We start from the raw sequence: 143712 nt of genomic DNA, 5'->3' as shown, positions 1-143712 counted from the left end.
GTGTGGGGATACTAACAAGCCCCCGGCTGAGCGCCGCTATCGTTGGAGTTTACCCCCTGTGGACGAGAGGGTCGCCTCCCTCACTCGCCGGGTTGTGGGGGAAAACTCTGACTGTTGTTTGTGCATATGCACCAAACAGGAGTTCGGAGTATTCGGCCTTCTTGGAGACCTTGAGTGGAGTCCTGCATGGGGCGCCAGTGGGGACTCCATTGTTCTGCTGGGGGACTTCAATGCAAACCGCGTGCAATGATGGAGACACCTGAGAGGCGTGATTGGGAGGAACGGCCTCCCTGATCTAAACCAGAGTGGTTGTTTGTTGTTGGACTTCTGTGCTAGTCATGGATTGTCTATAATGAACACCATGTTCGAACATAGGGATGCCATAAGTGTACCTGGTACCAGAGCACCCTAGGCCGAAGGGTCAATGATGGATTTTATAATCGTTTCATCTGATCTGAGCGTCGTATGTTTTGGACACTTTCGGGTGAAGAGAGAGGGGCAGAGCTGTCAACCGATCACCATCTGGTGGTGAGTTGGGTCAGGGGTGGGGAAGACTCTGGACAGACCTGGTAAGCCCAAACGTGTAGTGCGGGTAAATTGGGAAGCGTCTGAGGAGGCCCCTGTCCAACGGACTTTCAACTCGCACCTCCGGTGGAGCGTTTTTGCATCCCTGTGGAGGCTGGGGGCATTTGAAGTTTCCATTGCTGAAGCGCGCGCAGGAGCTGTGGTCTTAGGGTCTTAGGTGCCTCAAGGGCGGTAACCCACAAAACCGTGGTGGACACCGGTGGTCAGGGAAGCCGTCCGACTGAAGAAGGAGTCTTTTCGGGGATATGTTATCCCAGAGGACTCTGGAGTCAGTTGCAGGGTACGGGCACGGGCGGGGGCTGCAGCCTCTGCCGTGAAAGAGGCAAAGCAGCGGGTGTGGGAGAAGTTTGGAGAAGACATGGAGAAGGACTTTCGGTCGGCACCAAAGTGCTTCTGGAAAACTGTTCGCCACCTCAGGAGGGGGAAGCGGGAACCATCCAAGCTGTGTACAGTAAGGATGGGACACTGTTGACCTCAACTGAGGAGGTAATAGGGCGGTGGAAGGAGCATTTTGAGGAACTCCTGAATCCGACTAATAACGCCTCTATGTTAGAGGCAGAGCTGGAGGATGACGGGGGATTGTCGTCGATTTCCGGGCGGAAGTCACTGATGTAGTCAAACAACTCCACAGTGGCAAAGCCCCGGGGATTGATGAGATCCGTCCAGAAATGCTCAAGGCTCTGGGTGTGGAGGGGCTGTCCTGGTTGACACGTCTCTTCAACATTGCGGGAAGTCTGGAACAGTGCCAAAGGAGTGGCAGACTGGGGTGGTGGTTCCCCCTTTAAAAAGGGGGACCAGAGGGTGTGTGCCAATTACAGGGGTATCACACTTCTCAGCCTCCCTGGTAAAGTGTACCCAAGGTGCTGGAAAGGAGGGTTTGGCCAATAGTCGAACCTCAGGTTGAGGAGGAACATCGCGATTCCGTCCTTGGTCGCTGGAACAACGGACCAGCTCTTCACTCTCGCAGGGATCCTGGAGGGGGCCTGGGAGTATGCCCAACCGGCTACATGTGTTTTGTGGATTTGGAAGGCGTACGACCGGGTCCCCCGGAGATACTGGGGGGGGTTGCGGGAGTATGGGGTGAGGGGGTCTCTACTCAGGGCCATCCAATCTCTGTACGACCAAAGTGAGAGCTGTGTCCGGGTTCTCGGCAGTAGTCGGACTCGTTTCAGGTGAGGGTTGGCCTCCGCCAGGGCTGCGCTTTGTCACCAATCCTGTTTGTAATATTTATGGACAGGATATCGAGGCGTAGTCGGGGGTGGGGAGGGGTTGCAGTTCGGTGGGCTGGGGATCTCATCGCTGCTTTTGCAGATGATGTGGTCCTGATGGCATCATCGGCCTGCGACCTTCAGCACTCACTGGATCGGTTCGCAGCCGGTGGTGAAGCGGTTGGGATGAGGATCAGCACCTCTAAATCGGAGGCCATGGTTCTCAGCAGGAAACCGATGGAATGCCTTCTCCAGGTAGGGAATGAGTCCTTACCCCAAGTGAAGGAGTTCAAGTACCTTGGGGTTTTGTTCGCAGTGAGGGGACAATGGAGCGGGAGATTGGTTGGAAAATCGGGCGGAGCGGGTGCGGTATTACATTCCATCTATCGCACCGTTGTGGGAAAAGAGAGCTGAGCCAGAAGGCAAAGGCTCCGATCTACCGGTCAGTTTTCGTTCCTACCCTCACCTATGGTCATGAAGGCTGGGTCATGACCGAAAGAACGAGATCCAGGGTACAAGCGCGAAATGGGTTTCCTCAGGAGGGTGGCTGGCGTCTCCCTTAGAGATAGGGTGAGAAGCTCAGTCATCCGTGAGGAGCTCGGAGTAGAGCCGCTGCTCCTTTACGTCGAAAAGAGCCAGTTGAGGTGGTTCGGGCATCTGGTAAGGATGCCCCATGGGCGCCTCCCTAGGGAGGTGTTCCAGGCAGGTCCAGCTGGGAGGAGGCCTCGGGGAAGACCCAGGACTAGGTGGAGGGATTATATCTCCAACCTGGCCTGGGAACGCCTCGGGATCCCCCAGTCGGAGCTGTTTAATGTTGCTCGGAAAAGGGAAGTTTGGGGTCCCCTGCTGGAGCTGCTCCCCCCGCGACCCGACACCGGATAAGCGGACGAAGATGGATGGATGGATGGATACTATGACTTTTTTTTCAACATACTATACTATGACTTTTTTCAAAATACTATACTGTGACCTTTTTCAACATACTATACTATAACATTTTCACTTTTCTTTCTAAGTGGAAGACTGAAGGTTGAGTGATTGAATCCTTTATCTATTTGAACATGAAACTGTTTGTCAGGTCAGACAGCTGAGAGAGATAAGACGATGACTGGAAGACAGATGGTTGTGTATTCAAATCCTATAGGGTTCAATTAGTTTCAAAATCTACTTTACAGGAATGAGTAATTCAAATAGATGAAGAGAAAGTACTGTGTTCTGACTTTCTTAGACATACTATACTATGACTTTCTATCAACATACTATACTATGACTTTTTTCAACATACTATACTATGACTTTTTATCAACATACTATACTATGACTTTTGTTTCAACATACTATACTATGACTTTTTTCAACATACTATACTATGACTTTTTTCAACATACTATACTATGACTTTTTTTTCAACATACCGGTACTATACTATGACTTTTTTCAACATACTAGACTATGACTTTTTTGTCAACATACTATACTATGACTTTTTTTCAACATACTATACTATGACTTTTTTCAACATACTATACTATGACTTTTTTTTCAACATACTATACTATGACTTTTGTTTCAACATACTATACTATGAATTTTTTTCCGACATACTATACTATGACATTTTGTATCAGTTTTTCGACATATTATACTAGGACTTTTTCGACATACTATACTATGACTTTTTTATCACTTTTTCGACATACTATACTATGACTTTTTTATTAATTTTTTATCGACATACTATACTATGACTTTTTTTGACATACTATACTGACTTTTTATCACTTTTTTTACATGCTATACTATGACTTCATTTTCGCTTTTTTCAACATACTATACTCTGACTCTTTTTTCGACATACTATACTTTGACTTTTTCTATTAATTTTTATCGATATACTATACTATGACATTTTTCAACATACTATACTATGACTTTTTATCAACATACTATACTATGACTTATCAACATAATATAGGCTACTATGACTTTTATCAACATAATATACTATGACTTTTATCAACATAATATACTATGACTTTTTTATCAACATACTATACTATGACTTTTTTCAACATACTATACTATGACTTTTTATCAACATACTATACTATGACTTTTTTCAACATACTATACTATGACTTTTTATCAACATACTATACTATGACTTTTTTTCGACATACTATACTATGACTTTTTATCAACATACTATACTATGACTTTTTATCAACATACTATACTATGACTTTTTAAATCACATTTTTTAACATACTATACTATGGTGTTTTTTTTACTTTTTTCAACATACTATACTCTGACTCTTTGACATGTTATACTATGACTATTTAATCACCCTTTTCAACATACAGACATATAGACTTTTTTCAACATTCTATACTATAAATTTTGTCAACATACTATACTATAAAAAAATGACTCTTTTTTCGACATACTGTACTGTAAGACTGATGAGAGAATGAATGGAAGAGGAAAGGTTGAGTGTTTGAATCTTATATATTTCAATACATTCTGAGGTCCAACATACTAAGTGGAAGAGACAAATATGGTGAAAACATGAAACTGTTTGTCAGGTCAGACAGCTGAGAGAGATAAGACGATGACTGGAAGACAGATGGTTGTGTATTCAAATCCTATAGGGTGCAATTAGTTTCAAAATCTACTTTACAGGAATGAGTAATTCAAATAGATGAAGAGAAAGTACTGTACTCTGACTTTCTTAGACATACTATACTATGACTTTTTATCAACATACTATACTATGACTTTTTATCAACATACTATACTATGACTTTTTCCGACATACTATACTATGACATTTTTTATCACTTTTTCGACATACTATACTGTGGCATGCTGAAAACAAGAAACTATTTGTCAGGTCAGATAGCTGGGAGAGATAAGAGAATGACTGGAAGACAGATGGTTGTGTGTTCAAATCCTATAGGGTGCAATTAGTTTCAAAAACTACTTTACAAGAATGAATAATTCAAATAGATGAAGAAAAAGTACTGTAGTCTGACTTTCTTAGACATACTATACTATGACTTTCTATCAACATAATATACTATGACTTTTTTCAACATACTATACTCTGACTCTTTGACATGTTATACTATGACTATTTAATCAGCCTTTTCAACATACTATATTATGACTTTTTTCAACATACTATACTATATGTTTCAACTTACTATACTATGACTTTTTTATCACTTTTTTCTACATACTCTGACTTTTTCTACATGTTTTATTATGACTTTTTTATCACCTTTTTCGACATATGACTTTTTATCCCTTTTTAGACATACTTTAATATAACTTTTAATCGCTGTTCTGATCTGGCTCAGGACATCCTTAGTTTGGTTTCAGAAAGTCCATGTTATGTACTTCTTTATGAATGAAATAAATGTCAGACTGACTGACTGAAGTGACGTGCATTCTTCTTAGAAAACAATCAGTTTTTAGAAATGATACACTGTCCCTAGAAGTGTATTATTCAACTTTTGTTTTTGTCTAAGAAGGAAAAGAAAAATGTAATACTATCGAACAGCAATACTTCTAGAATCGCAATGACTGAAAATCACAATACAAATCCAATCGGCACCCATGTACTTTGAAAGAATAAAATAGGGATAAAAGCATATCGTCCTAGCCGCAGTATACAGTGTGTGATATGATATGATCTAAACTCTGGTATGGCGCGTTAAGACAGAACAGCAGTGGAGTGTTGAGCCGTGCGGAGGAGGAAGGAAGGACCTCCCAAGATGAGAAGCGGCAGGTGATCGGGCCTCGCAAACACACCAATCTGTACCATCTCTCCTCCACAATCAGATATCAGCCCGCCTGCGGCTGCTCTGCCCTCCACTCCCACCCCATCGCTCTCATTAAAAGCAGTAAACCCTTTCTTTTCTTTTTTTTTTCTTTTTTCCAGAAATGCCGTTGTTGATCCCAGGCAGCCAACCTGCTCCGTCCCGTCCATGAACTCTGGCACGCACCCGAAAAAGATGGCGAAGAAAAGGTTGCCTGACCGAAAGTTAAGCAGAAAGTAGCTGGGGTTTGGTGTTGGCTGTGCATGAACTGTAAATTTTATTGTTGTTGAGCGTTGTACATCTTACTTATCTGTATCAAAGGCACTTTATTAGACCATATGAATGGTTTAAGTCAGGGGTGTCCAAATTTGTTTTAAAGAGTGCCAGATTTGATAATGTGAAGATGTCCAGGGGCCAATGGTCCCTTCTGACATTTGTTTTAAACAATAAAAGTGGCATACAAATGCACTGATCTATAACAATTTTTATTTTAATTGTCACAATTATCTTTATTTTTTTTTTTAATGGCAACGTAACCAAATCAACATCACTCAGACATGAATATATCTAAAAAAACAATTCAGCCTTATTTTTATATCTGTAGTCAGATAACCAAACATACTGTATGGTATACCTTAAACTTGAAGTTGATAAATATCTTAACCTCATGTTCATTTTAAAAATGACTTATTATGCGTAATGCAAAGTTTGGTAACATTTAAGCTTACAACATATGACTCTTGCCCTTGTCTGTTACAAACCGAGGCTGCGGGCCGTGATTGGCCCCTGAGCCGGACTTTGGACAGGCCTGGTTTAAGCGGATGGCTGCTTGTATGTAAATGTATTGGGAGGCATATGTTTAATTATGTCTATTTATTTGATTCTATTTTTCTAGGGCTAGTTGTTTAACTGTGAGCTTGAATTACATGAACTCAAACTAAATGGTGATGCAAACAAGTTGAAGGCCCACATCTCTAGGTAGTTTTGAACAGCTGTGGTACAAAATGTGTACTTTAGTGTTTTTACAGTGTTTTAATTGGAATTGGTTATTTCACCTGTGACATATGAGGCATTATGTAATGTCAGCTTGTTAGATAGAAAACTGTAGCATCAGATGTTACACATCAGCTTTGCATGTTAGCCAAAAAAAACGCCGATGGTAATGGCGATCATTCCATGCTAGGACTATAAGACCTGTTATATCCCTGTGTTCTGGGGAGAGTGTATTGCCTAATTCTCTGACCTACAGCCAGGGGAGAGAAATGTGATAGTGGACAGCATGCATTAACCGACTAGTTGTCAACTATTAAATTAATCACCAATTATTTTGGTAATGGATTTGAGTAAATGAAAAGATTCTCTGATTCCAGCTTGTTAAATGTGAATATTTTTCTAGTTTCTCCACTCCTCTGTGACGGTAAACTGAATTTGACCAAACAACTAATGGATATAATAGAGAAAATACTCAACAGATTAATCGACTATGAAAATAACCGTTGGTTGCAGCCCGAACAGTATGGCTTAAATTATCCATATGAAAGAACAAAAACTGTTTATTAAGTTTGGCGTACTTTGGACTTTTTATACCGTCCATATCAAACCTCCATCTTTTCCTTTTCTTCTCCAAACCCTGGGAGTAACCAAACAGAAGCATAATAAAGCTGAATCATGCTTTAGTTGCTGTGAGTGGATATTGCATTGCAATACATATTACTGAATATCTGCACATCAGTGGGGGAATGCAACTAAGTACATTTACTCCAATACTTAAGTACTAATGTTGAGGTACTTGTACTTTACTTGAGTCTTTTCTTTTCATGCCACTTTTCTCCTCTTACTCCGCTACATTCCAGAGAGAAATCTTGTACTTTTTACTCCACTACATTCATCTGTTACAGCTTTAGTTACTTTACACATGAAGATTCTTGCACACAAAATACATGTAGTTTATAAAATCTGATGATCTATTATATCCAGCTTAAAAATGATCAGCTGACTAAACACTGAGTTGATTGACAGAACTGTTTGGATCATTTCCAGTTTCTTAAATGTGAGGGATTTTTTTCTGCATTGAGCACATTTACTTTTTTATACTTTGGGAACATTTTCCCGATGATATACTTACATACTGTTACTTAAGTAACATTTTCAATGCAGGACTTTTACTTGTAACAGAGTAATTAGTACTTTTACTAAGTAAAGCATCTGAATACTTCTTCCGCATAGTGAAGGGAGAAACAAGTGAGTGGTGAGCCCTCTTTCAGCCTTGGCTTTCAGTGGCGGTGGCGTTCCCAGTCCACAGCAACAGCAGCCTCTGCTGTCAGCAGCGGCACACTGACTGGCTTTCTGTGTGAGCAGAGAGGGGTACAGCAGCAGCAGCACCCTGTTTCTGACTGGCATGACAAAACTATCTGAAGGGGAACCGGCCGGGACATAGAGGAAAGGAGACATGTCTTCAAGTGTAGCTGAAAAGACTTCCCTCTCTCCCCCCCCACCCAACCCCACTGTGACATCCCTTCGTCGTGCACACGGCTGATGGGATCACCGTGACCGAAGTCATCCGAACCTTCAGCACGCTCCCCCAAAAGCCACCGGTGGAAGAAGTATTCGGATCCTTTACTTCAGTACACTGTAAAAAGTACTCTGTTGCGACTAAAAGTCCTGAATATGTTACTTAAGTAGAAGTATGTATTTAATGGTCTAATCATCTCAGCAGGACTTGTAGGCCGTTCTATTGTTGGCTAGTTTAATTTATAATAAAACATCAGATTTTATAAACTCCATGTGTTTTGTGTGCAGAAATCTTCATGTGTAAAGTAACTAAAGCTGTAACAGATGAATGTAGTGGAGTTAAAAGTCCAATATTTCTCTCTGGAATGTAGCGGAGTAGAAGTAGAAAGTGGCATGAAAAGAAAAGACTCAAGTGAAGTACAAGCACCTCAACATTTGTTCTTAAGCACAGTACTTGAGTAAATGTACTTAGTTACATTCCACCTCTGCCAAAAGCCCAGTGACTGAGTGACTAGCAACAGGTAAGGGGCCTCGGCAGCCATGGCAGCAGGCAGTTTAGTGAGTGGCGTGTGAATACGTCCACATCACCGTCTCCCACCGTGGAGAATACGGTCTGATGGCCAGTGTTGACCATGTTGGATCTTTTCTTCGGTAGCTTTGACGCTGGGGCCCCTGTTCAACCCCCCCCCCCCCCCCCGTTCTACTGTCCCTCCACCTATTCTCCCAACACCATACTCCACACTACTACCTTTTCATTTCTTAACGGCGTTTTGAATCAAAAACGATCTCCGTTCACACAAGCATTTTAGCTCTGTAGCAGAACTAATCTCCGTCCATATTAACATGTCTGACAACCCATATCACATGACCATTTGTATAGACTGGGCATGTGCGTGCCGGTGTGAACAGGAAGCAGATTGTGTGTGGGTGGTGTTACTCTGCGGTTGAAAATCATGGACGTAGAAGTTTCAAATACAGAAAATACTTTGGAGAAAGAACAACAGCGGTGAAAAGTAAGAGCAGGGACTTATCGGCTTGGACCGACGATTTGGTGGAACCGTTACCGAAAGGCACGTAAGCTTACCTAACGGATAAGACTGACTGACGTTCGTCGGCGTTTCCAAAGGTCTCCGTTTGTGTCCGTCCAGACTAAAAAACAACTCCAGTTACCAAACTTAAACGGGGGCAGCAGCGTTTCCAAATGTCTCTGGTTTAGGGGCTCGGAAACGCCAGAGTAGTCAAGACGCGTAAAACGTAGCAAAATATATTCCTTTGTTAACAAAAGCGTAGTAGTGTGGAAGTAGCCTAAGGAGATGTGCCTCCTTACGGAACCCCTACGCAAACTGTGACCCAGGCGTGCCGACATTTTAGAGACTGAGGAAAAATGGCGACACAGATGGTGATGTACTGAACTGAAGCTAGATTTTATAATAATCTGTCTCACCCATCTAATTTCACTTCATATCAAACGACTAATCATATATCCACGATGTCGTAAACATTCAGGCCAGTTGTGTTTACCTGATCAACTGTGTAAGGGAAAATGTAACCATGTTTCACCCAAGTTTTGAGACATTGTTTGTCGTTTAGCTCCGGTTATCTCCCACTCTGACAGAATAAGGAGGTTTGCACCACCAGATATGTTTGGAAAGAAATATGCAATATGCTGAACATATAAATCCCTTCTAGAGATATGTAGTTCCCTGAGGTGTCAGCCGTGCATTACTCCCAGTCAACTTAGCTTGGTGCAACTCTATACTTGGCAGTGTTTCCCTAGGTTTTTGGAAGACTTAGGTACATGTATTAGGTACATGTAACATAAAATGTTATGTTTATCAACAAAAAAAATTTCACATCATTTTGGACCATTATTATTACCATATCTTGGTCTAAAACGTTGGAAAAGCTAGAGCAGATAATAAATGGTGGCCTAAAGGTTAAAGAAGCGAGCGTGGGACCAGGAGATCGTTGGTTCAATCCCCAGACCGGCAGGATAAAATCTGGGTAAGGAAAGTGAAAAAGCAGCGCTTGGTCCTCCATCCCTCATTACCACCACTGAGGTGCCCTTGAGCAAGGCCCTTAACCCCAACTGCTCCAGTGGAGTGTGGTTGTACTGGGCAGCTTCCAGGTATGAATGTGTAAATGTGACAAGTCGTCATTGCAAATGAGAAATTGTTCTTAATCGACTAAATAAAGGTTAAAAAAAAATGTATCATAAATAACACTCAAAAAGCTTAAACTGAATCATAACGTGCTAAGAGAAGTGCACTGGGGACTACAATCACCAGATCTGAGAAAAGTCATTTAGTTTAGGCGGTGCCCAGAAAAAGGCTTGGGTGCTGCGCCTTAGCCTTATAATGGCACGGTATGGAATGGAAAAACCCTGCTTGGCTGATTGACATAAAGGGCGTGCTGCACGACACAAAAGCAGTTTCGGGACAAACCGGTTGGGCGGCAGCAGAGGAGGGAGTGAACGCTTGACGCACTAACATGTTACAACTCTCGGGACACAATGTCGTCGGGTTAGAGAGGCGGCACCACAAATCCTTCACGTGCTCGCTCGCCAGGATTTACTTCATTCCGTGTAAAAGGTGATTTGTAAACTCTCTCTGGGGAATCCCATAGGTGTCCCAAATAAGTGGACATTTTTGCATCATTAGTGTACAAATTTTGGAAATGTGACTCTTCGTGACGACATCAATTATTCAACTATAGTTTTTTGTTAAAAGGAAAAGAAAATCGCAATGCTCTATACTATCGAATCGGAATGAATGAAAATCGCGATACAAATAGAATAGGGACTAAAGCGTACCGTCCCAGCCCGAGTAGCGACAAATAATGATTTGATCCCGTTTGAATTGAGCCATGGGTTACACTTATGTTTCCAAGTCACTGCAGTCACAGTTTGTAATAAAACTGTAGAAGTATAAGACAGCTAGAAAGACTACACACTCAGTCAAGTCGCCTAAGTGACGTCTCGCTGAAGCATCGATGTCCGTTTGGATCCTTTCCCGTTCCTAAAATGGGAGGATTTTTCTGCATTGAGTACTTTTACTTTTATTCCTTTAAGTGACATTTTCAATGCAGGACTTTTAATTGTAACATAGTATTTTCTACAGTGTGGTATCAGTGCTTTAAATTAAGCAAAGGATCTGAATACTTCTTCCACCGCTGGGTAGTACTATGTCAGACCTACAAAATTATCTTTCATATTCATGGCTCATTTCAAAGTGGAGGAAAAAAATGATACCGTTCACTACCGTACATACAGAGGGACTTTGCCTCGCTATAACGCCACCTCTGATACAGACCATAGAAGAGACCTTCCAATGACAGGGGCCAGTGTGGGATTCCGTTTATGTGGGAATGACAAAACAACATATCATTCTTTACATTTCAAATCATTTCCACAAAAATACTCTACATGACTAGAATGCTAACTCAGAGGCCCTGGATGGGACCAATCAACAGACAAGTACACAAGCTGTTCCCAGACATTTAAACACAGCAGTGTGAACTAGGGCCGCACAATATATATTGTCTTTGCGCTGCGCTGGGTGCGATATACGGTAGGGCCCTCAGAGAACTTTTTGTGTTAGTTATAATAAAAACTGTTAGTTAGCAGCAAACTGCACTTTTAAAATGTAACGGTCACTTTGCTTTAGTGGCGCCTTTTACAGTATATTCTTTTCAATGTTCAGTTTGCTCAATAAAAGAATGTTGGAAAGGATTTCCTTTCATTTGTTTTAAATTCAACAAGCCATATGTTGTATTGTAGGGGAATACCAAAAGCAGCAAAGACGCGGAACCGAGCACTCTTTAATATCTGTTTATTTATCGCAAGTGATATGGTTACCGTGACGCTCAACAATGTTATTGCATATAGCATATTTTCCTGATATGGTGCAGCCCTAGTGTGAACCCAGCCTGACAGTAATGAGGATGGGGAGGAATGTAATTACAGCGTTCTGCACAGCGGGGGGTCTGGACCCGGCAGCCCTGCTCACAGCTAAACGCCACCAATAAGAGCGGCTGGCTGTCAATCATAAAGCCGGCGGGCCCGCGTGGAAGGTCCGCTCGTCACCTTACAGTACGTTCACATCGTAGTCGAGCAGGTTCAGTGTCCTGCACTTCCCGGCCCGGGCTCTGTATTACTGTACATGCGTTTCATGTCGTCAATTAGTTCAAGTTTTAAAGACACTTCTTTGAGAATGTAGGGGAGTGGGACACGGAAATAAAAAAAGTGCTATTGATTGAAAGTTTAGCAACTGTCCTTTAGCCTACTCGCTCTTCTTTTTCTTCTTCTTGCGCTCCGGGGAGCTGTTCCAGTAGTAGAGAACCTGCAGGGCGATGATGCCGTTGCAGGCGGAGGAGATGACGTAGGTGACGGCCATCAGCGTGTCTCCGGTTTCCTGGGAGGAGACAACGGGGATCAAAACAACGCACTCGCCGTGACATGTGGACTAGGGCTGGGTAGCGCCAATGGTTTCCCCTTGAATCGATTCGATGCCAATTCCCATTTGATATCAATTTGGTTAGGGAAATCTGAGTTATGATATCAATTTTGCTTGTATATAAAAAAATAAATTCTCAGAGAACTTGTGCTGTAAATTGTACAAGCGACAAGCAACCCTCAAATATTTTTTATGAAGACCAATGTTTACATTAAGAATTTACCCCAAAAAGTTGGTTTTAGGGATGTCCCGACCAACTTTATTGGCCTTCGATCCGATTTTTCAAATATGAAATATCTGCCGAAGTCCTGATCCGATACTTGTATTGGCTTAGATAATAGAGCTGCACACTGTTTTTTTGTTTACAAAAATACCTAAGTAAACAAAGTAACTAAAAGATGTCTTCAGCTTAATACATGTAACTTAGTGAAGCTAGATTTTTTGTAAAACTAGCAAAGTCAACTTCTACTGCAGGTTGTGTAGAATTTACTGATGTAAATGATCTGGGTAAGGTGATGGAGGTGACTGCTGATCCCTGATCAGTTATCGGCTCCGATCCGATACTTCCCTAGTTTGTTGTCCTGATGTCCCTAAGTACTTTTACACTTTACAGGACTGAAATTATATTGACATAATAAACATATTAGAAAATACATTTGGATCAGATCCAAACAAACATTTTAATTGGAGAATTGATTATTTTAACCCAGCCCTAATGTGAACACAGATAACTAAATAACGGTGAACATGTGAAGCACAATCGTTCATATTACAGACGGACACACACACAGTCTCACACAGACACACACAGTAACACAGACACACACAGTAACACAGACACACACAGCAAACAGTCACACACACTCAGCAAACAGTCACACACCTGTACTGAGGTGAAGATGCGGGCGAGGGACCCGGCGAACAGCAGGAAGACGGAGACGGCCGACAGCTGGCCCGTGTGCCCGTTCCGGAGGTTGGCGGCTGCCTGGATCAGCTGAGACAACCACACACACACACACACACACACACACACACACACACACAACTTTCTTTTAGTATACACATTTCTTTACATTTATAGATTACATTATAAAAATGTAAAGCCATTCTGCATTAGTCCCTGTTTGTACTGTAATCATGGTAACAGGCAGCAATCACTGGATTACTGTTAAAACTGATGAGAACGTCATGAATATAACTAATTTATTCTCAAAAAAAGTCTCAATAGTTACAGTATAAACACAGGAACACAGAATGAAAAACAGTTGGTTTAATAGTAGGCTGGCTATTGTGTAACATTAGACAGCCAATCACAAACATGATTAGATCTTGGTAGAAGCATGCTGCTTGTTTATTGGCTCACTGACTCTGATGAGATTTACTCCTCAGGTTTTGGAATTGGGTATGGAATGACGAGGCATTTTTCCGATTTTTCAATACTTTACAGGCAATTCAGTCAGAGCCTAAAAAGTATTGAGCTCGGTACACAGCATCATAAAAAAACACTTTTCACTGCCATCGAATATGAAATCTAGAACCTGTGTTAATGTTATGACCCTAAATGTATTGGCCTACCCTGCCGATGATGATGGCTGGCATGTTGGAGGCCTGCAGGTAGGTGACCACTGGCATGGGAGTGACCGGAGACAGTACGAGGACCAGCAGGGCGATGAACACCACCAGAAACAGCACACCTGGCACGACACACACACACACACACACACACACACACACACACACACACACACACACACACACACACACACACACACACACACACACACACACACACACACACACACACACACACACACACACACACACAGGCTGACAAAGGAGGCATTTACACTGAACCTGGCTTTGAGTTTATCTGGGGTTTGGTTTCAATGGGTCTGTGCTCCAGCTGCATAAGTCATACAAGCTAAAAACAACATACTTTTCATTTAGCAGCTTCACGGTGCACTGTATGTTACCTGAAGGCAAAATGGTTGCTGCACTGCTACAGGTCCTGGATAGAGCTATCAGTGTCCGGCCTAACCTAACTGGGCCTGTGATTTCTCAAAAATCCCCCGGGCTTTAATCGAGTCAGGTTTGCGCAAGTTTCCTGTTTGTCAAGAATAATGAATGAGCTGTGTACTGCTGTGTGTGACCGCCATCTTCTGGATAACTTTTCAACTTACACTCATGGAATAAAAAAAAAAAAAGCACACCGGCAGAGGTGGAAATTTTCAATCGGGCCCGTGCCCAAAACTGCCGCTGTGGTTCAGGCTCGGATGGGGATTTTTGGGCCTGATCTTAGCATTAGTCCCAGAATACGGTGCCACACCGGTGCTAGGCTGGGGAGCAGCACTCGTAATTCCCAAGTTTGTACTCTAACATGATGCAGGGGACTTGTCCTTCTCTGCTCCGTCATGAGTACTCTCCACAAATATATCACTTCACAGTTGCTCCATTGACTTTTAATGAAATGTACCCACACTCTGGAACATGGAAGTTAGGGGGTTCACCATGTTGAGTCAGTGAGTATTGGTAGCAAATGTGTCGCTAAGCTTAAAAAGTTTTTAGATTATTTTCTGCATTATTGCCTTAATTGACAGTGAAAAGGGGGGCAGGAAACAGGGGGGGGGGAGAGAGAGAGATATAGTATGACATGCATCAAGGGTCCCCGGCTGGAACTGAACCAGCAACAACTATTGATATCAGTATTGCTGGTGAAGCTCTAAATGTGACCTTCTGAGTGTGCGTGCAGTCGTACCTCTGCTGGTTCTGCCTCCGTAGTGCTGAATGAGGAAGCCAATGGCGACTGTCTGCAGCATGAGGAACAGAGCCTCGCCCCACGCGCTGAGGAAACATTCACCACACTTTACTGCATTTGTTACGCGACATATGGCACAGCTTCACTTAAATCAACATACAGTGGTTAGGCTGCGTTCAGACCAGCAGAAGGGGATCTGGCGATTTGCTGCAGGGTTGCGCGGCGGTGGCACGGGGATGGCCCATTTATGTGATGTCCTGATGTGTTCTTTAACCCCCCCCCCCGCCCAACCATTGTTAGTCTGGCTATCCCCAGACCAAGCTCAATCAATTAAGATTGAACATTAGTCGGGGGAGTCTGCTCTGTATTTTTCTACTGCACAAGACAAGGGCGTAGTTCAAATGACTCTGTACGCAACTGGGTAGTCCTTCAACCAATCAGAGCAACGATCCGGGTGACGTAGCAGCGACAGCGGCATCAACGGGTTGCTGCGCTTCGGTGGCCGCCACGTTGAATGTAAACAAGAAGCTGCTTGGTCGCTTCTCTATCGTTGTCGTGTTAAACCCGCCAATAGCACGCGGCAGGTGGATAAGCCAGTTTGTGATTGGTTCCCGCAAAATTGTAACGGAAGCAGGATAGATAAACGTACAGGTTTCCAGCCTGAGCTGCAGGAAGAAATCAAATCGCCGGCAGGTCGACCCAGCTTACCCCAGTTTAGCACGAGTAGGCCATACTTTATATTTCACAATTATTGTTTTCCGCCAGATTGTTATAGATGGTATGGATCTCGACATTTCTGACACTACTTGAAGGCAGCTTCATTTCACGGAGAAAGAGACGGACGGACTGTGCTTTGTTGTTGCAGGAAACAGTCAGCTGTCAGCTGTCCAAACTCCTGGGCAGTGTGTGTGGCTCAGAGCCATAACAACGAGGTTGGCGGTCCAATCCCAGGCTTCTCTGGATACTGTGTATATATATCGCTATCTACTGCTCCTAATACTAGGGTGAGTTAGACTGCAGAAATAAGATTTCACTACACTGTACTGTGTGTATGTGACAATTAAGAATAACGCTTGTTTGTGATGTTTTCTGTTACTGGACTGGACTCACACCTCAAAACAAACTAGTCTGATCGCCGGTTACGTGACTGGCCGCCAGAGCGGGACGTCGCGTTGCGTTGCGTTTCTCCAAAAGTAGAGTCGGTCTTAGCCTAAACGCACTACCCCCATTCAAAATGAATGGAAAGACCTGTGTTTTTTTTGCCGTACCGACTGAGAAGGGAGCAGGGAACGTGAATGTTATAAAGTGATCCCAATAGTAGACGTGTAGAAGTAGAAGTGCCCCGTGTAGGTCTCTACTTCGCAGAGCTGATTGGAATGTGGCCCGACCTGAAAGGGAACTTGTTGGCGATGCTGTAGGCCATCGTCCCGGTGATGGCCAGCAGCTCCAGCAGCACCGTCTGGAAGCTCAGCCCCTCAGCGCTCTTTGCTCCCATCAGCTTGATGATCTGAGGCAACTTCACTGTGAACAAGGAGGGACGAGATTCAATGGAAACACAGCACGTACGTCAAAATATTCAATACACCGTTTTTTCAGGCAGATTAGTTATTACTCTTCAAATATTTTTAGATTTTTTTGTACACACATCCATTTTCTAAAAAAAAAAAAAAAATTTCTTAAAGTTTGCACTGTAAAATAAATACAAATGCACTGGTTCAATACTGACTGTTTTACACATTTTTTAACAGCGCTGGACTTTCTGGCTGATTAGTAGAACTTAATTGCCAATACGATACCTGAGTATTAATGCCAAAATGGTAATTTTTTTAATATCCTACTTTGAGAAATGTAAAAAAAAAAAAAAAAAAATGAATTACAACTTTAAAAAGATGCTGATGATTAGCGTAACACATGATGAAAATAAGAATTTAGACTAAAACTTAAACAGGTGTCCAAATGAAGACGGTTAGAGAGCGAAGCAGAGGTGAGGCGTTTTACCCATCACTGATCCCAGGATGATGCCGATCCCCAGGCCTTTGCTCAGCACAATCTTCAGACATGGTACTGGAATAAAAGAGGAAACGAAAACATTAGCTGGCTGTCATAAATCCCATCCAAGTATACAGACAGACACACGCCGTACACCCAAGCACTGTGGTTTTTAGAAAACGTTACGCAAACAAGAGGAAATTGCATTTGTTGGGGACTATTTTCAGCGGCAAAAAGATCCCACATTCGGAGCCCTAGGGAGTATTTGTGGCAGCAGGACGGGTGTATAAATAAACTACAGCGTGTGTGTTCACGGTGATGAAGGAACAACAGTGCAGACTGACTTTCAGCAATTTTCTTTGTCATTATATTTGGTTTGGACTCAGTCAGACTTAAGCGTCCGGTATACCCGCTGCAGCCGACCTGTCGTGCGCCAATGTGACGTCATGGGAGCGCCGTAACTATTTATACCCGCGCTGGCGGTGGCGACACTAGTTGCAGTCGTCTCCTGAACAGAGGTGGCGCTAATGAGGAAAGGCTTTCTACCGACTTTGATTTGATTCATGCCCTACTTGGTCGGATCAAGCCGTTCACCATAAAAGAAATCATCTTGAGATTTTTGATAAAAAATAATCAGTTATGTTGATATAATAACTATGTAGGTAAAGGCAAATAATAAAACAGCTGGATCAGTCTGGTGTGTTCAGAAAATTACATCACTCTACTGTAATGCAGCCTTTAAATCCAGGAAAAGTCAACACTACGATATCCAAACTCTAAGACGATATCTAGCTTCATATATCGATATATTGCCCAAACCTAGCTGACAGAGGGCATACCAGCTGATCTGAGCTCATCTCTTCTACTGACAGTCTGAGGCCACTGCTGGCCTACAAAAGGACGGCAAAATGGGTTCTTTTGCTTGGTTTATTGCAGATTTAGTTTGCTTTTGCTGTAATATTTTTTTACTTTCCACGTTATGTTTAATAGGCTATGTGTTGCTTTGTGGCCACGAACATTGCAGTGTTCTCTTTTTTTTTTTTTTTCACTGTGCGTTGATGTAACGTCTCAGGACTTTCTCAAGAGGCAGTTGCATGATTGTAAAAACTGTCCCCACTAACACAGAACGTTAAGGGAACGTTAGTTTCTGGTTCCCTAAAAGGTTAGTTCGAACCAGACCAAAAACTAACGTTAGGGGAACGTTCTCTAAAGGGTGCAACGGTAGGGGGACGTTAGGGGAACGTTCTCTAAAGGTTACAACGTTAGGGGAACGTTACGGGAACGTTCTCTAAAAGGTTACAACGGTAGGGGAACGTTCTCTAAAGGTTGCAACGTTAGGTGAACGTTCTGGGAACGTTCTGAGAACGGTCGATGTAACCAAAAACTAACGTTCCCTAAACGCCAGGAAAACTTTCCATGGGAACCAAAAACTAACCTTTGGGGAACGTTCCCGCAACCAAACACGAACGTTCCCAGAACGTTCTGGGAAACAAAAATTGTTACCTGTAGCAACCAGTTTCAGAGCTCTCTCTTTTCCCCCATTCCAACTCCACCCAGAATGTCAGACATCTGGGACTGACGTTTCCAGTGCACGTAAACCACACAGGCACGAACGTCAAACAGTCTCCCGTTTCCCCCGGTAAGCTAGCGATGAATCTGCATAGCATCAATGCAGCTGCTTTATGACCTTATGACGCATTGAGCAATACATCGCCTCGGTCTTTTCGGTCACTGAGCTACCGGCGTTCAACTAAAACGAGCCACTTACCGTACAGAAAGTTAAAGTTGAGAAAGAACTCGTCGTAACATGATTCCGGCATAAAATATGTCAACAAAAGTCCTTTAAAAGGATCCATAAAGGACGCGCCTTCATTCAAAACAGTTTCCTCCGCCATATTGGAGATTAACGCGACGTTGCCGTTCAGTGTGTAACAGATAAAGAGCCCCACCGGTTTGAATGATAACTCAAGGTTCCGCTGGGTCCACAATTGAATCTAGTTGAAAGATGTGATATTGTTATTAGAAAATTGAAATTCACACAGAGAAACGATGAAACAGTAGCAAAACTTGGACATTGTGTGTGATCAAGGGCGTGACTGTGGGTTCAACAGGGGGGGAGATGTCCAATTTTATAGGGAGGTCCATGGACATGTATGCATGTATTGGGGAAAGCGACAAAAAATATAGAAAAAAAAAACGTGAAAAAAGAGACAAAAAACGTGGGGAAAAAAACTCGAAAAAGACAAATGTTCGAAAAGGTGCTAAAAACTTAAAGCACCAAGAACTTCACAAAAAAGGTGACAAAAACTTCAAAAAAAACTCCGAAACTCCGAAAAACCTCGAAAAAAGCAACAAAATCCTCAGAAAAAAGCCGACGAAAACGTTGAAAAAAGCGGCAAAAATGTCAGAAAAAGCGACTAATTGAAAATACAACGAAAACGTAAAAAAATTAAAAAAAACTTGCCCAGAATGGATTATTGGGTGGTTGTAACCCCCCCCTGTAAATTATGCCTATGTGTGATAAGACTGGTAACCTGTCCAGTGTGTAGCCTACCCCGCCCCTCAGGCTATATGTCCAGCCCCCCATGACCCAAGATACCTGGGATGTTATGTTATGTTATCGAATAAGTATATTTAGGCTATTAGAATGAATAAAAATGCTAATTTTTAAGACAGTCATTGAGAATGTGTGGAACTGTGTGTGTGTTTCTGAACAGTTTATTTTACATCATAATTTTTTTTAATGTAACAAAGTGCAGACATTCACAAGTGCAGTTATGAACAAAGATAAAAGTCATTCAAGTAAATACTCAGAATTTAAATCCATTATATTTAAAATATTCATCAATATAAAGTAGTGAATAATTGATTGATTTTTAGTAGACAATTTCAAAAAAAAAAAAAAAAAGACACCTGCTCAGCCAGGGCAGAGAGTGCTTACATAAAAGGAAAAATCAGGATAACAGCAAAAATGTATAAATTATGATAGGACTTATTTCCATTGTGGTTCCAGGTGATGTTGAGCATACAGAAGTGGGTTAGACGGCAGATATAACGTGGCCAATACAACACCATAAACACATTAATCAAAGACAATAACACAATACAACGCAATCCCTTCATCACCGGTATTCTCAATATTCTCAATGAATAAAACATCTTCCAACATAATATCCTATACTGTGAATTCCTGGCAATCTATTCCACAGATTTACTGTCATGTAGAAAGTTTCCTTCCCTTAGACTGTTCCTAAACCTGGGAGGAACACAATCAGTGGAATGACTGTGAATATCTCTCACCTGTAGGAAAAAAATGTTTAGGTATTGAGGGACAGCTCCACGTACAGTACAATATGTTGTACCATGAACAAAATGATCTGGCATACTTTTTCCTGAACTTTCAACCACCCAAGGCTCTCAACCTGAAACAGGTAAAAGTGTGCCTAAACCCCTAAACTTGATCCTGGCACACCTAAAAAATAATTGCTAAAAAAAAAAGTCTATTGTGAGTTTAGGTGTCCTGCTCATATCCCAGCATTGTGAAACTAATCCCAAAATCTAGACACCTGGATCATTCAGAAAATAGTGCTTGTCAGCCATTAGTCACATTCACTCTAATTTTCAAAAGTTATTGGTACTGCATTTTGGAAATGTCTGCTTTTCCATAGATACATATCAGATTTTATTTGTAATACCACCTCACCTTTGGTAGTGATGGCCGTGTGGCTAAGCATTAAAGTTAGTTTTCTCAGAATTGTTGGTGTCTTTCTAGTTACATAATTCAGTGTTTCCCATACCATGATGGTCCCAAATGATGTTAAAATGCACAGTTAGCACAGTAGAATAACGTTTAAAAAAGTATTACGTTAAAAGGTTGCCTGGCACCCCTAAAGCTCTGATCCTAGAATCGCCCCTGTGGGGAGATGAAGAAGTCTGAAGCCTGTTTATAAAGGTACACAGTTAGCCCATGCACCATGAATAAGAGGGATGGTCAAAATAATGCTCCTGCCAATAGTGGGGCAGCTAGCTTTAATTATTCATGAAAAACACACATCTGATTGAAATTGGTTGCTTTGTTGCAAAATGCTTTGTTATGTACGGAGCCCCTAAAGGGACGTGGGAATTTTTTCTTCTTCCTGGTGTGCACAAGATACTTTCTGTCCGAGTAGCATTCAGAAGGGCTGCCAAAGGAGGTATTCATCCTTCTGAAAACACAACGAAATGTACCTGATAGTGTCATTAACCAACTTAAAGATGATAAGGCAACTGTTAACTGATTTCATGCTGTGAATGTGAAATGTTAACTTTAGCCACATAACGTTGGCAGCAGGGGTGTCGGACTGGGGGTGGGAAGGGGACTGAGTACCCAGGGCCTTCATGTGAAAAGGGCCCAAAAAGATGCTAGAGTGAATAGCTGTGGATGTGGGTAGGGCCCCATAGAGAATGCCTTTCTACAGGGCCCAGAATTTTGTACTACGCCCCTGGTTGGCAGAACTTTGTTTGCATTATTTTGCTAGCCTTAGATTGGTTTCTTGTGAACACAAGATACTTTTGCATGCTCACCAGAAAGTTTCTCATACGCACAAGAAAAAAAAAATAAAGAAAGTCATGTCATGTCCCCTTAGGGGCTCCGTAGTTATGTGTAACTGCTCCACTATATTCTTATTCTACGACAAACATGTCTGATCTGCACAATCTTATGTACCATGCACAACTCAATCTGCTAGACTCTTTCCTAAACTTCAACCACCCAAGCAGGGCCTGAAGTTTACTTATTTGGCCACCAAGGTCGATTTAAAAAAATCCACCTGCCACACAGGCTTTTTAAGGCAATTTCTCTTTTGCCTCATAAATGTGAAATACAGGAAACGCACAAGCGTTGTTCTTGAACTTGTTAAGAATACACATTTAAGTTGTTGCTAACTGTCCACTTGGCATTAAAAATCTTCTTCTTTTACTTTTCTTTAATTCATCCTCATTTCATTGTTGCTTGCTCGTTTCGGCCGGGCTCTTCACCCCAGTAATGTGCCGCCACATAGCTCAGATCCAAGGAAATGGCAGACGTGAAAAAACCACAGTGGCAAAATAACAACTGTTGAATCACTCAATTCTCATTGGCTACGTGCCAACGTGGCAGGTAGGCCGCCAGTGGCAAAAATTCTGTGTTTGAAGGTATCAGAGAAAGTATAAATGTGAACATTTCGATCAACGTCATAGAAAGACACCTGGCCCTCCCCAACATCCACGTACACCCCGATTAGTCGGGGCAGAGCCGCCCTCCGCAGCTTAGTGGGCTCCTCGGTGCACGCCCAAAAACTGGAGCCCCTCCACAGTGCCCAGTATCCTCTCCCGGGGGACATGGGGGATCTTTGTTCCCTGGGAGCAGACTCTGACATCACACCTGTTCTCCAGGTACCGCTGGGGGACACCTCCACCTCCCAGTAGTGTCTCCCTGCAGTGATGATGGTGTCTCCCAGAACACAGGGCCACTCCGCTAAATGTCCGCTGTTGTCGGAGGGGGCAGCGGAGCGCCCCGCTGCCCCCCGGACCTGCAGGCGGTCGCGGGACACAGCCAGCCAGGGAGGGCAGGTGCTGGCGTCCAAACAGACAGACACTAAGATTCAAATACAGGACTATTGTTATAGCAGTGACAGTGCTGGTAATAGCAAGCAGCATTTTGTTTTTTCATTATTTTCTGTTCTTTAGATTATTCATAATTTATAAATTAAGATTACCTGAGGCACTCCGAATCCACTGCCACACTGAAAAACAATACAATTTTGTATCATAAGTATGCAGGATTTTCTTCCTGGGTTCCAATCCTGGTCTATGATTTGTCGATGATTTTGCACATAATCAGCCATAATGCTGACACTATAGTAAATTCAGTCAGGAACACTCTTGTCATAGATCTATCCATTTATTGCAATAAATGGAAAAGACTAACATTTTAAATTGTAATCTTTGTTTTTCATGATTTGCTAAATGCTATGATGGCTGAGGAACTTTTTTTGCTGACATTTAGGGTTTTTTATGTCGACCAAACTGTAAGTGAGAAGACTATATGAGACACGCAATAATACAGTCAAAGATATTTGACTTTTTCGGTTAAATAAAAGCATGTCAATAAACTAAACATGTCTGGCCCTTGATGTGATTCTCATTTCTAGTGTGGCCCTCAGTGAAACTGAATTTGACACCCCTGGTATAAAGCCACCTAGTCCCGCTGTCTGCCTAGCCAAAAGGCACGATGGCAGAGCTGACCATACAGTGCCTTGCGAAAGTATTCGGCCCCCTTGAACTTTTCGACCTTTTGCCACATTTCAGGCCTCAAACATAAAGATATAAAACTGTAATTTTTTGTGAAGAATCAACAACAAGTGGGACACAATCATGAAGTGGAACGAAATTTATTGGATATTTCAAACCTTTTAAACAAATAAAAAACTGAAATATTGGGCGTGCAAAATTATTCAGCCCCCTTAAGTTAATACTTTGTAGCGCCACCTTTTGCTGCGATTACAGCTGTAAGTCGCTTGGGGTATGTCTCTATCAGTTTTGCACATCGAGAGACTGACATTTTTGCCCATTCCTCCTTGCAAAACAGCTCGAGCTCAGTGAGGTTGGATGGAGAGCGTTTGTGAACAGCAGTTTTCAGTTCTTTCCACAGATTCTCGATTGGATTCAGGTCTGGACTTTGACTTGGCCATTCTAACACCTGGATATGTTTATTTGTGAACCATTCCATTGTAGATTTTGCTTTATGTTTTGGATCATTGTCTTGTTGGAAGACAAATCTCCGTCCCAGTCTCAGGTCTTTGGCAGACTCCATCAGGTTTTCTTCCAGAATGGTCCTGTATTTGGCTCCATCCATCTTCCCATCAATTTTAACCATCTTCCCTGTCCCTGCTGAAGAAAAGCAGGCCCAAACCATGATGCTGCCACCACCATGTTTGACAGTGGGGATGGTGTGTTCAGGGTGATGAGCTGTGTTGCTTTTACGCCAAACATAACATTTTGGATTGTTGCCAAAAAGTTCGATTTTGGTTTCATCTGACCACAGCACCTTCTTCCACATGTTTGGTGTGTCTCCCAGGTGGCTTTTGGCAAACTTTAAACGACACTTTTTATGGATGTCTTTAAGAAATGGCTTTCTTCTTGCCACTCTTCCATAAAGGCCAGATTTGGTAGTATACGACTGATTGTTGTCCTATGGACAGAGTCTCCCACCTCAGCTGTAGATCTCTGCAGTTCATCCAGAGTGATCATGGGCCTCTTGGCTGCATCTCTGATCAGTCTTCTCATTGTATGAGCTGAAAGTTTAGAGGGACGGCCGGGTCTTCGTAGATTTGTAGTGGTCTGATACTCCTTCCATTTCAATATTATCGCTTGCACAGTGCTCCTTGGGATGTTTAAAGCTTGGGAAATCTTTTTGTATCCAAATCCGGCTTTAAACTTCTCCACAACAGTATCTCGGACCTGCCTGGTGTGTTCCTTGTTCTTCATGATGCTCTCTGCGCTTTACACGGACCTCTGAGACTATCACAGAGCAGGTGCATTTATACGGAGACTTGATTACACACAGCTGGATTCTATTTATCATCATTAGTCATTTAGGTCAACATTGGATCATTCAGAGATCCTCACTGAACTTCTGGAGAGAGTTTGCTGCACTGAAAGTAAAGGGGCTGAATAATTTTGCACGCCCACTTTTTCAGTTTTTTATTTGTTAAAAAAGTTTGAAATAGCCAATGAATTTCGTTCCACTTCATGATTGTGTCCCACTTGTTGTTGATTCTTCACAAAAAATTACAGTTTTATATCTTTATGTTTGAGGCCTGAAATGTGGCAAAAGGTCGAAACGTTCAAGGGGGCCGAATACTTTCGCAAGGCACTGTATGTGACAATATGTCAAGCTGTATTAATCCCAATCATTCACATTGAATCAAATATTTAAAGGATTCCTCATAACACACAGAAATCCAGGCTGAATAAAGAGGAACTCTAACTAATTTAGGGATTTTCCGAAGCAGCTGAGTCACCTGAGTTAGGTATGTATCTGGGGCTTCCAGCTCCTGTCCTCCAGGCCTTTTGTTTGGTTGGCAGCCACAGCATGGATACCGCCTCCTGCAGGGCCATATTCATCAATAGGAATTCATTAAAAACAATATTGTCTTCCCGGTTCATAAAAGAAACCCTTTTAGGTCTTCATTTCTTCTGTTCTGTATGACACACACGAGAGATTGTTCCTCCCTTTTAGCAGTAACTTGACGGCTGAACCAACAATGTAAATCAGAAAGACAACACGGTTTGATTTTTACTGTATTTTCTCAAACAAATAAACTATTTCTCAGAATCTATCTGCCCAGGAATCACAAGCAAAGTTGGCTCATGGTTCCATGGATGCCTAAAGCACGCGCACACACACACACACACACACACACACACACACACACACACACACACACACACACACACACAAACAGCAAACAGTCACACAGAGACAAACACAGTCACACAGACACACACAGTCACACACAGCAAACAGTCACACAGTCACACACAGCAAGCAGTCAAACAGTCACACAGACACACACAGACAAACACACAGCAAACACACAGACACACAGACACACTAAGGCTGTCACACAGACACACGGTCACACACAGCAAACAGTGACACAGACACACACAGACGCACACACACAGAGACACACACAAAGACGCACACCCACACACACCTCAGTATCCTCTGATAACAGGGACCAAGCCACAAACTCCAGCAGTGGAAGGATGGACTCCTTAAGTCCTCGGGGATACAGCAGCTTCTTCAGTTCCTCGTCAGACACACCGTTGGCCTGGAGACACACACGCAGAGGGTTTTCAGGACTGAGCTTTTGGTTTGAGAAGATTTCATTTCTCTTACACACACACACACACACACACACACACACACACACACACACACACACACACACACACACACACACACACACACACACACACACACACACACACACACACACACACACACACACACACACACACACACACACACACACCCCTTTGATATTCTTCAGCTCCACTGCCCAATGCTGAAGTTTCCCATTGTGTTTTTCCAGCTCCGTTTTCTCTTTCTTTCCTGGATCATCTCTTCTTCTAGTCTTTCCATCTGTTGGCTTGGTTTTCTGGGGGCCAAAGAGGGGCTGGTTATTTTCACGATAATTCCATCCATCCATAGGTATCTTTTGGTCATCGGTTTTCATACACTTATGGTCCTTTCAGAGGCCGTTGCAGTTGAATTTTGCTGACAAAAGGTGATCGTCATGCAGCGAAAAAAGATGATGGTTTGGATTAAAGCACTGGTGTCCTTAAAGGAACACGCCGACTTATTGGGACTTTGTCTTATTCACGTTACCCCCCCCCAGAGTTAGATACGTCCATACATCCCCTTCTCATCTCCGTGCGTGTCGTAACTCTGTCAGAGGCACCCACTGCTAGCCTAGCTTAGCACAGATCCTGGAGGTAACCGGCTCCATCTAGCCTACTGCTCCCAATAAGAATATAACTTAAAATAACACCAACATGTTCCTATTTACATTCATTACATTCATACATTACATTACATTCTCAGAAGGCGAAGCACTGCTACTTCTGCTACTTGGTGATATGCTTGCAGCACCTGAGAAGCCCCGTGGTGAGGAGCAGAGTGTAACAACGGTGCTTTTCAGGTGCTGTGCTAATCACTCCGCCCAAGTAGCAGAAGTAGCAGTGCTTCGCCATCTGAGAATATAGTTCCCAGTATGTATAGGGTTAGAAGACGGCTGTGTCTCATGTGACCTTGTTATTTGTACATGTTGTGACTCTACAAATCACAACATGGAAATAGGAACATGTTGGCGTTATTTAGTCACTTATTGGGAGCAGTAGGCTAGATGGAGCCGGTTACCTCCAGGATCTGGGCTAAGCTAGGCTAGATGGAGCCGGTTACCTCCAGGATCTGGGCTAAGCTGGGCTAGATGGAGCCGGTTACCTCCAGGATCTGGGCTAAGCTAGGCTAGCGGTGGGGGCGTCAGACAGAGTTACAACACGCACAGAGATGAGAAGGGGATGTATGGACTTATCTAACTCTGGGGGATACCGTGAATAAGCTAAAGTCCCAATAAGTCGGCGTGTTCCTTTAAGTAGTACTAACAGGACGCTGGGTGACTCCGTGGTTTAATTGATGTTAGTTTAGGGCCCCTTGACGTGAAAGTTCGGGTACCACTGTGTTAAATAAATAGCCTATGATTTACAGTGCGTAACTTTTTCGTAGCGTGAATGGTCCATAAGAACAGCCTGGGGGAATAATTGAATACAACACATAATAACCATGTTTAGGTCCAGCTCCTTGGCCCAGCGCAGGATCAGACTCCTGCTGATCTCCAGGCTGCCTGGCTTCGTGCTGCTCCCTTCTGCTACAGCCTTCTGACTGCCACACTTCCCCTGAATGAAGTCGAGATGGAAATGGATGTGAAGCATAGGCGTAGAGGAGGTAGATTTGATATGAAAGACAACCCACTCCCCAAAAAGAGGTAAAAATAACCATTCAGGGGGCTCAAACGTGTTTATATCCTTCTTAGGGCTGCTTCTTAGGGTTGAGTTGCTCCAAAAGTTGACAAATGTCTCAACTTTATTACAGTACTGAAGGAAAAAAACTAAATATAAAAACAAATATTCGAATTCCAAAATTGAATATCGAACACCTACCCAACACATGAATATCCGTATAGTCGGATATTCAGATCCAGCCCTACTTTTTTTTTTACCAGTAAATATATGCTTTCCAAAGATTTCAGACACAAGAAATGAAGTGTTTGACGCTCCAAAGGTTTTGGGGGAGGACCCCGAGACCCTGCGGTTATAATGTGTGTCCCCCCCCCCACCCCCCCAATGTTGAAACAAAACCTACGCCCTTGAAGTACATGTTTTTCATAATCTAAATGTTGCTGTTCTGAAACTGTGAAAGTATTGCTGCTTTGCCAGACAGGATCTAGAAGTGGGAAGTATTGATGGACTCAATAAAAGAATACATGTGATTCATGGCCAAACAGAAATGTATCCAGCCTTTGTGGATTTTTTAAAATCCAAAAAGCATTCATGTACTTTGAACATTGAGGAATTAGTCTTCAAAAGGGACTGAATGCTTCTAACCGCTCCAGACAGGAGTGTAGTGGGATCTGTAGCGTACCTGAATGATGTTGTTGACCTCCTCCGACAGTTTATGAAGAAGTTTGTAGGCACTCTGACAGAGTCTGCACTGACTTCAGATCAGGCTGAAAAGACAGAAAGAACGGTAATCCTGTGGGTCCATCCACTGTCATCCTTTCACATTCTTCCATGCGTTCGGACATTGTAACCACTTCTTTCACCTTTGTTGCAGGGAGAGCTTTCCGAAGTGGACAGCTGTACGACGACTCTTCAAAATCCTTGGAGCAGAATCAACAAGACACATTTTTAGTGACAACTGGAATGCTTTTGAGTATATTCGTCAATTCTCATATTAAATGGTGTTAGTTTACCTGGATTTCACGGAGGGAGGGCTTTACACTATGTATGTAGAAAATAAAACATTTTATTAATATAAACCAATCTACAGATAGACAGAGAGAGGACACCATAAAAGCATCAAATCAAAAGTGAAATACAATTAAAGGTCCCACATCATGCTCATTTTTTAGGTTCATACTTGTATTTTGGGTTTCTATTAGAACATGTTTACATGCTTAAATGTTCAAAAAACACAATTTTTTGTCTGTCTGAATATACCTGTATTTTGTACCTCTGTCTAAAACGCTCCGTTTTAGCGACTGTCTCTTTAAGCCCCCCTCCTGAAATACGCCCAGTAGCGTTTCCGGGTCTTCTGCATATATTCTCCGAGTCTCTGCGTCATCATTGCAGCCAGGGAATGACTGTAAACCGCTACTTATTTTTAAAATTTTTTTAAAATTTTTTTTAAAATTAAATTAGCTCTTTTTTATTTTTTTTTTTTTTTTTTTTTTTTTTTTTTTTTTTTTTTTTTTTTTTTTTTTTTTTTTTTTTTACAAATACTGTATATAGTATAGTTTTGACCTTTCTACAAATACTGTATATAGTATAGTTTTGACCTTTCTACAAATACTGTATATAGTATAGTTTTGACCTTTCTACAAATACTGTATATAGTATAGTTTTGACCTTTCTACAAATACTGTATATAGTATAGTTTTGACCTTTCTACAAATACTGTATATAGTATAGTTTTGACCTTTCTACAAATGCTGTATATAGTATAGTTTTGACCTCACAACTGTATGGAAGGCCTGACGGCTCGTTTAAGGACACAGTTTCTTGAGCGCTTGGATTTATATGGCACCTCTGCCTTTCTAATAAAAAAATAAAAATAAAAAAATGTGAAAATCTCACTTTTTCAATATGGGTCCTTTAAATCAAAACATAAAATCTGTTGTTGAGAAACAGAGGCTAAGTCTGGAGGTAGTGAACCTCTATTGCAGCTATAAAATAATTACACCGTACGATAAAATCCCATCAAACTTTACATGGTCATTCTGAACATGAGTCCTTTGAATATGTCAGCAAACATCTTAATAAAAGAGTTTTTATGAGAGTTCAAACATGAGGAAAATGTCATTTGTGCAGCTCCATCATATATATCAAATAATGGTTATTATGGGTGGCATATTATCATTGAGGGACAATACGTGTATATGTGTACACAATGAGAATAAATGTCATATGTCAATGTCATATTGTTTATTTAAGTTTAGAACTTTGTTCCCTACTAATACTTTTTTTTAAACTAACAGAACATGCCACAAACAGTTGGACTCCTTTTTTGCAGTGGTGGAAGAAGTATTCAGATGCTTTGCTTAAGTAAAAGTACTAATACTAAAAGTCCTGCATTGAAAAAAATAATAGTAGGTATCATCAGGAAAATGTACTTAAAGTATTAAAAGTAAACATCCTCCCATTGTAGAAAGTGTAAAGGATCCCAACAGTTGTGTGTTTAATGGTCTAATAATTTCAGCTGGACTTGTAGGCTGTTATATTGTTGGCTAGTTTACTTTAGAATAAAACATCAGAGTTTATAATCGACATGTGTTTTCTGTGCAAAAATATTAATGTGTTAAGTAGTAAGCTGTCAGATGAATGTAGTGGAGTGAAAAGTACAATATTTCTCAGCAGAGTAGAAGGAGGAAGTGGCATGAAAAGAAAAGACTCAAGTAAAGTACAAGTACCTCAACATTTGTACTTAAGTACAGTACTCAAGTAAAATGACTTAGTTACATTCCACCACTGCTTTTTGGACATACCTAATTTGGTCCCCTACGCCACCACGCAGGTAATGAAAAAAGTGCACATTTTTCTTGCCAGAGGTGTTGAGTCAACTCTATGGTCATTCTTGCCACTACCGTTTGTAGCAATGTTATACTTGCTTGCATCATTTATGGGACCACGTAGTAAGAGCATCACACAACAAGAGTACCTGCTTCCTGGTGAGAGCGGGTTCGGCCCGGGTCTCTGCAGGAGTTGGTGTATTCATTTCCTGCCAGGTACACAGTAGGTAAAGATGTTAACAGCAGCATTTAAATGTTGACCTGATAATGGCACTAAAGGGGGGACATGCACGTCTTTACCAAAATGGGTGCAAATTCTGACTTTCTGGTGGAGCTACTGCAGGTGAAGTAGGAGTCAGGGGGATGAGCAACGTCAGCAGGAATTTTGGAACCAAAAATGTCTTAAACACAACGCAGTTTTACATGCATTTAAAAAAATATCGGAATAATACGCTCGTAAAAACCTCTGGAGATTAGGAAGAGATATTAGGAAGCTCTTTGCCAACTGGTATGGACTTTAAGATGGAGAATATCATCAAACCAATACGACTCCTTTCTAAAATCACACTTTCATTCTCAAACTAACAAATTCATGTTGAAATACAAACACCTTTTACAAAAAGGGATTCTGGATTAAGCGGTTATGATCAATGTGACCCATTACCAAAGGCGTATATTAGATGAAAGTGCTGTGTACTTGACAACACAAAAATGAACAAAATGTAATCAGTTATTCCTAATTTATGGATCAAGGAGGATCGGAGGATCAAAATGACTTACTCTCTGCCTGAGATGTGTCCCTTGTTTACTGTGAAGCGGTAGCCAACATGATCACTTCATTCCTGTCTGAACTTCAGACTTTGGCAACAAAAATGAGAATTTTGTTTTATTACCTGAATTACTGCAACAACCCATGTTAACAACTATGTCGTATGGTAAGTTGATTTACGGCCTCCCACAACATGAACGTGTCAAGGCAGAGAGAACTATAACCGCAGTTATTTCTCTTCATACAGACAGAGCTGCAGATACGCTGATATGTTGTTTCTGGGAATGTGGAGGTTCAACAACCCTGAGAAGTCATTTACAATCTACAATCACACAGATGTGTTTTTTTACATGATGGCGATGTCTGTTGTCATGAAAATTCCAGAGAAGTCCGCAGAAAGCAGTTAATGATTCATCGGGGCCAACACCCAGAGACACACAGCACAACACCGTTTTTACAGGAGTTCTGGGAAGGAAGAAGGAAGCAGGTTAATTCCAGGTAAAGGAGGTACTACATGTATGCTGCATTCCAGAAACCACGGCTTAAGTCATCTGAAAGTCAAAAGACATCGACGTCCGATGAGAACGATCATATGAAATGTACTGAAGAAACCGAATGTACACATAACTCTGAGGAAGTCCTACATCCTACTGACCGTTTATGGTGCACTGTTAGTAGAGCCGGCTGGCGGGTTGAACAGTTATTATATCTAATACTCAAAGTACTCGGTTACAAGTAAAAGTCCTGCGTTGAAAATGTTACCCAAGTAAAAGTGTACTGAAAGTATTAGAGCTCCTGCACCCTGGCAGCGTGGCGTCTTCTATGTCTTTGCACACCAGAAACGTGTGTCCGACGCGCTGCGGCGCTGCTGCTGCTGCTGCTGCTAGCCTTGTCTGGACACATGGATGTTTCCCATTGATGAAATTACAGCAAAGACAACGTCGACAGTATTGACGGCAAAATAGGCTACAGAATATTTCCTTCTGTATTAACGGGTGCAATGTTTGAAAATCGATCATTTTAAAAATCATTTATATCAAAACGTTTATTTATTTATTAAATGTATTTGTGTCAAAACGACATATAAACATCTTTTCCTATTCTATTTTGCCTGGAAATGCTTTCAACACGCTTGCGTGTCGCATGAAAAATAGGCGTCGCTCCTATTTCTAGCATGCACGCGTTTTCTGAGGCGTGCGTGTCTAAGCTCTAACCTGTTAACATGGGAGCCGAAATAAAAACGGACACGCCACGCAGCTGACGCGGTCGCGCCACGCAGCCAGTGTGCAGGAGGCCTAAAAAGTAAAAATGCAGAACTCTCCTCCCATTGTAGAAAGTGTAAAGGATCCAACCAGTTGTGTGTTTAATGGTCTAATCATCTCAGCTGGACTTGTATGCTGTTATATTGTTGGTTAGTTTACTTTAGAATAAAGTTTATAAACTCCATGTGTTCTGTGTGCAAACATCTTAATGTGTAAAGTAACTAAAGCTGTAACAGATGAATGTAGTGGAGTAAAAAGTACAATATTTCTCTCTGAAATGTAGCGGAGTAGAAGGAGAAAGTGGCATGAAAAGAAAAGACTCAAGTACCTCAACATTTGTACTTAAGTACAACACTTGACCCCCCCCCCACCACCACCACTGGCCTGACCAATTAGATATTAGATTAATCTGAATCAGTTTTAATGGCTGAGTCAGTGTAAACACATGTATCTTATTTGACTCTGGATTTTTAAAAACAAGGACAACATGTGACTACTACTGTATGTACGGATAGAAGTGTGTATATGAAGAAGTGAGTATGTACATGTACACATTAGGGGTGGTGAGAACCAGCAGAGGCCACATGATACAATATTATTGAGATTCTAAACATATTGCGATATTCTGCAATTTATTAATTTTTTTTGATTTAAAACACTTCTTTCCTTCCCCCTGACCTCGCCATCTTTATTTGACTAACTTCCTCCTGCACACAGACGGTCAGGTCACCCCTGCCAACCTCACCAGAAAACAACCTCAAAAGGCACCATCTAGTGGACCGAATATTGGTGTTATTATTAATGTGTCATGTGCAAATTATATAATAAAAGTTCATTAATCATTACCCTGTATCCATGTAAAGATACAGTGATACACTGAAAATAGCACGATACTAAGGCGCATAGATTTCCCCCCCCCACCACCCATAATACACATACATCTGCATACACATTTGAGGATTGTTAACAGTAATATACAGGTCAATGCAATAAAATGCAAAATTAAGACCTGGTGAAAATTATTTAAGACCTAGAACATAATTTAAGACTTTTTAAGGACTAATATTTTGATTTTGAAATTTTAGACTGTTATGGCATTTTTCCATTACATGGTACCTGCTGGACTCTACTCGCCTTTTTTGGTTTTCCATTACGAAAAAAAGTCCCTGGTACTTGCGAACAGGTACTTTTTTTGGTATCACCTCCGTCGAGGTTCCGAGGCGATACCAAGAGGTGACATGGAAGCCTGCAGACTACTGATTGGTCGGAGAGAATCATCACTAATCACTGCGTCATCATGGCTAGTGACAGACGGGGGTGTCCTGAACAAACCTGTCATTTTTTAAATAGTTTAGCCAGCGGTAGGGCTGCACAATTAATCGAATTTTAATCACCATCACGATTTTGACTTCCCACGATCAAATTTACGTGATCGAGCGATATTTAAAATGCGTCATTCCGTTCATAGAACGCTCCTTACCAAAGTTTTTGCAAAGCCAATCTAGCGCTCCACAAACCACTGTCTGATCACGTACCTCCATGAGCCAATCAGAGTTGTTCCCTGCACCGCGCAGCTTAGTTTTTAGATGTAGACAGTCACTGAGGACAGAGTAATGTGAGGAAAATTCCACAACGGGTAGCAGTCGGTCATCATAAGCCGGTCACAATGTTTACGAGTTTACCAGTAAACGCAACATTTTGTCCTGTCTGTTTTGTTTTTCAGACAACAGCAGTGACCAGTGCTAGTTTGTGTCTTTTAGATCATAGCTTTAGCAGCAGACTGTTTGACGTCCCACTGTTGGAATCCTCTATAGTGAAATACAGTCACACCGTTTAGCTGTCAGCATTTTAGCCGTTTTTAATCCAGTTACTACTGTAGCTAATGGTAGGCTAAAGTCACCTGCTGTGTAACGTGTTATTAGTGTTTACTGTAGCTAGCTAATGGTAGGCTAACGTTACCTGCTGTGTAACGTGTTATTAGTGTTTACTGTAGCTAGCTAATGGTAGGCTAACGTTACCTGCTGTGTAGCGTGTTATTAGTGTTTACTGTAGCTAGCTAATGGTAGGCTAACGTTAGCTGCTGTGTAACGTGTTATTAGTGTTTACTGTAGCTAGCTAATGGTAGGCTAAAGTCACCTGCTGTGTAACGTGTTATTAGTGTTTACTGTAGCTAGCTAATGGTAGGCTAACGTTACCTGCTGTGTAACGTGTTATTAGTGTTTACTGTAGCTAGCTAATGGTAGGCTAACGTTACCTGCTGTGTAACGTGTTATTAGTGTTTACTGTAGCTAGCTAATGGTAGGCTAACGTTACCTGCTGTGTAGCGCGTTATTAGTGTTTACTGTAGCTAGCTAATGGTAGGCTAACGTTAGCTGCTGTGTAACGTGTTATTAGTGTTTACTAGCGTGACATGCAGCGACGTTTATGTTGCCTCTAACGTGGGTTTCGGAGCATCAGAGCGCAACACAGACATGTAGCTAAGACCCGAAATCGCGCGTTGCTATTTCGGCCAGGTAGATACCTTTACGGCAAACGTGCATGTATGGAATGCGGCGCGACAACAGCTGAAATGCCATACTCATTCACAGTATCCTTCAATAAAGGAGAAATGTAGCACAATATGGATGTAAAAGCAGTTATAATTAGCCTATGTGACAATAAAATTTGTTTTGGTTAAAATCAACAAATAATCGTGATAATTAATCGTGATCTCAATATTGATCAAAATAATCGTGATTATCATTTTGGCCTTAATCGTGCAACACTGGCCAGCGGTGTTTTTTTTTTGCCTCCTTCAGCTTCTTTTGAAACAATATTTGTCTTCTGGCAAACAGCCACATGTCGAGAGTCAAAAACAACACACCTTCCATGTTCTGTGTTGTGTGGGTGTTTTTTTTTGTGTGTGTGTGTGTGTGTGTGTGTGTGTGTGTGTGTGTGTGTGTGTGTGTGTGTGTGTGTGTGTGTGACGCATAGTCGCTTTTTAGCGTGTTCATCAACGCCGTTTGGCCTCCATTGACTTACATTACCTTGCCATTGCGTGTGCATTGACGCCGTAGCGAGTAGTATGAAAGGGTGAAAATCCGCATAGGGAGGTTGGTCGGGGGGGAGGATGGGTCAAACAACACAGGACTCTCACCCAGGAGACCGGGGATCGGGTCCCGCGTGTCACGTTTCCTAAACTCAACCGTAGCTTTCTTCTCGCGATAACACGCCAAGTGGCCTGTATGTTTACGTCCGCTGTATACAGCGTAGACATACATGCGGATAGCTCAAAATGCGTACAGCTAACACGCCACTTGGCTTTAGGAAAGTGGGCGTGTAGGTTTACGCAAAGTCATGATGTCACGTAGACTGCTGTACAGTATCGACGTAGTAAGTTTGGCCAAACAGTCTTCTCAGTACGGGCCTCAAATTATTGGAGCTGCCTTCCTATTGAACTCAGAGAAAGCACCAGCTGTCTATCATTTAAAACCACACTCAAGAGATGGATTAAAAACAATCAAAAGTGCAATCATCAATAGCTGGTTTACCTCATCCTAGGTACTGCCCTTCTTTGTATTGTGCTTTTTTTGTCCCTCTCTCTTTTCTCTACTTTCTTAATTTGCTTTTTACCTTTCTTGCATTCTTTTTTATTAATATAATATGTTGATGTGTTGACCTGCCAAGGGACTACAGATGAAAATGAGCTTTTTTGCTAACTCTGGCACATTTACATATTGAATGTAAACAAAAAATGTCAATTGATGTGCATTGGGGGGTGAGACATAATCAATACTGGGCTTTTTCAGAAGGTTTTCGTAGCTTATTTTTTTGTCTCGTTTTCAATGTTTTTGTTGCTTTTTACGGACTTTTTGCTGCTTTTTTTTAAAAAAAACATTTTTGTTGTTTTTTTTGGGTTTTTGTCACCTTTGTCAAAAAGAAATTGGACAATTTTTTTCTGCGCTTTTGTCGGCTTTCCGGTTTTTTTTTTTTTTTTTCAGCGTTTTTGTCACATTTTGTGAGAGTTTTTTTTATTTTTTTAAGTTTTTGTCGCTTTTTCTGACAATTCTTTCAACGTCTTTGTCGTCTTTAAAAAAAAGAAATTCAAAGTTTTGGGCGCTTTTTTCAATACATGCAGACCGGGATGTCCCGGGACCACCCTAGATAATTGGAGATCTCAACCCCCACCCCCTCAATGTTGAACCCAAAGTTACACCCTTGGTGTACACAAATGGGTTTTTGTTACCTCATGGGGACCTTTCGTGTGAGTGTGTTGTCAGGGAGGTTTAATAAGGAAGTCCTTCCAGAAAAATGCGGAGTATTTTTGTGATTGTTGCGGCACGTTTTCTTAAAAAATGCGATGGAATATGCGGGATATTTATGCAATGAAATTGCGGGAACATGCGGGAAATTGCAAAAACTGAGGGAACTTGCAAAAACTGCGGTTTGATGAAAAAGAGAAAAAAAAGTGATTCCCCAAACACCCTGCTTTTCGATGATGTTCACGTCGCGTAATTACGTCACTTCGTAACGTTCCCATGGCGACAGGGGAAAATGGCTGCTCTTGTGTGAAGTAAACGCAACATTTTTCAACTTTCTGCTAAGATATGTGACTCTTTTGCAACAAAAATGCAGGGATTATGAAATCATGCAAGCCCCGCATATTCTGCGCTGAAATCTGCAATTTATGCTGCGAAAGTGCGGCGTATTTGAAAAAAGGCGGCCCCCGCATCAATATGCGGACTTTGGCTGATTGTGCATTGAATTATGCGATCGCATAATCGCGTTTTTCTGGAGGGACTGATAAGAACTCTTCTTTTGTGGTTTTGAGGGTTCTTTTGTTTATTTTTATGATTTCATCACAGACTAGTTGTTCAGGGAGAGATAGGGTGTGTCCCCAGGACGCATGGACGGTGAGTTTACTGCGTCCTTTAGGATTCTAATGCGTCACAGACGCAGGGCGCGTACCTACCTATCAACGTCACTGAACTATTATTAGGTACATTTCATATTCAGAAATCAAAATTTCAATGCTTTAGGATATTATTTGACTATAACTCCTCGATTGAGTCTCTGAAATGCTGTAAAAGGGGAAAAATGTATGTCTGCAGTTACACTACATGAAGACTTAAAGCAGTGAATGTTTTTGTCAATTCTCGTAGAAATGTAATGAGATGAGAAGTCGCCTCGTCAATTACTAATCTGTCTGTATTTGTTTGTTATATACTGTTAAATAAAGTTTGTTAAAAAAAAAACATTACTGAACTTGGATTGAACTGTTGTCTGGTTTTAGTAGAGCTGCAAAGTCAATTGATCGATTCATTATTATACTATTAAATTAATTGTCAACTATTTTGAAAAAACAAGACATTTGAGGACGTCATCTCAGGCTTTTTGGGAAACTCTGATCCACATTTTTCACTGTTTTCTGACATTTTAGAGACCAAACAACTAATCAAGGAAAATAATCGACAGGTTAATCGACAATGAAGATAATCGTTAGTTGTATTCCATATACCAAAAGTCCGTTCAATTCATTTGGAAATGAGAAACCATGAATTTCGGTGATGAGGTGAGGCTTTTGTTTGCAGTGGTTGCAGTGGTGTCTGATGCTGTGGAACTACAGTAAAGCACAGTAGTTCTATTCATTGTAAAATATATTTTATTCAATGTAGAAATGAAACCTTTTTGTAATATAGATTGTCTGTCGTTTATCCGATGAAATGGCTTTCACAGTTTACAGTTGTTTTTACCTAAAAAGCCAGATGAGCAGGAGTGGAACTGCTCTTCTCACCGTCATGGCTAACTGGAACTAAGCCAGCGTTAACACATTTAGTTCCCACCTGGGTTTTTGCTGCTATGTCTATGACCCCGTTTTCACCTGGCATTAACATCCGTCCTGAGTGATCAGATCACAAGTGGACAGCTCTACGAACAGGTGACGATTCTCTCAGGACGCATTGAGATCGGATCGAAAAAAAAACGCATCTGGAGGCGGTTTGATCCGCATGTGTCCACATTCAAATAGCTGTGAGAACACTGAATATATTTCTCATGTCACAGAAAACACTATGGGCTCTATCTTTCACCCGAAGCAGCACAAAGCCTGACCCAAGTGTCTTTGCTAGTTTAAGACCGTAAGTTGTCAGTTTCCCATCCAGTGCCAACGTCCTTTAAATAGCAAATGCACCTGCGCCCATCTTTGCACCCATGGGCGTGCTGGTCTTACAGGAGATGCATTCTTAGCGTATTGCTATCTTGAGGCAGCGGAAAGTGATCGTGACCAACAAAAACTAAAGTCAATAGCGCAGCATTTCATTGTTTTTTTAACAGCAAATTAGTAAAATGCTCCAAGGCTCGGGCACAGCGCGTGCACACTGTGCTTGTTACACACACAGGGACGCGCAGCAGCACACAAAGCACATTACAAATAAAAATATTATGGTGCAAATCCTCCATCATAACAGCAATGCTCCAGGGTCCAAATGCGCCTGGCTTTTAAAGGGAATGGGAGATGATCTCTGATTGGTTGATTGCATGTTACGCCCAAAACACACCTCTGATTAATGAAGACACTAAGTACAACCCTTTCGAACCATGCGTCCGGCGCACGGACCCTTTTTTCTGCCGCCAAACTAGCAAAAGTGGATTTGGACACGCCCTAAACGCACCTGGGCCAGGTGCTTGACGCCGTGCGCTTAGATCGTTACAATAGCTCCCTAGGAGTGTATCGTGTGTTTTGGATGTTTTTATGATATTCTGTTAGTAGTGTGTCTGTGTTTTTGTTCCTGCGTGCTGCCTGCTCCTATAACCCCCGGCTGTCTCCAAATAACGTCAAAACTCCCTGCTCTTAGGTCATCTCCTTTTGTTATTTCTTTAGTCTCGCATTACCAGAGCTACACAGCTGTCTGGAGCCGGCGCTGAAACGCCTGGTCAACGCAGCGGCTGGATAGCGGACATTATAAACACACAACCAGCCTATATGCTAGCGGAAATGACATACGTGTTTATTTGCAGGGAAGAAAGATCCGATCCAAGTGGTCACTGAGGAGGCACATGGAGACACATTCTACAGACAGGTGAAAACACACACACACACACACACACTTGGGATCGGATCACTCCGATCGGACTGTAATACCGGGTCAGAACAGGCCCTATGGATGTGTTGGTTCATCAGTTCCTGAGGACTCTGAAAGGGAGTCCGTGTCCCGGTATGATGACATCAGCGGTGCGCAGCGCCTCCCGGCGACTGACCTCGTGCGCCGCAGTGTTCATACTCAGGGCGCGCCAGCTGTCCTCGTCTGCGCAGGACTCAAATAAGTCCCCAGCAACAAGTACCGTGCCCGCCGAGGTTCCCGTCACCCGGACGCTGACGTCTTGTCCCGTGTGTCCGGGACTGGGAACTACAGATACCTGTGGGAGAGACGCCACGCTGTCAACGCCTGAGGGAAGAGCAGCAGCAGAACACACAAGGCTGCTGAGCTCCGTCACAGTCTGACTCCTTTGTTTTAATCTCTTTTCACTGTCAAACATAATTTCCCGGTTGCATTAAACGTACTATATTTATTCAAGCACCTTTTGCCCTCTGCACCATTGCCTTTCTGTCTACAAATGCCATGTTTTTTTGTGTAAATATATTTTTCCAAGTTTTAGCTGTAGGTCTATTTCAGTGCATTGAGAGCAATGAAAAACTGGAGTCAAAAATTCCTTGTACAGTGCCTTGCGAAAGTATTCGGCCCCCTTGAACGTTTCGACCTTTTGCCACATTTCAGGCCTCAAACATAAAGATATAAAACTGTAATTTTTTGTGAAGAATCAACAACAAGTGGGTCCCAATTATGAAGTGGAACGAAATTCATTGGCTATTTCAAACTTTTTTAACAAATAAAAAACTGAAAAAGTGGGCGTGCAAAATTATTCAGCCCCTTTACTTTCAGTGCAGCAAACTCTCTCCAGAAGTTCAGTGAGGATCTCTGAATGATCCAATGTTGACCTAAATGACTAATGATGATAAATAGAATCCAGCTGTGTGTAATCAAGTCTCCGTATAAATGCACCTGCTCTGTGATAGTCTCAGAGGTCCGTGTAAAGCGCAGAGAGCATCATGAAGAACAAGGAACACACCAGGCAGGTCCGAGATACTGTTGTGGAGAAGTTTAAAGCCGGATTGGATACAAAAAGATTTCCCAAGCTTTAAACATCCCAAGGAGCACTGTGCAAGCGATAATATTGAAATGGAAGGAGTATCAGACCACTACAAATCTACGAAGACCCGGCCGTCCCTCTAAACTTTCAGCTCATACAATTAGAAGACTGATCAGAGATGCAGCCAAGAGGCCCATGATCACTCTGGATGAACTGCAGAGATCTACAGCTGAGGTGGGAGACTCTGTCCATAGGACAACAATCAGTCGTATACTGCACAAATCTGGCCTTTATGGAAGAGTGGCAAGAAGAAAGCCATTTCTTAAAGATATCCATAAAAGTGTCATTTAAAGTTTGCCAAAAGCCACCTGGGAGACACACCAAACATGTGGAAGAAGGTGCTGTGGTCAGATGAAACCAAAATCGAACTTTTGGCAACAATGCAAAACGTTATGTTTGGCGTAAAAGCAACACAGCTCATCACCCTGAACACACCATCCCCACTGTCAAACATGGTGGTGGCAGCATCATGGTTTGGGCCTGCTTTTCTTCAGCAGGGACAGGGAAGATGGTTAAAATTGATGGGAAGATGGATGGAGCCAAATATAGGACCATTCTGGAAGAAAACCTGATGGAGTCTGCAAAAGACCTGAGACTGGGACGGAGATTTGTCTTCCAACAAGACAATGATCCAAAACATAAAGCAAAATCTACAATGGAATGGTTCACAAATAAACATATCCAGGTGTTAGAATGGCCAAGTCAAAGTCCAGACCTGAATCCAATCGAGAATCTGTGGAAAGAACTGAAAACTGCTGTTCACAAACGCTCTCCATCCAACCTCACTGAGCTCGAGCTGTTTTGCAAGGAGGAATGGGCAAAAATGTCAGTCTCTCGATGTGCAAAACTGATAGAGACATACCCCAAGCGACTTACAGCTGTAATCGCAGCAAAAGGTGGCGCTACAAAGTATTAACTTAAGGGGGCTGAATAATTTTGCACGCCCAATATTTCAGTTTTTTATTTGTTTAAAAGGTTTGAAATATCCAATAAATTTCGTTCCACTTCATGATTGTGTCCCACTTGTTGTTGATTCTTCACAAAAAATTACAGTTTTATATCTTTATGTTTGAGGCCTGAAATGTGGCAAAAGGTCGAAAAGTTCAAGGGGGCCGAATACTTTCGCAAGGCACTGTATATGTTCACATAATAATCAGGGGTGTCAAACTCAACTTCCCAGAGGGCCACACTGGAAAATAAGAATCACATCAAGGACCAGACGTGTTTATTTATTGTTTATTGATAGGCTTTTATTTAATCGAAAAAGTAAAATATATTTGATTGTATTATTGCATGTGTCATATAGTCTTCTCACTTACAGTTTTGGTCAACATAAAGTCCTAAAGAAGTCAGGAAAAAGTTCCTCAGCCATCATAGAAAAGAAGCACCCAAAAATGTTCGACCAAAAATGTCGGCAAAAGTGACAAAAACTAGGTGGGCCAAAATGTATCATGAACATAAATTGATATGCGGCCGGATCATAATCTGCGAGGGGCCGGATTTGGCCCGCGGGCCTTGAGTTTGACACATGTGACATAATTGGTCAATAATAAATCGGATTCTGATTTTCCCCTAGGTAGTGTTATTTATGTTAGCTCTTTTTTATTTATTTAGTCCCAGTGTAAGTCCTGAGCTTGGAAGTCCATGTTAGTTTCAGGCAGTTTCATCCTTTTTTATTTTTAGAAGCTTTTATTTTGAAAACTAACTAAAATCTAGTTTTAGTCAGGCACCGGTACGCAAACTGCCTGAAACATTTGACTAATTTGACTTCCGTTTTTCACCACACTGAATTAAAACACTGCGTTATAAATGTATTTTCCTGTTCTGACGACTTCTTTGTCACAGAATGTTATTTTCAGACAAGAGGAAGTGAATGTGTTGACTAATGGAAGAGTTTTATGAAGCCATTTGCTGTTTAGCTAACCGGAGCCCATGCTTTAGACGGAGTCCCTTCCCCTTTAAATCCCCAGTGATACTCACATGCTCGTCAACGCAGTAGGCATGTCCCTCTGCTAGCTTGTTGGGCCGGTATGTGTCTCCTTCGCTGATATCATACCCGACTATCATCATCGCTGCTGGGAACAGACTCAGGTTTCCTACGTGGTCTGAATGTCCGTGAGTCCCCACGACCACGTTAATGTCCCCCGGGTCCAGACCCCTCTCTTTCAGCGTCGCTAGGAGAAAGTCCCGGTCCCACGGGCCCCCGGTGTCCACCAGAATAGTCCTGTGTCCGGTTATGAGTGTGATGGTCCCGTCCGCTCTGAACGTGCCGCCGGGCTGAGGGAGACAGTACCCGGCTTTGAGGACGGACACGGAGTACGGCTGTCCGGGGAAGTCCAACTGAGACTCTGACAGAGAGACTGTTTGAAACTGACCGGAGACCACTTTACTGTCGGTCCCCATCACGTTAGCATGGACAGGCCATTCACTTTCACCTGCTTCCACCATACCATAACACAGCCGAATTTGCGTTTCCTAGGATGGAAAATGTCCCACCCTACTCCCTCTGATTGGCTTACGGCAACAAGTCCTAGCCAATCAGAGACAGAGTAGGGCGGGACATTCCTTCGCCATCCTAGGAAACGTGCAAACCATTGTAACAGGGGCAATATCGCCACCTGCTGGACCGGAGTCTGTATAACATCACCAGTGCATTTTTTTTTTTTTTAAAGATAACTTTAGATTTAATGTTTCTTCTTTGACACTGAACAGCAGAAAGCATCCCTTTAATGTCAAAGTCAAATAAATGATATTTATATATCCCAAATCACAAATTTACCTAAAATGGCTTTACAACCTGTATAGCATAGTACACCCTCTGTCCTTACAGACAAAATTAAGATCAGGAAAAACTACTAACTAAAATAGGGAACTAAAAAAGGAAGAAGCCTCAAGAAGAGCAACAGAGGAGGGGTTCCTCTTCCTGGACAGACAGACATGCAATAGGCTATATATGGCATCCATGCACAGAGCAGACAGAGATAACATTAAAAAAAGTTGTGATGTAAGCTTTGTGAAGTTTGACTGTGGAGGTGTACAGTAATGATAAATATAAATAAAAAAATAAAGTGAAGTTGTTCGTGTTAAACAAAAGACCCACCTCAGCACCAACATTCACAAGAATGGAAGGTTTCTCATTCCCAAATGAATTGGACAGCCGTATTAATGTATGGACTAACAATAGACATTTAGTTTATTTTGGTGATGTTATAAAAAAGAAATGGTAAATCAGGGAGTTTTCTAGAACAGCGGTTCCCAAAGTGGCGTCCGGGGACCCCCCAGGGGTCCCTTAGAGGGTCCCAGGGGTCCCCAGCTAAAATGGAAATTTGTTTTCCCTATAATTCTATCCATAAGTATCACAATGACAGAGTGTATGACTATTCTTGTCATGGATTTCATACACTTTCTGTAATAAAACATATATTTTTTTTAAATCCTATCAGATGGGGCACCCCCAAAGAAACAAAATCTCATCAGATGTGGGTCCGTGGTCTAATTTGTGTCAATTAAGTGAAGTGAAAAAGTTTGGGTAACCACTGTTCTAGAAAAGTAGTGACTTCACTTTTTATGTCCAAAAAGAGACACATTCTCAGCTATTCTTAAGCTTTTTCTTTTACTCTTGTGTCTGCATACCTTCCACATAAAAACCTACATATTGTGCTTCAACGTCACTGAAGTGTGTGTGCGCTTGCAATCTGCTATGCAGAGTTGCAAGGTGCATTAGGCACTGAAACAACCTGCTTTCAGTTCATTTCCCAGTACCGTGGATACTTTGTTAGAGCATCACTGAATGGGCCAATATTAGCTGAAGACATAACTGTCTTCCGGTGAATTAATGCACCTTTTTTCACACTGAACTGAAATGCACTCCTGCACTTTTTCTCTGCTGCTAAATTCTATATATTCTACCTCCACCTCACGGTTAATCTAACTTATAACAATTAGTGCTCTGTTACATGCCCTGTCTTGTTGTCTGCTGTCTGTCCCATCCATTGTCTGTCTTGAATGCTCTACTTTAAGTTATTGCACTTTATGTATATCTATAATGTGTGTGTGCACTACATGTAGCCTGTCTCAAATGTCGTTTTTATACATTTTTAAATGTGTAATGTCACAAACCGGCTCATGGCCTGTGGCAAAGAATGAGGGGACACCAACAACAAGCATAGGCCAATCAAAAAGAATTTATTGTAAACCAAAATTATTAACTTTAAACAAAGAAAAAGGAATGAGGTGTGAGAATGTCATAATGTAAGGTGTCTGTAAAGTGAATGGATGAGTGAGTCTGTATGTGTGAAAATGACCGAGTGTAAACAAAGTAAAACTATAAAGGAACAAACAAAACAAGATCATACCTGGAGGAGCAGAGAGAGAGAGAGAGAGAGAGAGAGAGAGAGAGAGAGAGAGAGAGAGAGAGAGAGAGAGAAAAAAGAGAGAGAGAGAGAGAGAGAGAGAGAGAGAGAGAGAGAGAGAGAGAGGTTAGGAGCAGCTTAAATACCCTGAGCCCAGGTGGCTCCAATCACTAACGACCCTCCTCTGCCTGCAGGAGGAACCACCCCTGCACTGCAGAGGAGGGGCCGTAACAGTAATGGTGCGTTCTTTTTGTCCACCGAAGTCGTTTTACGAGTTGTTTTCCGGATTTACGACCCGGAAGTTGCAAAAAGAACGCCCCCGAGGTCGTATTTACGACTCGTCAAGTCGTCTGAACTCAGAGGACCCCGAGCTCACTTTCAAAGATGGCTACGTCGTGCATCACACGTAGTAAACATTGTGGTTTTCTACAATTTTAAGCACTTTTGTCTTTGTTGTAACCAAATGAAGAAGTCGTACACATAGCGCTGTATACTGCTACCTATAGGCATGTCTCTACAGTCTTATTAGGAGTTAAACATAGCGCTGTATACTGCTACCTATAGGCATGTCTCTACAGTCTTATTAGGAGTTAAACATAGCGCTGTATACTGCTACCTATAGGCATGTCGCTACAGTCTTATTAGGAGTTAAATACCGCCTGATTAGTTATTTTGTAGCTTGTGCAGCTGAAATTGGCTAAAAACGCTCGGTTGCTATATGACAACAATGGCTTTAAGCCGAGTCTTGAGCAGAAAGCAGAGCAGTAGCCTAACGTTAACATTAATCAAAACGTAATTTTCATGTATCAAACTGTGAAATATATGTGTGTAATATGTCAATAACTGGGTGAATAGAATCCTAAATGTTACTAAAAATGTTACAAAAATCCATCTTTTCTCCGACTCGTAGTATTGTGTGACAAAAAGAATGCAACAACCCGCGGTTATTCGTTTTACGACACGGATGTGACGTCACGCTCAAGCTACTAGTCGCGATTACAAGACAAAAAGAACGCACCATAATACCACATGACCCATGGTGAAACGGTGTTTCGTCTCACTATATACAGTTTATATGGTTGAAATGACAATAAAACCCACTTGACTTGTATTTTAGGATTTTTTTGATGGTTTAAACTTTAGTGCGTAACTTTTTGATATTAATGAACGTCCGTTACATTCAAGCCATTGCCAAATGAGTTGCTACAAAGCTAATTAGGACTATCAGCTCCACACAACTCTCTCTGGATTTGTCAGTCTGGCTGTGTTCAGAAGATTGTGGCGTCCGGTGACTTTCACGCGCAGAAACTCGAGTGAAGATAATGACCTCTTCTGAAGAGTCCGTCATGTTTGTTTAATCCTCCGTGTCCTCCTTGGCTACTAGCAACCGCGTGGAGGAGAGACGGGGGACGGTACGCCAACAGTTTTGTTGTCATAACTTAAAATGCCTCATGGGGGCGACAGAAACTATGTACTATAGCTTTAACACACACACACACACACACACACATACAAAAGACTCTTCATAAAGGAATTTCATAATTTAGCATCTCAAAATGAATAGTGGTCAACATGAATTCATATTAAAACAAGTAACAAGTAAAAAAAACCTACGTATTTGTATGGAGACAACATCCTGTCCTGATTTGCTAAAAAGAGTTGTTGACTCAACATCAGATGCAGACACGTTTAGGCTTCACGTTATTCATTGGACGTAGCTTTATTCGCCCAGAATAGTAATGTGCTGACTGTACAGATGCTAGCCGCAAAAAGAAGTCTGTTTCTATATTAGTCCATGAGAAAATGACCCTACTTCTCAGTGTTTTCCATGTTCCATCTTAAACTTTGACCCTCTCCCTGTGTGTTTTCACTTCATGCAAAGTCAATTGGAACATTTTTCTGGCCTAAAAAAGGGAGAGAGAGCCTTAAGAGTTGAAATGTTTCCTGGGGAATGACATTTTGCTGCTGGTAACCTGATTCGATAGGTCCAGCCTGTAAGTAGGCCTATATAAGATAGCTAAAAGAACTGACTGTGGTGTCAAGTCAAGATAACACTAAACAGATAACTCTGTAATGATTAACGTCAGAAAGCAACGTTGCCGTTTGAACCCGAGGAAATAGAACGGGCATGTTGAACAGTTTGCCGTGGTCATTTGAATAGTTCAAAAGAAAATGGCGCTCCGCACAGTGCACTGACCTAGAAATATAGTATAGTTAGCCCGCTCCGACAGTCACAGTTCTTTACAATGGCAATGGTAGACGTGAAATGGGAATGTCCGTTCTGCTCTTCTATTCTATTTCTAGAGTTTTAACACCGTTCTTACTTTCAATGCTGTAGAATCTCGCCATTCTTCTTGTTCCTCTGCTTTTGTAATGAAATAGCACCTAAACTTACATTATTATTACTGTTTTAATATGTTTGCTAAATGTACAAAATATTGTCAATTGTTTCCCCAAAAATTCCCCTTTTCTTATTAAATTATGAATTAATATGTACATGTATTGATACAGATACTAATAGCTTTATTTATTACCGAAGAGCATAATAACTTTTATTTGTATAGCGCCTTTCATGAAACCTAAGGACACTTTATAGAATGACAGTGGCTATGCTAAGGGAGGTTGTAGGCTGTGGTGAACAGGTGGTGTTTCAGGATTAAAAAAATAAAATATGTCCAGGGATGTAGCATTTCGGATATCTGCAGAGAGGGTGTTCCAGAGGCATGGGGCTGCAACACTAAAGGCTCCGTCTCCGAAGGTACAGAGTCTGGTGGGGGGGGAACCCAAGAGCAGGCCAGCGTCTGAGGACCGCAGGTTTCGAGTTGGGGGTGTGTGGATGCACTGTAAAAATTATCAGGGTGGTTCTACTTAAAAATTTAAGTTCAATTGCTGCCTTAAAAATGTGAGTAAAGCCAACATTAAGAATAGTGTTGTTTCAACCCACAAAGTTAGATTATAGAATATGTTTAATTAATGATCATTTATTGTTTGAACTTGATACTGTGATTTAAAACAACTATCAATACTACATTGTCCACTCAAGGAAACTTGCTTCCTCTTGTCAAGCAAAAATACAATTGTATGCTATTTCAACTCACGAAGGTAAGTTAGAGAAGATGTTTAATTAATAATTTATTGTTAGAACTTGATACTGTGAGTTAAAACAACCATCTATCTTACATTGTATATTCAAGGAAACTTGCTTCCTTTTGTTAAACAAACATACAATTTTACATTTAATTTCAACTAACTGTATTCATACCAATTGTCTTTTCAAGTTAGGTGTACTCATGTTTTTAAGGCAGCAATTGAACTTATACTTTCAACTTAAGCAGACTAATGTTTTTACTAAAAGATCACACACTGTAATAAATTTCATGGTAGTTTAACTTGGAAATGAAAGTTCACCTTTAGCCTTGAAAATTGAAGTTAACTCAACTTGGCTTAAAGTTAATGAGGGTGATGTAACTACAGTGTTCTAGTTTTGTTAAAGTTGTTATTTTAGTTGATTTAACTTTTAATTACTTAGTTTAACTTCATACTTTAAATTAAAACAAATAAATTACTTTCTTTAATAATGCAAGAAACCTTCCTTGCCTAGTATAACAGACATACTTTTCTGCTTTATTACAACTCACGGTTTAAAGTTACAATAACATAACCACATTTATAGTGGAGATAGTGTGGGTGCTTGGGTGCAGCCGCCCCAGGGCCCCATGCAAAATAGGGGTCCCTCTAAAGCCTCTGATCTTGCATCACTTGGGCTAATGAAGTGACACACTGCTGATTAATAGCTGAAGGAAGCCTATTACTGCTCAAAGTCTAATGCTGCAATACTCCAGCTCTTCTTATCAAACATAACAGTCACTTAACTCATGGTTACAAATGTAAACCAGCACAACAATGACAATTACCAGGCAACAAAACACTACATTGCAAGCACACGTTTAATAAACGGAATTCAAACAAACAATTCCGAACAAATTGCAAACTTTTCAGCAAATTTTAACACAACTCTATTTACCGCCTTGCATCATGGGAATTGACCAGCCAATGAACCAATTGCACCTGACTGCAGTATGTAGATTGGGGTTGGGCTAAATGTGGGCGGAGCTGTTTGACTTTTGAAAAGTACTTTTCAAGTACATTTCAATATGAGAAGAGTGAAATGCCAAATTCACAATTCACAAGCCTTTGACAGGTACTCCCTCCTCCCACTAGTGCTTTGTTGTTTGTTATATTTTAGTAGAAATTTGCATAGGCTACATCACTTATCTGCGGTGTATAATCAATTTATTCTGTCCATGCTTTAACTATGCTGTGAAGACAGGTTATTTTAAAATCGAAAGGCAACCATTTTTTGTTGCAACACACACACTTTTTTTTTCAACTGATAACTTACATACCCAAGTTCAATCAACACATACATATCTGATAAAAAATTTAAATAGTGGACCCAATGAATAAATGCAAGTTTAACTTTCAAAAACTCATAAAGTTGAGTTCAAAATCCAAAACTTGTATAAGCGTGTTCAGTTAAAAATAAGAAATAAGTGGACATAACTAAATGGGTCTGTACTTTTTTACAGTGTGGAGGAGGTTGGAGAGGTACCAGGGGCCAGGGCGCGGAGGGATTTGTAGGTGAGAAGGAGGATTTAATACGTGATGCAGGGACTTAATTGGGAGCCAGTGAAGGTGGATGAGGGTTGGGGTGATGTGCTGCCAGGTCTTGGTGTGTTTGAGGACCCTGGCGGCAGACTTTTGGACATACTGGAGCCTGTCTATGACAGAGGGAGCCCAGTAAAAAGGAATATGGGAAAGTGCGAGATCCATAAATATGCAAGAAGGAAAATATTTCAAATAAGAACTGAATAAATACAACAAAAATACAAGGTCAAATAATGAAACCAATTAAGTGCTGAGTCTATTGCGCATAACGAATTTCAATTGGAGAACCCGCTTCTACCAGAGAGAGTTTAAGTCGCTCTGCTGGGCTCCGATGACTTAGGATATCGTTAAAGTTCATGTCCTTCACAGACAAACCGTTAAACCAACAGATGAAATAAAAAAAGTTAACAAGCTCTCAATATAAGACAGATAGACAGTAGACCTACACAGCATCGATCTACACACACCATGATAAAATATTACGTATAAATCAATAAAGTTGAGTGTAATCTAATCTAACCCTAACCCTGCGGCAGTTACATAAAGTAAAGACAATTTGTACTTAAGGATAAAACCATGAGTATGTTCCATTAGACACACACACACACACACACACACACTGTACCTTTGAACTGATCAGTGATCAGCTCCATTAAAGTCTTTTTGGACAATTTATTGAAAGATATTTGTGGGCCTTTTTTGGCATTTATTTGATAGGACAGCTGAAGTCAGGAAAGGAGGGGTGGGGGACAACATGCAGCAAAGGGCTGCGGGTCAGACTCGAACCCAGGCCACAGCAGTGAGGACTGAGCCCTTAGTACACGGGTGTCAAACTCAACTTCCCAGAGGGCCACACTGGAAAATAAGATTCACATCAAGGGCCAGACATGTTTAGTTTATTTAGGCTTTTATTTAATCGAAAAAGTAAAATATATTTGACTGTATTATTGCATGTGTCATATAGTCTTCTCACTTACAGTTTGGTCAACATAAAGTCCTAAAGAAGTCAGGAAAAAGTTCCTCAGCCATCATAGAAAAGAAGCGCTCAAAAACGTTGGAAAAAGTGGCAAAAACTAGGTGGACCAAAATGTATTGTGAACCTAAATTGGGCCGGATTTGGCCCCCGGGCCTTGAGTTTGACACATGTGCCTTAGTACAGTGGTTTTTCCTTGGCGGCCCCCCCCCTTACTTATGTCTTAGAAAAGCCCTCCCCCGAAACCGAAGTTGAGGTAACTCGAGAGAGTTTTTGATACAGAGAAGTTGTCAGCACTTTTACATTTCTCCGACACTACTAAGTAGCCTGCCTACAATTTTAAGAGAGAACAAAAATATATAGTTTTTATACAGACTTTTGTGAACACTATATATTCTAGTGTATTATCATAATTTGTTTAACATGGGCACATTTTTTTTTACCTCAAACCAGATAAAGGTTTGCGCACCCCCTGTGATCTTTGTCGCCCCCCTGAGGGGTGCCCGGACCCCAGGTTGGGAACCACTGCCTTAGTACATGGGGCACACGCTCAACCAGGAGAGCGACCAGAGCACCTCAAAGACAACGACTTTTTTTTATCGTCTTTTAGATCATTTTAGGGGCTTTTTCGGCCTTTATTTCATAGGAGAGCTGATGACAGGACATGACATTTGCTACATGACATGTAGCAAAGGGTCGCAGGTCGGACTCAAACCTGGACCACTGCAGTAAGGACTGAGCCTTGGTACATGGGGCGCACGCTCAACCAGCTGAGCCACCAGGGCACATCAAAGAGACTTTTAAGACTTATTTCTGTGGCGTTATTATAAGGCAATAATAATAAATAAATGGACTTTTCCAATCCCTTCGTTTTACTCTGTATTCACAGTACTCTTATCTGCCCCCCCCAACCCCCACCCCTCTGTTTTTCCCCTTACAAGCAAATTATGACGTCAATGCTTTATCACCTGAATGTGTGTGTGTGTGGGTGTGCCTAATGTGTGTCAGAATACTATCAGAGTGGTAGTACCAGGCACAAACAGGATCTATTCATCCCACATCACCATATAGCACCATAAAACAACAATAAAACAACAATAAAACCTCATAAACATCCTCTGTCATACTGTTGGCTGTCGTTAGGGGAAACACTGCGTCTGATGTTCTAATGTAAACGGACCTTTTTATAGACACAAACACAGAAGATATCACACGAGGAGCTCCGTTAGCTGTTCCTCTCGGTTACGTCGATTCTATCTGACTTCTAGGTACATAATTGGTGGCTGCAGGATAGTTCCACGTAAAAGATGGCTTGTAATGTTTATGAAGTAAAATAAGTAATATTAATCCATGATTTATTTTTTTTATTTTTTATATTAATGACCACAAGACCTTCGAGAAGTTAATAACCAACAACGAGTTGAAGGTCTAAACTCCAGAGTCTGTTGATTATTATGTCATTTACTCTTTTAGAGTGGGGAAAAATGTTCATTCATGGCCTTGGAAATATTGTGTAACAAAAACCTCTTGCCACGGTGATAGTTAGGCTGTCATCACATGATAACAGGTGGTTGTAAATGGGGAGACATGGTAATCTGGTAAAAGAAGGGGTGTGTTCCAATCCCCATACCATACTATGTATGATGCCAGAAAAACATTTAATATGTCCCAAATACACAGTGTGTCAAATGCAGTAGTCCAAAAAGACCAGTTGTCAGTTATAATCTTAATGTTAAAATTACACACATTGCAAAGTAACAACTGCAGAGCTCTCCGGGTTGGGTTGACCTCTGTCTATGGCGAGCTCGCTGAATGCCCATTTGTTGAATTACCAAGGTAACGTTAAGTACCCGTTCCAAATTGCAGGTTTTTTTTCGTGTCATGGACTGCAACAGATATATGAGCAAGAGGGTCAAAGTTCAAAGCGCAATGTAAACGTACTCCAATGAAGTGGTACATCCCAACGGTGGCATAATACGGTACATAAGGGCAGCTGCAGTACGTACTAAAAGTATGAAAGAAAAAGTATGTGATTTTGAACGCATGGACGGCGTCTGGTATCAGATGAGAATGTCTCGGACTCCTGGTCCTCTTCAGATCCACTGCTCAGTCTGGTTTTGGAGACTCCCGACCAAAAACGTCACAGCATCGACTGGGTAAAGGATGCTTAGGATCACACTTACTCTGGACTCATCAATGTGTGTTTAGCTTAGTTGATTAAAGGAGCATATACATGAAGACATATACATGAGCTCTGCCTTTAAAGGTCCAGTGTGTAACGTGTTTAAGTTGTTCATTATCCAAATCGGTGTTGCCCGTTCACCAACTTGTCCTTTTTTCATGAATATTTACCTCCACCATCAATTCCAAGTATTCCTTTTGGCTTGAAATTTTACATTTGCGTTCGCATGAACTGTGGCAGACGCTCCATATTCATGCTCCATCTTGAAATATGTAAGCTGGTAAGGGACATACAGGACATACTGCTCCGCCTTTCGTGTTTTCGCTGTCACATGATGAACTCACAGGTGCTGCTAATGCTGCTAATGCTGCTAATGCTGCTAATGCTGCTAATGGGTATCGTAACTTCCCGGGCCCCGGCAAGTTTGAAGAAGGAAACACGAGGACCACACGTATTCAAAATCCAAATTTCAGGAACAGGAGTCTTCTTCTTCTTCGCCCAGAAAAAGAAAAAGGATATTGAAAAGAGCAAGAGAAGCGTGAAGGCTACCGTAGCTGTAATACGTATTTTGAACTGCGTGGTGCGAGAGAGTTGATTGCGATATATGATATATGATATGAATTCCCACACATTGGACCTTTAAGCACAGCTAGGCTTCCTGCAGCCCACATTTGAAAACGTATATTAAACATTACAGTCCACATAAATCAAAAACATTGAAGAGATATTAGAGAGTGAGTCAAACTTACACTAATAAATGTGTGTATGTATGAATCTACGCTTACACTGATGACTGATTAATTGATGCTCATCATTATTAATCACACCACACTGAATTTCAAATTCAGGTTAGGCTGCACCTCTACACAGATAAGACCTGACACAGAAACGATGGCTCACTGAGACGTAATGATGCTGGGGGGTTTCTTAGAATGGAGCTACATTCACTGTTCAAAGTGTATGGCTATATTAATGAGGGTGTGTGTGTGTGTTGTGTGTGTGTGTGTGTGTGTGTGTGTGTGTGTGTGTGTGTGTGTGTGTGTGTGTGTGTGTGTGTGTGTGTTGGTTAAAGTCCATTTTTCATACTCCCTACAGCTACACATTTGACTAGTGCCATAATTCACTGATAAGGTAATCAAATAATAAACAAACATACACACATACACACACACACATACACACAAACTTCCACAAAGCTATCATTGTTTGATGTCAAGCTTAAACGAGAAGCCTCTGGCAGAGAGGATCTGGATCTACAGCTGAGTCAGGATCTGTGATGACAGGGTATCTTCTGCCTGTCACTGTAAGACACCCACCCACTTTATTACAGCTCTCCCAGTCTCCCCTTACTTCCTGTCACCTCTGCACTGTCCCTGCCTAAACAAGCCATAAAATGTCCACACACAAAGAATCTTTTCAAAAAGGAATTTCATAATTTTGCATCTCAAATGGAATGGTCCTCATGAATTCATATTAAAACAACATCCTGTCCTGATTTGCTAAAAAGAGTGTTGACTCAACATCAGATGCAGACACGTTTAGGCTTCACGTTATTTATTGGACGTAGCTTTATTCGCCCAGAATAGTAATGTGCTGACTGTACAGATGCTAGCCGCAAAAAGAAGTCTGTTTCTATATTAGTCCATGAGAAAATGACCCTACTTCTCAGTGTTTTCCATGTTCCATCTTAAACTTTGACCCTCTCACTGTGTCTTTTCACTTCATCAAAGTTAATTGGAACATTTTGGTTGCCTAAAAAAATTGAAAATTGAAAAACAGTGCTGTTGAAACCATACACAACACTGGCTTAAGGTGCGTGTCCATTGTCCGCGTCATTTCCCCGCTTCCTATTCATTTCTTTGGGAGCAGCTGTGAAAATGCATTCTGGTCATGGTCGCGGGGACTTCGGAGAAGCAGGGCGCCAAGTTGCCCTCTCCTAATTTGCTTAACGTTGAATCCAGCCAACTTTATGCAAATGAGGAGTGGCCTGCTCGGCTAGAGCCCTCTCAAAAGCTGACGAAAATCTTTTAAACTGACCGTCGATCTGAAATTAAGACAGATTCAGCAACTGCATGGCCAATTTCTCGTTTACAATGTTTTCAGAAACAAGTTTTGGTGAACTATTTTTCGTAAAATACGAATAACGAGTTGCTATTGTGGTCAGTTTTGAAATTCGGGAGCAGCCAGACCCACGTGACAAGTTCGTCCAATCAGCTCCTATACAGCCATCGCGGTTGTAGGAGGGTGTAGACTGTTTTCTTTGCTTGTCAGTGGTCCGTGAAGAGAAATTGGTGGCAAAACCCACTAGCGTGCAATGCTGGGAAGCGGAGCGATCCCATCCGTGAAAACAACGCGTATATGCACACATGTACTATTAGAAGCGTTGAATTCCTCCCCAGCTCCGCCCTTTTGTCCAAATATGGTCACTTCTCGCTCTAAAATACCAAGATGGCGACGGCAAAAATGCAAACTCCCGGCTTCAAAACGGCAGTCCACAAACCAATGGCTGACGTCACCGATGCTACGCCCACTATTTTTACAGTCTATGATTTGTGCCCACATCTTTCCATGAACTATATGTAACATGGCATTGCCTTTAAAAGTTGCCTCGCGTTCAGTCTCAACACACCTTAAGTGTTCTTACCATAAATCCAAATTATTTTATATAACCCCAGTCCCAAAATAAAAACCAATAGGTGCTAATGAGGGAAAAGTACTTATGTAATAATGTTAGTTGTGCCGTTAGCTCACAAAAAGATAATGTAGACCACAAACAACTGCCTTTTATGGCTCCCATGGAAACAACGTGCACACCCATGGCATAAAGTCTGGGTCATAAAGAGGGTGATCATCAGGCTTATCTTGTGTAGCTCCACCTTTATATACCCTCCACCCTCCAAAACCTCTAATATATATTCCAACAGTTCTTCCATTTACTTTCTGTGACATCTGATGCATGAAGCTGCACTTGAAGTGTGATAGCAAACAATCCTCAAATTTTTCCAATTGAAAGCTTTCGTTAAGGAGAGTCTGAATATTTAGACTGGAGGAGCGGTTGGGATTTTCGACATTTTTACCTTTTTGAAAGACCTCCACCTGCCGCCACCATGTGTACGGGAGCCTGCTCAAAGTTTATCGCCATCCCGCTCTACATCCTGGCTCTAGTGTCCATGATCTGCAACATCATACTCTTTTTCCCTGACTTTGACACAAAGTATGCAGCCGCAGAGGGCCAAATCACAGAGGAGGTCAAATACATGGGGGGCTTTATAGGAGGAGGACTCATGGTGAGTAGATTGAGATTACATTCAGTGGGAGTAATGCCTTAGGTCTTCCAACAAGAAAAAGGTCCATATTATCATTATAGAAACGACCAGTGGTGGAAAGTAACTAATTACAATTACTCACGTTACTGTAATTGAGTAGTTTTTTGTGTACTTTCACTTCTTAAAGTTAGTTAGTGTAGTTTTGTAAGATCTGTAATTTTACTTTTACTTAAGTATGTTTTGTTTGAATTTTGTACTTTACTTTACATTTTAAATCACATCTGTTACTGAGTAAAAAAAGGTCTTTAAACGCTTTTTACTTATAATTTGCTTTTTTTTAAAGGATTTTGTCACTTTTTTGAGTTTTAATAAATCACAAAAGACTGCGATTTTTAAATAAGTATAATATGTATAAATAAAATATTAAGTATAAATAAAAAAGAATATTTGCTGTTGAAAAGTAACTAAGTAACTTTTTAATTTTAAATTAGTTACATTTTACTTTTACTTGAATTTTTATGCAGGTAATTTTACTTGTACTTAAGTAAAAGTTCATTAAAGTAATAGTACTTTTATTGAAGTAGAATATTTTTGTGCTCTTTCCACCTCTGGAAATGATATGATGATTTCAATGTATAAAGTAGTTTGTAGTGGTTTCTATGGTTAAGGTTTGATCAAGTTAAGGCAACTGAAACTACTTGGTTCAGATTAAAAAAGAAAGATCATAAAGAAAAGAAACCACTTGGTAAGAGATGAGATGTGATAAGTGTCATTTTTCTAGGCTCAATTGAATTAAAGGGGGCACTTAAAGGTACAATATGTAACATTTCTGCATTAAAATATCTTAAAACGACCATACCTATGTTATATATTTTTATGAGTTGTGTTCTTACACTATCCCAAATGTTTCCACCAAATTTCAAACCCAGAGAAATCTGTTATTTTTTTTTGACACGGGACGTTTCCTTTAGTCGCCTGTCAGTGGCGTCATATAACCTTTCACCCTCTAGTTACTTCCGTCATAACACGGTCACCCAGATGATACGTACGTCACAGAAAGAAATACTCGTAACCGTAATTCTGCTTTTTTTGCCACACAGCATCATTTTGTGATTGATTACATGCCACTTTGCAACACAGTAATACAGCAGAGACCTTATTTATTGATACATATCAATATCAATCCAGCTTAACGTTACTACAGTGTGCTGGTTGACAAGTAGCTAACGTTAATGCTAATGCTTGGTGGGTAACATTATGAGGTTACAACATCGTTCAACATGCTCATAAAGTTATTTTGAGTGTGATTGTTTTGACCACGGTTAACAGCACTATGCTAACCCACGCATAAGTTCACCAGTAACGTTAACGTTAGCTGTATAGATAGACGATTAATCTAATGCTAATTTAGCCAGCTAGCACACTCCGGTCGGTCTGCCTCACTCCCCTGGCGCAGAGAGACTTCAGTCGGGATGACAGCTGACAACAGCCCCGGGACATATAGCTAGCTAGTTACCGTTAGCCCCCAGTCAGCTAGCAGCCAGCCACTATCATTACAGTAATCCATACCCGGCCAGCACTTAACTCCGGTGCCAGGTGCTAACGACGCTAACGGCAGTTTAATGAAGCGTCGGGAAACAGTCACAACAGAGGCCATCCATAACGTTAGTTACCTCTCCGTTAGCGCTACCTACAAGAAATGTAATTTCTCTCTCTCTCTGTTCCCTCCTCTGTTTCTGTTGCCAGATCCTCGTTCCTGCCATCCACATTCACCTGACCAGTGCTAAGAACTGCTGTGCCAACCGCTGTGGGGTGAGTGTGTACAGTATGTCAACTGTCTGACTCAAATGTTGCCTATATGTTTGTCTACCGTACCATGTTAGCCCCATCATGTTTTTTTTATTTTTTATTTATAAAGGAAAACACACATTAATCAATATTTCGGTAAACATGCCAGTGTTAGCCAGCCGGCTAATTTTCAACTGTAGTCCTTTGGCCAGATGTTTTGAGACCAGAGCAACAGGAAACAGCACAGGTTCAAATGTACAGACAAGTCATTACAGGGTTTCCGCGGGGTCTTAAAAAGTCAAAAATTTAAAAATCTAAATATTAGGCCTTAAAAAGTCTTAAATTCGCTAGTATTGTCTTCTAAGTCTTAAATAATTTGAAACAGGTCGTAATGTCCCTACATCCATGCAACGCTACCTCTAATGCTCTTTCTTTTTTAATTCCGTGGTGTTGTAGTTCTTTCTTTCGCTAGTCCAAATATAATTTCGCTGTATTATGACTACAAATGAGACCAACATGCTACTTATATTGCAGCCAATCAGCTTTCGTGTTCTTGGCACGAGTCTCTCTTTGGTTGTACCACAGACATGAAACAGATTTTACTCTTTAGGTATGTGGAAGTGCAAGTTTAACGATGCTTGGCTTGAAAAACCTGAATTTAGAGCTCAGTTGATGTTGTGATAAAGGTCTTAAATTTCATTCATAATGGTCTTAAAAAGGCCTTTAAAAGTCTTAAATTTGACTCTGTGAAACCTGCAGCCATAGATGTGGACATCTTCTAGTTGTAGCTGAAATTACCGTGTTCTCTCAAGCCAACCTTTCTCTGTGAAATGTAATGATCTTTTATTCACCGAAAATCTGTATTCTTAAACTTTTCAGGATACATTTGCAGACACAAAGTTGCATAGGTGTTAATTACTGTAAGCCAGTGGGAGGAAGCGTTTTTGAGGAGCCCTAGTGTCAAGGCACTGTGGCAGGCAGCTACAGTATGCACGCTGCTTCACACACATCATCATATTATATCGTGTTTATTGTGGTCTAAGTTCAGATGATAACCGTGATGGAATCTGATTTTCACACTGTCGTGAAAAACATGGAAGCCAGTGGCTGCTGTATGCATTTGGAAATGGCAAGCAGTAATGGAAATTATACGTGACTTATAAGGTCAATGTGGTGCGTAAAAATGTGTCACAAAAGACACGTAATCCATAAAAAAACACTGCAAACCAAAAAGACATGAAGCTAAAGTTGCAGTTAAAAATACAAGAAAAAAAGAACGACGATGCAGGGATAAGAAATAGCATAAAAATCCCTGCCTACATACTCACTACCTTTGGATATTAGAATGCCAAGCTCTGTATTTTCAAAAGGAAATTAAAGAGGTATATTTTTTATCTGGCCTATATATGTTATAGCATTATTTCATAAGTGTGAATCATTGGTTTTATATAATTTTTAACCCTGGTGTTTATTTTATATTGTCTTGTTGTTGTAATTTGTAATTTTTAGTCTTGCTTAATCTTTTGTTTAGTTGCATCTGTGTTTTAATTTTGTTCAGTGAAGCACTTTGGGCTTGCATGCTTGCATGAAAGGTACTTTATAAAGTTGAGATGAGTTCAAAATGTCAAATCTCCCAAAAAGTTGGCATGCAGTTTCAGTGTCGCGGTTGAATCTGTCCCTCCAGCACTGACTCCACTATGTGTGTGTGTGTGTGTGTGTGTGTGTGTGTGTGTGTGTGTGTGTGTGTGTGTGTGTGTGTGTGTGTGTGTGTGTGTGTGTGTGTGTGTGTGTGTGTGTGTGTGTGTGCTCCATGCAGATGTTCCTGTCCATTGGTTTCGCAGCAGCTGGGGTGCTGGGTGCCGTGTACAGTCTGAGTACTGCTGCCCTGGGCCTCTCTAACGGGCCAACGTGCTTCTGGAAGCCCACGCAACAATGGGGAACACCCTTTGCTAACAGGTAGGCAGTCTTCATAAATAGACATTATACATGTAATGAGAACTGCATTTATAAAAGAATACTCTAAAGTCAATGTAATGTTCTATCAGGGACGTGCACAGACATTTGGAGGGTGCCATTGCTCAAACCTGAAAAAAAAAGAAGCTGAAGCTGACGTATGGTGGCAAAAAAATGTACACAAGATTGGAGGATATGGCAATTTAATTTGATTTAACTATACTAATAATGGGCTAATCTTATTGATGCACAACAGCAAAAAAGTTTATTCAGGCTCTGTCTCCAGAGGGGCAACTCAGCCAATCGGGGCAAATAGGCTGTTATAGGCAACAATAGCCCGTAGCTGTGCATGTCCCCGTGTTCTACTGTATGTTTGCTTGCAGTACTAAATTTCATCCTTTCCAGTTCCGGGAACTACCTGTTTGAAAAAGACCAATGGGCTTGGTGTGAAGAGCCGAAGAACGTGGTTGAATTCAACGTGGGCCTGTTCTCCACTCTGCTGGCGGCAGCGTGCTTGGAGCTCGCCTTGTGTGCCATCCAGATGGTCAACGGACTCTTTGGCTGTATCTGTGGCACCTGTGGCAAAGAGGTGAGACCAGAGCAGACTATACCCACTTTCACACCGATGGCCCAACCAGGGTTATACCCAGGGCAACTGTCTGTCTGAATGGCGTAACCCCGGGCATTCCCGAAACCAGTGATGTGTCTCACTCTGCTACTGAACTGTGTGCAATGTGTGTCTGAACCAGCGCTGCACAATTAATCGCAATTGTATCGAAATCGCCACATGCACGAGTGCAATATCCAAATCGCAGGATGGCGCAATATGTGTCAAACTATTCTGAATTAAGTTTAATTATTGTGCTAATCCTATCCTAAAGTCTGAAAAAAAAGAAACTTTGTTTGATACAGATATATTTTTCAATGAAAATGAGAATGAGGATACAAAAAGGATCTTTCCCCTCCAATATTGCGATCGCAATATCAGGCAAAATAACATGGCAATTAGGTATTTTCCTCATATTATGCAGCCCTATTGTGAAGTGCGCTCCAGGTGATTGAACCAACTGTCTCTCTTTCTTCTCTCAGCAATAAGATGAGCTACAGCACACCATGACTTCTTGAAGAAGAAACGACAGGGATCATCATCACCATCGCCATCCACTCTGTCATCAACACCACCATCATCATCACCACCACTTTCCTGATCTGCTGCGCCGACGGGCGATGAGATAGAGGCGGACAGTCGGAAGGATTCAAGAGGAATGACTGGGACTATAGCCATAATCGATTGCATTGTTTTCAGATGACACTGATGGAATGTGTGTGTAGATGGGGAAAAAACAGATGTATGCTGTATTCGTATCTGTAAATTTGTACGTTTTTTAAAATATTTTGTAACAAAGCTCCGAACATAGGCTTGCAGAGAACACAGAAACGTGATTTAACAGAGGCTAAAACCTGGACTGTCTGAGAGGCAGAAATACACACCCACATCAAAAGATTGTCATAATAAGTTGTCATCTATTGTCTCAGAACAAACTTGGTTTTCTGTATAGTGAGGCCTGAATTTCTCCTAGTGCAACGTGTAAAGAGATAATGTGGCCCTACAGCTGAAAAGATTTTGTTTTTTGAAATTCTTCAAATCCCTTGTAAAAACATACCTTTACTTATGTGGACAACTTGTTTTGGTGCTTGAAATGAGTTTATCAAAGTCATAGGTTACACAAAAGTAATGTAATACATGAATCAAATAGTAGATACATGTATACTAACAGTATAGCAAACAAATATCCAGTGGAATGTGAATAAGTATTTACCTAAATACAGTACAATGTTGAGGTCCTTGCATTGACAACTGCAATGGTTACTGAGATTACAGATTAAGCTACCTAACAGTAAACAAGGTCAAAAATGAGCTCTGTCTCCACCAGCTACATGTATATGATTTGATTCTGTCATTGTGCTTCAGCCAAATATAATCACAACTGGAAGAAAAAATAAATAAAACATATTGAAGCGAATATTCATCCAGAGTGGGATGTACGCAGACAAAAAAAAAAAATCAAAACAACAATACAAGTCATTAAGAAATGAAATAAAAAATAAGTAAAATCTATATAAAATGTATTTTAGTAAATGGATAGAAATGAGAACGACCTTTAATGTGTCTATTTGATGTATTAAGGCTTGCTTGTTTGTTGATAGTTTGTTTTATTTTAATACTCATATAGGCTAAGTGCATTTTTACTATGCATACATTATTTAGCGTTTAACTGAAAATTTTAATGTTGGACTTGTATTTTTTACGGTGTAAAATTTACATTTTCTTCCTTAAAAATGTATAGGTCTTTATTATTTCACCACTGCAAATATGCAGTAGGCCTTCGTTTTATGGAAATCTCCCACAATCTGGTGTTCATATAAAGCGACCCCGTGTGGGTGCTGCTGACCGTGGGGATAAGAAACCGAGTACACGAAATGAAAAAAAAAAAAATAAGACACCAGCCTAGGAAAACACTTGACCCCGACGTGATTTGAACACGCAACCTTCTGATCTGGAGTCAGACGCGCTACCGTTGCGCCACGAGGTCTACAGCAGCTACGGGTCCGACATTAGATTAAAGAACCTGTACCCGTAGATTATTTTGTTATTTGCATTTCAGATATGACTCCGCTTTTCCTAAACAATGTACATAGCGTACGTTGTCGATCTATGGCATTATATCACAGTAATATTTAAATGTTCAGCCATTACGGAAGGCAATGTTGTTAATGTATTAGCCGCTAGAGGGCCCTCTCTCACAACATATCATATACATTTCAAATCAGGTGTCAGCATAATTTAGCCTACGTCATGGCCCACAGACACCTGTCTGCAGGTTTATATATAATACCCCCCAGAAGGAGAAAAAGAAGCCTATTAAAAGAGGTACAATACAGTGCCTGATTTACTAAACAACAACCTTGTAACTGAAAAACACTTATATGCAACATTTAAAACAGTGATCTTCAACAGTGGGTCCGTGACCCCTAGGGGGTCCTCAGAGTTACTGCTGGTGGCAGCCATTAAAATGTCTGCAAATACACATTACCATGAATCCAACATATTATAAGCAAAGATGAATCGGCCCATTCGTACCAAAAAAACACAACCATTTAATTTACACAACATTGATGATACTCTTAGCCATTATGGTGGCCATCGACAGATAGGCCTACAGTTAACCTTAGAGACCTAAAGACTTAGGTTGCCTTCCACGTTTAACATTAAAACATGTTGAAAGAATATATTGTTATATCGATATAATCCATTTTCATCCATCTGTCCCAGTTTAATATGCAACAAAATTTTTAAACAATATATGTAGTAGGGGGTCCTTGGCCTAAAAAACATTGAAGACCCCTGATTTAAAATTTTTAAAATCCACTACGTTCATTCATTATTATTGTATAATTATTTTAGGAATAATGCATGACTGATGACCTTTTTTATTTTGTTATTTTTTTAATCTCACGCACCCCCTGCAGTACTCAAACGTACCCCTAGGGGTGCGCATACCCCATTTGAGAAACACTGGACTAGACTCTACAGTGCTCAGCATAAGTTTACACACCCATGCTAAAGTTGACTAAAAAGAGGAATAAAAAAAATGATCTTTTGGAAATTGATCTTAACTGCCGTCATAAAAAATAAGACGAAAAATCCAACCTTTAAGAACACCAATTTTCTTTGTGAATGAATAATGTATCATAAATAAATAAATGTTCTTCCTTAAAATACAGGGGGCATAAGTATAGACACCCCTATGTTAAATTCCTATAGAGGCAGGCAAATGTTTATTTTTAAAGGCCAGTTATTTCATGGATCCAGGATACTATGCATCCTGATAAAGTTCCCTTGGCCTTTGGAATTCAAATAGCCCCACATCATCACATAGCCTTCACCATACCTAGAGTGGCATCGGGTACTTTCTATAAGATCATCTCTGAATGCAAATCAAACCAGGTATTAGGCTAACTGAAATAAAACCATTTGTATTCCTCTTTTTAGTCAACTTTAGCATGGGTGTATTCACTTATGCTGAGCAATGTAATTAGAGTTGTTAAATGAGATTTTCTTATCAGCCAGTAGTCGACTTCTGTCTCATTTTCCCCGAGTTACTTGTCTGGTAGTCTATATCCTCGACGTTCCACTTCTGGGATTGCTCCGGTGCTGCAGGAAATTCCGCCGGATGAATGTTTTTTCCGTTTCCTTCATCTTTCTTTGTGTTGTAATTCTAACATCCGGTGGATTTCTGTGGACTATGGTTAACTGCTCCTCAGATCTCTGCTAGGTAAATCCAGACAGCTAGCTAGACTATCTGTCCAATCTGAGTTTTCTCTCGTACGACTATTTTGCAGCTGCTCTGTGCGGAGTTTAGCGCCGCCCATGACGATTGTGATTGGTTTAAAGACATGCCAATAAACCAGAGCATGTTTTCCTCCCATCCCGGAATGCTGTGTGAATTAGCCAGACTCTCTTTCGGCGCGCTTTGGAGGAAGGTCTGGCAAAGCGAGACTACGGCTACGTTCAGACTGCAGGCAAAAGTGGCCCAAATCAAACTTTTTTTGGGGTCAAGTGACCAGGTCAGACTTCTTCAGAAGTAGGGTGAACACTCAAATCTTGCCCAGATCTGGTATTTTTCTGCTTAGTTTTTTGATTCCCTCTTCCGTACGTTTTTTGGCTCTCTGTAACTTCTCCATACTTTCACCTATTAAAACCATTCAACTTTTAAAATGTTCAGCTCTTTCAGCTAATGATGGGACTTCTTCAACTTTTTTTCTACTATTTATACTTTTTAAAATATTAAGCTTTTTAACACTTTTTTTTAACATTGAAGTCAATGAGAGCATCCTTCAAATCCTTCAAATCTTCTTCCGCTCCCAAAAGTTTCAGCTCCTTCATACTTTCACCTACAGACGCCAAATAAACTTTAAAATGTTCACAAAATATTCAGCTATCCGACTTTTCAGTTTGATATCTTTTACAGTTCCTGTTAAAAAGCTGTTTAAGTTTAGTGATCATTTCAGGAAATTTCATCGATTAAACAGAGTGTGTATTGGGCTGCTTAGAGTGATGATGTCATCATTCAGAGTGTGAAGCTTCAAAAAAATTATCTTTGTCCCTTCTCTGTAAATTGCTCGTACACCCACAATTGTTACTTGTCATAAACAATTTATACATCAAAACGTAGGTATTTTTGTCTAGTTTCAGAAAATGTCCTCAGTTTCGTGATATGCTTTTTACTTTTGGCTGACAAGAGTAACACAACTCCCTCCATTCACTCTCCTGTATAACTTTCTTTGCATTTCCCAGCAAAACGCACAGCGAACCATCCATCCATCCATCCATCCATCTTCGTCCGATTATCCGGTGTCGGGTCGCGGGGGGAGCAGCTCCAGCAGGGGACCCCAAACTTCCCTTTCCCGAGCAACATTAACCAGCTCCGACTGGGGGATCCCGAGGCGTTCCCAGGCCAGGTTGGAGATATAATCCCTCCACCTAGTCCTGGGTCTTCCCCGAGGCCTCCTCCCAGCTGGACGTGCCTGGAACACCTCCCTAGGGAGGCGCCCAGGGGGCACAGCGAACCACTTTTTTAAATCGCTGATATGCCCACATTTTTATGTTTATCCATATAAACTTTATACCGATACGTTCACAAAGGCCTTGTGGTGCTCAGGATGACGTCATTTGACTGATAGCAGTTATAGTTTTGCCAGTCCGAGGCTTTGTTTGAGAGCTTGCTCTCAGTGTCTGAATTGCTGCGGTGTACTACAGGAGACATATTAAGACCAGGTGCGATCGTTAACAGATCAAAGAGATGTTTATAAACATGGCCAGGCTCTTAGTAACCATGACAACCCTTTCACAGACAGTCTACTTGATTACTCCAGGCTTGCTGTAGGAGTCAACTAACTAGACTAACTATGATCATCAGTCTAGATCATTTGCGTTCCACTTCTGTCTGTCTGTCTGTTTTTCTCTATGTTGTCCCTATTCTGTTTTCCCTCCTCCTTCCCTTCTTTTCCCCCCTCCTTTCTTTTTTTTCTCCCCCCCCCCTCCCCCCCCCTCCTTCCTTTTCCCCCCCCCTCTCCTCTCTCTCTCTTTCCTCTTCCTCTGTCTCTCCCTCCCTCCATCCTTCTCAATCTCTCTCTCCTTCCATCACCCCTTCTCCTTCGTCTCTCTCTCTCCCTCCTCCCTTCCTCTCTTTCACTCCCTCTCTCCCTTCCTTCTTCTGTCTCTCCCTCCAGGGTCATTTGTGATTTCATCCATGTATATAGGCCGGCTTTTTTCAGCCAATATATCCACCTCTCAGCTCTTTAGGGTCATGCTTGTTTGTTCTACGCAATGGATATGGCTGATAATAATACAAAGTCTTTAAACTTTCAGCCTTTTTAGTCAATTTTAGTCAAAGTTGCTGTCTTTCTTTTCCTCTCCTCTCTCTTTCTTCTCTCTCCTTCTCTCTTTATTCTCTTTCTCTCCTCTCTCTTCTCTCTTCGCCTCTCTTCTCTCCTGCTCTCTTTTTTTTTTTTTTTTTCTCTCTTTCTCTCCCTCTCTCTTTCCTCTCTTTCTTCTTGTTTAGACCCATTCTTTTCACCTAATATATTTCACATCTCATCTCAGCTAGATTGATGCCTTTTCATTCTATGCAGTGTATATATCTGATAATAATAAAAATATTTCTTCTTTCAGCCTTTTCAACTTTCATCTTTAACAGTATTACAGTATTAATTTGTTTCATATTTCTGCATATGTGAGTCATTATCAGTTAGAAAATCTACTCAGACCTCACAATTTTCTACATATTTTGTCATTATTCAACCTTTAAAGCAAACAGTTCAGTTTAGCATAAACTTTTAACTTTTTAATGAAATTCATACTTATTAAAACGATTTCCGCTTTTTCAACTATTTTCACTACTTCAACTTCTTCTTACGGATTTAAGCTATTCAACCAGTTTAGCTTTAGCAATTCAGCTATTCAGCATTCCCACGCATTTTCTGCTGGAAATGCATTTTCTAGTTTCTAATCAGATTTAGACCACTTCCATATGTGGGCCTGAATCAGACCCGGGGCAGTTTTTTTTCAATGCGGCCCGAGTGTGAACAACCAAGGTGGATTTTATGTGACTTTTACGTCAATCTACATCGACATTTGTCACAATTATGCGCCGGCAGGAGTTAGCCCTAGACACAGACCGTAACATTAAAAACTGACAGAAAGTTTTGAATAAACTGCGTCTCTGTGGAGCTATTCACAACGCAGTCCCACCACTCCTGGCTTTGTCTCTGCATCCACACAGACCTCTGTAAGTGAATTTGCAGCCATAACCCCACAAAAAGGCCAAAATAGCCAATTTGGCTCTCTTTCTCTTCATTCTTCTCCTCCACGGCACCTGCTCGTTAACGTTACGGCTGCCATTACGCAAACATTTTGAAATAAAAGCGAAACTGCTGACTTCCTCCATAACCTCCCTAACTTCAGTGCAAAGGCGTGCTGCGTCTGATGTCATTGTTATTGGTCTTTTGTGCATGCGGTTCAGTTCGAAACCGCAAACAGTTCACACTGGAATCTGACATAGGCCACATTTTAAAAAGGTCAAAGGTCAAAAATCTGAATTAGGCATTAAGACTTGTGGTGTGAACGTATCCCGGCCTCTGTTCATAATAGTTCATTGAATCACAGGTCTCTTAGTTTGGAGCACTGTAAGATTTGGACTCCAAATGTCCCTAATAATCTAAAGAACATAGTATATAACCTCTAGAATAGATAATGCTAATTTAGTATTTAGTCATTTATAATATTTCACATGCGTCTACAGCTCCTCTATTCTCTAACTGTTATTATTTCAACATTTGGACCGATGATGTGGACACTCTTTGGTCATGGTCTCAGACCTGTTTGGACTGCATCTAGCCTTAATTAACTTACCATCGTAACTCACCTAAATGCAATCAGTGAAATAATTTAAAAGGAATAAAAAGTATAGGCAACAGATACAGAGAGACAAACAATGTGGGTATGTAGATAATAATGTCTGCAGCTAGAATGTAAAAAAATGGGTAGGGTTCATATCCTCATTAGCAGGTCTGCAGAAGGGAGGGGACACATAAGACTAACACAGAGAGAGAAAGAGAGAGAGAGGGTATGTGTGTGTGTGTGTGTGTGTGTGTGTGTGTGTGTGTGTGTGTGTGTGTGTGTGTGTGTGTGTGTGTGTGTGTGTGTGTGTGTGTGTGTGTGTGTGTCTGTGAGAGCGAGAAAGAAAGAGACATCTTACATCTTGAGATTGGTCAACTTCCTGTGCTGCATCAAAAGTGTGACAGGGGTATAAGGGTGTCAGCATGCTGTGGTGACAGGCACACACACACTGCTCTTCCGCTGGATCTTCACCCTCTTTTTGATCATCCAACAGGTAAAGTCACACTGTGAGCTCATTTCTACGCATACTGTAATAATGTGGGCTACTTCTGCACCGCACGTGTCTGTCAAACAGGTTTCAAATCATAATCTGATGGGATATGACTTGTGTGCGGGTGTGTACTGTATGTTCTTACTTGAGAATCACAACATTGTACTCAGAGATGTGAGTGCAAAGGATGTATTAGCTACAAACAGGGTTTGAAATTAGCACAAAATACAAACGAAAAGTGCTGAATGCAAATGCAAATGATTTGTTCTCATTTTTTCTTTTTCCATTTTGTACCACCATATGAGTTTCATATAAAACCTAGAAGAGTTTTAACACCCACGCAGACATACATTAACAAGAGCAAAATGTTTGATGAAGTAGTGGTTTCGTTGCCTGTAGAGGAAACCATAAAGATCATTAGATTGATTAGTTGCAACAATGAACGCAACCCAACGCAGTTCTGCTTTCTACCAGGAACTGCAGTTTGAGAAACAGAACATGTTCCTCTTAAGGGAAGTCACTACAGGTGAATAGGGTAATGCATTACAAATAGTGCCGTTAACTTACACCATCACTTACATTAAGGTAATTCTTTTGGGTATTACAAGGGTTAAAATACTCAAATGAAGCACTGTCTTATTATTAAATATATGCTGTAATTTACAACTCCAGAAAAGAAATGTGAACATTGGATAAAGCGAGGTTCAAAAATGATTTTGTTTTATTTTGCTGACATACTACAGTCAAAGGTTTTTACAGAGGGGATTTTGGATATCTCTTTTTGTCACTCCATAAATCAGAAAATACTGTCAATAAAAAAATTAAATTAAATTTAAAAAAAATCCATTTTCACATGTTTTTAGGTATAAAACGTCATGTAAATCAGATATATTAGAAATGAAATACAAAGCTCTCTGTAAAAACCTTCAGAATGTAGATAGGAATGCAATTTCCAAAGTCTGAGGTGGACATTTCTGTCTCAGAGTACGGGACAAAAAAGCTCATTTTGAGAAAGCAGCCTTTATAAGATTTTATATTTTAAGATATGTACAGTATGTTGTACTATATTGTAAAATTCCATACACTTTTCAAGACACTACAGGTGAATGGGGTAACAATTTGAAGTAATACTATGTATGTATGTATGAGCAGACCAGCAGACAGAGCGTAAAAAAAGATAAAAGTAATGGCAATAAAAAATGAGTTAAGACACATAATGAAGGCAGATGATCACAGGGAGTGATCACCTTCATGGACTGTAGAAAAGGGCGTAGGTCAATGCAGAACCACAAACATGTTTTCAGCAGAGTGGTGCAGAAAAGCTGCAGCAACAGAAGATATTATCAATATGAGCTGGTTTGTAAAGGAGGAACGATCTTTAGGGGGGAAACATATCACCAAAAATGGTCATGCATTGTCATTAAAACCCTGAAGTGTGAAAAAAGCTGTTACTGTAGGGCAGTAACCTTGTATCTCCATATATTTAATCACTTTCATTTTTTTCTTCTTTCATAAATCAATGTTTTTGGTCACCCTTTACCTCTATTTGTGGGTTTTACAAATATTCAAACTGCGACGAGGCGATTCTGTCTGACTTTGTCTGAGGTAAATAGCTCAATAAAATGTCTTCAAATTAGCCTTTTTTCATAAGCTGAAAAACAACCGTTTCGGATATACAAGGTTTTAACTAGGGCTGTCAAACGATACATTTCTTTTAATCGCGAATAACAATGTACGAAATTATGTGAAAACAATGTTTCACGTGGAGGTGATTGCTCGTTATCTTGAACCTATAGAGAATTATCACCTGAATCTGCAGCTCTCGTCGGTATAATGTAACTTTTTTGTTGTTGTTGAAGTGGCATCGTTTCTAGAGCTGCTGCTCATATTTTCCTAATGGAAAGTTTGGGGCCGTTGCGGCGTTTTTTGCGTTAACACTTTTGCAAGGCGCTGTATCCGTATCACATTCTCATAAGGTGCTGAGCCCCACTAAAGGTCTGATCCTAGAGTTGCCCCTGTCGGCAATCAAACTACACTGCACAAATAGGAGGTGTGTTATGTTCACAGATATGGAACCACAGTTACGGTAGACTACAGATGAGTCAACCATCCACCCTGACCTCCTTCTTGTGTGTCGTTGCTGCCTAAAGAGGACGTTAATTATCAGTGTTGTAGTACTCAAGACCGGTCCCAAGACTACTTTTTGAAGGTCTCGGTCTCGTCTCGGAATCAACCGCATTTTTACTCGGTCTTGTCTCAGTCCCGGATAAGGAGGACTCTGGATTTTATTTCAAGACCGGTCAATACCACAACTGCAGGGATATCACTAAGTTGCCTCTGCATTGTCTAATTGTGATTGGATGAAAAACTTCCTGCTTTAAATGCAACAAATAACTTGACTCAGTCACCCCTTCTCCCCGCCCCCACCTTAACACACATGCCCAAGAAAGTGAATGCGGGAGACAGGAGAAGCTCTGGTTGTCTGGCACTGGTCTGGTCTCAGTCTTGGCTCGATCTCAACTCCTCAAAGTCTTGGTCTTGACTTGGTCTCGATACACTCTGGTCTTGGTGATGACTTGGTCTCGGTTGAGGTGGTCTTGACTACAACACTGGTAATTACTCTCACAAAGACTTTTTCTTAACCACTCTTCTCTCTCTTCTACATCTCAGGTCATTATGCCCACCAACGCCTCCGTTGTCTGCAACATCACCACCAACGCCTCCGTTGCCTGCAACAGCAGCAGACAACCTGACGTCTTCCATGTGTGCATGTACTCCTTTATTTTCATTCTGGGTCTCGTTTTTAATGTCCTGGCACTGGTCTTTTTCTGCTGTCAAACCAAATCCAGATCGCAAACCATTGTCTACATGACTAACCTGGCCTTAGCAGATGTGCTGCTCACCCTCACACTGCCCATGAGGATCTATTACCATCTAGGCTATTGTGGCCTTCCTGACCTGCTGTGTGAAGTCCTTGGTTTGGTCCTGAAGGCCAACATGTATGGGAGCATCTTCCTTCTCACGTGCATGTGCTTTGACCGTTGCATGGCCGTCTCCTTCCCTATGTCATCTCGTGTCCAGGCAGGGAGAAAGAAAGCGCCGCTGGTTTGCCTTGGAATATGGATGCTCACCTTCGGGGCCAGCTTGCCCATCTACATTAAGCAAACAAACGTGATCCATGATGAGTATTGTTTTGACAGATTTCCGGTCTTAGCCACAAAGCCAGTGGTGGTTGTACCCACTCTGTTTGTGGGGTTTGGGATCCCGCTAGTAATCATGCTGATCTGTTCCTGGGGTTTGGTCCGTGCTGTCCGACGAAGCTCAGTGGCCCAGACCAACCTGGTGGACAGCAGAAAGATCCAGAGGATGATTGCCGCCAGCCTCTTCATTTTCCTACTCAGCTTCCTCCCTTACCACGCCACCCTGGGTCTACTCTCTGTGTATGGAGAAAATACACCATCCCCAATGAAGGCTGCATACCGCTACAGCCTAATGTTGGCATGTCTCAACTCAGTACTAGATCCTATTGCGTACTACTTCACCACGGACACCTTCAGGAGGAACATAGACATAGGTGCTGTTTGGAGGATGTTTCCTTTGAATAGTCAAAGTTCTGATGTGAACAACAGGAGCAATATGCATAACAGCTAAAAGACTGCTGGAGAACCACCCAACAGACACTGCCATCCAACAAACTCCAAGGCCGACTGTCAACAGCACAACCACTTTTAACATTAAGTTGGCAGATTTCATGTTTCCAATGAACATATTCCGCCTGCAATCTTCTGCAGTTTGTAGGGTTCAGTTTGAGGTATACTGTTTAACCCAGACAGCGATTAAATATGTAACCCTCCCTCAAAAGAACCATTCCATACTTCACCACAGTCCATGGCGGTGCCACCACACAAAAACGTCCGCCCTCTGGAGTGTCCACAAGCCAAAATATTGATTTAGCCGAACAACTATGTATTGTTAAATATTAATTTTGATTGTTTTTGTACAATTATACATGTATTTTCTATGGTAGATGCATTTTTCAAGTCCATCTGGAAAAGCGTTAAAGGTATTGTGGAGGATTTTCTTTTTCCGGGTGGATCATCAAGACTATTGGTCCTCCTAGTTGTCAATCATTCTGGCGCTATGTTTACGTAAGGCCGTCGTACGTGCTCGTCCCTAGGGTAGTTTTCGCTTTCTGCGCATGAATACTTTCAGGTGTATATGTGTGGTGAGCTACGAGTGTCTACGAAAGGTACGACAAGAAGAGAAAGGCCTCTGAAGAAAGAAACAAGACCGGAGTGTTTTTGGGAGAATGTTTCACACGCTGGCGTGCGCTAAAAGCACAGGTTGGGCTCTCCACTGATGCCTCAGTCGCGAAGTTTCTACTCGACAGGTAAAGTTTGGCATGCTATTTGGAGAAATCCATTTAAAATCACTGCTAGTAAAAGTTGATGTAAGCTATGATTAGCGATGCTATCCCTGGCACAAGTCACGCACCGCACAGACACGGTAAACATCCCAATTTGTGAAAAAGTGCAAATCTTCTTTTGGAAAGTAGGCTTGTATGAACCATGCCGACAGCAACTTTAAACAGTGCACTCTCGTGCACACATTTAATAGGCGTTACGTCTTGGGAGCAGGTAGAGTGTTGCGCATGTGCATTTTTTCAAAAAGTGTAGAGGGCAGATCTTTTCTAAAATTCGGGAAAATCCTCCACTATACCTTTAAGCCAATAAATTATATGTAGCAGTGAGTGTTTTCTTTCTTACCCTACAGAGAAACAAATTAAACAAATACATTTTATATTATACAATTAACAATTTTAAATATTATAGTTGCTGCTATATGATTAATTAAAGGATACGCTATTTGTTTTGCAAAGTGTAACATGGAAACTCAAAAAAACCTAACATTCATCTGCTTCAATTTTATTGTGACCTTGTGTAAAAATGCTCGGGAAATTGGTTGAGTATTCTAGGCTTATTCTTCCATCGAGACATAGAAGCAGCAGCTGCAGAAAGCTACATCTAGGGGTTCAGGCATATAGCTCCAGTAAAGATAAGATCCTCAGTGAACCCGCTGACAGCATATAGAAAGTCAAAGGCAAGTGGGTGTGAAAGCAGCACAGTTAGCCTGCTTTCAATTCAGCGTGAAAGCCATAAGGTCACACTGTTAGCATGTTAACAAGCTAGCCAGATAAACTGACACAGGCCTCAAATTATTGGGGACTGCCCATTTCTCCGACGCTCCATTGTTCCGACCTCTCAATAACCCGAAAAATTCCCTTTGGTCCTACAGCCCACTAGTCCGACGTCCCTTTGTTTCGAAAAAAAATAAACCTTCTGCGCTGACATCCCATTGTTCCGACCATGTAGGCTTTTGTGGATCACCTCCCATAACAGTGGCCGCGGGCAGGGGCAGCAATGTAGGCTATAACTATTATCAGACTGGCCCTCGCAGCCTCAAAACACGACCGCCGAAAGTCCGACCCGATTGACATGCATATGAACGCTTCATCGCAACTTATGTTGGTATGTGTGATTTGGGTGAATGACCTTATGGATAACACACAACCAAATGTCAGATCAAGGGGGGGCTTTTTGAAACAAAGGGACGTCGGACTGGTGGGCTGTAGGACCAAAGGGAATTTTTCGGATTATTGAAAGGTCGGTACAATGGAGCGTTGGAGAAATGACACGGCACCAAATTATTAGCTACCATGCCATCAATTGGAAGTCAGAGATGAAGTAAGAATGATTCTTAAAGGTGTGGGTCAACATTTTTGGAAATATGCATATTTGTTTAGATAAGTGTGTGTGCGAAGCTGGAGTCAGAACATTAGCCTAGCTTAGCACAAAGACTGGAAGTGGGGGCGGGGGGGGGGGGACAGCTAGCTAGCTCTGTCCAAAGTTAAAGAAAAATACCCCTACCAGCATCTGTAATGCTCTCATTTGTTTACTAACAGAAATGCAATATATATAATGTATGCCAACCTATAATTTTAGGGGGAGTGGCCCCGAAGGCTTTAAGCTTTATATGTCCAAAAATTGTTTCGTTTAAATACTAGTTGCAGCAGTAGTATTGGACCTTGATCTAATCACTTAATTAATTAAAAAACAAGGCAACAGATGTTGTGGAGCGACACATAGTCATAATCAATCTATCTATCTATCTATCTATCTATCTATCTATCTATCTATCTATCTATCTATCTATCTATCTATCTATCTATCTATCCATCCATCCTCCTATAGTATGGCTATAGTGCAGTTTGCTAGGCTAGATACTGTGGATGAGAACATTTTGGTTTTTGGTCTCTGTACAAACAAAAGTTTACCAAACCTGGAAACCTCACTGTGATACCAGACTTCCGGAAAATTGAACCACAGTGAGAAGTGGCTCCTAAAATGTCAAACTTTTCCTTTGTAAGAAACTCCATTTAGAAAATCATGGGTTTACATGGGTGTAAACTGGTGCGCACAGACAAAACAACAAATGAAGTACAACTCTTTCTCTGTGTCCCTTGCTGGACTTTTTTACACGACATGCCAGCTAAACCACAAGCTATTGTAGAACAGAAATATCTCTACATCTAAAGGAAGGATGTGGTCTATGTGGTACATGAAATATTAATTATAGGAACTTAACAGGCACGAAAAATGAAAAGCATTTACCGTAAATAGAAGTTTGATATACCCAGGGGTGTCAAACTCAACTTCACTAAGGGCCACACTGGAAAATGAGAATCACATCAAGGGCCAGACGTGTAGAGTTTGTTGACATGCTTTTATTTCATCGAAAAGTTAAATATTTTTGACGGTATTGTATGCCTCATATAGCCTATTTGGTCCACATAAAGCGTCTCAAATACTGCGTTGAGTTCCGCAAATTTGCAGTTTGAAAAACAGTTTCCTGTCTTTTTGGTTTGGCACACAACTAGGCAGGCCAACATTTATTGTGAACCTAAACTGATATGCGGGCCAGATCAAAATTTGCGATGGGCAGGATTTGGCCCGCAGTCCTTGAGTGCTCTACCCTCAGGCTGTTAGGAGCCTACAGTAAAAGAGGATCCAGGAGGACACTCATAAAACATAAAGTTGAAGAGACAGGCTGATGTGTAATGCCATTGGTTCACATATTACATCATAAGAAGCCGATCTTGCAGGGATACGAGCCTCTAACATCCCAATCCCCATTGTTATTTACATCTTGACTGTATTAGTAATCCAGTCATTTGGTTTCATGTGTTCATTGTGTTATTCTGATGTGTGTACATTTTTTATTTTGAGCTGCACAGGAATTTCCCCAGTTTGGGATAAATAAAATCTAACTTATCTTATCTTATTTCATTCTGAAAGCTCCTTAAAACACACACAAGTGATGGAAAGAGAAACAGAGACACAGCGTCACCTCACTTTGTTATTTATCTTGATTTTTTTATTTTGCTATTTTATGTTTTGCTTATTGTCTGTTTTATTTACACTGCCAAACTGAGAGCTGCTAAACTGTTTCGTTGTTGAAAACAATGACAATAAATAAATATTCTATTCTATTCTTCTATCTATTCTACAAACGTGTGTGATTACAGGACAGGAACAGCTCTTCTGTGTTTGCAGCCCTGCAGCGTTACCTTCTGCTTTTGCTTGTGTCTGCACGATTTGAAGAGATGTATGTACATGATGGAGCGGCACGCATTGAAATCATGTCTGTGGTTTCCTGTGAGTATGTTGTATACTTGACCTCAATAAAATAAAGATCTCAGGGCCCAGACAGAAAGGCTCCATGGCTGCAACAAATGTATGTTCCGCTTGTAAAGGAACTTGCTGAATCACGAAGAGGGTGATGGTGAACAATTCTGCATAGCAGCAAAGGTATGGAGCTAAATCTGGGCCAAAAGGTTTGATCATTTCAAAAATAAAATTGAAACTGAAAGATCAAGTTTTGATCTTGAACTTTGAAAAATACAAAAAGAAATTCTTCAGGTTAAAGAACAAATCCAGCGCAAAATGAACCTAGGGGTTAATAAAACATTTGTACCGAGTCGACCGTTCTCTGGGATATGTTTTCATGCTAATTTTCTGTCCGAGCAAAACATTCATCGCAACTATATGACCTCGCGGTAACGCTAACTTAGTAATCTACAGTGGGTAATACAGCACCGTAAAGAAAAGACCTTTACGACAGCAGGTGTGGTAAAAACACTACCGCTTTTGTCCAAAGTTACATATAGCCACTTTAAATCATTTGGATTCAGTTCTGAAATTCTTTTGAATATATTTTCTTTTCATTTATCACTTTCATATACAGTATATTGATATTTCTTAATCTGAGAACATAACATCTGCAACTGAAAGAAATAAGACCTCAAATGGCAAAATATATATGAAAGTGAAAAATGAAAAGAAATAATATATTCAAAAGAATTTATTTTTAAGTTGGAATGCATTGTTGTATTTTTAAAAGTCCCAGATCAAAACAATCAGTTTGAAATTTATTTTCTTTGAATTATCAAAATCTTTGGCCCACATTTAGCTCCATATAAAAGTCTTGTCAAAATACTACTGACTGTAAGATTTCTGTTTTCATCAGCAAATGTAACAAAACATCTGTATAAATACTCCCATGTTTATAACAATGTAGATACTCAATATTTCCTGTTTTTTAAGCAGTTCCACCACCAGACAAGCAGTTCTGAGGAAGCAGACTGGCACCTGAAGTAGTCTACCACCGGGAGTCACCAATTCTCCAATTCAACACAGATGATCAAAAAGACGCAGTGCCAATCCCAACTGTCTCCAGGATAGTCTTCCTAAATGCAATGAGGCGAAAGGAACATTTATACACTGTGTCTGGGAGTGTGACAAAATGAAAACATTCTGGAGGGAGGGGATCAATAAAACTAAGTTCATCTTGTCAGTGAACATTCCACTTGACCCTAAAATGATATTTGCTGCACCTGTATCCAACAAATCTCAATCTGACACCCCAAGAATATAATAGTATTGATTTTGCTATACTACAGACAAAAAGGACTATAGCTCTCATTTGGAAGAAAATGGAGCCACCTACAATTGGTGCTTGGATCAATTGCGCAATGTATGTCCATGTAAAAACGTATATATATATTTATATATATATATGTGTGTATATATACGCATACACTACTGGTCAAAAGTTTGGGGTCACTTAGAAATTTCCATTATAGACAGAATACCAGCTGATCTGAGTGGGTGGCTGACCTTTAATGCAATATCTACATTGCCCATTATCAGCAACCATTCATCCAATGTTCCAAAGGCACATTCTGTTTACTAATCTGATATCATTTTAAAAGGCTAACTGAGACAACATTGGAGAACACTTTTGCAATTATGTTAGCACATAATGTAATCTGAAAACTGCTGCTCTGGTTAAAAAAACAATGCAACTGATCTAAGCTGGTATTCGGTCTATAATGGAGTGGAATGGACATTTCTAAGTGACCCCAAACGTTTGACCGGTAGAGTGTATTCAGAGGCAAATTGGGGGTGTATGAGAAAACCTGGAGGCCATTTGACCGGTTTATAAAAGAAGAAGAATACATCGGTGAGCTGCTGCTGTGATTGTTAATCTTTCCTGCCAGCTTCAGGGTCGTTGAGACATAACTGGGCTATGATTGCAAGATGCTGATTTAAAGCCCTATGTCAACCCTTGTGTTGTCTTCCCATCGACCATGAACTTGTTCAATTTCGTTTTTGACGTTTTTGTCGCTTTTTCTGATGCCTTTGACGCTTATTTTACAATGTTTTTGTCACTCATTTCATCTTAAATAAACCTAATTTATATGACATTATACCTTTTTTTTTTTAGTTAAAAAAAAGCAGAAATTATGAATTATTTTGACTAGTTAAGATCAGAGGAGGTCACTTTAAGTTTGTTTGTTTTTTAAATGTAAAGCACTTTGGGTTTACGTGTATTGAAAAGTGCTATACAAATTACATTGACATTGACATTCAGCCTTTTTCCTCTCATTGTGTAAACAGTCCCAGGCACATTCCTTGTGAGTGTTATACTTTGGCTATACTTGTCAATACATCCTTTTCTGATTCGGATTTATTTTTTCGTTTAGTCACTCTGGCTCTGATAATACAATTGATAAGAAATCAAATTCCAGTCTATGGCTGATGGTGTGTGAATAAAGCGCTGCAAACGCCTGTTGAAGAACAATACAGGCAGTGGTGGAAGAAGTATTTAGATCCTTTACTTCCATCATCCACACTGTAAAAATACTCTGTTACAAGTAAAAGTCCTGCATTGAAAATGTCACTTTAGCAAAAGTATGTATAGAATCATCAGGAAAATGTTCTTAAAGTATTAAAAGTACCCAATGCACATTTTAGTAACTGTAAACGATCAAAACAGTTCTGTCAATTAACTGTAAGTGTTTAATGGCTAATCATTTCAGCTGGACTTGTAAGCCTATATATTGTTGGGTAGTCCCTAACCCTAACCCTAACCCTAACTAGTAACTAAAGCTGTAGTGGATGTAGTGTAGCAAATGTAGTGGAGTAAAAAGTGCAATATGTCTCGAGTGGAGTAGAAGCTAAAAGTGGCATGGAAAGAAAAGACTCAGGTAGCTAGCCTACTCAAGTACAAGTAGACTATCTCACATTTGTACTTAGGTGCAGTACTTGAGTAAATGTACTTAGTTAGGCTACATTCCATGACAGCATATACGGCTCCTCTATCAGAGGCTCGTTAGAATGGGACAAATGGCAGAAATGTTTCACAGTAGGCTGTGTGTGTGGAAGCACAAGAGGGGGAGGTCGGCTAAACGGATCGGAGGCGCTGCCTGTCTGCGGGAAAGCAGAGGAGAGGGGTGGGGGGGAGAGGAGGAGGACCGGAGGGATTGATGAAAGCTCCGCGGAGGTTTCAGATGACGGCTCCGCGCTGCACGCGCTGCTTCTGCGTTCAGGCGGAGAGAGACGGAGCGGGGAACAGTCGGTGTTTGTGTCCACAACCGGACCGCGGTAGGCTATGCTGTCTGGGAGTTTGACCACAAGCCCGGGAGTTTGACGGACTTTTTCAGCGGTCTCCTGCTGGAATTCCGCTGGAGAGCAACTACAGGTCCAACAGCAGGAGCTCAGTTTTTTGACGACACAGTCCACGTCGACGTTCTGAAACGAGGTGAGTCTACTTCATATTCAAACATTTAGGCTAACAGTAGGCTAACGTAGGCTGGGGGGGGGGGACAGGGTCGCGTGCGTCAAACTGGGGATATAGGCAAGAAAAATACCGGACGTTCTGTAGGCTACATTTCCCTTCAACATAAATTGTAAGGCTACATTTCCACTTTGGAATTCATACACTTAATGTAGGGCTGGGCAATATATCAATATTATATCGATATTGTGATATGAGACTAGATATCGTCTTAGATTTTGGATATCGTAATATCGTGATATGACATAAAGTATCGTCTTTTACTGGATTTAAAGGCTGCATTACAGTAAAGTGGTGTACTCTTACCAGACTGTCACTAGCTCTTCTATTATTTGCCTTTTCCCCACTTTAGACATCATGTCCACATTACTGATGATTATTTATCTAAAATCTAAGTGTGAAGATGTTTTGTTAAAGCACCAATTGTCAACCCTACAATATCGCCGCAATATCGATATCGAGGTATTTGGTCAAGAATATCGTGATATCTGATTGTCTCCCTATCGCCCAGCCCTAACTTAACGGGGTAAATGTCATTTCAGACATTTAGACTTTATGTAGCCTATTATTGTTATTATTGCAAGTCTTACGTCCAACAACCGATACTGCACGGTGGGCTCGCGACTTCTTTTCAAATAAAGCTTAGGCTAATTCAACTTTTATTATTGTGATAAAAAAAATGTTTTATTAAATCCATCATCACCACCCACCCAGACTAAATCAAGAAAAGATGACACAATAAAATCAAGAAAAGATGACACGATAACCATATGTGTGTTTACTGGGTCTCCCCACTCCAGAAAGCTCAAGTAGCCTACTTTCCCCATTTTTCCCGACAACATTCACAAACTTTTATTTTGTACTAGGCTAGCCTACTAGCTACTGAGCAGAATCAAATAGCAAGAGATTTATAAAGAAAAGTGATTCCAGCAATCGAATCTGAACATGAAATATTAACCTGTGTTCACAAAACAACAGATCATTAACACATTAATAATAAACCAACAAAGAAAGAAAATACAATGTTGTTCACAACGATGTCTTCTCCATTTCGTAAAACAACAGGCAATAAGAACCAACTCATGATTATAATTGTAAAAATGTAGCCTATATTGCTGTATTTCAGGCTTTACCCAAGGCTAAACTTAAAGGACCCCTAAACTGACACAAATTAGTCCACGGACCCCCATCTGATTTGGTCCCAGGGTCCCACATCTGATAGGATTTTTGCTATTAGATGTTTTATTACAGAACGTGTATGAAACCTGTGATCCAAATAGTCATACATATTGTCATTGTGATACGTATGGATGGAATTATAGTGAAAATAAATGATTCCATTTTTGCTGGTGAACCCCTGGAATCCCCTCAAGGACCCCTGAGGGTCCCCAGACCCCACTTTGAAAACCACTGGGCTAAAATACTGTAGCTAAATGCCAACATAAGAGTTGTTTTGTTCTGAAAGCTGTGACCGGAAGTCGCCTGTTTCATGTTACCTCTCATAGGGTCACTCTAAACCTAGTCTCGCATTGCCAGACCTTCCTCCAAAGCGCTGCAGAGGAGGGTCTGGCTAGTCCACACAGCATTTCGGGATGGGAGAAAAACACGCTCTGGTTTATTGGCATTTCTTTAGACCAATCACAATTGTCTTGGGCGGTGCTAAGCTCCACACGGAGCCCCGGTGTCTCTGCAAAATAGCCTCTTGAAGGAACTTGTTTTGGTGGAACATGTGTACGTTCAAAAGTAGTTTTTGAAGAAAACTCAGATTGGATAGTCTAGCTAGCTGTCTGGATTTACCCTGCAGAGATCTGAGGAGCAGTTAACCATAGTCCTCAGAAATCCATCCATAGTTTAAAATTCCAACACAAAGAATGCGGAAGGAAACGGACATCGGCAGAAAAGAAGGACATACAGCGGAATTTTCGGCGGCACCGGAGCAATCCTGGAAGTGGAACGTTGTGGATATAGACTCCTATACTACTACAGTAGCTGTGTTCAAAACTGTTCCCTCATTCACTCACTTATTTCAGTTAGCCTAATAGCTGGTTTGATTTGCATTGAGAGATGATGGAAAGTACCCCATGCCAGTCTCTAGGTATAGTGAAGGGTATGTGATGATGTGGGGCTATTTTAATTCCAAAGGCCAAGGGAACTTTATCAGGATGCATAGTATCCTGGAGCCATGAAATAACTGGCCTTTAAAAATAAAAATCTGCCTGCCTCTATGGGAATTTATTTAATCTATTTAACATAGGGGTGGACTGACTTTTGTTGCCAGCGGTTTAGACATTAATGGCTGTGTGTTGAGTTATTTTGAGGGGACAGCACATTTACACTGTTATACAAGCTGTACACCTAATACTTTACATTGTAGCGAAGTGTAATTTCTTCAGTGTTGTCCTATTAAAAGATATAATGAAATATTTACTAAAATGTGAGGGGTGTACTCACTTTTGTGAGATACTGTATATGTTGCATGTTACATTTCCACTGTTTAGAAACGAAAGCCCGCTCCATTTTTCCTTTTCAATTTTCGCGGTGACTTCGGCTTCTTCTCTTCCGGGAAAATGCAGCCGTGTTGCATAGTGGTATACAGGGGTAAAATATCATCGTATGTACACTCAAATTAGCACTGCATTGTGGGTATTTTATAGTGGATACGGTGCATCCCTACTTGTAAGACCACACTGTCTCCTGGTTAATTAGGGCACAAAACTAACATGGAGCCTAGAAATGAATTTATTGTCTCTCTTCTTTAAAGGTCCCATGGCATGAAAATTTCACTTTATGAGTTTTTTTAACATTAATATGCGTTCCTCCAGCCTGCCTATAGTCCCCAATTGGCTTGAAATGGTGATAGGTGTAAACCGAGCCCTGGGTATCCTGCTCTGCCTTTGAGAAAATGAAAGCTCAGATGAGCCGTTCTGGAATCTTGCTTGTTATGAGGTCATAACAAGCAAGGTTACCTCCCCTTTCTCTGCTTTGCCTGCCCAGAGAATTTGGCCAACCCATGGGAGAGAGAGAGACATCATGGCTTTCAAACGAGAAAAGTGGCAGTTGGTCAAGGCCACACCTCCACCCTCCACCTTGCCCCGCCCTCTCTCCTCCTCAATAGCTAGAGACACAAAAATGGCCCATCCTAAGGAAAGCTCATTGTGGGACTGGCTCTAGTGGCTGTAATTCTGCACCAAGGCTGAATTTCGGGAAAGAGACTTCCGATATAGTTTTAGGGGACCACTAAGGTCTATATAAAAGCATCCAAAGAGCACCATGTCATGGGACCTTTAAAAAAAAGAAAAAACCCTGATCAGTTCATAACTACAGTAATTGTCATTGCCCTGCTTGTCTTGCCTGTCTGGTATATCCTCAAGTACACAGAGCACTTGTCGGCTTACTGTCCAGGCATTTTGGTCCAACCGTTTGGGGAAATCTTGTTTGACTGATCCTGTAGCATTACCCCCGCCTGACCGGTCCAGGATAATACACCAGATAACTGGATGAGAGCACCAGGACGATCACAGCAATGGATCAATGGTTGTCAGGATTTGTCACTGGGAAGAACCTCATTCGAGTCGTTTCACATTTGTGGTGGAGTAGCCTACATACAGTCAATTTGCTGTTTCGAAAAGCTTATAATGGATTTTAAGATGAATGACATTTATTCCACCAGGGCCAAATGCCCTCTCTCGAAAAGTCAACCTCCTTAGAAATCCTTTCCATAATGTTGTCAGACACTTTGAAAAATAATCTGAGCCAGTCAGTGGCAAAAACGAGCACTTTTGTGAACGTAAATACAAGCTGGACCCTATTAACTTTCATTGAAGCTTATTTCGCCACTGCCGAGTGCAGCGATCTCGCTTATTACTGGACCAATGTCAAAGATTGTTGTTCCCATCAGTTACTTAGACACAAAAAAAAAACTAACTAACAAAACGACAGATACCCTTTACGGAAAGTGAAAAATAATTTGGTGTAATGCCCCATGATTTGGATCCGCTCCAAAATGAAATGGGTTCTTCCTTGGCCCATGCTAAACTATTTTTTTTTTTTTTTTTTAACTGAACCTTTATTTCACCAGACAAGTCGCTAAGAACAAATAGTTCTTCTCTACAATGGCGGCCTGGCAAAAGTTCTCCCTTCCATGTCAATGGTAAATGCTTAACGGATGACCTGAACCGGACTGTAGGCGTGGAAACAAACGTTCACTCACAATTACCAATGCAAATAAGTTCACAGATGAAATTCAAAAATTCACAATGAGCTAAAGTACATTTGAGGACAAAGTTAAAGCTGTGCTAGGCACCCTATTTTTGGCGCCACTGGGTAAAAATTCCATTATTACGTTATGTTACGTTATTTACGTGGTCTGACAGAAAACTAGACTTCTGCACCTTCTCATGGCTCTGCATTCAGGCTTCAGAAAATCTAGTCCGTGACCGGAGGCGTCAGCCAATCACAGATCATTTCAGAGAGAGAGAGAGAGAGAGTGTTCCTATTGGCTGTTCTGGGCATGCATTGCCCGTACGATAAAGACGAGAGAGGGAGAGCTGCAGGAAGAGGTCTAACTCTACTTCAAAAGTTTTTTTTGCATTCTACCCACTACAGCTTTAAATTTGTTTAGGTTGGGGTGCTGGATTTGAATATAAAGTGTCTGTCTTTATCCCTGTCCCAGGGTTTGTCTGTTTTATACAAGTGTGTGCCGTTATATAAATCTAAAATCAACCAATATATCAAAGCTATCCTAATTAGGGTAGTTTTTAATGTGTTAATTGACTATTGCATGACAGAATATACTCGCTTGTGCAACTCTTATCGGTGACTCAACAGTGCCGTGTTATTTTGCTATCAGCAATGGATGGTCTTTTCGGAGTGTGGGAGTGTGAGGACACGTTGAACTGCCAAAGTTTGGGAAGTTTCAAAACAGAGCTGGAAAGGGAGTTTAAAAAGACTGAAATCTAGAGTAGGGGTTATAAACTGTGACCTAACTATCCTTGTGTTCCTTTTCCCCCGAGTGTAAGTAAGTGAGACTGAGAGGCAAGAAAACGACAAGGGGTCGGGGAAGAGAAACCACGGCACGGCTCATGCAAGGGCTCAGCAAGCATGCATATACAAATTAATTAAGATGCGACGTGTACGTCTTATCAGGGGAAGTTCTACTTCTCAAAAAATGAAATGTTAATTTCCCACATTCTAGAGATGGAACTGTGTCAACTGCTGCTCCTTGTTGATGACTTGATTGTCTGCGTTTTGCAATTACTTCCTCTTCCACATCCTTTCAAAACACACCAGCAATCAGACGGCAAGTGTATTTATATGATAAGGAACAAGGACACACACACACACACACATACACACACACAGTGGCCTTGTTGTGGGCTGCTGTATCCCACTACAGTGTTGGAGAGCAACTTGTGCCAGTATGTACCTTAGACTGTATATAAAGATGGACACTGTACAAAAGTGAATCACGCCGTCAGTTTTGTTGTCATTACTCAGAATTCCTCATGGGGGAGACAGAAACTACGCACTAAATATATATATATATATATATATATTTTAAAATAGATCTATATTTTTTAATAATAATAATAAGTTGTTCAGCAGCACAGTCTCAACCTCATCAGTCAACATGCTGCATTAGCCAATCAATACATTCAATATTGCAGCTAGAAGCATGCTGTTTGTCGGGCTGAACGGTTAATCGTTTTCAAATCGAAATCGCGATTTGATCAAATGCAACTGAATATTTGGTATTTTGTATTCCTCTTTTTATTATATTTACTGTTTTTTTAAGCTAAATGCTGAAATAATGTTACATATCACAGGCTGTGATATGTCCTATTTTCAGTGGATCTTTCATGTATTTTGTATAACTTCATTTAACATGATGGTAGAAGGTGTAATATGTAGATGCTGCTATTGAACTGAGGCATATCAGACATTTCAGATTACAGGAAAGTACTGATATTTTTTTATTGGAATATTTTTTTATTATTATTATTATAACTTAAAGGGATACGCCACCGTTTGTAGAAATAGGGCTCATCACGGTCTCCCCTAGCTGTAGATAGCTGGGCCAACGCATTTTTTGTGCATGCATTGTTTTAGTCCGGTGCAACACCGGCAGCGCCGCCCCTAGTTAGCTTAGCGTAGTGAATGGAATCCTATGTTGCCGGTTAGCATGTTGTGAGTAAAAGTGAGCCAACAAAAGACAAAAAAACAACCTAATTACTTGCACTGAGACAAAAAATGCGTTGGCCCACCTATCTACAGCCAGGGGAGACCGTGATAAGCCCTATTTCAACAAACGGTGGCGTATTCCCTTAAGCTTTTGTGATAAATGTTCTGTGTTTGACTGGTCCATGCTTATTAAAAGAAAAACACTTATTGCTGGCTGTTCATATTCATGTACTTATCCTTGCATAAGAATATAGAGCGGTTTTGATAGTGTTTCATGTATGACATGTTTTATCTTTTACACAGTGAATATTGAACTTTAACTGAACTTAGAAAAATTGCAATTCGATTTATTCTCCAAATCGTTCAGCCGTAGTTGTTTGATGTGTTAGTACAGTATACAATGTCTTTACACCTGATAAAAGCCTTCAAATTTGACTTTGTGGTTCAGACACCACCACCACCCCCTTTCCCCCCCATAGCGCCTCATGTTTTGGACACAGTGCTGTTTTCTGGGCCATATGGGTAAGGCGGAGGAGGAGGAGGAAGAGGAGGAGGAGGAGGGGGAGGAGGAGGCTGGGCAGGAGCAGCTGGTGCCGCGCTTCTTAACAAAGGCTGCAGTTAACCGATTAGAGGCTTTACCTCTAAATTTAGAACCAGAGCTGCGTCCTGCTGCGCAAACACTGACTGAATCAGCAAATTCAACCGCTTTGATCACTTTGCATTGATTGATTTTTTTTTAGCTTAGTAATAACTAGGTGTGTAACAATTAATCGATCTGGATTGATATATTGATGCAATATTATTGATATGAAGTGAAAATATCGATACATATCGTCATCTTTAAGATGCGCCTTTATTTCGAAATTCCCACTTTACATTTGTTCTTTTTAGTAAAAAGAGTAGTAGTTTTTAATTTAAACATCTGGAAGAGCTTAGTAACGAAATCGTCAAATCATATTTAGTTGTTTTTTGTAAATATACTGTATATAAATGTAACTGATTGTGTTTAAATTGGCTTATGTATCATCTCGAATTGGTTGCAGGCCACCTTTTCAATGAAAATGTAATCATGGCAGACTTTGTGATATCAGTAAATCGTTGTCCACAGAGTCAATATAATATGGCACCGCAACGTGACATCATGACGCCACTGTACCCATTTTGAGCTATCCGCGTGTATGTCTACGCTGTATACAGCGGACGGCAGTCTGCAACGTCACAGCGTAAACGTACACGGCAATTTCTAACGCCACGTGGCGTGTTATCGCGATGCTACGTGTAATTGCGAGGCTACGGTTTGGTTTAGGAAACGTGACACGCGGGTTGGGTTTAGGAAAAGAAGAACCGGGTGGGATCTGGCTAAACTCTACTACATGGCCCCTGAAATCACCGTCATCTGGCGGTGCCATGCAGCACCACCCCCCGGACCTGCACCCTGCCTATATCCATATTAAATTCAAACATTGCTTTGTTAAAATTGAACCTATGTATTTCCCCTTATACAGTATATACAGTGCTAAGCTGTAGCACCCATGCTAAAGTTGACTAAAAAGAGGAATACAAAAATTATGAGAAAATTGATCTTAATGCCTTAATTAAAAAAATGAGGAAAAATCCACCCTGTATTGTAAATAAATAAAACTACAGGGGGCATAATTATAGACACCCCTATGTTAAATTCCAATAGAGGAAGGCAGATTTTGATTTTTATGGTTTTATTTCAGTTAGTTTGATTTGCATTGAGAGATGATTTTATGGAAAGTACCCCATGCCAATCTCTAGGTATAGTGAAGGGTATGTGATGATGGGGGGCTATTTGAATTCCAAAGGCCAAGGGAACTTTATCATTATGCATACTATCCTGGATCCATGAAATAACTGGCCTTTAAAAATTTAAATCTGCCTGCCTCTATGGGAATTTAACACAAGGGTGTACTTACTTATGCCCTCTGTATTTTAAGGAAGAACATGTATTTATTTATGATACATTGTTCATTCACAATGAAAATTTGTGTCCCTAAAGGTTGGATTTTTCCTCATTTTTTTAATTAAGGCATTAAGATTTCCAAAAGATTATGTTTTTATTCCTCTTTTTAGTCAACTTTAGCATGGGTGTATTCACTTATGCTTAGCACTGTAGAGAGCGGGCTCTCTGAAGAGCTTAGACTATTCTCATGACCGTTGCTGTCGTGTGGTGACTAAAACAAGCGTCAGCTTTAAATGAAGCTCAAGCTCGACCACTCATCTCCCTCACTGCTCTCAGGAGATCTGGTCCTCCAAATCCTGGGGGTGGAGTTAGTGAGTCACTGACAATGATAGGGGACGGACCTTCTCAGTATTCCACATGTTGTTCTTCTGCAGACGTTAAAGGTCCCATATTATGCTACACATTTACAATTCTGATTAGGCACACACACGGATTCTCTTACACACTGGCAGATTCCTGTACACATTCCCAAATCTCAGCATCTCAGGACACACCTTCTCATTCAATGTTTTTTCTTTATTTTTATTTTCTATAGGCTATTGTACAGTAGATCAAACTGTAAAATAGCACATATAGAATTATGCAGTATGCCAACCCGTTCTCACTCCGAACTCATAAAATACGGACGTTTGGACGATGTGTTTGAATTCTGCCTTTTTTTTAAAGTCTAAAAATCTGTTGTTTTTTTTGCCTCGATGACAGCTTTGCACACTCTTGGCATTCTCTCAACCAGCTTCATAAGGCAGTCACCTCAATGCTTTTCAATTACAGTAACGCTGACTATCATGAGTCTGGCTTAGGGAAAGCAAAGGTTAATCCTTTTGTAGTCGGCACTAAATAAATTTCACTTTAGAAGCAATGAAGGACCACAACTCAGCAAGAAGCCACCTAGCAGCGACGCTCGTGCATTTTTCAGAAAATTGGCTGGTCAAAAGCCTGTATGGCTAGTGGATTTTAAAATACGCCTTCCACAGAGGCTGGTGGCTAAAAAACGTTAACTTCAGCCCCTTTGTTGTCCTTTTTTGTTAGCTGTATGCAGGGCTTTAAATGATTTTTTTTGCATCAGCAGCCAACATGGCTAGCTACCAGCCAGTCAGATTTTCCACTAGCCACGTTTCCTAACTAACTTTACTTTGATTTCAGCTCCTCTGGTTTCTTTCGTGCTGCTCCGTTCATCTTCTCTGTTTCAGCGTAGCTCGAAATCGATACCACATGCTAGCCACGTAGCCAACGGTTGTATGACATGTCACAACATAGTGTTCATGGGAAATGTAGTATTAGTACTGCGAGCAGTGTCGCCAGATAAAAATGACGTTTCCAAGCCAAACACACACACAAAACAGCCCAAATGTCTTGGTTGGGAAAAAAACGGAACAATCTGGCAACACTGACTTGTCGCATCGTTTCTGCACCCTGGCGATTCAAACAAAAGCAGCATCATTTGTTTCATTCATCACCAGCCAAATTGGCTAGTAGCTTTACAATGTTACCCGCCAAAGTTCATTTTTACCCGAATTTGGCTGGTGGGTGTCAATTTAAAGCCCTGGCTGTATGTCTATTTCTGTAGGAGTACATTTAGAGCAAATAAAAACCAAAGTCAAATTCTTTGTCTGTGTTACCTTGCCATAAAGCTGATTCTAATACAATAAGTAAAACCCTCTGCATACACTACATACTGTTTACATACAGTATACAGGGCTTTTCCACCTTTAATGGACAGGACAGGTGAGAAAGGGAAGACATGCAGGAAATCGTCACAGGTCGGATTCGAACCCTGGACCTCTGCGTCGAGGCATGAACCTCTAAATACATGTGCGCCTGCTCTACCCACTGAACCAACCCGGCCACGTATACAGACTAAACTTGACACTGTGTAAACTTTACAGTGTATATTGTACCCTGTATAACCCTATATACTACAAACACAACTCTTCATACAATTTGCACAGTTCAACATGGTGTTAAATGTAGGGTGCTGTGCAATTAATTGAATTTTAATCGTGATTACTACTTTGGGGCCTAACGATCACAAAAACAGTAATCGAGAAAAAGGATTATTTTGCACGTTACATTTTGCACGTAAACTCGTATTTTGTCCCGTGCTCTGAATGAAAAGTAAAGATAAACAGGTAAAGTATGAAGGGACATTGTACATGACCTGCTTCATGTAGTTCTACTGGAACATAGGGTCAGTTTTAGCAAATATGACAGAAAGTTAGTTTTATAAGGCTTACCTACTGCACCTTTAAGTACAAGTAAAATAACCAGTATAAAAATCTACTCTAGTAAAAGTAAAAAGTACCTCATTTAAAATGTACTCAGAGTAAAAGTTACTTAGTTACTTTTCAACAGCGGGGGAAATACTTATTTATATTTATACTTATTAATCTTATTAAGCCTCATTAAGTTGCAGCCTTTTGTAATGTGATAAGGGCACAAAGCCATATTACGCTTTTGATTTATTTTAGGTTTTTGTAGAGACCTTTTTTATTTACCTTTTTTTTACTTAGCAACGGATGTGATTTCTCTGAGCAGCAGTTAGTCGTTGTTGGACAGGGTTGACATGTTGGAACAGCTGCAGCAGTGTGAGATTACTGAGCAGCAGCAGCAGCAGCAGCAGCAGCAATGACCTGCACCCAACTCTGCAGGGAGCGACCAAAAAAAACTCTCAAGGGGACAAATCACGCCGCACATTTTAAACTTTGTATTCTAGCTGAAATCTTTCCAGCTTTCTCAACATGCACAGTTGAGATGTGGCTTTTGGACAGCGATGGGAGAAGTATTCAGATTTCAGGTTCATAATTGTATTTAGAGGTTGTACCAGAATAGGTTTACGTGGTTTAATTTTCAGAAAACACCATATTTTTGTTGTGCTGCACATTGCTGCAGCTCCTCTTTTCACCCTGTGTGTTGAGCTCTCTGTTTTAGCTACAGAGAAACGTGACCTCATGACTTCGCGTAAACATACACGCCACTTGGAAAGTTGGCGTGTTATCTGTACGCATTTTGAGCTATCCGCGTGTATGTCTACGCCGTATACAGCGGACGGGTTGCAGACTGATCTCAATAAGTGGCGTATGTATGTATTTTGGCGTGTTATCAAGACACATAATCGCATTTCGGACGGTTGGGTTTAGGAAACATGACATGCGGGACACAATCCCCGCTCTCCTGGGTTAAAGTCCTGTGTTTGACCCATCCTCCACCCCGACCAACCTCCCTACGTGGATTTTCGCCCTTTCATACTACTCGCTACGGCGTCAATTCACACACAATCGCAAGGTAATGTAAGTCAATGGAGGCCAAACAGTGTTGATAAACACGCTAAAAAGCGACTATGCGTCTTGATAACATGTGAAAATGGCATACGAATTGGCGTGTCATATATACACTTATTGAGATCAGTCTGTACAGAGTGAGGCATCACACTTCTGTTCCATCTTTGTTGGGAGTCGCACATGCGCAGTAGTTAGGTAAGGACTACTAGCCAGTCAGAAGCAGAGTATGGGGGCGTGCCCTGACAGTACCTAGGTAAGGACTACTAGCCAGTCAGAAGCAGAGTATGAGGGCGTGCCCTTACAGTACCTAGGTAAGGACTACTAGCCAGTCACAAGCAGAGTATGAGGGCGTGCCCTTACAGTAGCTAGGTAAGGACTACTAGCCAGTCAGAAGCAGAGTATGAGGGCGTGCCATGCTAGCAGCTAGGCGAGCATTATAACGTGTTACAAAGTGACCACGTTTGTCTCTGAAGTAAAGGCTGGACTACAATAGAGCTGTTTGGAGCAGTTGGTGAACAGTGTTTTCTGTTGGAGATGGTAAGTCCCTTTGGGGAGGACTTTGGGCTTTTTCACTTTGTAAACCTATAACATGCACAAAAAAAGATATATAACGCAATAAAGGAAAGGGAAAAACCCAAATGCATAATATGAGCACTTCAAGTAAAAGTACTAATACCACACTGTAAAAATACTTTGTTACGAGTGAAAGTTCTGCAGTTTCTGCAAGTTTATAAAGCATAGAAAAGTATAATTCATCACCAAATACTATCTCCCATCTTCTATGCCGAGTTCACCCCAACTCATTTCAACTAGTTTTACACTTATTATTTTTTGCATTGATGGTCAATACAACCTAATTTACATGAAATGATACCTAATTTCTGAGGAAAATGAGGAGAAATTATTAGTTATTTTGGATTAGACTGGTATATGTCAAATATTAGCCAGGACATCCCAAAACTACTTTATGAAGAATTGTCTGGAAAACGGGTCAAATCTGACCCGGGGACAACAGAAGGGTTAAAGTAGTAAAAGTAAAAGTACTCAATGCAAGAAAAACCCTAACCCATTTTAGAAACTGGAAACGATCCAAACAGTTGTGTCAATCAACTAAGTGTTTAATCAGCTAATCACTTCAGCTGGACTTGTTTACTCAGATATATTGTCGGGAAGTTAGAATAAAACATTGTATAAACTACGTGTGATTTGTGTTCAAAAATCTTAATGTGTAAAGTAACTAAAGCTGTAACAGATGAATGTAGTGGAGTAAAAAGTCCAATATTTCTCTCTGGAATGTAGTGGAGTAGAAGTAGAAAGTGGCATGAAAAGAAAAGACTCAAGTAAAGTACAAGTAGCTCAACATTTGTACTTAAGTACAGTGCTTGAGTAAATGTACTTAGTTACATTCCACCACTGCTTTTGGAAAGTAGCCAGTGGCGGAATTAGTACTCAGGTCCTTTACTTACGTGAAAGTACTAACACAAAAGTGCTCCTAGCCTACTTAAGTATAGGTACAGTACGTATTACTAGCAAAATATCCTTACAGTATCAAACGTTAAAGAGAAGGTAAACTGTACACATCACACTGCACATCCAAAACATTTCTCAAACACAATAATAACACACAGACATGCTCACATCTAAAGTTGTGCTTCTCAGAGTTCTCATATGTGGAAAACATTTTTCTCTGGATGCCTGTCAGCTTTACAGGGTGACGTCAGATTCAGCAAACCTGCTTTGTCAAGGTGAAAGAAGTGAAACAAACCACGCTGGAAATGCAAGAACGTTGTCTTCAAAATAAAAGCATGAATTTGCCATTGAACTCTATTCCTCCAGGTCAGTGTCGGTAGGGATTTAGAATTCTCCACCAGAATGAAATACAGGTGTGGAGGCTTTTTTTAAACCGCAAACATCTAGCTACTTGTGATACAAGTTGCTGAAAATATAATTCAACACTGAAATGCGAAATTGGACTCACGGCCTCAGTATTTACAAATCCTGGCTAAAGCATGGCCTGCTGCATGTGGCTACAGCCTCTTGACCCCTCCCATCGTGGTACGTGTCCACTGGCAACCGTCACTTCCATGTTTTCCATTTGTTGTCTATGTAAGCGGCCGGGCAATACATTCTGGCAGCGCCGCGACGACTTTTCGAGAGACGGGACGTAGGGTTGCCCGTTCCTTATTTGCATAAAGATGAATCCAGGCTACTCTATGCAAATCAGGAGCGTCCAGTTCGACTCGTGGCCCCTTAAGAAAGACTCATAAATCCACCAGAGTTTAGAATTAGAACACACCGCAGACTATTTAGTAAAATGTTTCGGAAACATATTTTTTGTTAATTATTTTTGTCAAAAAAGAAGTTTCTAAACGAGCCGCCATGTTGGTCAGTTCTGAAATTTTGTCTTGTGTTCTGAATTAAAAAAAACAACAAAATAAAACAGGAAAAGTATGAAGGGAAATTTCACAGTTCAAGGTATTTTCACTGTTGCTTTGTTTAAGTTTTTCAGTTTTTTTTTTAAATTCAGTAATTGCACAGCCTTTTCAAAAGTCAATGGGTAATGGTGTTAAATAATCAGGATTTCAATATTGACCAAAATAATCGGGATTGTGATATTTTTTTCCCTTATCAAGCAGCCCTAGGTTCTTGTGGATTGTTGTGCTGCATGTACGTAAAAACGCTTTTATTTTGTAACCGGAAGTACTACACGCACGCACACAGACTCCCTTTCTGCGTTCTGTCCCAGTGTGTGTGTGTATCGGCAGTCGGGAGAATAACGTTAGAGCGGTCTGTGCCCAGACAGAGGGAATTCGGTTAGAGCCTCGGTGAGGGCTAAAAGCAGCGTTCAGCATCCTACAGACCGACCCGGGCTCCGTGTGGGGCCGCTGCGGCTCCGGCTCCATGGCCTGATCTGTACCGGCGGCGGACGGACCGGCTGCAGCTGAAGCCTTCGAGATGCCCCGAGCGCTCTGCAGCTGCACAATAACACCGTCACCGATACCGGCCCGGGGACTCAGCTATGCTTTTCAGACGGAGAGCCAGGTAACGTTAGCTATAGCTTAGCAGGAGCCGGGTGGAGTGCGAGAACCGGCCAGAGAAGGGAGTCGGTGAAGCACAGCGTCCGGGGGATGCAGTCAGTGATTGCAGGGAATAAAAGGCGGCTGCGGCGCTGCGCGGCGCTCCTGCAGGGAAAGAGGGAAAAAGGTGTGGGTGGAGGGCTGGAGGGGCTGCTTCAAAGGCCTTTCTCTTGACATTTTTTTTTTTTGCAGTCCATCCATTGGAGGGGAGGGAGGGGGGATCTGTGATGTGGGCTAGACTAAAGGCTTCTTTGTGTTGTGGTGGAGACAGTGGGGTGGTGGCCACCGCTGATTCCTCCACTCTGTATCACCCATCTTCTGCTGGGACTTTTTTACCTCTGCGTTCCATATATTTATAACATATGTTTTATATTATATGGCTAGTGTGAGCAGCACTTTGACTGAGTACCACCAGGCCCCAGTGAAAACTGTCCTGTTGGTTTCTGTTCTGTAGCCAATGGAAGTTATTTGGTGTCTCTATTCAAATTGCAAGTATTTAGCATTTGGCAAATCAATTTACAATTTTGTGTAACAACGTGTTTTGCATCTAACAACTATTCATGCAAGTTCTGTCCTATTTTGCTCACTAACAGCACCCTTTACAACCCATTTACCATGTGTTATTACACAATATCACATCTACATAGTCAGTGTAATTAGGACAGCAATAAACAGCACTTTTCATGGGGACTGATTTGTTGTAAAATTGTTTGACTAAAAAAATGTCCGAATGTAGTGAACAAGTTGATCAATGTTTTGTCGATCAATCGATTGATCAACTAGTTGTTTAAGCAATAGATTTAAAAAATGACTATAATAATTTGACACTACAACTAATGATTAATTATCGTTACTCATTGTTATCAATTTAGTTCATAACTAACCTTTTTTCAATTCATTATTTAGCATGAAGGATGAAAAAAGGACATCTTTAGAGTCTGTCTACATGTATGAAACAGACTCTAAAGATGTCCTTAGATGACTTATTGTTGTTGTTTTTGGGGGTGGGGGGGTGCGGGCACCGCGAGCTGCCGGTCACTATGGTTAACTGTTCTTATTGTGTAACAGGGCAGCAGCGATAAAGAACAGAGCACTCGTAAAGACCGCATTTGCTTGCAGTGTAAATGAACATGGTGGTATGCAAATGTGCAAAATGTGATCTCCCACTCGCAAGTCCAGTTCTGCACCACTGAGCGCCCAAATGCAGTTGTTCAGGGGTACAGTAGCAGGAATTAAAAAAAACAAATAAATATCCTTGTGCAAACTCTCTCCCTGTCTCTGGGCTTTGACATCACAGCCACGGTTTCATGTGCTGCTGCAAACTGCAGACCACAAAGGACAGACGGATCAATAACGTTCAAATTCAATATTACCATAAAGTCCTGTTGCCATAATGACCTAAGCCCGCTGTTCTCACACAGGCAGGCTCTTTTCCCGTCTCTCTCCAGCCTTAGGCCCGCAGGCATGTTTGCGTTGAGCGCGTCATTTAGAGGCTCAGCTCTGATTGGACAGTTATTTTCTCCCTTTGCCACTATGTTGCGGTGCACTGAAGTAGCTCAAATTCGGAGGTATCAAAGGAATAGCACTTATTTAGAATGACACGGTAAAAGTTTGTTTATCTCATATATATATATATATATATATATATATATGGCAAGGAACAAATCATCATAACTATCAGCAGACATATTGATGAGACTCATTCAGTTCTGAACAATATCTTTAGGATCTAGAGATTGCAGCAGGTCTCTGGACGCTTCAAGCTGCTTTCCTCCCTGATGATGATGATGATGATGCCTTAGTCATGTTTACTTTATGACTCATCTGAATCTCTCCCTCCCTCTATCCCTCCTTTTTGCCTCGCCACCCCTCCCCAACCTCCTCCGCCATTCTCTCTCTCCCACGCTCTCTGCCCATCTCTTCATCCCCTCTCTTTTTCTATGACATCATCACCCTTGGTCCCACTCCTCCCCCCTCACACTGTAATATAATTTCTCTTTCCTCACCCATCCATCCCTTTGTCCCCCACCCCCAATCTCTTATTCCACTCCATTGCTTCTCTCATTTGACCCATTGTGTTCTTTACTTCTATTTTTGCATCTCCTCTCTGTTTTCTTCTTTGCTCCCTGAATCTCCATCCACCCCCCCATCCATCCATCCATCCTCCCACCCATCCATCCATCCTCCCCTCTCCCCCTCCTCCCAGGATGTTGCGGTTGCTGGTTTGTGGTCGGTTGGGTCCAGTGTGGATGTGGAAGGCGCTGCTGCTCTTCGTTGCCATTGGGTTTGCTGGCCAGCTGTTGGGGGTCATCTTCAACAAGAGGTATCTTATATCATGTACTCGTATTTAAAAAAAAAAATAAATGTTTAGCTTTAGCTGCCGTTTCAGTTATACTGTATCTTTTGCATTGCAGTTGTTAGCCTTGGACACACCAGCACTTTAAGTTAATATTCTATGGACACAGACAGCAGATTGACGCAGCCCAGTTGGGGGACATCACATCATAGACTGTGCCATCTGTGGTTGCAATGGCGCTGCGCTAGGCTAAACGCTAAAGAGAGAAAGTTGGCAATTTTCAACCCTTCTGAAGCAAGTCATTCAGCGGAGTTTAGCACAAACTGGTGCTATTCATCCGCATGAACTGCAGTACACAGAGCATCTGTAATTTTCCCCTAAAGCTTCCAGCTTACGCTAGCGCTAGCTTAGTCTTGCATTGCCAGACCTTCCTCCACAGCGCTGCGGAGAAAGGTCTGGCTAGTCCACACAGCATTCCGGAGTGGGAGAAAAACATGCTCTGGTTTATTCTATCTTTATATCTTGGGTGGTGCTAAGCGCCGGGCGGAGTAACGCTGACTCTGCAAAATAGCCTCGGGAAGGAACTTGTTTTGATGGAACATGTGTACGTTCAAAAGTTGTTTTAGTCGTGCGAGAGAAAACTCAGATTGGACAGATAGTCTAGCTAGCTGTCTGGATTTACCCTGCAGAGATCTGAGGAGCAGTTAACCATAGTCCTCAGAAATCCACCGGAGGTTAAAATTCCAACACAAAGAAAACGTCGTGGATATAGACTAGCGCTAGCTTGCTTGCTTGGTTGACAAGGTGCTACCGAAAGTTTAAGACAAAAACACCTCAAAAAAAGTTCACGGCTATTTAAATGTACACAGTGCCATGGTTAGCATTGCTAAGCCTCTGTCCGGCTTGACAGGTCGGCGTGTCGTCGCGCCCCTAAAACATCCCATGTTTTATCTTATCTCATTTTAAAATGAATGGGACCATAATTTACTAAATGAACACCATGCTGTATTGACTTGAAAAGACTTGAAACTAGCGATCGAGGCCATAAACTCGTTAGGATAATGTTTACTGAGGTAATAAATCAAGTGAGAGGTAGGGTCATTATTTTTTTATTTTATCATACCATTGAGGCACAAGCTGTTCCTATCACGCCTGTTAAATGTGACTGCTGTTCCTGTGTACGTGCACAGCTGCTTACCACGGCAGCATGAGATGACGGTTTTTCAGCTTGCTCAGCTGTCTGCTCACCATGTGACAGTGGCAACCACAAGAACCACACTGAGGAACTGAGGAGAACCATACGGCAGCTAAATGTACTGGTGGTACCCTTAATCACAGGACACTTCTTTACCAAACAAACAAAGAATCGTTGTGTTCAAGGACGTGGCTTGGAGCAATATATTGGCTTTACAGATGGATTATGTACATGATATTAGTTAAGTGTGTCTCTTCCTAACTAGGGCTTCACAATTAATCGCAATTTTATCGAAATCACAATATGGACTAGTGCAATATCCAAATCGCAGAGGGGACGCAATATTTGTTAATATATTTGCTGCAGAGATGTCCTGGGCCTACAAATCATATCCTACAGACTACAGACTTTGTTTGGTACAGATCTTTGCAAAAATCACACTATAATCATTTTTTATTCTAATAATTTTCAATGAAAGTGAGAATAATGATACACAAATGATCATTCCCTTCAATATCGTGAATCATATGTGTCAAAATAATTGCAATTAGGGGCGCCCGGATAGCTCAGTTGTCACAGCAGGTTTACGCCTCGACGCAGCGGTGCGGGGTTCGACTCCGACCTGCGGCCCTTTGCTGCGTGTCACTCTCTCCCCTCTCATGTCTTCAGCTGTCCTGTCGAAGAAATGCCTAAAAATGCCCCAAAAAAATAAATAATTGCAATTAGACATTTTCCTCATATCAGGCAGCCCTATTCCTAACCATAATATACTACTATTTTCATTTTTTAGTGCAACTAATAGGGCTGAACAATTTGGGGGGGGAAAATCAAATTCCGATTTTCACGCCAGATATTGCGATTATGATTCTATTTGCGATTTTCCCCACCACTACATATTGCACCTTCTACGCTAATGGTAAATAAAGTCATGAAAAATAAATGAAAGATCCACTGAAGATAGGACATTTCTGTAAACAATCTGTGATATGTAACATTATTTCAGCATGCATCTCATGAAAAAACAGTAAATATAATAATGGAAAGAGGAATACGAATTTTTGAATCAAATGTTACACCAAACATTCAACTAAATATTCACATTCGATTCACGATCAGCTAATCGCATGTTTTCAAATTTCATTAATCGTTCAGCCCTAGCAACTAATCATATTTTTCATCGTCAATTTATCTGTTAATGCTTTTTTTGATAAGTCAACTAATGATTTGATCAAAGGTGATGTAAAAGAGACACATTGGCCTGCATAGTCTGCAGATTGTTGTAGTCCGCTAAGTCTGACTTTAAAGCCAAACGTTGCCTTCACAGTGAATGAAGCAACACTTTTCCACAGATTTCGTCATGGTTTGGCCCTTACTCTGTTTGCAGCATTTCACTTTTTGTTTGGCTATAAAAGTGTGTTTAGAAAAAATACTGCAAATAGAGAAAACACAACCAAATACAGGCATGCTGCAAGAAGCTCACACAACAGAAACTGTTTCCATAGGACACTAAAAAGTGATGCACGCGGCTTGGGACACGCTTGTTGTTGCCATGGTTTGTGGCTTATGAAGTTATTGAAGTGGCGCTATCCGTCAGTGATGCTGGAAAGTGAGCTACAGTGTAGTTTCTGTGGTTTATTTTAACACTATGATCGCAACAGTATCGACATTGAGGTATCTGGTCAAAAATGATTGTGATATCTGATTTTCTCCATATCGCCCAGCCCTACCTGTCGCCTCAGCATTCGACGGTGATCACAGTGATCTAGTCCAAAGCACTGGGAATTATCCATAGTGTTATAGTAAACATACACACCCGGTCACGACAATGCCGGTAAAGCAGCTGCAAGTATGGTTAAAATATACTAACTTAATTAACATTTTTAATAACACTTTCAAAACTCCACGCAGAAGGCGTTCGCTGCAATACAATATAATGGTGAGACGAAAGCGGTCGCGGTGCGGTGACACTTCCTCTTAGACAGACAGGCAGTGTTCTCTATGCCCTTATGACTTACTGACAGGCTGGAGATTGCAACTTCTTTTCTACAGCACATTTCAGCGACAAGGCAATTCAAAGTGCTTTACATAAAACATTAAATAGTAATTAAAACAAGATTAAAAAACAGGCTGAAATAGAATAAGATACAAATACAAGAATACAAGTTTCAGGGCAGCGAAAGAAATGTTTAATGATTTGATTTGATAGTTTTTAGGGACGGGTTTGGGAGGGGAGCGGGTGGGGTTTTATTTTGTGTGGAGTGTAAAATGTTCTAAACACATAACAAGATGTTCTAAGTAAATAGGATAAATAGGTTTGCAATTATCTTTACAACCTGAATTATTTCTTGTTATTGCAGAGGGAAAGTACCGAAAAAAAGGTACCATTGGTTCATTGAGCTGAGATGTGTTAGCAGCCTGTGGTGGCTGAGAGGAAGATAAAAAGGGTACTTCAGTCTTTTAGTAACAACCTGTAAATAAGCTCTTAGCAGCATGAAATGTGAAATATGTATCTGTCATGTTGAAACGAGCTGTGTTGTAACGTTTTATGTTTTGTAATTTGTATCGTCATTGGGAATTGCACTACAGTCAGAAATAAAGAGAAGACTGCTCAGTGTTATGACTGCTAATGGACAATCCGTCTATTCACTATTAAGTTCTGTTGACGTTTGTGAGCATTTGCTATTAATGGCTAACTTGCTCAACAGTGTACTAAGAATGTTGTTTTGAAGAATGCATGCAAGATAACACTGATATAGTACTGATACTTTTAAGTGGTTTGGGAGTTTATTTTAACGGAAATTATTTTTTTCTCAAAAGGACAGTTTGAACAGATATATGATTTTGATAATAATACTGACTTACTGCACACAAGAAGACCATAATACTGAAGACAATTATTAACCCTCAAGTAGTCTTTGACTTGACTTTAACCTCTCTCGTCTTGTGGAGCAGAGGCCCTCTTCAAAGCTAACTATTTAACTCCTTCACTCAAACCTCTAAACATCTGGGTCCAAGGGCCCTGAGGGAGGTTCAGGTTGCAGTCCCTTTGCCTGTTGAGATCATTTCTATGGTGTGGTCAGAGCATAACAACTGGCTTTAAAAAGTATGCTGCCTTCTAACTGACCTACGCATTAAAGCCTGCTGGATTTTTGAGTGGGATGCCAATACTGATACTTACAATAAGGATCCCTTAGATTTGACTATTAAAAAGTTAAAGAACATGCCCTTTTAGAATTTAGTCATGCACTTACCGGCCAGGGTCTAGTATGCATCTGCCGGCAACTTTCTACTCATACATCCCCAAAAGCTTTTTGTAGCTCACAAGAATGACGACACAGCTCAGCAGTCTAAGTGTCTTTAAGTTAAGAAGGATAAAGTTGATGAGCAAAGAAGTTTTTCTTGAGTTGTTGGTTATCATTTACTTCTACAATCAGATTGTTTTAATCATTAGTTTAAAATGTCACTGCAAAAAATGCAGAAACATTTGAACATTATGGATAAAAAGTAGTTCAAATCAAAGCTGCATTAATTGATTGTTTGGCCACATGGGGATTGTAAAGTTAACAACATTGACGTATCACCTTTTTAAGTCATGTTGAACATGTTAGCAAAAAGTTGCCTATGTGCACTACATATCCAGCAGACACAGAGCAACATAACCTTTTATTTGGAGTCATGTTTGTGTCCATCTGATGTAAGTTAGTCCAATATTCACTCTCGTTTTAGCTCTGGTTTTGGTCTCCATCATATTCTGAGAAAAATATGTGTCTCTTTAGCTGCTAAATGCTCCACTATGTTCACCAACTAGTTTCTAACTGTGTCTGTCTGCTGTTAGGTGCTGGGCAGGTAGTATACAGTGGGATTATCAGAGCTTTTTTCCACAAAAAACAGCTGCCTGCTGCTGCTGGAAACCTAGTTAATGAGATTTTACCAGAAAACCGAAGCAAAAAGGACCTAAATGCCCTGTAGAGCTGAGGGGAACTACAGAGACGTTGATAATTCTCTGTAGGTTCATCACTACAAATGACACCTGTAACATTAAATGGAGTCATTTGATCATTTGCTGCATTTGTAGGATTTTCTACACATATTTGAAATCTGATCTAAAGTTAAAATGCTCCCTACCTCTTCCCTGTCGTTCAGCAGTGTGCAGTCAGCCGGTCGCTCCATCTTTTCCTCCCCCGATGCCCAGGGGCCCTCTCTGGGCTCCTGTCAGCCCCACACCCATATCATGTTCCTCAAGACCCATAAGACGGCCAGCAGCACCGTGCTCAACATGCTGTACCGCTTCGGGGATGAGCGTGACCTGCGCTTCGCCCTGCCACTGGGCTACCAGCTGGGCTACCCACTACCATTCAACGCTCACAGGGTCAAAGGTTACAGAGGTCCCAGAGCCGTGGAGTTCCACATCATGGGCAATCACATGAGATTTAATAAGGCTGAGGTGAGTTATTCAAGAGAGGAGAGGGGGGGGAAGTGGCATGACTTTGGGGATGTTGATGATGGGAGGTTCTGTAGTGACGAGGATACATTGTTAGGGCTGGGTATCGTTCAAAATGTATCTTGGTAGAAGCATGCTGCATGCCTATTGGCTCACTGACGCTGATGAGATTTACTCCTTAGGTATTGGAATTGGGTATTGAATGACGAGGCATTTTTTGATACCTGATACTTCAGAGGCAATTCAGTCATTGCCTAAAAAGTATTGAATTCCGTACCCAGCACTATACATTGTAATATAAAGCAGCCCTGTCTCCTTAAAATTACATTCCCCTACAACTAAACTGCATTCTCAATTACGTTTCGAGGGATTACATTTGTCTTTGACGTACCTCAAATAAGTTTCTAATCAAGGTCCATTACCACTCTTCAGAACCCCTACAGCACAAACAGTCTGCAACGTTAGCTTAGAAATGGGGTCTGCTAACACATTCGGAGTTTCTGTTGTTAACATTTTGCAGCGGCGGCCCTGAGATGGACCTTCGGTTGGTGGCTGTGGTGTGACAGGAAGCGGGAACTAATTTTTCCATATAGTCCAACACCACTTGAATGCAACACACGCCCCATCTCGGAATGTTAACGAAAGTGAAAAATTATTTGTGTATCTGCCCTGTCATTCGGATTCCGCACCAAAGTTTAATTTCATATTAATCGGGCCTGTATTTCATCTGTAATCCTGCTGACAAACAAACAGACAAAACCGAGCCAAAAGTGAAAAATAATTTGTGTATCCGCCCCATGATTCGGAGCTGCTCCGAAATGTAATGGGTTCTTCCTTGGCCCATGCCCCACCCTTCCACCAAGTGTCGTGAAAATCTGGCTACTTTTCCGTAATACTGCTGACAGACAGACAGACAAACCAAGCTGAAAACATTATCTCCTTGGTGGAAGTAACAGTGGTTACTGGTGATCATTTTCCAGAAAAAACAAATCTCCTAAGAACCAAATAAATTATACACCTGTTGTAGTTGAATTGCATCACATTAAAAACACTCCAAGTACAGTAACTCAAGTTCTCCTTTTCTGTTTCTTAGACGGAGAAGGTGATGCCTGCAGACACGTTCTATTTCTCCATCATCAGAGACCCAGTCGCTCTGGCTGAGTCCTCCTTTGCCTATTATAAAGAGGTCGCGCCTGCCTTTCGGAAAGCCAAAAGCTTGGGCGACTTTGCTGACGACCCTAAGAAATACTACGACCCCCGCCTCCGCAACAACCACTACGCCCGGAACCTGTTGTGGTTTGACTTCGGCATGGACCACAATGCTAATTTCTCGGAGGCACTGGCTCAGCGCGCTGAAGCCATGATCCGCCGCACCTTCAAGCTGATTCTGGTGTCTGAGTACTTTGACCAGTCCATGATCCTGCTGAGACACGCCCTCTGCTGGCCGCTGGACGCTGTCGTCTCATTCAGCCTCAACGCTCGGCAGCAGAAGCCCAGTGTCATCGGGGGGATGGGCGGGAGCTGGGTTGGCAAAGCGGTGGCGGCGGCCGGCGTCGGCGGCAGAGTGGTACGTTCCCAAGCCAAGACGCTGACCAATGTTACGGAGGAACAGCGGGAGAAGCTGCGGCAATGGAACGCCCTGGACTGGCACTTATATAAGTCCTTCAACCGGACCTTCTGGGGGGAAATCAATAGGTTCGGTCACGCCCAGATGGAGCAGGAAGTAGCTCTTCTCAGGACGCGGCGGGAAGATCTGGCTCGGGTTTGTCTCAGGGATGGCGGAAAGCCTGTAGAGTCGCACCGGATCCGAGACAAAAACATCCGCCCGTACCAGAGCGGATTGGTGAAAATTCTCGGTTACGAGCTCCAGCTGGGGCTGGACAACGCCACCAGGATGGCCTGTCTGAGCATGATCAGGCCTGAGATCCAGTACAAAGACGTGCTGGATGCTAAACAGTTCCCACGGGCTCCGGCGGCCCAGCCAGGCCAACCGAACCAGGGCCCGATGGTAGCGGCAGGTGGATCTCTTTCAAGACAAGACTCGTCCAGGACAGGAGAGAGGCCGGTAGGGGGAGAGGCTGGGGGGAGGACGGTGGAGGAGGGGGAGAGGGACTGGGATGGGAGCCGCTTAATGAGGAGGAACCTGACTTTAATACGAGGGCAAGAAAAAGGAAGATGAGGTTTGAGGTGAGTCTCGTTCCCAAATATAATGGTACCTTTTGGTCTTTGGACATATGGACTAATGAAACTGAAAACTGAGCCAAGTGTGGTTTATACATGAGAAAACAAAAAGCTCCTCCTTTGTACTTCCACTTTTTGGTTGTTTGCTTGTTTTCTTGAAAGCCGTCTTTGCTTTTACTTGGTGTCATTCTCGTGGACTTGACCCTTGACCGCTGAGAGCCTGGGATGCTTTCATGGCATGCGGTAACAAGTTGAAGGAAGAAAAGTGAAAGGACCACTTTGTTTTTTGTAAGGAGAGGCACTCTAAAAGTGGTGGCAGGTACCTTCTGCGAAGCTGTTTGTATTCCCTGTTCATATTAATACTTTTAAGAGTTAGGATGTTCACGTTGTCCTCGGTGCACATGCTTGAAACTTCTCAACGTAAAAGGTACATTTAGCCCCAGTTTTTGCCTCTCATGCTGTACCGTTACATTGAGTCACTGAGCTAAGCACCTGTTTTCTCTCCAAGACAAACACAAGCTATTTAAAAACCTTTTTTCCCAGAATCCTCAAAGACTCTTTCTGCAATCTGGCTGAAAAAACATTCTGCTTGCTGCATGATGAAGATGATGTTTCCAAAGACTGTATTTATGAATCAAAACAAAGACCGTAGCTGGAAATGTCATATTTCACTTCTCAATGTAAATTTACAAATTTAAATTATTTATTGTCAGTCATACAATATATGTTCCTTTCAATTATTTTAGATTTTCATAGCATATTACGCATTTATGTTGTATATCATGTACAAAACGAGCAAGGAGATATGTTATTTCCCCCTACCTGAATAAGGAAACTTTCTTTTATCGTGCAGTGGATAGATTGTTTTTTCATTCAAGGTCTTTGTGACAATTCTAAATGTTTTTCAAAGATTGCTGGGTATTTTTCAGAAAGCTGCACGCTTAGATCTGTGACTACAAACTGGGGTTAACGTATTTATACAACACTAGTTTTCCTTTGCTGATATGATTCATAAAGTCAGTACATGATGTTCCTATTCCTCTCCTGAAAAACGCTTTCAGTAGTCAGTATTGAGCCTGTGTAGAACCACTAACGGAAAACCGCCTGAGGCCTGTGCTTCAGTTCTGAATGCTTGAATCTCAGCGGCCTGCAGGAGGCTGGTTAATGTCAGCATTTGGGCACATTCCTTCCTTTCACTATCTGCTGATCTGTCGACACATACGGTAACATTACCATGGAGTTCCATTCCTTTGTCATAATGCCAGGTATTCAAAATGAAATGAGTGTGGGCCAAAATATATCTCAAGACAGCTGCATGCTAAAGATGCACAACCTGATTCTAATAATGACCTCAACTCCCCCAGAATTCCTTCCAAGTAAACTTTGAATAATGGGCCTGCAGGAATTTGGGGAATTTTAGGTTGCTGTATGGTCAGACAGCTCACTAACATACACCCTAAGTAACTTAAAAAACAATAAAAAGTAGAATACGACCAACAAAATGGGCAATACATAAAAAGAAATCCCTAAACATTATGACAAAAACACAACTCATATCTCCGCAAAGAAGCATTTGGGCACAAAACAGCTTTGCTTTTGTCAAATGGCCTGTGATAGCGTCCTGTAACAAATGAGACCATGGTCAAAATGATGGGTATAACTATCTCAGACTGATGATGACGTTCGTCCTAATGTTGCAGCTGTTTACCTCAGTGTTTTAAAACGTGGAGCATGTCACATTCATAGACTGCAAAATGAGTGGACGCAGCAGCCGTGATGTCATTGGTTTGTGGACTGACATTTTGAAGCCTTCAAGACTTCTTTTTGCAACCAGTGGAGTCGCCCCCTGCTGGAAGTGAGAAGGAATGCGGCTTTAAGGCACTTTCCCATTGGCTTCACTTTTCAGACTAGGTCCATTATTTTTACAGTCTATGATCACATTACTGTTACAGCCTGGTCTTGGGACTTGTTAATTGTCATTGACATGCTACTCCATTAAGAGTCAAATGTTACAACATACCTAGCGAAAAAAAAAAAACCTCTTTACTCCTCTGTCAGGGACGAGTTCTCACGTGACAGTCTTGTGAATATACAGTCAAGTCAACACAGAATTCCTACATTGTTACATAAATGTACGTGTGTGTGCTCGCTGACATCGTCTGACTGGTTTTTCTAAACGGCTCTTGTTGAGAACCGTGACCCTCACCTTGGCACAAAATGGAAATAATCGTTAGTTGCAGCCCTAGTTGCTTCTTTAACTTTACTTGTAGTGTTTTCAGCTGACATTAGTGACACTGTGGCAGACAGCAGCGCCCCAGTCAGTGCACTCAGCGGTACGAGTCTTAGAACACTTGACCATCCGATTGCGACCTCTTTTTTGGTTCCTGTACGCCTTTTCTCAGTTTCTGGATTTTGTTGACTATTTGGTCAGCGTTTCTGTCGTACTCCGCTGTAGCCATCTCACGCTGTATTTGTTCAAACAGTAACACTGGTTTCGTACTTGAAGTTCAGTCGAGTTTATTCTCAAGTGGAGGACCACAATGCGACCATCTGTTAAATTTAGAAAAAGATCAATTTCTCCATTTGTTCATCTCACTTCAATTTTATTGCAGCAAAATGGTCAAGCAGACAAACTGACCAACACTGTCACTGTCATAAATGTATGCACCTGACAAACTGAACAGCCTAGTCCACCTCAATTAAATGCAAACAGGTATGCACTGCTGTGCTATGCATTACAGATACCGTATTGCCACGGAAGATATTGCAATACTATGCTGTATCGACCCCCCACCTTTTTCTTTCTGAGTCGGCCCTTTATTTAAAAGCATACAAAACATAAATAGAAACATTTTAAAGTTGACTTTACTGATTTAGGCAGTGGGCAGCCACTACTTGTGTTAGCTAACCTGGTTGTCATGTGGTGTGTAAAGGAAAACAGAGCATACAGGAAACCCATGGCAGCGCCGGCTGTGGGACTGTCTGTGTATAAGCAGTCAGAGCACTTCAAAGTGACTCATGTGTCTGCTGTGGTTTCCACTTACTGATGTCAGTCAATGCAACACCACACAGTCTTTCCTGTGCTGAAAAACAGCAACGTGAACCATTTAGCCACCATGGTCTCATTTGTGTCATGCCATGCAGTCAAGCCATTTGAGAACGATATTTAGAGATGGATATTTTGCAGGTATGGGGGTCCAGAAAAGAGCCATTACGAGCCATGTAGTTTTTGCTTACAGTATGGCTGTATGCCAGATCACAATATTCAGTATGGTTTATTCATATTTTGGCACTGTTCTCTGTTTTAGTGAATAATTGCGTTGACACCTAGCCTGTCTTGGATCAGATGTTACAGTTTGGAGCTGCGGCCGAACTGAGAATTCAATTAGAGAGCTGATATCTGAAAGTAATACCCACCCTATGACCAATCACAATTGAGTATTCTCCATGGCCATAGAGACAGAGCGCATTTAAGTCCCGCCCCCCACACCGGAGAGGAAAACAACTCTCCACTCTCCATTGACTTGAAGGTGCCACCTCAACTCCGTCTGCTAGCAAACAACACAAAAATGCCTAAAAGCTCCTGGGTGGTGTGACGAACTACCAACATAGTAAAGAACCCATTAACTTAAGTTTTTATAAGCTGCCGAACCGAAAAACTGAGCTTTTATGAAGACAAAAGTGGATGGAGACATGAGGAATGAGCAGGGAGAATGGGAAGGCACTAAGTTAACGTTATGCCCCACTTTACAGCACTTTGTTACCAAGTCAAATATCCAAATGCTAAAAAATAAGAAAGCTATGCAATATTATGTTTGCAAGTGCCTTAGCTTGCTAACACATAGCTAACATATTACATTCAGTATTGAACACAACAAGCATAACTGTTAACACATTTTCTTTGTGCACGTTGTGTAAGAACATATTTGCCATATAAAGTATAAAAAAAGTGTTGGAAAAGGACTTGACAACTTGTTAGAAAACTTTGGGAACATTGTGAAAAGTTGCCACCAAGCTAAACCCACTGTCACTCCACAAGATTTATAGTGCGTTCCATTTGTCTCGGAACTCTGAAGCCGGAGCTGGGAATGACGTCACACCCGAGTTGAATGCGTTCCATTTAACAAGTCAAATTTTTCATTGTGGGCCAGGTTAGCCATCGTTAACAATACCAGTTGCTAACAACGCATTTTGCTGTTTTTGTGCATACAAACAGCGTAGCAACATGTCCACAGATAGAAGTTGGACAGGACTGTGTGTACGACTGGTTTAGTGAGACACAAATAAGACAGAAGTGCTTATAACTGTATGTTGCTACAGCTGTCACTACTGTTGATGCCATGTTGGGTTTTGAACTCGGGGTTGTCAGAGTTCCGAGCTCGAAAATTCGACTTCCGAGTACAAATGGAACGCACTATTAAACTCCCGAAGCACATGAATCAGCTGCACGTATGGAATGAAGGTCTGGAAACTGGGATTGTGTGTCTCCAACTTTGAACATTTGACTGACTGATGCTAATATTCCCAAACAAAGAGTACTTTCACAGAGAAGCAGTGTGTACTCTCTGTGCTGTGCAGTGTGAACAGTGTCACCTTACAGCAGTCGGCCCTCAGGGGGGATTGGCTGTACTGCTTTGTGTGTTATGGCTGCCTCCTCTGTTTCCCTCAGTGAATAGGAGATTGTTAATCAGCTTAACAGTCACTTAGTTTAGCAATGAGTCAAAAGGGTTCATAAAGAATTAACCAAGATTTAAAATTAAAGGGACATACCCGTGTTTATTCATGTCCCCTCCTTCCAGGCAAACATCGGTTTATATTTATTTCTCTATAATCTGAAACTCAACTTGTTAATAAAATGTGCTTTAGTTACATAATCCATCATTACAGTGACCTTTATATGGAATATGGAGCCTAAACAATAGCTAACCCTGATCCAAGACCATCACAGGCAACGCATTCTCATGAACGTATTCTGATGATAACGTAGGAACACTTATGCACAGCAGTTCGTGTGATAGCCTATGGAAGTAGGCGATCGCCGGCTGGTCGCATGACAGTTAAGTTTAGCGGTCTTTACAGTTAAATTTAGCCGAGGAAAGGTTAATGGGAGTCAGGTACCGGTCACTGTGAGAATGCGGTCGCTTCAGGGGCCGCTATAGTTGAGTTCACCGTCATGCGGTAACGACAATTAAGTTGGGGCACCAAAACGACTAGTTAGGATTGGAAAAATGATTGTGGTTTGGGTTAAAACACCGGTCCCCTTAAGTCAGGGGTGTCAAACTAAACTTCACTAAGGGACACATTGAAAAATGAGTCACATCAAGGGCCACACATGTATATTTTACTGAAAAGATTTTATTAATCAAAGTCAAATATTTTTGACTGTATTATTGCATGTCTCATATAGCCTTCTCACATACAATGTGAGCCCTAAAAAGTCAGCAAAAGTTTAGCAAATCAAGCAAAACAAGGCCTTTCACAGAGTCTCAAAGTCGGCGAATCGGCCCAAATTCTGCTTTGAGTCTCGCGTAGTTGCAGTATGAAAGCAGTTTCCCGTCTTTTTGGTTTGGCGCACAACTAGACGGGCCAAATTTATTGGGAACCTTAATTGATATACAGGCTGGATCAAAATCTGTGAGGGGCTGGATTGGGCCTGTGAGCCTTGAGTTTGACACGTGTGCCTTAAGTAGTAGTCCCGGGACACAAACACGCGTTTCCTGGGTGAAAGTCTTGTGTGTTCCCCGAGAGGCAAACTCCACTCCCCCGCTTGAAAGCCCTGTGTTTTAGGACCCATCCATCCACCCTAACCCCCTCCTTAAGCAGACCAGACTAGTCTTAAGCCCCTGACACACCAACCCGATGGCTGACCGTCGGCAGAAAAGGCAGTCGGACTGATCGGTCGGCTCCCTGAGGTCCAAAAAGTGCCTCGGAACACACCGAAGCGACGCCGTCTTGAGCGTACGTTCTGCACGTGCGCGAGACGTAATACAAAGCAGCTTGTTCGAAATACGATCTTGTATTTTACAAAAATAGTTCCTGAAAACATTTTATGCGAGAAATAGGCCATGCAGTTGTTGAATCTGTCTTCATTTCAGATCGCCAAAGGTCAGTTTAAAAGATTTTCGTTCAATTTTTTCGTCACTCATCCCGCTCGTTATTTCCAGGTTAGCACTGTGAGTCCGACTGCCCGCCCTCCGACCCAGCAAGTCAGGTTGGCCAAAATGAAGGCCGACGGCCCCTCCGACGGACTACGGCACGGACCACACCAAACTGACTCGAGTCACTGACCTCGCGAGACTGTCCCAGGGCCGATTATTGGGTTGGTGTGTCAGGCCCCGGCCTCCAAATGGCATCCTACAGACAAAAGAAAACTTTAAATTCACACTATAATCATTTTAGTTTTTTTTTAAATGTTAATATTTTCCAATGAAAATGAGAATATTGATACAAAAAAATGTATACAATTAAATAAAATTAATCATATCGCAATCGCAATATCAGTTAAAAATAATGTCAATTAGATATTTCCCTCATATCCTGCAGCCCTACTCTTATAGCATTATTTTTTAATTAGATCATTGTGCCTACTACATAACATAACATTACATTTTCCTCTAGTGCCACCATCAGGTCAAACTCTGTATGTTCAGCTCCACACTGGCTCTAAGAAGTGCTAGGTCTGAGGCTTATGGTGTTTTTCCATGACATGGTACCTGCTCGACTCGCCTTTTTTGGTTTTTCATTACGAAAAAAAGTCCCTGGTACCTTCTAACAGGTACTTTTTTAGTATCACCTCAGTCGAGGTTCAAACCGAGCTGAGGCGATACCAAAAGGTGACATGTCGCATTAGGTCATGGCAGTTTCCTGCGGCGGCGCTGTGACGACCAGCCGCGCTCGCCTCATGTACGAGGCGGTACTAAATCTGCAGTGGGAAAAAAGAGGACTACGTTCTAGTCGAGCCAAGTCGAGTCGAGCAGGTATCATGTAATGGAAAAACGCCATTAGACTGTAGAAAGACCTGAGGTAGGATATCATTTTTACTGGGATGATATAAAATATCAAAACAGGGGCCCCACGTGCTTGTATTACAATGAAGAACTGGACCAAATCCAGCACACGTTTGCTGTTCTGGGCCACCACTGTTAAAGGGTAACTACTGTTTTTTTTTCAACCTGGACCCTATTTTCCTATGTTTGTTGTCTGTAGGGATCCTTTACATAATGTTGTCAGACACGTGGCAAAGAAAATACACTTTTAGTTGACCAAATTTGCCCCATTGGGTTACGTCACAGCCCGGTCTGTGGCTGCTGGTTATGCTTAATCGTGGACCAATTTCAAAGACTGTTGTTCCTATTAGTCTCTTCACTTTCACACAAAAACATAGGACAATAGGGTCCAGGTTGAAAAAAAAAAAAGGTAGTTACCCTTTAATGAACACTAATGCACAGAACACTTGCAGATGCAGAAACACACTGGGACTGGTTCCACGCTTTAGGATTAGGATGCAGCCACATGATGAACCAGGGCTTTGGAACATTGTCCTCCAGTATTTATTATTCAAATTGCCATTTGTACATACTGTATTTATCAGGGTTCGTTAGCGATGCCGCCGGGGAAGGTACGACAGGATTTATTATTGATGTTGATGAGAGAAAACGTGGAATCTGCGCACACTCATGCATTAACGTTCAGTCAGTGTCGAAACACTGACGACCATCGCCACTCCATAATTATGTCCGCGTCATAATAATTCAGCGTTACCATGTATTCGCTCGAGGATTAGCATGATTATACGGTTACATCGTTACTTCAGATGCGGTTTTATCTGAAGACCACGCGTGTCGATCTCCAGATAATGCTTCGAAATGATCAGTAAACACAGCCGCGCAATGACCTCGGGATTACGAGACAGGGATTAAAAAGTATCTTTCATCTAATCTGAGAGATAATTCCGATACGTTTTCTCTTTGATAGAAGAGTTCTCTTGTAGTATAAGATTGTTACGTCACAATTAAAGACACAGAGGTCGTAAGGATTCATTTCTGTCGGTGAGTGCAATGCGAGTGTGAGTAACGATTATTTAACACGATTTCTCATCGACTTTTGGAAAGATGTTGCAATTATTGAATGAAACACCCTGAACTGTGACATTTCCCTTCATGCTTTGAACTTTTTGTTTTTCTCATTCAGAACACGAGACAAAATAGGAGTTTACTTGCAAAATGTAACATGCAAAATAACCGTTTTTATTTGTCGATTTCTCACTCTTTGCGATTGTTAGGAGGCGGAGGCGGAATCGGAATCGTGGTTCAAAAAAAATTGGATCAATTGCACAGCCGTAGCACAATGTGCTTCCATACACACACTGTGTACACACACCCCGACTCACACTCCCAGTTACACAAACACCCTCTCTGGCGATAGGTAGCAGAGAGTCAAATGAAAGTTAAAAAATGAGCTTGATTTTCATGCCTGCCTTCACACTATCATCACACATAACATTCTGTTTTTTTGTTTTTGTTTTTTTTCTCCACGAGAAATCTGATAAAATAGTTTTCACTGATACAGTACTGTGACCTATTTCCTAGCTATTACAGGTTTTTCATATGTGAACATGTTATGTTATAGAGTGTCAGAATGTGTATAAGAATGAAAGGTACGTCTTGTGTCAAGCCTCTTTTAATCTCAGTTTTCAGAGTAGGGAATGAGCAGAAGCTCTCGGTACACAGCGCGTTTCATCTATTATCGCTTTATTTTGAACAGCTTCCATCTCGGTTTTTAATATTCCCACGACGCTGGGTTATTACCGACAATGACAGGAAACACTTTATTGATCGGATATTCCTTTAAGCTGTTCCTACAGAAAGCAACAGTGTACTTTGACTTGGGTCTTACTTGAAAATACTTTTTGGTTGTACTAGATCAAGCTCTTTGTGTGCATCTGTTGAGTTGTTTATTCTTTCTTGAACTGAATAAAAAGCAACATTTCTTTAACTTCACTTACTAGTCTCCTTTATGTTCACATGTTTGCTGCTCTGCTGTACGGTATGTGAGAACCGTTTTATAAAAAAATAATATACTTTTTTACCCTATTACATTTATTTAAAAGCAGCAGTTATGTTTCCAGATACAGATTTTACAAACTTAACATGATCAGCTCTTAGAATATGTTGCCCTGTTACAGATTAAACTGCCCAAAAGTTCATTAACTATTGTATAAATATATATAGAATTGGATAAAACATAGTCAAATTAGCTCCATGCTTAGACATTATGCATCAGTCATAATAAACTCATGATATAATATGCACAATAAAACGCATGCATTGCTCACAATGGCCACTTTTACAATTGAGCACATTTAGCTGATTATACTTCTATAGGCTACTTTTTCTTTGGTAGAATTTTGAATGCAGAAGTTGAATTACTACTACTTTTCTAATTTCACGACTGGTAATAAGCCCTGGTCTGACTGTATTTGCGTGTTGTTTCAGTTATTCAATATGGGTATATATAATTTATCAATGTATTTGTGTAAATTGCTGGTTTAGTGGTGTAGTAGGACATTGTCCTTCTCTATCTGCACTTTGCTCAGTTCTTTTGTTGGTGAAAAGAAAGAAAGTTGCGCCTCGGCTGCTCTGTGTTCAGCCTTCTGCTGATTGATTAGTTTGGTCTAGAGAGAAAGCTCTGTTTGGATTAGCCGTCCTGTTGATTGTATTGCTAAACGGAAGCGGCGAAGATGGATATGTTTGGACGTTACTTTTATTGTCCCGTTTACGGTAGTCAAAGTACTCGACTGTTTTAGTTAGACAGTTTTTTGACACACTAGACTTTTTTTTTTTTTTTTTAACTATACATGAAAAGACCGTGGGTACTTCAGGCTCGCTTTGTTTACACTGCGGCAGATGGTTAACACAACAGCGTATGTTAACCTAGTTACTTTACACTTGTAATGATGGAGTCACAATGCGAGTATTTCATGTATTTTCCCGCCGCTCCAATATCGAGTTTGTCAGACCCGGCGGAGTACACAACTCTTCCGCGGCGAAAGCACGTCTACCTGGGGGAGATAGTCCAGTTCCTGCTGGTCCTGCGGTCTCGGAACACGGCGGTGGGGAGGGATGACAGCTCCGGCGGTTTACCTTGGAAGGACCTGGCGGGTTCTCTGTGTGCTCTGGCCAGTGTGTGCGTCGCCGAAAGCCGGCAGCAGAGACCCAGCGAGTACCAAGCCGATATCCGCAGCACCTGCAGCGAGGACGACGGGGAAGAGGAGCCCGAAGAGAGGGAGTCTGGAGGAAAAAAGCCGCCGGACAATAACCGGACTTTCATACAGTGCAGCCCGCATCTCATTCACAACAGCTCGGCCAGGGATGGGAGGGAACCGGTGAAGGTAAGAAGGATAAAAGTTCGAGTAATTAAGAAAGGTTAGGTAAGGAAAGGGGGTTTGCTCTAGGCTACTATCTAAAAGCCTGAAGTCCGTATTAGGGCAAAACAATGACTTGTAAATAGGGCTGTGTATCGTTCAAAAATGTCCGGTAATGTGACTTTGATACCGGTTTCTTAACGATACTTTTTTCGATACCAATTTTATTGAACAAAAATAAATTACAACATTGCGGTACAAATCTTCTTATTTATTTTTCAGCTCCTACTAGGTGAGCCCTGTCTCTGCTGTTTACACGTGGCCGGCTATTTTCATAAACAGACATCTCCGTTTTCATAAATAACATCGTGCACAGCTGTCAGTTTTCAGAAAAGTGTTACCTGTGTATAGATGCAAGAGCATGCCAAACCTGTAGGTGGCAGTGTAACAGAAGCTCAAGCCCACGTTAGCCAATTAGAATCCCGAAAATAGCAACAGCAGCAACGCATCACTTCCTCTCTCTTCTCTTCCTCGGCGTAAACCTCCGTTTGGCTCAGTTTACATGCAAACGTGCAAAAGAAGTTTTTCAAATTCTCCACTCGTGGCCGGAGGGTTTTAGAAAGACTCGTTTTCAGAGGCGAATTCTCTGTTTGCGTGTAAACGAAGGGCACAAACGAAGAGAAATGTCTCAGTTTTTCTAAATAACCATGTACGTGTAAACAGGGTATCTGTGTGTAACGTAGAGTTTTTCCAGCATGTCTCTACAACGTGTGACGTTAGACAGCCAATCACAAACATTATTAGATCTTGGTAGAAGCATGCTGATTGGCTCGCTGACGCTGATGAGATTTACTCCTTAGGTATTGAATGACGAGGCATTTTTCGATACTCGATACTTCAGAGGCAATCTGACTACTGAATACTAAAGAGTATTGACATCGGGACCCAGCCCTACTTGTAAATGTTAGGGCCGGGACGTTATGCTTTTGGGCCGATTCATTTCTTTCACGATACATGGATGCCGGATTTGTATTGCGATTTTCATTTACTGTGATTCTAGAAGTAATGCGATTCGATAGTATCGAGTATTGCGATTTTCTTGTCCTTTAACAAAAACAAAAGTTGAATAATACACTTCTAGAGACAATATAAGATAAGACATTTCTAGAAACGAATTGTTTTCTAAGAAGAATGCACATCACACATTTATTTCATTTGTAATGAAGTACATAACATGGCTTTTCTGCTTTCGCTCTGTTTTCCTGGAAACGGATATGATGTAGTCGCCATCGGCGGTATCGTACAAACAGAAATATTCATAATAATAATCATTGGTTAAAAAAATAAATCAAAAATATTGATTCTAGGGAAAAGAATCTGTTTTAAAAACAGTCGCAAAAAATAAATCACAGTACATACTAGGGGTGTGCAAAAAAATCGATTCACTTTCGAATCGCGCTTCAAGCTCTACCGATTCAAAATCGATTCATAGAATTCCAAAAATTGATTATTTTTTTTTCTTTTTAATTGTATGTCTACTGCAATCTCATGGGAAAAGTAACTACATTCACATACCGTGAAGTGTTTTTTAAATCGAGAATCGTTTTTTGAATCGAAAATCGATTCTGAATCGAATCTTGAGCCTGAAAATCAATATTGAATCGTGACATTTTCTGAATCGTGCACCCCTAATACATACGATTTGAGATTATTTTCCCCACTCCTAGTAAATGTGTTGGGAGGACATTTTGACTTTATACCAAACCATTACACTGACCTACCTTCAGTGTAACAAGAAGTGACCTTTACCTATTTCCTGGGTTGAGGAGTAACCAAACCACAGTCATTTATACACTTCCTTTCTACTCTGACCTTTATTCTTCAGTTTGATGTGATTCTCTCTGAGGCAAAGCGACCTTTGTGGCTGCCTGTTGCAGCAGTCTTTGTGCTCCAGATGTGTCCAGACTTGACAGTGCAGTCATGTCTTCAGGGGCTTTAAACCAGCTTCACATCTCCAGCTACTGAAGATGTCACGGGTGACACTGACAGGCTTGCAGCGGAGTTACACAATTTGCTGCTGGCAACAGGGACTGTACGCGGCTGGGTACAGATACAGAACCTCAGTTTTGTCTGCCAACAAAATTGTTGCCAAACAATTCAATTCAATTCAATTTTATTTATAGTATCAAATCATAACATAAGTTATCTCGAGACACTTTACAGATAGAGTAGGGCTAGACCACACTCTATAATTTACAAAGCCCCAACAATTCCAACAATTCCAGTAATTCCCTCAAGAGCAAGCAGTGCAACAGTGGCGAGGAAAAACTCCCTCTTGGGAAGAAACCTCGGACAGACCCAGGCTCTTGGTAGGCGGTGTCTGACGAGCCGGTTGGGGGTGTGATGAACAGTGGCGATAGTAGTCACATTAATAATGGAACAGTGACTGGATGTAGCGGGAAGCTGCAGGGTTCAGCAGGACGCAGCATGACATTGCAGGGCATCGCTGAGCTCAGCAGGGAGTGCAGCATGACACCACGCGACAGCTACACCAGGATCTTGGTGCCAACGTTCTCCAAGGAAATACGCTGGGGGAAAAAAAAAGCATAAGACTCCGGGGAGTAAACTCCACAGAAGCTAGGATTAGTAATAAGCATTTCTGGGACGGGCTGCACACAAATAGTAATAGTAATAGTAATAGTAATAGAAAGGGAGAGGAGAGAGCAGCTCAGTGTGTCAAAGGATAACAGCTATAACAGCGTAACTATAACAGGTAACTAAGAGAGACAGGTCATAAGGAGAGGTAGCGTTTTCGGGCTTAGAACTCTCCCCCTGCCGGATCTGGCTTGGCTGGCCTGCCTCCCTCTACTTTGTTATGTATTATTAATCTAACAATTATGAAGAGAAGCAGTTGGGCCAGTTAGGGGAACACTGCAACTCCTCACTCCCTAACTATAAGCTTTGTCAAATAGGAGAGTTTTAAGTTCATTTGTTGAATGAGGTGACAGTTTCTGCCCCCAACCCAGATCGGGAGCTGGTTCCATAGGAGAGGAGCCTGATAACTGAAGGCTCTAGCTCCCATTCTACTTTTAGAGACTCTAGGTACCACCAGTAACTCTGCATTCTGGGAGCGCAGTGCTCTAGTAGGACAATAGGGTATTAGGAGCTCTTCTAGATATGATGGTGCTAGACCATTTAGAGCTTTGTAGGTCAAGAGAAGGACTTTAAACTCAATCCTGGATTCAACAGGAAGCCAATGCAGAGAAGCTAATACAGGAGAAATATGATCTCTTTTCTTAGTTCTTGTGAGAACACGCTGCAGCATTCTGGATCAGCTGGAGAGTCTTAAGAGACTTATTTGAGCAACCTGACAGTAGGGAATTACAATAGTCCAGCCTGGAAGTAACAAATGCATGGACTAGTTTTTCAGCGTCGTTTTTGAGACAGGATATTCCTAATTTTGGCAATGTTACGAAGATGAAAAAAGGCTGTTCTTGAGGTTTGTTTTAGATTGGCATTAAAGGATATATCCTGATCAAAGATAACTCCTAAATTTCTAACAGTGGTGCTGGAGGCCAGGGCAACACCATCCAGAGTAGCTATATCTCTAGATAATGAAGTTTGGAGGTGTTTAGGGCCCAGCACAATAACTTCAGTTTTGTTAGGGTTTAACATCAGAAAATTATAGGTCATCCAGGATTTTATATCCTTAATGCACGCTTGAAATTTAGCTAGCTGACTGGTTTCGTCTGGTTTGATTGACAAGTATAATTGGGTGTCATCCGCATAACAGTGAAAGTTAATTGAGTGTTTTCTAATAATATTGCCTAGAGGAAGCATATATAAGGAGAATAGAATTGGTCCAAGCACTGAGCCTTGAGGAACCCCATGGCTAACTTTAGCGTGCATTTATCATTAACATTCACAAATTGAGATCGATCAGAGAAATAGGACCTAAACCAACTCAGAGCAATTCCTTTAATGCCAACCAAGTGTTCCAATCTCTGTAACAGGATTGAATGGTCAATTGTGTCAAATGCAGCACTAAGATCTAGTAAAACAAGAATGGAGACAAGACCTTTGTCTGCAGCAGTTAAAAGGTCGTTAGTAATCTCGTCTCTGTGCTATGATTCTTTCTAAATCCTGATTGAAAGTCATCAAATAAACTATTGCTATGTAGAAAATCACATAACTGATTAGCAACCACCTTCTCAAGGATCTTGGATAGAAAGGGAAGGTTAGATATAGGTCTATAGTTTGCTAAGACCTCAGGATCCAGGGTGGGTTTTTTCAGAAGAGGTTTTATCACAGCTACTTTAAATGACTGTGGTACATAACCTGTTAATAGAGACATATTGATCATATCTAGTAATGAGGTGTCAACCACAGGTAATGCTTCTTTGAGTAGTCTCGTTGGGATGGGGTCCAAGAGACAGGTAGATGGCTTAGCTGAGGATATCTTTAACATTAATTGTTGAAGGTCTATAGGATAAAAGCAGTCTAAGTATATGTCGAGACTAGTCTTTATTTCTAACTACTTTGCCGCGCTGAATTGTAACCGTCTTAGAAGTTGAGTGTAAAAGGTGATGAATTTTATCTCTAATTGTTGTAATTTTATCATTGAAGAAGCTCATGAAGTCATCACTACTCAGAGCTAGAGGAATAGATGGCTCAGTAGAGCTGTGGCTATCTGTCAGCCTGGGTGCTGACAGATAGCCAGTGCTGAAAAGAAACCTTGGGTTGTTCTTGTTTTCTTCTATTAGTGATGAGTAATAGTCTGATCTGGCCTTTCTTAGGGCCTTCCTATAGGGTTTTGAGACTTTCTTGCCAATCCAAACGAGATTCTTCCACCTTGGTGGAACGCCTGCCACCTCGGCGATCTGAGGGGCGAGATTTGTTTTAATTCTGCGGAGTTTGGGAGTTATACCAAGGTGCTAGTTTCCTTTGCTTCATCATCTTCTTTTTCAGGGGAGCCACGGAGTCTAAGGTCGCCGTCAGAGGCATGTCGTAACACCGTCTACAAATGCATCAATTTGAGAGGGACTGAGGTTAACATACAGGTCCTCTGTTATGTTAAGGCATGACATAGAGTCGAATGCTGTTGGAATATCTTCTTTAAATTTAGCTATAGCACTGTCAGATAAGCATCTGGTGTAGGAGCTTTTATCTAATTTAATATAATCAGGTAGTAAGAATTCGAAAGTGATTAAAGAATGATCTGATAATACCGAATTTCCGGAAAATATTATTAAATCCTCAATTTCAATACCATATGCCAGCACAAGGTCGAGGGTGTGGTTAAAACAGTGCGTCGCCTTGTGCACACTCTGACTGAAACCGATTGAATCCAGTAATGAGTTGAAAGCAGTACTAAGGCTGTCATTGTCAACGTCCACATGGATATTAAAATCACCTACAAGAAGTACTTGGTCTGATTTAAGGACTAAACATGATAAAAACTCTGAGAATTCAGATAAAAATTCAGAATACGGACCTGGAGCCCTGTAAATAACAACGAATATAATTGGCTGTAATGTTTTCCATTTTGGATGTTGAAGATTAAGAACAAGACTTTCAAATGAGTTATAATGTAATTTAGGTTTAGGAGTAATTAACAGGCTTGCATCAAAGATGGCTGCAACTCCCCCTCCTCGGCCTGAGCCTCTAGGAATTTGAGTATTAATATGGCTGGGAGGAGTGGCTTCATTTAGACTAACATAGTCTTCATGGCCCAGCCAGGTTTCAGTAAGACAAAATAAATCAATTTTATTATCTGATATCAACTCGTTTACCAATACTGCTTTAGAAGACAGAGATCTAATATTTAATAGTCCACATCTAATTTTCCTATTTTGTTCTATTGCAGTAGTTTTAATTCCAATTAGGTTGTTAAGTATAGCGCATCTTTTGTTTACCTTTGATTTAACCGATCTGAGCCGGGGGACAGACACCGTGCTTATTAGACTATGAGTGGACGGCCCCTCACAAATTTTGATCCGGCCAGCACATCCATTTTGGTTCACAATAAATCAGGAACTGTTTACGTGACAATTTGGCAGATTTGCTGACTTCGTGATTCAAAAATTCCCACAGAATCAGAGAGTTTACATATTCAGGCCTGTGAGTCAGGTTGTTGTGAGTCAGCTGTGTGGGAGCTCCTTTTAAAAATGTATTCATTGTTGTGCTTGATTTGCCAAATTCTATGATGGCTGAGGAACTTTTTTTAAGGCTTTATGTCAACCAAACTGTGAGTGAGAAGACTATATGAGACACACAATAATACAGTCAAAGATATTTTACTTTTTCGATGAAATAAAACCATGTCAATAAATGTATACATGTCTGGCCCTAGATGTGATTATCATTTTTCAGTGAGGCCCTTAGTGAAATTGAGTTTGACACCCCTGGTCTAGTCTCTATCCACAACCTTCCACTTCCGGGATTGTTCAGGTGCTGCCGGAAATTCCGCAGAACGTCCTTTTTTCCGACCGGATTTACGTAACCTAACGCTTTCTTTGTGTTGTAATTCTAACCTCTGGTGGATTTTTTTGAGGACTATGGTTAACTGCTCCTCAGATCTCTGCAGGGTAAATCCAGACAGCTAGCTAGACTATCTGTCCAATCGGAGTTTTCTGTTGCACAACTAAAACAACCTTTGAACGTACACGTGATTGGTTTAAAGAAATGCCAATAAACCATTCTCTTCCATCCCGAGATGCTGTGTGGACTAGCCAGACCCTCCTCTGCAGCGCTGTGGAGGAGGGTCTGGCAATGGGAGACTAGTAGTTCATTAACCGAAGATGACAGGAATTGTAAGGCGTTGCCCTATACCTGCTTGTTATTGATCTGTATGAGACTGTATTTCACATATTGTCCTCCAAAACAGAGTCTCTGTCTTTTAACCTCTAACATCTTGTCTCGTGTCTGCGTGTCCTCCTGCAGGCTGCTCTGGTGTTGGACGACCAGGTTGTCTTCTGTCTCACCGTCTCGTTGGACAAGCTGCCAGTCAACACGCTTACAGCCAAGGTCAGACACATCTGCATGCAGACAAATGGGGCTGAACGTACTGCAAGACAATATCAATCTATTAACCGTTTCTACTGTGGGGACTATTCCTTAGATGTAGGGCTGCAGCTAACGATAATTTTCATCGTCGATTATTTCCTCGATTAACCGAATAGTTGTTGGGTCTATAAAATGTGGATCAGTGTAGGGCTGCACAATTAATCGAATTTTAATCACGATCACGATTTTGACTTCCCACGATCAAATTTACGTGATCGAGCGATATTTAAAATGCGTCATTCCGTTCATAGAACGCTCCTTACCAAAGTTTTTGCAAAGCCAATCTAGCGCTCCACAAACCACTGTCTGATCACGTACCTCCATGAGCCAATCAGAGTTGTTCCCTGCACCGCGCAGCTGAGTTTTTAGATGTAGACAGTCACAGAGGACAGAGTAATGTGAGGAAAATTCCACAACGGGTAGCAGTCGGTCATCATAAGCCGGTCACAGTGTTTACGAGTTTACCAGTAAACGCAACATTTTGTCCTGTCTGTTTTGTTTTTCAGACAACAGCAGTGACCAGTGCTAGTTTGTGTCTATTAGATCATAGCTTTAGCAGCAGACTGTTTGACGTCCCGCTGTTGGAATCCACTATAGTGAAATACAGTCACACCGTTTAGCTTTTTTTCGGCTAAAGTCACCTGCATTGTAACGTGTTTCGTTTTATGTATTTACTGTAGCTAGCTAATGGTAGGCTAAAGTCACCTGCTGTGTAACGTGTTATTAGTGTTTACTGTAGCTAGCTAATGGTAGGCTAACGTTACCTGCTGTGTAACGTGTTATTAGTGTTTACTGTAGCTAGCTAATGGTAGGCTAACGTTACCTGCTGTGTAACGTGTTATTAGTGTTTACTGTAGCTAGCTAATGGTAGGCTAACGTTACCTGCTGTGTAGCGTGTTATTAGTGTTTACTGTAGCTAGCTAATGGTAGGCTAACGTTACCTGCTGTCTAACGTGTTATTAGTGTTTACTAGTGTGACATGCAGCGACGTTTATGTTGCCTCTAACGTGGGTTTCGGAGCATCAGAGCGCAACGCAGACATGTAGCTAAGACACCGAAATCCGCGTTGCTATTTCGTTAGGTAGATACCTTACGGCAAACGTGCATGTATGGAATGCGGTCGCACAACAGCTGAAATGCCATACTCATTCACAGTATCCTTCAATAAAGGAGGAATGTAGCACAATATGGATGTAAAAGCAGTTATAATTAGCCTATGTGACAATAAAATTTGTTTTGGTTAAAATCAACAAATAATCGTGATAATTAATCGTGATCTCAATATCATTTTGGCCATAATCGTGCAGCCCTAGATCAGTGTTTCCCAAAGCCCAAGATGACGTCCTCAAATGTCTTGCTTTGTCCACAACTCCAAGATATTCAGCTTACTGTCACAGAGGAGAGAAGAAACTAGAACAATATTCACATTTAAGAAGCTGGAATCAGAGAGTTTATCAAAATAGTTGGTGATTAATTGAATATTTGACAACTAATGGATGAACCTTTGCAGCTCTACTTTGACGTCTGTGGTTTGTGTGAGACTGTTGGTGGCGATGTTGCACATTAGACCGGTCGGAAACCTCCACATGAGGCTAACGTATTAGGAAGACAAATTTAGCAAAATGATCACCCAAACTTTTGTATTTTGTCTGCCTCAGATCGTAGTGACCGTGTGGAGGCCGGAGGATGAGAAGGCGGAGGTGAGGGAACATGGCTACCTGACTCTCCTGCAGCTCCGGAGTCCAATACACACCTTCAGGCAGGACCTCAACACCTTCAAGGCACAGGGTACACTCACTCGGTTTCCCTCAACACCAGACACGAGCTCTGCAGGGTCTTAAAAAGTCTCAAATTTGAAAATCTAAATTTTAGGCCTTAAAAAGTCTTACATTTGCTGATGTATTGTGTTCTAGGTCTTAAATAATTTTAAACAGGTCTTAATTTTCCTACGTCTACGCAACCTCTAATGCTCTTTCTTTTTTAATTCCGTGGAGTTGTAGTTCTTTCTGTCGCTAGTCCAAATATAATTTTGCTGTATTAGGACTACAAATGAGACCAACATGCGACTTATATTGCAGTCGGTCAGCTTTCGTCTTCTTGGTGCGAGTCTCTCTTTGGTTGTACCACAGACATGAAACAGACTTTATTCTTTAGGTATGAGGAAGTGCAAGTTCAGCGATGCTTGGCTTGAAAAACCTGAATTTAGGGCTCAGTTGATGTTGTGATAAAGGTCTTAAATTTCATTCATAATGGTCTTAAAAAGTCTTAAATATGACTTGGTGGAACCTGCAGAAACTCTGGACGTGCACCTCTCGAAAAATGTATCGACACGTCGCGTTGACGCAGACCGCAACAACTGTGATTGGTCCTCTCGGCCGTGGGTTGGTAGCGTTGCATTCCCCCCCCCCCCTCCGACTCATTTCCTGGTTCTCTTTCTCCATAAACAACATGAAGTCAAGGAGAGGGTTAACTTTTCCTGCTCCAGATTTCCCACCGTGGTCAGAAAGAACAGGGGAGACACTTTGTTTCTCTCACTATGACTCTAGAGTCGCTACTCGCTCTGAAGATAAGCACCGTCACTCTCTCACTCGCTCTACCACACACTCCCTGCTATTCTCTTAAAGAGATCGATGCAGACACCAACGCACAAGGATAAACTTCAGGCCACTTACATAGGCTGTGTCTCCGCAGAAGCATGAGTCACGCTTTAATTCTAAGGATTCACTGTGCCACATGTTGTCATAAACACTCCTGCTCCTCTGACAGAGATCCTAAAGTACAGCGTGTGTCCAAAATATGAACAGGCGATGCAGCTGTGCCGCACGTCATATTTAATTGACGTCACTTTTAGGGCTGCACGATATGAGGAAAATATCTAATTGCGATTATTTTGACATTGCGATATGATTCACGATATTGGAGGGAATGATCATTTTTGTATCATTATTCTCATTTTCATTGAAAAATATATATAAAAAAAGGTTAAAGTGTGAGTTCTTTTTGCGAGGATCTATACCAAAGAAAGAGGTTTTCCTTTAGTCTGTAGGATAGGATTTGTAGGCCCTGGACTTCTCTGCAGCACCACAATACTTCATTTTAGAATGGCTTTGTACTACAGAATTCTGGGGAATGTGTTACAAAATCCGATGTAAAGTGCCTGGTTTTAACTGGTGTGTGTGTGTGTGTGTGTGTGTGTGTTTCCATTGCCAGTCAGCACCACCGTGCATGTTCTCCCACCACCCAGTGTCCAGTTTCAGCACATGGCTGTCTCTGGAAAACACCTGACCGTCCTTAAAGGTAGACCAGCAGCACGCACAAACACTAGAGCTGTAACGTTTCCAAATGTTACTGTACAATAATTGTCTCCGATGTAATTGCGACTAACAATATAATTGTCTCTTTCAGTCAAAAAAAATAAATAAAAAGTATATTACTTTTTCAGACAATTTCAAGTTTTGCATGAATCCCAGGATATGTCTTTTGGTTATATCGCTGTTATGTGACCCAGATAATGTTGTAACACAAATACACAGCCTACGAAGTAAACCACGCCTCTTTATTATCATAAAAACATTGTATTTTTGAACATGAAATTGACAATTACCATCAACAGTCATAACCCTAAGGACCTTGGCTAATGTTAGCAATTAATGCAGTTAAACAAAGAAACGGTGATTATGTAAAATAATTGCGATTAGACACACACGCACACCTTTAAAGATCCTCTCCCCTCTGTCCTCAGTGTTGAACTGCAGCTCTCAGGATGAGGTGTGTGTCAGAGATGTGAAGATCCTTCCTAACTATAACCTGTCCTACCTCCCCATGATGCCAGATGGTTCAGTTCTCATAGTCGACAACGTCTGGTAAGACCACTATAATGTACTGTATACTCTACTGTCCAGGAGCAGGGGAGCTGTTAGTCTATGTACTGTATACACACACACACACACACACACACACACACACACACACACACACACACACACACACACACACACACACACACACACACACACACACACACACACAAATAACCAGCTGGGCTGATGCCCAATGTTTATACATTACTGAACATTCCCACATTCTGCTGTCACTGCAGTGCTAGAAACTACAGCCCACGCGGTTTGATATTAAAGGAGTACTCCATCAGGAACTGAGTGGGTTCTTCAGCACTAGAAAGGCCAGCATTCCTTTTAGTCCTAAAACCGCCCAGGGGGTAATATTTACCCGCTGCCGAAAAAGCTTCAGCTTTACAATAAGCACGACTTGACAAAGTAACTATAATATATAATATAAGAGTCAGTTTATGGCCTTTACAGATCAAACACACACAGTAGACCGTTCCGTCCCGTAATGGTTGAGCCGACACTAAGGAATAAATATGATTCAATATTTGTAATTAGTTAGCAGTAGGCTAACGTTAGAAACTGCTATATGACCTCCTCCCTCATGTCCAAATCTAGCTTGTGATGTGGCAGCTGCCCTGTCAAAAGATGTTTAAACAACACATGTTGCTAGGCAACCGGCCGTGTTGTTGAATGCTGTGCGCAGCAATATGCAGCGCTTTTTATGTAGGGGTAAAAACTACCCGCTGGCGGTTTTAGGTATAAATGATCATATTTTCATTTTCTTTTCATACCACATCCCCCATAACTCACTAGATGTTTAATAAACCCATTTTAGGAAAAGTCATGAACTAATAGCTTGTATTTACCTACGGCTCAGATTAATATTCTAAGGGCTAGATTTATCAAGCCGTTTGCGCCTGTTTCCAGGCGCTAATTGGTCGCAAAGACGGACGTAAGCGATACGGCATATTTACAAACAGGGCGCACTTGGGTAAAATCGCAGATTGTCTGCCACATGAGCGAGAAGAGACAAGTTGCGCTTTCAATATGCGTTCTTGGGAGGGTCGTGGGGAAAGTGGGAGTTCCACCCAAAAGGTGGGAGGATAGCGAAAAGTGCCCCTAATTATATATTCGGGTACTTGTACAAAGACTGTCAGTAAGACGCCTCTATTCTGCGGGGAAATTCTCCCACTTGCTTAAAGCAGGTCTAAACCAGCCGCAGTCAAGTTTCCTCGTAGACCTTTATATGCCGCTGGTGAAATGGCAACAGTAATTTGAGCAAGACGAAGACATAGGCGAGGCTGAAAATATTTTTAACACAAGAATCACACTTTGTCAGTGAACACAACATCATTTAGCGTTACAGATCAAGCAGCCATGCAATATTAGAGTTACTGGAAGAAATCAAAGATGAAACTGAATCTCCCACTCAGCGTTCACATCCCATTCCAGCAGTTGTTAAACTCCTCGCTACATTACAAATATTGGCATCAGGATCATTTCAAACAGTCCTAGCATCAGCAGTGGGAATATCGCAGTCTGCACTCCACTAGCCATAGCACACCAGTACCGCTTTGCTACAGCGCAATTTTACGGTATAGTGGCGGAGAAAGACGCTGATTGCCTGATGGGTGTCAGGGTTGATAAATACTACGCAAACTGTGGAAGCATAGCGTGCGCTATTACCGAACTCTCATAAACAGACGTAGCGCAAACTGCGCTAGTGTTAGTAAATCAGGCCCTCAGTGTCCGACAACATTATGGAAAGGATTTCTAAGGAGGTCGACCTTTCTGTTGAAGAGTAAGATCCTTTTTTAAACATAGAAACATCCGCGAAATTATGTTCTCCAAACCCACCAGACTCCATGTAAATAAACAGTCATTTCAGCATCGTAAAATACACTTCAGTCAAAGTCGACAGAAACAAAATAAAATTATGAAAAGCTGTTTTGGGTCGTCTTTCCACTTTTCCAACCATCACACCTCTAGTTTTGGTTGAAATAAACACATAGTTTACCGATTTACATGTGGAAATATGTTGGGTCTATACACACTAAAAGTGTAGTTATTTTAAATGGAGTCTGGTGGGTTTAGCTAGTGACTTCAGAGCTGTTTCTGGTTAAACAGAAAGGTCTCAAAGGGGTTTTAAAGGTCTATCTTTGAAGGGATCCTTTCCATAAAGTTATTACTTATATGTTAATACTTAGAATATTAATCTGAGCCTATGAGTGGTAAAACAAGCACTTTCGTGAAGGTAAATACAAGCTGGACAATTAATTAACAATTGACTCTGTTAACTTGTAGCTTAAATTGGAGCTTGTTTCACCGCTGCAGCGATCTCGCTTACTACTAGACCAATGTCAAAGATTGTTGTTCCCATCAGTCACTTAGACACAAATACATAGGAACATAGGGTCCAGGTTGGGAAAAAAAAAAATGGTAGTTACCCTTTAAAGTCTCCTCACAAACACCTGTTTGTTTCCACTTCTCACTAAAGCCACCAATCAGCTGAGGTCACAGTGGCTTCATTCTATCGGATGGACAGCGAGTCGTCGCGTTTACCCAGCATGCTCAGCGCCCTGGAGGAGCAGAACTTCCTGTTCCAGCTGCAGCTACAGGACACAGCAGAGGAGGACTCCAGTGAGGTGAAGAGACACGACGGAGGCAGCTTCCATCATTTCTTTCCTTTTATTAAATCGTTCGGCCTCAATGAGGTCAACACCTCATCTTTTTTCTTTTCTAGTAGAAAAAAATACAAGTATGAACTGGAAAATGAGCATAATGTCGGACCTTTTTTTAACAATTTGTACATTCAATCTTCAATCACCACCAACATTTAACATAACTACTTTATATATAGTCTGACTGTCTGTAATTATGTTTGTGTATGTGTATTGTTTACTCTATAGGTCACCTTTTTGTTACACAGTATCTTTTAATTTCTACATCCGGACATTGTAGTTTTTCACAAATGTTACAAGCGAATGTGGCATGTTGGGGACTATTTTCAGCAGCGGATTAATCCAAATTTGCTGCTCTAGTGAGTATTTGTGTCAGCAGGATGGTGTGTGTGTGTGTGTGTGTGTGTGTGTGTGTGTGTGTGTGTGTGTGTGTGTGTGTGTGTGTGTGTGTGTGTGTGTGTGTGTGTGTGTGTGTGTGTGTGTGTGTGTGTGTGTGTGTGGGATCGAGTCAGAACAATCTACAGTGTGTGTGTTGGTGATGGAGGAACTTGTCACCCAGGGCACAACGTGGCCCACTCATGTGTTTCTAATAGTTTTAGTTTTTCCACATGAACTAATACATGTATATATTTCTGTAGGGTTTGGAAGTCCCGTTGGTGGCTGTGTTACAGTGGTACACTCCGACACTGCCTCTAACAAGGTAAGTGACTGTACTACTTGGAATGCAGCCACTTGGCAGGTTTTTACTAGAATGTTATGCAGTGAGAGTGCTGTGAAAACAATGTAGTACAATGATCATGTTTAGGATTAAAGGGTGACACGTTCATTTAATGAACATGTCAAAGCAGGAAAAGAACACAGGTGCAAGTGATAAGTGATCATAAATGATTGATTAAAAATGACTGTCCTCCATTTTGGTGAGCTAGCTAACGACATTTGCTCCGCTTAGGCTTTTAAGCAAGCATAAGCGGAAATCGTGGAGGGATCGAGGGTTTGTCCCGCTCTAAAAAAATAAAAATATCAGTATTAAATAATAGGGCTGGGACGGTATGATTTTGTCCCAATTCGAGTCTTTCATGATTCATGGGTGCGGATACGATTTATATTGCGATTCTAGTAAGTATTATAGTCTTTTCCTTCTTTAACAAAAACAAAAATGAATAATACACTTTTAGAGACAATATATCATGAGACATTTCTAAGAACTAGTTGTTTTCTTCCACAAAAAATATTGATTCCAGGAAAAAGATTTTAAAAGTTGTCGCAAAAAAAAAAAATCACAATACATATTTTCAATACGCTTTTCCGTGTCATGCATATGCCTTTGCGAGAGGGTCAAGGGGACAGTGGGAGTTTCCCATAAAGAGATGGGAGGTGAAGCGTAAAGTGCGCCTAATGATGTATTCCGCGGTATGTACAAAAACTGCCCGTGAAAGCGCGCCTCTATTTTGCAGTGAAAATTCTCCGCCTCTTAAAAGCAGGTGTAAACCAGGAAGTGGGTTTCCTCGCATACAGCTCCTGGTGAAATGGCGGCAGCAATCCGAGCAAGACGAAGACGTAGGCCAAGGAGACGAGCTGAAAGGATTTTTGCCATAAGGATCACACTTTTTCAGTTGAGTGAACACAAAATTATTAAGCGTTACAGATTAAGGAGCCGTGGAATATTACAGTTACTGGAAGAAATCAAAGATTGCATCGAATCGCCGACTCAGCGTTCACATCCCGTACCAGCAGTTGTTAAAGTCCTCTCTACATCACAAATATCGGCATCAGGAACATTTCAAACAGTCATAGCATCAGCAGTGGGACTATGGCAGTCTGCACACAGCCGTATCATAGCACCAGTACTTAATGCTTTGCTACAGCGCAATTTACGGTGTAGTGGGCGGAGAAAGGCGCCGATTACCCGATGAACTGCAGGTTTGGTAAATACGACGTAAACTCAAGTATCACAGCGTGCGCTTTCTGCGGGTTGGCCATGGCGCTGGTTAACGCTGCATTCGCAAATGTACGTACATCTGGCAATGAGTTTAGCCGACAAAATGGGACGACGGCGACAGTTAAGTTTAGACAGTAAAATGCCTAGTTAAGATTAGAAAAAAAGATTGTGGTCCCCTTTTAAGTAGTACATGCTACACTAATAATAGTAGTAAGGATTTCCTCAGGGTATACATGTCCTATACAGTATTTCCCCTTGAAAAATTGCTCTTGAGAACCGTTAGATGCTATTTACGCCCATGATGACGAGTCAAAATGTCTGCTGTAAAATAAAGGTCTATACTAAAAGGAAATTAAAATGCTAGTTTGCCTTCCCTCCAGATACATCTCTAGTTGTTACGCGCTGCCCAGTATCCGCTTGGATCGTCCTCGGCTGGTGATGACAGCTTCCTGTCCTCGTGCCGTCAGGCCTCTGGAGCACTTCTGGGTAAAATACACCCTGCTCAACAACTTGCAGGACTTCCTGGCCGTCCGTCTGATCTGGAACCCTGACGGTGAGTAGCAGGCTGTACCATCACACAGGCTCCCTTTCTAACCTCCTACGCCCTATTCATAGGGGACTGGTAGGCATGGGGCGCCGACCGGTTTCAAGGTATACCGCCGGCATACCGTTCCCGCGGTGTGAGCTGGTTTTTTTATGAGTTTTCAAGGGCAGAAAGTTCAGTTTAGAAATCCCTCTCCCTGCCAGTGTGCAGTGTGTTTGAAAAGAATAACTATTTTAACCCTTGCGTTGTCCTCAGGTCAAATTTGACCCATTTTAAAAGTTTTTTTTATATCAGAAATATCGGTTTCTTTTAACCAAATTGCCCAAAATGAAGTTATACGATTTTAGGTTCATTGACCACGAATAAAAAAAAAAAAAAAAGCGTTGAAAAAAAGTCACAAAAACGTTTTAAAAAGTGTCAAAAGCACTGAAAAAAACGTTGGAAAAAGCGCAAACAAAGTTCACGGTCTACGGGAAGACAACACAAGGGTTAATAATGTGGTTTTTTTTTTTTTTTTTTACCCAGACATTTCGAAATAATACATTTTAAAGCAGTAACTGCAATACCGTGAAACTGGCCCATGCCTAGGGACTAGTAATACTGATTCACCTCCAACGCTGCAAGCAATGGGCGTGTTAGCAGCAACTCGGGGCATGAAAAGAGAGAGAGAGAGAAAAAGAGGTAAATGCAATGTAAAGTTAGTGTTGAGTTACAGAAAAGTATTCATCACTCTGACAGGCAGATCAGATTACATTTAGTGTTGTGTGACTCATTTCTAGAGTTAACATCTTATCTGTTCACAGTGCCGGCCACCAACTCATGTGACTTCTGTGTAAATGACATTTCACCAGCAACTAATTTTCACAGTCAAAATCAAAAGCAGCACCCAATATTTTTGTCTCTCTCCACCCATCGCCTACTCGTGCACATCCTAAGAAAAAAGAAAAACAACAGACACAGCGTAGCTTACCGGCTGGTAGCATGCAGCTAAAGACACAGGGTAATGTTAGCTTAGCGGTAGCCTGCAGCTGCACTTTTCCAGACACCATGGCCACTGCAGGAGTCTGAGATAACGGAGAAACAACAGAACTGGAAAATCCTCCTGCTTCCCTGAAGTCACTGTGTGGCAACATTTTGCCTTGCCCCGTGACTGAGTTATGGAAACTAAGAACAAAGGTAAAGCATGTGGGCTCTGACAGGACTCCATGGTGCCTTCAGGTGCATCTTGTTAAACTAATGGTGCATTCAATTGTTACCAAAATACCCTCCCGTCAGCTAGTGGCTCTTATTGTGGCATTGACGTCCCTGTTGGAAAACAAATGTTTGAACTGGAAAATTGAATCGAATCGTGGATATGGAGAATGGTGACACCCCAGGAAGTGATTGTAATGTGTGGATTTGCACAGTATTAGTGTTACAAAGAGTGGTCAGCACAACATGAATATTACTATACACTGTCTTTAATCATCCCGTTTTCTTCTTCCCTACCACCTGGCTCCTACCACCATCCATCCATCAGCTGATAGAGGAGGCCAGCAGGATCCCAGGGCCCACCCGGCAGTGGTGTGCCAGTCCCCTCTCAACAACCTGGGCCAGTGTAGGAAGGGCTCCACCCTCTCCTTCACCGTGGCCTTCCAGATCCTCAGGACTGGACTCTTTGAGGTACCGCGTGCTTCTGCAGATCACATTAAAACAGTAATACACAGTAATGCTCAAAGTGTATACTCTCCCATCTCCGCCTGTCTCTTTCCTGCTCCGTGATAACTCCGTAGTTGAGCCAGCACATGAAGCTGAAGCTGCAGTTCACAGCCTCGGTGTCCACCCCCACCGCGGAGGTCGGATCCCCGCTGAGGAACTGTCCATCGTCAGTCAGAGAGCTGCTGGACAGACAGAGCCTGGGCCGCTCTCAGAGCTTCTCCCACCAGCTGCCGCCCAGGGCTCACCACGTCAGGTACGCAGGATCAGCCTGCAGCAGCACCATGCTGCTTTCTGTTTAGTATAATAACCCTGGACAGGGGAGACATTCGCAGACAGACCTACACATTCCTGTCTATCATCACGTGCGTGACCCAGTGTCTCTGCTGGCTCCAGGTCCGGCAGCGCCATGGAGCATCGGAGCATCACTCCTCCTGCAGGATCTCCAGCGGGCAGAGGCCGGTACCTGCCACCCAGCCACAGCCTCATCTCACTGGACAAAATAGCCAAGAGAGAGTGTAAGGTGTTGGTGCTGGAGCCGGTCCAAGAGGCACACAGCCGGTAAGGCTTTTACAGTGTATTATACGCTCTCAAAGATGACATGGGGTCGTTTAAGTCACTTTAATTTTGCTCTAAGGGTAACATTACAGCAGAGTTCTTGTTTATTTTGGCTTCTTTCGTTTAGTAAAAAAAAAAAATTTGTGTTTCTCAATCAAAAAATGTAATGAAAAACTACTCTGGTGTCCCATTGGCCTGAGTATTGAAATATTTCCAAAGATATGCAGCCCCATTTGACATAGGTCGTATGAGTCAATTTTGTGGGACAGTGAACAAACCGTTCCCCTTTGTAGACAATCGGCATAGTGTTAAATGTGAGGGGGTTGGGGACATACAAGTTATTTCCATCAGGTGGTTTGCACATACGTGCATTATGTAGAATGCTCCGTTACCCTGGAAATGCTGTGAAATGTGAAATGGCTTTTGTGCAGTCTTGAGACTGTTTAAAAGCCACCCAAGCAGATTACAGGCAGCAGTTTCCTTTCATAGACAAATGAGTAAAATGTGCACTGATACACTGATGTTCAGAAACCAGGGTTTCGCTGGGTTTAATAAAGTAAAAACAAAAATTTCAAAAACAAAGTTTCATGCCTTAAAAAGGCATACTTAAAAGTATCTAGGTCTTAAAGGGGACATATTATGCTTTTCCGTATTTTCTGTAACATGTCCGATTGGGTAGTGTTTGGTTCAGACACCGTTATCTGCCATTTTTGAAGGTAGAAACTGCTGCCAACTATTACGTAGCTGCATGCTAACGCGACATAGCTGTAATCTTGGCGGCCAATGCTGGTCATTTCTCCCCATTTTCGGGTCACTTTACTGCTGGGACGTGTCCGGTTGTGTAATATTTGGGAAGCCTTTATTGGTGATTTTTCACATTAAAAAGTCCTGATATATACTCGTATACGTTGCATTAGCTCCAGCTTCAACTAATGAAACAAAACTGGAGTGCAGCGGAGATTCCAGGAAACACATTGGCCAATCAGAGCAGACTGGGATTTTTTGGGAGGGGGGCTTAAAGAGATAGGCGCTCCTACAGAGGGTCTCATACAGGTGCAGCAGCAATGGGCAGTATCGTTTCTTTCGCTAGTCCAAATATAATTCTCTGTATTATGACTACAAATTAGACCAAAGTTGTTGTTTTTTTGTCGTGATATACAGTAGATCCTAATTTTCATTCATAATGGTCTTAAAAAGTCTTAAAGGTCCCATATTGTAAAAAAAAAAAAAAGCAAGATGTAGGGTTGGGCGATATAAATCCCTGATTTTTTTCACAAAAAATCCAATTTACGATTTAAATTGACCCTCCCCCCCTTAAAAATAATGACAAAGAAATTGTTCAAAACAAGTTTTAACTTTATTTTGTTTTCACACACACACACACACACACACAGGGCATTTATACCATTATGATCATTCATGCCAATTTTGTGGAAATATATATTGGTTTGAGTGTTTTCCCTACCATTGTTTGAAAGAATTACAAAATTATATAATTATGCTATATATTCATCAAATTATATAATTATGCTATATATTCATCAAATTATATAATTATGCTATAAATTCAACAACAACAAAACGGATGCGTGAGATAAAGCTGTTTTCACACAGAGGTAATTCACTTCTCGTTCCTTGCCTAAAAGTTAAATAAATTTTAACTTTAGTCGCGCAACCTTGCCCCTATTTTGTAGCCTGGGTAAACTCTGACGAACATCCGGCAAATTTGAGATTTGCTCTGCAAGTCAGTCTGGCAAAGAGCCCATTCAATTCATTTCCAATGTCCCCAAAATCGAGTCACCAATCACAACCGTTGAGGCGGGCTTTACGCGACGACGATAGCGCAGTGACAGCGAGCAGCTTTTTGTTTACATTCAACATGACGGCTAACGAAGCGCAGCGCAGTTGGACTATCCAATGCGCCCAGTGGCATTTGAGCGGCGTCCGTTGGTGACGCCCCTTTGGAAATGAACTGTCAATGAACCTCTACCCAGACCCACTCTCAGTTACAACTGAGAAGGGTCTGGTGTCAACCAGGCTACCTATTTTCACCTGTTGCTGAGTAACGTACATTAACATCCCATGGTCTCGTGAATGTAGCATACCTGTAGCAAGCTCCTTCGCAGTAACTAGTGGTAAAAAAACATCAAAGAGGAGCTCCGTGCTACAGAGCGGCGATTGCTAGTTGTGTAAGTACAGACCTGCGTCACAGCTGGGTCGTATCAGCGCCATTTAGTAGATGTGTTGAGCCGCAACAGAGTTCCTCAACACCAGCTCTGGTGCTCCGTCAGGTCAGCGGTAGTTGGTGGTTCAGTTATCCGAGAATAGGTGACTGTCAGCCGGGTACAGAGCACCGCAAGCTGCCGGTCATTTAGGTGGAGATTACGGTTAAGTAAGTAATGAAACGACTAGTTAAGAAAAGAACTAATGTTAGTCCCTGTTGTTGCCATGTTGTTTATCTCTATGGCAAATGCGCAGGGGGGAGGGCTGATACCGTTCAGAACTACAGGAGCCCAGAGGGGAGCGTCGGCAAATGTTAAGGAGAAAAAGGATTTTCATTTAAACAAGCCAACGTTAACTACACATTTGAGTTGTGTCTTTTGTATTATAAAAGGTACAGATTGATAAATTCTGTTAAAGTACCAAAACGTTCAATCCACAGAGAAATGCACACACCTTCCGTACAGTTGTCTTGTCACAACGATACGATAATATATATATATATATATATATATATATATATACAGTGCCTTGCGAAAGTATTCGGCCCCCTTGAACTTTTCGACCTTTTGCCACATTTCAGGCCTCAAACATAAAGATATAAAACTGTAATTTTTTGTGAAGAATCAACAACAAGTGGGACACAATCATGAAGTGGAACGAAATTTATTGGATATTTCAAACCTTTTAAAACAATAAAAAACTGAAATATTGGGTGCAAAAATTATTCAGCGCCTTAAGTTAATACTTTGTAGCGCCACCTTTGTGCTGCGATTACAGCTGTAAATTCGCTTGGGGTATGTCTCTATCAGTTTTGCACATCGAGACTGACTTTTTGCGATTTCCCATTCCTCCTTGCAAAACAGCTCGAGCTCAGTGAGGTTGGATGGAGAGCGTTTGTGAACAGCAGTTTTCAGTTCTTTCCATAGATTCTCGATTGGATTCAGGTCTGGACTTTTTTTAATTTGGCCATTATAAAACCTGGATATGTTTATTTGTAAAAAATTAAATTTTAAATTTTTTTTTTATGTCTTTTTTTGGATCATTGTCTTGTTGGAAGACAAATCTCCGTCCCAGTCTCAGGTCTTTTGCAGACTCCATCAGGTTTTCTTCCAGAATGGTCCTGTATTTGGCTCCATCCATCTTCCCATCAATTTTTAACCATCTTCCCTGTCCCTGCTGAAGAAAAACAGACCAAAACCTGATGCTGCCACCACCATGTTTGACAGTGGGGATGGTGTGTTCAGGGTGATGAGCTGTGTTGCTTTTACGCCAAACATAACGTTTTGCATTGTTGCCAAAAAGTTCGATTTTGGTTTCATCTGACCACAGCACCTTCTTCCACATGTTTGGTGTGTCTCCCAGGTGGCTTTTGGCAAACTTTAAAGCTTGCTTATGGATATCTTTAAGAAATGGCTATCCTTCTTGCCACTCTTCCATAAAGGCCAGATTTGTGCAGTATACGACTGATTGTTGTCCTATGGACAGAGTCTCCCACCTCAGCTGTAGATCTCTGCAGTTCATCCAGAGTGATCATGGGCCTCTTGGCTGCATCTCTGATCAGTCTTCTCATTGTATGAGCTGAAAGTTTAGAGGGACGGCCGGGTCTCGTAGATTTGTAGTGGTCTGATACTCCTTCCATTTCAATATTATCGCTTGCACAGTGCTCCTTGGGATGTTTAAAGCTTGGGAAATCTTTTTGTATCCAAATCCGGCTTTAAACTTCTCCACAACAGTATCTCGGACCTGCCTGGTGTGTTCCTTGTTCTTCATGATGCTCTCTGCGCTTTAAACGGACCTCTGAGACTATCACAGAGCAGATGCATTTATACGGAGACTTGATTACACACAGCTGGATTCTATTTATCATCATTAGTCATTTAGGTCAACATTGGATCATTCAGAGATGCTCACTGAACTTCTGGAGAGAGTTTGCTGCACTGAAAGTAAAAGGGGCTGAATAATTTTGCACGCCCACTTTTTCAGTTTTTTATTTGTTAAAAAAGTTTGAAATAGCCAATGAATTTCGTTCCACTTCATAATTGGGACCCACTTGTTGTTGATTCTTCACAAAAAATTACAGTTTTATATCTTTATGTTTGAGGCCTGAAATGTGGCAAAAGGTCGAAACGTTCAAGGGGGCCGAATACTTTTGCAAGGCACTGTATAATCGTTGTTCATCGTACATACATACATACATACATACATAGGTAGAAAGTGGTGCTACAGTGCCGTTGCAGTCATTCCCTGGCTGCAATGACCGTGCAGAGACTCCGACAAAGCAGATGCGAAAGACCTGGAAACACTGACCAATCAGAGCAGACTGGGCTTTTTCAGGAGGGGGGCTTAAAGAGACAGCTGGCGTTTCAGACAGAGGTATATAGGTATATTGAGACAGACAGTATGACAAAAAGAATGTGTTTTTTGAACATTTAAGCATGTAAACATGTTCTAGTAGAAACCCAAAATACAGGTATGAACCTGAAAATGTGCATGATATGGGACCTTTACATTTGACTTGGTGAAACGTGCAGAAACACATGATCATACTGGTTGGGACTCTCGGACAGAAACCTGTGAAGGAAAAACCTGTTTGATAATCGAATCTTCACTCCGTTTTATCCTCAGATGACCTGGAGAGACCCATACATCAGTGTTTGGTCCCTCTGTCCAGCCGCCAGAGCATCCACCCTGTGCCCTGAAGGCAACACGGCGTGGACGCAGTGATGGAAGGAGGAGCAGAGGAGCGCTGATTGGCCAGAGAGGAGGAGGAGGTGATGAGAGGACAGAGAGAGGAAGGTGATGGAGGGATAATACTGCTGGCCTGACATGATGAAAGAAAAGAAAAGCCCCCCCCCGCAGAGCCACAAGAATTGTTCATTTCATTGGTTCATCATTTCAATTTTGTTTTGGTTTTTACTTTTCCATCAAGCCTTCGTTCCATTTTCCTCCACGGGTTATTTCCCTTGCCTTCCTATTCCTGTGTATTTATAGTTACAAGATTCTTTTGGAACTTGGCGTTGACTGTATTTTCCTTTCTTATGGCAGCTCTTGTTTTCTTGTAGGATATAAATCAGGAAACCCCAGACTAACTGCGTGCGTCAGGGCTGGGAGCACGGAATAAGCTGGATGGATCCAGTAGCTGGTATTTATTTTGATAAAGTAGCAGTCCAACATTTTGTGAAATAATTTGTTCGCCATCGAGATACGATAACGTTATCTGTCTAAGAACGTTAGATAACGGGAAAAACTGCTGGCCTAGCTGCATCTGATAGACCTTGCAACAGTCCTATTTCCACCTTGTGCACTATATGGCCCTTTCCTGGTCCAACCGTAGACTGACGAGACATGTCTCCACTTCCTTCGCACTGTACAAAATTGAAGCCAAAATCTCCCAGATACAGGCAGCCTCATCTTGTAATTTTGGAGTCTGCGCAGTACTGATCAGGCGGTACAGCTGCGATATCAAAGTCCCACCCATACACCCGCCCGACCAATCCCGAGTCAATCCCAGCTGTCAATCCTGACATTTCACCCCGTTATTATAGCATCAAAGAACTAATAAAAACCAAACTTCTCAGTATGTGAACAAAAATCTGCATGATAACAACTACCTGAATGACTGAAAACCGTCTTTGGGAAACATTTATTTGACATGTACTTTTGACTTTTTAGTTTGGCCTATGTCCTGTCCGCTAACATGGAGGGGGCGGGGCTTATGACCTACACTGCAGCCAGCCACCAGGGGGCGAGCCAGACGTTATGGCCTCACTTACACAGTCTATTAAAGCTGCAACGATTAGTCGACTAATCGATTAGTCATTTGATACGAAAATAGGTGGCAACTATTTTGATAATAATAAGTCATTTTTTCAGCCTCTCAAATGTGGAGATTTCCAGCCTCTTTTCTGTTTTACTCAATATCCGGGTTTTGGACTGACAAAACAAGACACTTAGAGATATCTGCTTGCGATGGGCAATTTTCACCATTTTTCTGAAACTTTATAGACAAAACGATTAATCGAGAAAAAGAATCATCAGAATTAATTATTTGATAATGAAAATAAGCGTTAGTTGCAGCCCTACAGTCTATGCATCGACCCCTGGTTGACAATGCCCCCCCCCTCCCATCGGTGGAAAGCCTGAAACCAGAAGAGTGGACGCACTTATAGCAGCCCATTAAGCCCCATGGTGTCAGATGTTCCACTGTCCACATATTGTTGGCCACACAGTGTAGCTCGTTAGCAAGTAGGCTAGTCCCCAAAGTCAGCTGGGTTCCGGTCACTTAGAAAAACCCTAACCCTAAGAGAACGGGAGCCACTGTTGGGTTAGGCTTAGGGCCAACATGTAGTTCTAGTGTTAGGGCCAACATGTAGTTCCAACAACTGCTACAGCGGTGCACTACACAAGATACAACATGTCAATCAGACAGCTGTGGGCTCCATACAGAGGGGATTTGGCGCTCTCTTGACAAAGCTAGGCTAGCAGTTCCCCCACTGCTTCCAGTCTTTGTGCTAAGCTAAACGTGTTCTGAAACTACTCGTGCTGTAAACGTGATTCCGGGTATGACCGAAAATAGGGAAGTTCACTTCCCACAATATCAGACCGCGCCCTTTAAATAAGCTCAGGCAGAAGTTGCCATCTGGGAGGTTTGAACTACAATCTCTTTATTCTACCCGCTTAGGTTTCGTCTTCAGTATCGGAAACATTTAGGGGAAATTAATCAGTAATTACAAGTAATATTGATAGGTTTAAGGTTACAAATTGTGTTTTTTTTTATTATTATAACTGAACTACAGAACTGGATGACAGCTGCGTGTTGTCCTACACCTTCCCTAGCAGGAAGTGGTTTGCACTCAGACTGACATCTATCGGTCTATTTGTAGAATTTGAGTATTGAGTGTGATCCAGGACCAGCTCCATACAGTAGTCTTTACACTGGCTGATTTATTTAAATGTATTTGTCTTAATGATCCCTTCATTTATTGGCAATGTTTTTGTCTATTTTTTGGACCTGTTACATAGACTCCGTGGTGTGACAGTGGACCAGCACCTTTTACAGTGTGGTCCCCTTATTTCATTCATTGTCCAGTAATTCAAAACCCCCTAGCAACGTAACGCATGTTACATAATCGCTGCCAATGACTCCCGTGTAGAATGGGTGAGCCTCATGTGGAAACAGGGTCCAGTTGAAATGAGAGGCTTGTTGGCGTTGTTGAACAATTAATGCTTCTAATGTAGTCTGATAATTACAGAACTCATTTCTTAGGGCGTTTCCCAGAAAGAACTGTGTCATTTCTATTTTCCAGGGGTGCTCTTAAGCAGGGTGCTTTTAAACCAGGGGTGTCAAACTCAAAGGGGCCACACATGTACAGTTCATTGACATGCTTTGATTTAACTGAAAAAGTCAAATATCTTTGACTGTACTATTGCCCGTGTCATATAATCTTCTCACGTACAATTTGGTCGACATAAATCCCTCAGCAAAGTCAGCAAAAAAAAAAAAATTACTTTATAGCCATCCCAGAATTTAGGAAATCTAGCAAAAACAATGATTACATTACAATGTTTCGGGTACTAATTATAGAGAAAACCGATACAATTCTTGGAGTTGATTTCATTCATTCATTTCCAGAATAATTTCATTTGTTGAAATCTTAATGTGAATATTCATTTGTTATTGGAAACTGTATTCTTCATACATGTGTTGAATTGTCTGACTGTTGGACAATGTTCACCAACTAAAAGACTCGGGATTGAAAAGCAATTCATTGGAGTACAATAATTGGAAGTATGCCCAGTCAAGATGGTCTCAGTTGGCCCAATGATTAGTTCCAAATGACATAGTTCTTTTCCAGGAACAGTGCATTGAATTTCCAGTTACACATCAGTTCCTTTCCAGGAAATGACTAGGAAACTATGGGGCCGGTAAGATAAAACATTACTATAATGCTTATAGGCTAAAAAATGAATGTGTGGTTGGTAATAACAGAAAAAAGGGTGTGTACACATTAACATGTTGGTGTACTGTCACTAATTAACACTTGATTGCCAATTGAATGTGTGTAAATTCCACATTTGTTTAGCCTATTGTGAGATTGGTTTTTAAATTTTCTGATGCAGCTTGCTCACAGATGTGAAAACACACACCCACACACACACACACACACACACACACACATTTAAATTTAAAAGAAGGGTGGTATCGTGTGTTATGCACAAATTAAAACTGCACTGTAACTCTCTGCAGAGGACAGTTCACACACACACACACACACACACACAAATGTACATTTCACCCCACATTAACCGAGTGTGGACAGAAAGACTAACGTACTGATTTACTGTAAATACTCGGGAGGCATTACCAGAAATGCTGCTTAAAGCAAAACGACAATGGTGTTGGAGGAAAGGCCATGGTTGATCCCTCCAAGAGCCTGACTGTACTGTTCATTAAGGGTGTGACGAGATCTCGTTTTACGAGATCTCGCGAGATCTCGCGTGACGAGATTTCTCGTCGAGGTGAAAAGAGTGAAAGAGTGACAGACAAGACGAACACAATATGTAAACATTGTAAGAAAGAAAGCCGTATTACTATCTGCACTGCGCCGAGTCGGTGCAGTAGTAGTAGAGAGCTGTGGTGGTGCTGTAAGTGTTTTTGCATAGTGCTCGTGTTAGTCCGCGGTATACGGCATTTTTTCTTACAATGTTTACATATTGTGTTCGTCTTGTCTGTCACTCTTTCGCCGTTTATTATTCCTCGCAGGAAAACCAAAATGTTGCCACACAAATGATTTAAAAAATGGCAGGGGATTTTCAATAGTAATTCCACGCTCCATCACGCTGACATCACATCGCCACGAGACAACTTTTCAACGCCGGCGAAATCTCGTCTCGTTCTCATGAACCCAATCTGCGTGATGTGTTTCGTCTCGCGGGAGTAAGCCGTCCGTCCACACCCCTAGCTTGTAACCTTGGTTCTCTGAGTAAAGACTATTTTTCCCAGTCATATTTCTTAACTGAAGTTTTCTTTAAATTAGTGTTAAAATCGCGTCTCGCTCTCGTGACCCCAATCTCGTGTCTCGTCTTGTCTCGTGAGCGAGTGTCTCGTCACACCCCTACTGTTCATGTAACCTTTACCTCAAAGTCTTGGCGATCCAGTATCTTATGGAAAACGTTGAGAGGGTTTATCCTCTGGCGAGCGTAAATGTGCTCTGTAAATGTCGTTGGCGTTATTCGGCACATTAGATGTGGATGTTTCTATAATGTTCTCTCATTGGCAGACCTGCCTCCACAGCGCTGCGGAGTAAGGTCTGGCTACACCACCGATACCAGGGCCGGTCACCAAAACATTCAGGATCATCCTCTGTGACCGTAAATGTCCACAGCAAATGTCGGGTAAATCCGACGTTGATTCGTCACCGACCAAAAGTGTTGGTTAGGGGGAGTCTAGTCTAGTCTTGCATTGCCAGACCTTCCTCCACAGCGCTGCGGAGGAAGGTCTGGCTAGTCCACACAGCATTCCGGGATGGGAGTAAAACGGCCTCTGATTTATTGGCATTTCTTTGAACCAATCGCAATGGTGCCGGACGGAGCCACGGCGCCTCTGCAAAATAGCCTCGGGAAGGAACTTGTTTTGGTGGAACACGTGTACGTTCAAAAGTAGTTTTAGTCGTGCGAGAGAAAACTCAGAGTGGACGGATTTACCCTGCAGAGATCTGAGGAGCAGTTAACCATAGTCCTCAGAAATCCACTGGAGTTTAGAACGCCAACACAAAAGGAGGAGGAAAGTGACGGACATACGGCGGATTTCGGAAATGAAACGTCGTTGATATAGACTAGGGGGAGTTTTTTGAGCTGGGGGTGGCACCAGGGCAAAAGTCAATAAAGTCATAGGATCTAAAAATGCTGAAAACCTTCGCCGGTTGTTGCGATACAGTATGTTTGTGCCATTTCACCATTCCATTGTTTAAGCCACTACACATTCCAGACGTGTTCTACACCCCTGACTTCTGTCATACTCATGTGTATGATGACTAATCAGGACACCGTTCGCACTGAAGATGAACATGTTGAATGTGAGGCAGGAATATGTGGGACAATGTGTGGAATTTTAGAAAGGGAGGCTTGTTTTTGTACACTGGAATTCTAATAGCAGGGGGTTTTGATTTCTACTGAGTGTGTCTGCCGTTCTCTGTCTGAATGGGACTTGTTATTTCTTTCTTTGGTATTTAGCCTTTTTTGGAGCCATTAGAAAGCCACACACTGTGAGCTTATTGTTGTGTAAGATATGTTTGAGATCTTTGGTTTTCATACTTTGATGGCAAATAAAGTATTGCTGGGTTAATGTGTCGGTCTGTGTTTTTAATTTTTTTTATTCTGTTGAAGATCTGTAGTTTTAGCTGCA

The 143712-nt window shown here is 41.5% G+C and overlaps 7 protein-coding genes and 1 non-coding gene across 18 annotated transcripts; 4 read left to right on the top strand and 4 right to left on the bottom strand.

The window, feature by feature from the left end:
* Positions 1–11470: 11470 nt before the first annotated feature.
* mpdu1b (mannose-P-dolichol utilization defect 1b) lies at positions 11471–19270 on the bottom strand. Its single transcript, XM_039823247.1, has 7 exons — positions 19098–19270; positions 17339–17404; positions 16729–16861; positions 15341–15426; positions 14161–14279; positions 13469–13579; positions 11471–12543 (listed from the first exon to the last, which is right to left on the bottom strand). The coding sequence occupies exons 1-7, from the start codon at positions 19222–19224 to the stop codon at positions 12412–12414; spliced, it is 774 nt and encodes a 257-aa protein (XP_039679181.1). The 5' UTR covers positions 19225–19270; the 3' UTR covers positions 11471–12411.
* A 3090-nt stretch (positions 19271–22360) lies between these two features.
* Positions 22361–32338, bottom strand: LOC120573493 (butyrophilin subfamily 1 member A1-like). Of its 3 annotated transcripts, none has more exons than XM_039823249.1 (11): positions 31486–32336; positions 30855–30914; positions 28891–28918; positions 28741–28797; positions 28560–28644; positions 27701–27814; positions 26392–26517; positions 26071–26187; positions 25372–25456; positions 23065–23091; positions 22361–22943 (listed from the first exon to the last, which is right to left on the bottom strand). In XM_039823249.1, exons 6-11 carry the CDS (start codon positions 27701–27703, stop codon positions 22441–22443), a joined length of 861 nt encoding a protein of 286 aa, XP_039679183.1. In that variant the 5' UTR covers positions 27704–27814; positions 28560–28644; positions 28741–28797; positions 28891–28918; positions 30855–30914; positions 31486–32336; the 3' UTR covers positions 22361–22440. The 3 variants fall into 3 exon arrangements, with proteins under 3 accessions (XP_039679183.1, XP_039679184.1, XP_039679185.1); XM_039823250.1 differs by having other exon boundaries at positions 31825–32336; XM_039823251.1 differs by lacking the exon at positions 26392–26517 and having other exon boundaries at positions 30855–32338.
* A 7360-nt stretch (positions 32339–39698) lies between these two features.
* Positions 39699–43409, bottom strand: mblac1 (metallo-beta-lactamase domain containing 1). Its single transcript, XM_039823628.1, has 2 exons — positions 42904–43409; positions 39699–40131 (listed from the first exon to the last, which is right to left on the bottom strand). Exons 1-2 carry the CDS (start codon positions 43369–43371, stop codon positions 39892–39894), a joined length of 708 nt encoding a protein of 235 aa, XP_039679562.1. The 5' UTR covers positions 43372–43409; the 3' UTR covers positions 39699–39891.
* A 12623-nt stretch (positions 43410–56032) lies between these two features.
* tm4sf21b (transmembrane 4 L six family member 21b) lies at positions 56033–62129 on the top strand. Its single transcript, XM_039821509.1, has 5 exons — positions 56033–56385; positions 58111–58176; positions 59969–60108; positions 60511–60694; positions 61195–62129. Exons 1-5 carry the CDS (start codon positions 56206–56208, stop codon positions 61198–61200), a joined length of 576 nt encoding a protein of 191 aa, XP_039677443.1. The 5' UTR covers positions 56033–56205; the 3' UTR covers positions 61201–62129.
* A 498-nt stretch (positions 62130–62627) lies between these two features.
* Positions 62628–62699, bottom strand: trnaw-cca. Its single transcript has one exon. It is a non-coding gene; the product is annotated as a tRNA-Trp (tRNA).
* A 5705-nt stretch (positions 62700–68404) lies between these two features.
* On the top strand, positions 68405–77731 carry LOC120572220 (lysophosphatidic acid receptor 6). 3 transcript variants are annotated; one of them, XR_005641400.1, is made up of 3 exons: positions 68405–68561; positions 76144–76273; positions 77225–77731. XR_005641400.1 is itself a non-coding variant. In XM_039821425.1 (2 exons), exon 2 carries the CDS (start codon positions 71235–71237, stop codon positions 72207–72209), a length of 975 nt encoding a protein of 324 aa, XP_039677359.1. In that variant the 5' UTR covers positions 68405–68561; positions 71229–71234; the 3' UTR covers positions 72210–72705. The 3 variants fall into 3 exon arrangements, 1 of the variants encoding a protein (XP_039677359.1); XR_005641401.1 differs by lacking the exon at positions 68405–68561 and adding an exon at positions 72896–72948; XM_039821425.1 differs by lacking the exons at positions 76144–76273; positions 77225–77731 and adding an exon at positions 71229–72705.
* Positions 77732–79441: 1710 nt separating this feature from the next.
* On the top strand, positions 79442–121781 carry gal3st4 (galactose-3-O-sulfotransferase 4). 6 transcript variants are annotated; one of them, XM_039823013.1, is made up of 5 exons: positions 93919–94244; positions 96486–96602; positions 101914–102214; positions 103305–104398; positions 121698–121781. In XM_039823013.1, exons 1-4 carry the CDS (start codon positions 94222–94224, stop codon positions 104388–104390), a joined length of 1527 nt encoding a protein of 508 aa, XP_039678947.1. In that variant the 5' UTR covers positions 93919–94221; the 3' UTR covers positions 104391–104398; positions 121698–121781. The 6 variants fall into 6 exon arrangements, with proteins under 6 accessions (XP_039678952.1, XP_039678951.1, XP_039678950.1 ...); XM_039823016.1 differs by lacking the exons at positions 93919–94244; positions 121698–121781 and adding an exon at positions 79444–79721 and having other exon boundaries at positions 103305–113391; XM_039823015.1 differs by lacking the exon at positions 121698–121781 and having other exon boundaries at positions 93916–94244; positions 101917–102214; positions 103305–113391.
* Positions 114078–140844, top strand: trappc14 (trafficking protein particle complex subunit 14). 2 transcript variants are annotated; one of them, XM_039823010.1, is made up of 12 exons: positions 114078–114782; positions 121698–121781; positions 123479–123608; positions 125031–125117; positions 125563–125683; positions 128166–128313; positions 128988–129049; positions 130669–130841; positions 132352–132494; positions 132605–132783; positions 132924–133088; positions 137934–140844. In XM_039823010.1, the coding sequence occupies exons 1-12, from the start codon at positions 114345–114347 to the stop codon at positions 137935–137937; spliced, it is 1734 nt and encodes a 577-aa protein (XP_039678944.1). In that variant the 5' UTR covers positions 114078–114344; the 3' UTR covers positions 137938–140844. The 2 variants fall into 2 exon arrangements, with proteins under 2 accessions (XP_039678944.1, XP_039678945.1); XM_039823011.1 differs by lacking the exon at positions 114078–114782 and adding an exon at positions 121493–121567.
* Positions 140845–143712: the final 2868 nt, after the last annotated feature.

This window comes from Perca fluviatilis, chromosome 14 (assembly GCF_010015445.1).
Source record: "Perca fluviatilis chromosome 14, GENO_Pfluv_1.0, whole genome shotgun sequence".
Lineage (NCBI taxonomy): Eukaryota > Metazoa > Chordata > Actinopteri > Perciformes > Percidae > Perca > Perca fluviatilis.
Note: the sequence above shows the minus strand (reverse complement) of the source record. Positions and strands in the feature narration are given on the sequence as shown.

Excerpts from the sequence above, each read along its gene's own strand:
- mpdu1b (XM_039823247.1), bottom strand. The coding sequence starts at position 19,224 with ATGGCGGAGGAAACTGTTTTGAATGAAGGCGCGTCCTTTATGGATCCT. Across the intron at positions 17,405-19,097 it reads CAACTTTAACTTTCTGTACG|TACCATGTCTGAAGATTGTG; the intron begins GTAAGTGGCTCG and ends CTTTTATTCCAG. Across the intron at positions 13,580-14,160 it reads CAGCCATCATCATCGGCAGG|CTGATCCAGGCAGCCGCCAA; the intron begins GTAGGCCAATAC and ends TGGTTGTCTCAG.
- LOC120573493 (XM_039823249.1), bottom strand. Across the intron at positions 25,457-26,070 it reads TGTTATCAGAGGATACTGAG|GAGGCGGTATCCATGCTGTG; the intron begins GTGTGTGTGGGT and ends ATGGCCCTGCAG. Across the intron at positions 22,944-23,064 it reads GTGGATTCGGAGTGCCTCAG|TGTCTGTCTGTTTGGACGCC; the intron begins GTAATCTTAATT and ends TTTGAATCTTAG.
- mblac1 (XM_039823628.1), bottom strand. The coding sequence starts at position 43,371 with ATGGTGGAAGCAGGTGAAAGTGAATGGCCTGTCCATGCTAACGTGATG. Across the intron at positions 40,132-42,903 it reads CCTACTGCGTTGACGAGCAT|GTATCTGTAGTTCCCAGTCC; the intron begins GTGAGTATCACT and ends TCTCTCCCACAG.
- tm4sf21b (XM_039821509.1), top strand. The coding sequence starts at position 56,206 with ATGTGTACGGGAGCCTGCTCAAAGTTTATCGCCATCCCGCTCTACATC. Across the intron at positions 58,177-59,968 it reads GCTGTGCCAACCGCTGTGGG|ATGTTCCTGTCCATTGGTTT; the intron begins GTGAGTGTGTAC and ends TGCTCCATGCAG. Across the intron at positions 60,109-60,510 it reads GGAACACCCTTTGCTAACAG|TTCCGGGAACTACCTGTTTG; the intron begins GTAGGCAGTCTT and ends CATCCTTTCCAG.
- LOC120572220 (XM_039821425.1), top strand. The coding sequence starts at position 71,235 with ATGCCCACCAACGCCTCCGTTGTCTGCAACATCACCACCAACGCCTCC.
- gal3st4 (XM_039823013.1), top strand. The coding sequence starts at position 94,222 with ATGCTTTTCAGACGGAGAGCCAG. Across the intron at positions 94,245-96,485 it reads CTTTTCAGACGGAGAGCCAG|GATGTTGCGGTTGCTGGTTT; the intron begins GTAACGTTAGCT and ends CCCTCCTCCCAG. Across the intron at positions 102,215-103,304 it reads TGAGATTTAATAAGGCTGAG|ACGGAGAAGGTGATGCCTGC; the intron begins GTGAGTTATTCA and ends TCTGTTTCTTAG.
- trappc14 (XM_039823010.1), top strand. The coding sequence starts at position 114,345 with ATGATGGAGTCACAATGCGAGTATTTCATGTATTTTCCCGCCGCTCCA. Across the intron at positions 121,782-123,478 it reads TCAACACGCTTACAGCCAAG|ATCGTAGTGACCGTGTGGAG; the intron begins GTCAGACACATC and ends TGTCTGCCTCAG. Across the intron at positions 128,314-128,987 it reads CAGAGGAGGACTCCAGTGAG|GGTTTGGAAGTCCCGTTGGT; the intron begins GTGAAGAGACAC and ends ATATTTCTGTAG.